Here is a 111324-nt window from a genome sequence, read left to right on the forward strand (position 1 = left end):
CTTTCCGGGTCATGTGGCCAGCATGACTAAACCACAACTGGCGCAATGGGGCACTGTGACAAGTGCCAGAGTGAACAGAAACGCCGTTTACCTTCCCGCCGCAGCAGTACCTATTTATCTACTTGCACTGGTATGCTTTCTAACTGCTAGGTTGGCAGGAGCTGGGACAGAGCAATGGGAGCTTACCCCATCATGTGGATTCAAACTCCCAACCTTCCAATCGGCAAGCCCAAGAGGCTGTTGTTTAGACGACAGCGCCACCTGGTGGCCCATGACAGGGCCTTCTCAGTGGTGGCCCCCTCCTACTTATGGAGTGCCCTCCCTGGTGACATATGACTGCCCCCTCTTTGTTGTTAACATTTAGGTGGAGCTGAAAATCATTCTTGCTTACCAAGGCTGAATAAAATTGGTTTGGGCTACTTTTAAATTATTAGTTGTCAGGATATTGTGTTTCTTTTCAACTGTTTTTCAAAAAAGCTGGATTGTTTCATTGACTGTGCTGCTGCGCTGCTTTGGGAGGATGTGCAGCATTAAAAAAACCAACCAAATAAATACATCAACATCTCTGACTACCAAACTTGCAGCTGCCAAGTCTGGCGTGGCATCCAGCACCTGTCTTGGGAAACTAGTTAGCTTGACACTCTCTCATCGCTAATGTACCAAGGCAGTACATTTCACAGGCGCTACTGGTAAATGGTCGTTTGAATAGGTGTTTAGTTACATACAGCTTTCAAAAAGAAATCTTACTTTCAACACCCTGGACTATTACTCCCTAAAGAGTAATAGTGCAGTTGAAGTTTGTTTCAGTTGAAGGACAGAAAGACCAGCATTTGAAAAGATTATAGAAAGCATTATCAGGACCTGGAAACTTTGACAATGACTGTATTACTAATGCTTACTGGATAAACCACAGGCACTGCTGTAGAGGTCCCTGAGCAAGAATAACGCTTCACATCTCCTCCACCCTAACTAGTACCAGGCTATTCTGACAATCTCACAATCACACCATAGGTAAGAGATGCTGCTGTCAAAAGCTGTCAGCAGACTTGATTATCCCTTGGCCTGTTTATGGCAGTCTTCCACTTCAACTATCAACCTCTACCCGCTGCTTCTTTCCCTTGGATTCAGGAGGCCTCCCTGTCTAAGATTTCTCCCCATAGGCTCCAGCGGCTTTGTCCTTCCTCAGTTGCCTGTGGCTTGGGAAAGCGCTGACAAAGGTAGATTTTGGCTATTTAATGTCAGTCAGGATTAGCACAATCTCTTAGAAAGCCTCTCTGCCACTCAAGCAGAGCTGCTATTTCTACACCCAAGCTGCCCTCTTGTGGTAATCATAGGATGTCTTTACACTCACGAATTTCAGAATGAATGCTTTCGTGTGGTACAAGGGCATCATTTTACACTAAAACTGTAAGGAGATTTTTATTTCTCTGGAGCAATGGGAGTCACTATCTTTTTACTCCTACAGGAACAGTAGCCTTAATCCAGTATTGATAGACACATAACAAACCTAAATAGGATAAGGATGGTGAGGGAGAAATCTCACTGGCTTAAAAAGCATTTTCACTAAGTTCTAATTCCTAACAATTGTTTTCCCCATATTCCCCCTGCCCAAGATAATCTGAGATCCTCAAGGTTGGGGGACGACGACGACTGCATCTCCACCATCTTGAGCCATCTCCACACACACCCCCGACAGATATATTTATATTTATTTATTTAAAAGCATTTCCAAACCACTTAATATTTCAACAATCTCTAAGCAGTGTATGTAATCAGTGGCTCTCAGCTGTAGACAGACCAGTCTCCTGTGCTCAGCCAGAGTTAGAAAGCACTACCTCTGCAATTCTCTCTTCTTCTTAGGGGGTGCATTTATTTGTTTTCTAGCATTCCCCTGCCTCTTTCCAAAGCAATACTGATGAAAACTGTAGGTGGCCCCCCCAACAGGAAAATATTTGCTGAGCTGTCTTGTAATACCTATTTATATTGAGTTCCCAGGTTAAGGATTTGTTCAAAATATTACAAATCAAACGTCTTTCTCTGTTAGGATTAAAGTAGCATGTTCTATTGTGGTGCCCTATTCCCCTGCTCACCAGCTCTATAGGAGAGATATAAGATTTTTAGCATAATAGGTCAACAGCAGGAGCTATTCAGCTCTTAAGAAATCCACGACCCAAATTTTAATAATGAAATGGGAATGTTGAACAGCTTTTTTTATAATCCCAAGTGGTGGTCTGACCTGGGTTCTTGTGTTAGCGATAATGGGCCTTTGAAGGGTTTTTCTTTCTTTTTAGTCAAGATTTTCAGTAAGCGAACGTGGGTTTTTATAGTATCAAAAATAGTTTCTGCAGAAAGAACGTAAGAAAAACCCTGCTATATCAGACCAAAGATCTATCTGATCCAGCATTCCGTTCTCACTATGGCCAACCAGATACTTATGGGAAGCTCACAAGCAAGACATAAACAGGATCGTTCTCTCCTGATGTTATTCACCAGTGACCAATATTAAGAGGCATGGACACCTCTGATACTGGAGGCAAAGCACAGCCACCACAACCAGTAGCCACTGAGAGCCTCATCCTCCATGAATTCGTCTAATTCTCCTTTTAAAACTGTCCAAGTTGGTAGCCATTGCTACATCTTATGGTAGCAAATTCTAAAGTTGAACCATGTGCTGGGTGTGTGAGAGAGAGACTGCTCCACTAAGAGTCCCCAAGTGCAAATTTTGGCTAAAATGGGGAAGATGAGTCAAAATAACTCCAGAGAAAATTGTCCGTACTTAGCATGAGGAAAGCTGAGCTAGGAACCTCCTGCCACAAGGAAAATGTTATGGCACAGAATTTAGCAGTTTCTGGAGATATCCATAGAAAGTGAGGTCAGTAACTGCCAGCTCATCATGCCAAACTCTGCCTCCATGTGCCATCAGTTTGTGACTAACTTTGTTCCTGAACCACCATTTTGAGACTAGAGGGCCTCAGGAGCCTTCAGTTGTGTCAAGTGGGCCCTGAGCTTCAAAAGCTTGAGAACCTCTGAGGTAGATTAAGCGACTACTCATAACTTACACAGAAAACCCTAACAAAACCTCACCCGATTCAGAGCAACTTACAGTTCAAACCAGCCACATTATTCCGAAACACATTCCAACTTCCAAAAAACAATATGGATTTATGGATGTTGTTAATATTTGGTGGGCATTTTAAGCACTGTAAGGAAGTGTGTAAGAATGAAGCAGAGCGTGGAGTTCAGACCAAAATGAAGGGGGAGGGTTGCCTCAACTATTCTTGTTATATTCCTGTTTTGGGTGTATTAATATGCCATAAAGGTTCTCTACTGATATTTCATATGCGTCATGGATGTGAGCAACACTATTCTGTAACTAAAGTCCACCTTGTAGATAGGCACAGGAGGAAGTTGAGGGAAAGGGCACAAATGTTGCTTGTTATAGTATGGAAACACTTGAAACAAACCAATAATAATAATAATAATAATAATAATAATAATAATAATAATGAGTCAATGCTGTAGTCAAGAAGGTACGAGTGTGAATGAGCATCCAAACAGCTATTAGTCTGTCAGGGACAGTGCCACGGTTATGCCCTTCCTCCACAGTGCTATCCCAGCTGCCCAATGCTGTGAAGGGTCAAAGTGGGCACCTGCAACCCCTGCCATTTTCATTCAAAGATCCAGACAGTCAGCACAGAACCTACCTTGCTGAAAAAAAAGAAGGTGGGAAATCCAGAACTGAAATTTTGCATGGAAATTTTAATGACCTTAGTTCTGGCACAGATCACAAATTCCTGGGCTATGCATGTGCTCAGAGGAACCTTAATTCTTAGTGTATTTTGCTCCAGTTGGTGGACTTTTGGGTTCTAGCAAAAAGCGGTTACCACAAACCTCAAGTCTGCCCATCCCTGATACAGACAATACTAAACTGCATAGACCGATGGAGTAGCTTGGGTACAAGCCTGCCTCCTATATTCCTGAGGCTTTCATAAGCAACACAAGGCTTTGCAGTAAAACACATGGCTTCAGAACTCAGATTTATTAAGAAAGTCAGTTGAATCTAGCCTCTCTCATAGGCCCCTTTACCAGTGACACATATCTGGCCTTAATGTACATTTCAGCTCCAAGGAACCACGCCAGTCCTTTCCACTGACTTGGAAGGGGAAGGTAGTTTGAACAAACGAAACAGCCATGACAGGCATACGTTAATGATTTAAAACGCAAGTAGCAGGAAAATATTGTCATCATTCCTTTAAAGGAAGAAGTGAGGAAACTCTGTCCTGTGGGCTGGTTCTGACTTGCCACTTTGGCCCATGAGGTCTTTTCCCCCAAACCATGCCCACCTATCAACTGATGACATGGGGTGATATCAGCTGGTGGGCAAAGGGGTTCAATCCTCCTGGGTGACGCTTTGCCAGGACCTTCCCGGTGTGAATAAGCTGGCAAATCAGAGCACACAGTTGAACCCTCTGCTCATCAGCTGATGAACAGAGTTCAGTCCTGTTGGGTGCTGCTTTGCCAGTGCATTTCCTGAGGGGAACATGGTGGCGAAGCAGACCCCTCCCACCACCACAGGTCAACCTGGCAGGTGTGTGGATGCCTATCCCACCCCCTGCCTTTGGAAGTCTTGCAAGTCGCTGCAGGGCGGTAGGAGAGGGTTTTCTAGATAGGACCAAGGTGAAACTATCAAGCTCCCTTGTTATTGTTGCCATTGACAGGAAGGGTAATGTTGTTAATGTACTCATTTGTAGCACTTAAATGTTATTGGGTTGAGGCAGGTTGTGTGTTGTTATATTCACTATTATGTTGTTGTTTTATTATGTTATGAAATTTTTCTTGCAATGGTTGATTTTGAGATGTGTTCCCATTTTTCTTTGTTGGAAGCTGCTGCATGACTCTTTTTGTGGAACGGCGGCATACAAATAAATGATGATGATGATAGCTCAGTTGGTTAGAGCGTGGTGCTGATAACACTAAGGTGGCAGATTCAATCCCCATAAGCGACAGCTGCATATTCCTGCATTGCAGAGGGTTGGACTATACGATCCTCAGGGTCCTTTCCAACTCTATAATTCTATGTCAGAAGAGTGACCCCACCCTGCTGTTAAGGTTGATCTGCAGGATGGAGGGAGATACAAGATCCGGCCTGCCAAGCCAAAAAAAGTCCCTTGCCCCTGCTTTACTTTGATATACATAGTGAGTGGGGGGGGCGGGGAGAGCATGTCATATGCAATATAATACAGGGGTGTTGCGCTTGACAGACACATACAGGCTGTATCCCATAAGTCACCACCAGATGGCACAAAGAGGGGAGAAATCCTCAATGTTCACCATAGGAGCAACATAAAAAGCAGATCGTTCATCCTTGGTTCTCACACAATGGCATCACATCTTGAAGGCAGGGTATTATTTTTCACATTCAAGCATTTTAATTTTCACATATGCAAGAGCCACGGGGACGTAACACAATCTCACCACTGCTAGAGAATATTTATTCCGTTTTCAATGTTGTTATCCACCGCAAACTTTTGTTCATAGGGTGTACTAAATATCAAATGATTTGTCGCCAGGCAACACTGGGGCACTGGGGCGGGGGGGGGGACAACTGCAAACACACACTTGTATGCCACTGAAATCCATGAGGTCCGTGTGTTTTAAAATTACTCTGGATTTCATCAACTGAAATAAAATAAAATGGAATGCTACCTGCCAAGTCACTGACACAGTCCCATTTTGTCACTCAGAAGCATGCACACCACATTTGCATGTATTAATTGTTCGTAACTGATTCTGCTTTCAGTATTTCACAGAATCTGGAATTATTTGGCAAGGACTGAAGAAGGGGCAAGCCATGGAAATCCCTCCCCCGATCCACTGATGGATTCCTTTCATCAACCAACAGACGGCATTGGATACCACCCTTGGTGGGGTTTTGGTTTTTTTCTTATTTCCTTTCTGTTGCTCTTGAACAAAACTACTGGCTTAATGTTTTGTTATATAGTCAGTTATGTATTTTGTTTTTGCTGGTTGGAGCCTGGACAAGCTCAATATTTATCAATACATAAAACGTATAGACAAATGTTCTGGTTTAAGAAAGAAAGAAAAAGAGAGAAAGAACACAGACAGGACAAATCGGGAGATTAGCACAGGATATTAGCTAGTCTGCTCCTCCAATTGGGTCATATCACATCTTCTGCCTTCCCTAACCCTTCTGCCTCACCCTGCCCTCCCCAAAGGCATCAGCCACACAAAACAAGCTACTGGATTAACAATCTTGAGCTTTAATCATATCATGTCGCAACTGTCACTGAAAAGGGCAACAATATGGCTTTCAAAAAGAAATCTTGACGTGTTTTCAACCCATATGCCGATGTGAAACTTCCCCTTATTACTGTTTTATTTAGGTTCAGAAGGGTTTAAAGCGGGGGGGGGGACAGTACTACATACTGGATGTTCCCTTATTTGTCACACGAAGTTCTGGGCAATGGCCAACACTTTCGAGAATTCTTGCCGCTTCCTCAGCAGAGAGGGAATTGGGGTTTTGATTCTCGTCCCTACTGGGTTCCCGTTGTCTTCAATGAGCACCACGTTGTTAGAATCAAACCTGGGAGTCATGCGAGGGCCCGGCATCTTGTGGCCAACGATTAAAGCCTTTTTCTTCTCCCCTTTGATAGCCAGAAGGATCTTGTCGCCGACTTTGCCCACTCCGTTCTTGTTGTAGACATGGATGCATTTCGGAGGCCGGTGGTACGGAGTGTTTCCCAAGGCGCTGTTATCTACAACTCGCACACGGGTCATCTTCTGTATTGCACTGCACACGCTGCTGATGCTGCCAAAAGATAAGTTCGAAGGCAATAACAAGTCAGACCAACGGTAGCAGTCCCAATCAAGGACTATAATGTTCAGAAACATGTGCCGTTACTATGACCTCCCTCGCACTCAAAAAGCCAAAAACTCTAAATACAGTGGTGCCCTGCAAGACGAATACCTCGCAAGACGGAAAACTCGCTAGACGAAAGGCTTTTCCGTTTTTTGAGCTGCTTCGCAAGGCGAATTTCCCTATAGGCTTGCTTCGCAAGACGAAAACGTCTTGCAAGTTTGTTTCCTTTTTCTTAACACTGTTAATACAGTTGCGACTTGACTTCGAGGAGCAACTCATAGAACGCAGTGTACATAGTAGCCTTTTTTGAGGTTTTTAAAGACTTTGGTGATTTTTGAAGCTTTTCCAAAACTTCTTTTGCAGCCATTTGGTAAGTTAAGCTTTTAAAACTTTTTTGGGGGGGGTTGGATTTTGGGTTGGGGTGTTTGGAATTCAAGGACTTGGTGTTGGGGAGGGGTTTGCAAGAATGTGGAAGCTTGTTTTTTTCCTGCATTTTTATGATTTTTTGTGACCATTGGGCCACTCTGCTGTTTTTAAAAAAAAATTCTGGATTTGAATTTCTGTGTGCTGGGTGGCTGGGGGAACAGTTGGGGAGGGGTTTGCAAGAATCTGGAAGCTTGTGGTTTTTTTTCTGCATTTTTATGATTTTCTGTGACCATTTGGCCACTCTGCTGTTTTTTAAAAAAAATTCTGGATTTGAATTTTGAAATGCTCTTTACAGTATGTGTGACTTTAAAGAGCACTTAATAAACTTTTGTTGTACCAAATTTGGCTTTGTTTGGACTTTTTTTGACCATAGGAACGCATTAATTGATTTTCAATGCATTCCTATGGGATTTCATGCTTCACAGGACGAAAAATTCGCTAGACGAAAAAATTCGTGGAACAAATTAATTTCGTCTTGCGAGGCACCACTGTACGCTACCACAAAGGCAGTTTAGTACATTTAAATCAACAGTGGATAGCATGAGAGGGTCAAAGGGCAGCTTTTTTATATATAAAGCAACCCAAGAAATGCAAATATTTTCAAACTTTTGCCCTTCAGAAAGTAGCTTTCCACACCAGCTTATCTACTAAGGAATTGCTAGCGTGTGATAAGAATTGCAGAGGATTCTGGGAAGTATTCTAGGGTGAACAGAAAGAAGCCATCTCACAAACAGAGGGTTGGGATGGGGGGAGAGTGAGCCCATTTCAATGTGAAGGTTGATTCCTCACAGAAACCAGATGCTGATAAGGAAGGAACTGGTCTTGTGGGTTTTTCTGTCTTCCCCCTAAACTGTGAAAGAATTGTATACAGAGCTGCCAGCTTATATATATTTCATTGGAAGCAAGTCCCACTAAGCTCCATGAGGCTTACTTCTAAGTAAAATGGATAGGCCTGCACTGCTAAGACTCAAAAGGATTCCTGAACTGTTACCATCATGGCTTACTATTACAAGTAATGTTTACTTATTCAGTATTTGTAAAGCCATACAATTATTTGTTTATTTTTACAGCAAGATAAAACACACGCTGGGTGATCCTTCAGTCAAATAATTTTCTGAAATCCTTTTTTTTTTTTTTTTAGCTATAAGAATTTATACACCAAATCACCGAACATTGTTCAGAAGGCAAGCAAGGGATTCTTAAACTACAGTACCTGGTACTTAGGGGACCTAATAAGGATTTGAAACTGGCTTCTCTACTAGAATGTTAATTTCTCACAAGAGACTTCTGCTAATTAGATACTAGTCTGACAAGTTTTCCTGGAGTTTTGCTTCTTTTTTGCCTCTTCTAATAAAGAGGAAAGGATTAGAGAAAGGGAGTCTGGTTGGTGAGAATCCATAAGTGACTTCTGAGCACTTTCTCAGCAAGGAAAAGCAATTATTTTTATTAAAAACAGGGATTAACCAGACAAATTAATGGAACACATCCAAATGAGATGTCAGATTTGTTGATCAGAAAACATATTTCCATTATCTCAGTTCTCAATATCACCACCACTTTTGGTAAATTTCTGAATTGTTTATCTCTTAGAAGCAGTTCATTTAGGACACCCCTTTATATAGAAATAGTCATTGTTAGTTTTTTTAAAAGAACTGAGTGGCCTTCTTATCAGGAGGTCCGTTCTGTATGATGTCTGAATTGGGCCTTTAGTGTTGTGGCACCTACTCTTTGGAACCCAGTTGGTGTTGGATTAGAAATTGTATTTATATACGTAATTATTTCTATATAACTTTTAATTGTACTGTGAAAGACACCAGAATGCTGACTCAAACAGAACAGGCCTTGAGAACCCACTATGGCATTTGTTTATTTTTAATACCCATTTCCTCTTTAGCAACTCAGAGCATGTGGTACCCTCACACATGACTCCTTCCTTGAGATCTGCTTGCTTCTAGGTTGAGACGAAAAACAATTACAGACTAGATCCTCAATCTGAGTTATGACTCAAGCTGAGAAAAGCACTGCAGCAAAATTTGAAAACCTCAACTTTAGAACCACCTCCTGCCCCCCCCCTTCAGCTTTCAGTGCATGGGAAATAATAAAGTTATTACTATCAGTGAATTACTGTCTTCATTCAAAAGGAGAAACAACTAGAGAATGATTGATGGCTTTAAAGCACCAACATCCATGCACCATGCCTATTCCATGGGACCCGTAAGTCTCCACCTTAGCCCAAGTGGAGCCCAAGGGCTGGCTGAAGTTGTTGACTTCTGCTCCATCCTTCTGCCTCCGTGATATAAAGCCAGATAGAGGAATTAAAGCAGCACAAAACTATTTAATCTTTAAAAGCTTGTACATAGCTCAGTGAAGGAGCACATGGTTTGCACACAAGGGGTCCCACGTTCAGTTCCTTGATCTCTCCAAGGAGGGTTAAGCAATCCCTCTCTCTGAAATCCTGGGCAACTTCTGCCCGTCTAAGCTAGAGGGACCAATAGTTGCCTATGTTTCCAGGTCTGGCATATCTGAAGAGGGCAGAAATGCAAAATGGCAACATAAAGCCAGACAGACTAGAGCCACAGATTTTTGACAAACCTAGTCAGCATCTTAAAAAGCAGAAACATGACCTTGCCAACAAAGATCTGCATACCGTATTTTTTGCCCTATAGGACGCACCGGCCCATAGGACGCACCTAGATTTGGGGGGGGGGAATAAAGGAAAAAAATTATTCCCCCCCCCCGGCACGGGGCTGGGGCGGGGAAAGTCCGAGCTTCCCCCACCCCAGCCCCCAGAACAGGCAGCTCTCCGCAAGACGTTGGAGGCCAGCGCGAAGTCGTGCCGGGGTCCCACAGCTTGCGGAGAGCTGCGGGAAGCCCGCTCTGGGAGCTTGCGGGGCTAGGGGCGGGGGAAGCCCGAGCTTCCCCCATCCCCAGCCCCCAGAACGGGTCCCAGAGCGATCCCGAAGCTGCGCACAACTTCGCCATCGCTCTGGGAGCTTGCGGGGCTGGGGGAGGGGAAGCCCGCCGCCAGCCTCCAAACCACGTCGGGAGACAGCGGGATGGCACGCTGCGCCTCCCCGCTGTCCCCCGAGCTTGCGGGGCTGGCAGTGGGGCTCTCCTGAAGCCTGGAGAGCGAGAGGGGTTGGTGCGCACCAAGACTCTCCAGGCTTCAGCGAAAGCCTGCATTCACCCCATAGGACGCACACACATTTCCCCTTCATTTTTGGAGGGGAAAAAGTGTGTCCTATAGGGCGAAAAATACGGTAGTTAAAACTATGGTTTCCCACTAGTGATGTATGGAAGTGAGAGGTGGACCATAAAGAAGGCTGATCACGAAAGAATTGATGCTTTTGAATTATGGTGCAGGAGGAGACTCTTGAGAGTCCCATGGACTGCAAGAAGATCAAACCTATCCATTCTTAAGGAAATCAGCCCTGAGTGCTCACTGGGAGGACAGATTGTGAAGCTGAGGCTCCAATACTTTAGCCACCTCATGAGAAGAGAAGACTCCCTGGAAAAGACCCTGATGTTGGGGAAGATGGGAGGGCACAGGGAGATGGGGACGACAGAAGACGAGGTGGCTGGACATTGTTCTCGACGCTACCAGCATGAGTTTGACCAAACTGCAGGAGGCAATGGAAGACAGGAGTGCCTGGTGTGCTCTGGTCCATGGGGTCACAAAGAGTCAGACACGACCAAACGCCTAAACCACAACAATTAATTGATGCATATGAATGAAGAGTCACATATTTGAAGACGGTTCCAGAAAGTGTACTGGCCTGTGGGACAGAAACTTACTATGCACAGCATCTAAGGAAATGTGCACCTGTACACACTGAGATCTGCAAGGGAAACCTGCCCGACCCCAGTGCCAAACTAGGGCCTCAAAGCAGTTCCCACTTTTTGTTTACAATGCCCACTCGAGAAATTCATGAAGAGCCAGGTTCTCTCTCGGGAACTCTCTTATACCACAAAGCATTCATTATACAATGAACCACAAAAGTCAAGGGTCTTTGTTCCCTCTTGAACATGAAGGATTTGGCAGAAATATTCCCCACAAAAGAGTAGCACATTAAATGCCGAGGGGGGGGCACATACCTGTACCCATCTGAACTTAGGAACATTTTTGTGAACATACAAAGAATGAAATATTGCGTCAGACCATTTAATCCAAGCAGCCCCATGTCTACGACTTCAAACACCGATGGCTTGACAAGGTCTGAAGCAGGGCTCTTTCCTTGCTCTGCTACATAAAAGCCTTTTAAGGGAAGATGCCAAGAATAGAACCTGCCTACAACAGGAGAAGTATATGGCAAGGGAGGGGAAGAAACAGATTTAACCCTTATCTATCCCAGGTAGTTCTGCAGGTAAAATAAGACTGTGCTCACAGGTGTCATTGATTTCCATTGCCTTACATGTATGTAACTGCACAGGGTCCCAAAAACACAATGAAAAGCTCATATTTGTATTTGGAAGACTCTTGTTTTTCAGCCTACTGCTTCTAAAGGAGAAATTTTGCAGGGGAAAGGATATTACAGTGCTTTTTTACTCTGTTGCTCTGAGTTGCTATAAGCAGTCATCACCTTTTCCCATCACTATCTCTACTTTGCTGGAAGTTTCTGCTCTCCAGCTCCTTGGCCTGTAATTCAGTAGCAGGAAGTGGCACAACTCCAGGTTCACCACACAAGAAAATCTTTAATGATCCCACCTGTGGGAATGGTTTTCCTGTGCTTCAATAACGTGAAACCACAAAGTTATAACTCCTCTAGTTAAAAATGGATTGAAGGAATTAAAATAAATGCCTACAATGATATTTGACCCCTTTTCTCCTAAGAATGTATTTCTCACAAACATCAGAAATAAATAAATTCACAATGGTTGGTAAATATGCCATATGTAAGAACTTATTCTCATACAATGGAAAATGTTTGCAGTCCATATTTTTGTTCCCTACTACCATATTTTTCCGTGTATAAGACTAGGTTTTCTTCCTAAAAAATAATGTCAAAAATTAGGGGGCATCTTATACACGGATCCCCCCCATTTTCTTAAATCTGAGCCCCCCAAAATAGGGTCCGTCTTATAAATAGGGGTGTCTTATAGACGGAAAGATACGGTACTTTTAAATTATTGTTTTATTGTTAATGTTTGACAGAGGGCCTTCTCAGTAGTGGCGTCTGCCCTATGGAACGCCCTCCCATCAGATGTCAAAGAGATAAACAACTATCTGAAGACATCTGAAGGCAGCCCTGTTTAGGGAAGTTTTTAATGACTGATGTTTTAACATATTTTTAATCTTTGTTGGAAGCCACCCAGAGTGTCTAGGGAATCCCAGCCAGTTAGGCAGGATACAAATAATAAATTGTGGTGGTGGTGGTGGTGGTGGTGGTGCAGCAATAAAACTTCTAGCACATTGGCAAAGCTAAGCAGGGTCTGCTACGGTTTCAAATTGAATGGGAAACTCTGTGTTGAGATTCCTGCACTGAAAAGGATTGGACTAGATGACCCTTGGAGATACTTTCCGACTCTACAATTCTGTGAGTCTAGATAAAATGTCAGGAAAAGTAATACATACATTAAAAGTGATTTTAAAAACAATAACAACTGCCCTTTAACAGAAGCCTGAGACCCAGAATCATACCATCAGTGTCTCTCCATCCTACGAAAATTTCTAGGTCGTTAAGCTGCCATGTAATTTTCAAGGCAGAGAAATAGGGCTAGTGCTTATTAAAAAGTCAGCAACACATTATATACTGTCATTAGGAATCTCATTAGCTACAATCGCACAAGGGAGGGTTTAGCCACATTTCCTTATGTAGGCAGCCACTGCCTCTAAGAAAGCAACTCACAGCACCTCAAGCTGTGGCAATTCTCCTTCTATGGTCTAGGAAGACCTGCATGGTGCTCAGAAACTGCCTCTCCTAGCTCTGAAATAGATAAGGAGACACTGCCACGACTACCACAGTGGTTGGAAGGGGTGGAGACTTTTTTTGTTTTTAAAAAAGTTATTTATATCACACTTTTCCTCCACCACAGAACCCAATACAATATGCATGCAGTTCCCAAGTGGTCTCCCAACCAACCACTGGCCAGACCCAAAGCCCTCATGTGCCTTCAGACCATACCTTGAGACAACAGTAAGACTACAGCAAATTTAAGTCGGTGAAAGATTTCATATAGCATCCTACCACTGTGAATACTACTTGCCGTTTCCTAGCTTTTAACACAGTGACATTTTCTTCTTTGAGCGGTGCAGAAAACCATTATTTTTTAAAAAAAACAACAACACACACATTCAATTGCACTTTAAAACCACTGCATTATTATAAAACTTCAAGGTATTGGAGGGATGTCTTGAATGCACTAGACTCAAAATTATCAACTACTTGCTAAATTGAGATTTGTCAAGGGGCATTGTTGAATGAATTTATGAGTTAAGACTAGAAAGAAATAACCTCCAAGTGGAAATCTGTTGAGGCCCCGACTAGATTATTAAAGGACAATGCTATACACACCTACTCAGAAGAAAACCCCACAGAGTTCAATGGGACTTACGCTCAGGTAAATATAGAACCACAGACTAGAATTATATGGGAACGGCAAAGTTAACAAATCATATTAGGACAGGAGGTGGCATATGTAAGTATAAAGATTTTCAACTGAGGTGGGATTTTAAATGAATTTAACCACTGGAACAAACCTAGAGTATTCTTATCAATAGGATAAATTCATGAAATACAGTCCTGTACAGTAAACCATGCCCAATGTAATCTTGTAATTTTGCTTATATAGAAAATAGGGAGGAGTTTGACAAATGAACACTAGGTTTGCTTCATCTGATTCATGTGCCTGTAAATATACTCCAGAGTAAAAAGCCATTATCGGTATTGGAACACATACCTGAAATTTCGCTGATTTGTTGCTCTGTTTATTTGGGCTAGAAAAAGCTCTGGGTACTTTTTCCAAAGCGCCATCAGGATTCTGGTTTAAAAAAACCTGGACAAGAAACAAAAGATTACTAATAATATACTACTATTGATGGTTACAATTTTGATAAAGATAAATCACACTATCAATTCCATGGGATACATTCGGGAGGAGGATATTCTGTTGCAGTGTCCCCAAAAGCCCTCAAAAGCATGCATTGTATTGTTAACAAAGCGCAGCAACATTCCCTCCTCAGATCAGAGTCAGTGCAACTCAGTTACATATAACACAATGGTACTGTATTTAAATAATAAAAAAGCACTGCAGTGCAGCTTTCTTCTTCAAGGGCATAGATCCTCTCTGTACAAGCATCCTCCTACCCTAACAGCTGTCAGTTTTTACAGCCACAGGCATTTTAATAATATCTGTGCATGGAGAGCGCAAAAGCCCACAACTCTCAGTAAGCTATACAACGGAACCATTTAGTAGTCACAATAAATTCATTTTTTAAATGCTAAAAGCATCAAAAGATATACTAATTTATTTGCTGCCGCGTTTTAAGGGAAGCTAGCACAAACATTTCAAACAAGTTTGGGGGACAGGGTTTTAAAAAGTATATCAAAATTAAGTTTTTATGTTTTATTTGTATACTATTTGGAATTTTTATTTGGTTTCAATCAGAAAGGAGTCTTAAAATTCAATGGGAATATACTCTTAAAATCAGTCACCAGCCAGCATAGAGCCAACTCCTAGGGGCCAAGGGGCCTTTCTCCCCCCCAAAAAAAAATATTTGAGGGGGCTGCCCCCCCAGTTGATGGGCATTGCTATTCAAATTGTGCCCATGTACTACGTCTTGTGATCAATTATGCAAGGCGAGGCTTACTTGCCCCTCCTCCAATATTTTATTCAAGTTGGCACCCCTGCCAGCCAGTGATGTTTCTAGAACGGGAATCATAAAAATTCCCAAAATGGTCTGTCCTCAGGTTATCTCCTTTGACATATATGAGCTTTTATGAATACAGTCCACTAAGCTTGCAGTGCCTTCACTTTGTTTTACCTAAGTTAAAAGGTGTATCATAGTCACTCTTAACTTTTACTTCAGGCACTTGTATGACATAGAATTTTCACTTTGGATAATTATTTTCCTAGTTACAAAGATGTAACATAGCAAAGTTGCTACAATGCAAGATTCTCTGCTACTTTTCAGGTTCAAGTGACCCACATGGGAGAAGAGAAAGCACTTTTGGCACACAGAGTAGCAGTAGTAACCACACTGCTAGAGCACTAAGCACTAAAGGAAGCGAATGCATTAAAATGTTCGTTCTTAACTTCTGAAGCACCACAATTATCTGCATTCCAATGATATGCTTGGGGGGAAAAGACATTTTCTTTCACCCACTTGTCCCCCAGTGATTCTTGCCACAACATCTCCCCTCTACAGAGTCCTAAAGACAGTCTTCTCCAACTGGCACATAGGGGCAAGTGTGAGATACCCAATACAGCCAAGGAAAATGTATCCTCGCTTGTGATTTGTATTCTTCTCGCAGCTCAATCATTCACGACACGAGGGTTTTGAGGCAGATGCTGACATTTCACTCCTTTTCTTCAAACCCACTGATCAAAAATAACTGCTAAATGCGAAAAGTGGTGTCTGACAGAAGAATATTCACACCACAAACTACAGATGTGGCTCCTGTAAATGGCAACCACACACAAACAGGGTGGTATTCAACTAAATTCTACTCACTGGTATTAATGGATATCACTAAGTTAAGTCCATTAATTTCAAGGGGTCTCCTATGAGTAAAACTCAGCTGAATACAACCCACACTTTCCCAATTTATGCCACAATTTCCATGCTTGCTCTCTGGTCATCACTTTTGTTTTAAAAACAAGTAAGCCCCTCTGAATACTTTGAAGCAAGAAGCTCATTTCCCTCTGTCTTTTTATTTGGACCAAAATCCAGTTTGAATTCAAAATAAGTTGTATAAAAGGATGGAGAATAATTAGTATAAAACAGGGATGTCCAACAGGTAGATCGCGATCTACTGGTAGATCGCGGGGGGTCCGTGGTAGATTCCTGGTAGAAGAAATTTATTGGAGATGTAATTTCCATAGATCATAATCACCCTACTAGGTAATCAATCTTCTGGAAGTGCAACAACTTTGGATCTCCCCAAAAAGCTCAACAACTTTGGTAGATCACTGCCAGTATATTTTATACTGGGAGTAGATCTCAGTCTCTTGAAAGTTGGACATGCCTGGTATAAAAGAATGAAGAAAACTATTAATTAGGTAAGGAAAGTTCTAAGTGTTAAGAGGGATGCTCAAAATTCCCAATAATGTGTTTCTCACGTATGATAAATTTAGGAGAAGGATATTTGCAGGGAAAATGAAAGGCCTTAACCATTCCCTTGACCATTAAATTTCACCAGCAGGTTTTCCACATCATGTCCTCTCCAGCTGAACTCTAAAAAACAGCCCATCTAGTGCTAGGGAGGAATCAGCACTTAGGGTGTGTATAGGTATCAAGGATGTGAAGATATGTAGTTATGTGTTCCTGGAAGCAAAATTTAGGTTGCTAGGGAGGAGTTTGAAAGCTGGGGCCTTCAAAGCAGCTTTCTACAAAATGCTACCAGCTCCACTTGCAGGGCTACCTAGAGAGGTGTAGCTGTGTAGTCTCAGTGCATGAATAAGATGGCGGTACTGGCAGTTTTGGATTTGTTTGGAGTTTGGATTCGTTAGTCGCTGAGAATATTTTGGGACAAGCTGGGCCTGATCAAAAGGGACAGGGCTCCACTTGAACTGGGAAGAAACCAGATTGCTGATGCTTGAAATAAAAAAGATGGCAGAGCAGCTTTTAAAGTGATTGTTGGGGGGAAGCCAACAGAAGCTGAGGAGCATCCAGTTCAGAACAAATCATCCCCCAGGGATGAGGGAGGGACATGCTTATTATAATTCAAATGGGAAGAGGGCAGAGCTAGGCACTGAGATTGCTGGAGCCCAGAGAAACCACCATAGGTTAAATGCAAGTGCCAAAGACACTTGGAAAGAAATGCTGTATATACAGTAAGTGTTTGTATAGCAATGCTAGAAGACTAAGGCAAGACAAGAGAAGCAAGAGCGCTTGGTCTCAGAGGAGAGCATACATACAGTGGGAATAAAGAAAACCTGGTGAAATGGAGGAAACCAGTGAAGCGTCATTATCTCGGGGTACAAAGTCTATAGAAGGGCCACAAAAGGACATAATGAAGCCAGTGTCGCTCTGCACTTCAAAGAGGACATAGAACTCAACAAGCAGGAACTCTTCAAAGGGCCAGATTCCTCCACAGAATATCTATAGGTGGTGATACCAAACCCAAAGAATAATTTAGTTTCCTTCTGACCATAACAGAGAATGAAATAAAAAAGGCATTCCAAAGAGGAAGTGCTGTAGTAATGGGTGACTTCAATTACCTTCCCATACATTTGGTATATGCTATATTCTTCAGTAGTGCAAAGAATTAAAATTTCTTAATAACTAAACTGATTGCGCACTACACAATCCTAGAACAGTTTGGTCACAAAACCAAGCAGAGGGGTTAACCCTGGACTTAACTTTAAGTGGTTCCAACAAACTGGTGCAAGATGCAGGTATTGTTGAATTAGTTTGGAACACTGATCATAGTGCTATCAAATTCAATTTATGTGTAAATGGACAATTGCCAAGAAATTCCAACAGAGGCATTTGACTTCAAAAGAGGGAACTTCCCAAATATTAGGGGATTGGTAAAAATGAAGCTGAAAGGCAAAGTCAAGAGGGTCAAATATCTGCAAAATGCTTGGAAGTTGTTTAAAAACACAGAGCTCAACTGGAATGCATGTCACAAATCAGGAAAGCACCAGCAGAGGCAAGAGGATGCCTGCATAGTTAACAAGCAATTCAAGGAAATCACTGGAAGGAGGCTTCCGTCAGAAAATGTTCTCCTTCAAATGAGAACAAAAAGTAACACAAACTTTGACAAAGGAAACACAAGCAGACAATAAGGGGTACAAAAAAGAATCTGAGGATCCCATTGCTAAAAACATGGAGAACCACCAACAACAAAATCTGAAATTAGCAGCAGACCATCACTTAAGGAGGCAGCTGGACTTTGGATGAGAAGGGTATGCTAAAGGAGGAAGGGGGGATTGCAGAGCAGCTGAATGAATTCTTTGCAACTCTGGGCCTGAACTAACCCTCTCAAGAGAGGAGTCTGAGACACTGGGACCAATATACCAGTATGTGCAGGTAATTTTTAGGGCGGAAGAACATTCAGTTGTGTAACCTGCAGTCTGACACAGGCTTACTATCTCAATGATGGAGCTTCCTAGCATATAGTCATAAGGAACAGAGGTCATTTTAGTCATCATAAACAAGTATTTGAGCACCAAAACATTAAGTGCCACCCAAACCCAACTCCGTAAAAGTATTTTATTCCTGTCCTGCCACACAAGCAAATCTAGAACAATTCCAGAAAGTTGCATTCCAATTAGCAGAACAGTAGAACACCTAATACAGGGTGGCCTGAAAAACACCTGCACAAACACACCTTTTCTTATCTGTTGGGTCTACTGCTGAGGCCAGCCAGAAAGTAATGTAACCTGCTTATAAAAAAAATGAAGCATGCAATTGCCTAAGAATCTGGAAGTTTCAGCAGCCCAAGCACGTTCCTATTTGATGTCTTGCTCCCAGAAATATGATGTGGCACTTAGAAATGTGAAGTATTGTGCAGACGTACTTTTAGTTAAGGCTCAAAAAAGCACTTCACTACTCTTGAGTAGCAAGGTGCTTTTCAAGCTCTGTGAGAAGGAGTATAAGCTTCAAAGAAGCTGTATGGCAGGCATGGCCAAACTCGGCCCTCCAGATGTTTTGGGACTACAATTCCCATCATCCCTGACCACTGGTCCTGTTAGCTAGGGATGATGGGAGTTGTAGTCCCAAAACATCAGGAGGGCCGAGTTTGGCCATGCCTGCTGTATGGTAGTATATTGTTGCTCAGCGTTAGGGTAACCCAGCAGGCCTATAGCCTCATCTTTCACATCTCCAGGCCCACCCTAAGCAACAACCTTGCATGCAGAGCATAGCCTGCACCGCACAGCAAGCATGACCATAGCAGGAAACACAGATATATCCATGCTGATAAACTCCAACTGCTCAATAGGAACCTACACCCTAGAAAAATGCTAGAACCCAGCTCCATCCCAGGCTCCAGAACACCCCATCATGATTGGCTAAGCCAGTTTGGAAGCAGAAAAAAGGCCACATTTTCAAGCCCTCTTGGTGAATCGTGCAGATACACATGCAACAGAACACAGAAAAATGCAGCTTGCAAGAGATTGTAGATCTTTATCTATAATTGGGGGGGGATTCCCATCTATGGAAAAACCTTGACTGCACTCAAGCACCTTCCTTCTCATGTAATGTGGGTCAAGTAAATGCCTCACATGAGTGCAGATAATTGTGCACAAACTGGCTTTTTAAAACGCAACCTCACCATTTCACTTAGCATGTAGCCAGTTACTATTCCCCTCTCGCAAACAACTTTCTCATAAAGAGTTCCAGGATCCACAACATTGGAGTTGGGAGGCCGGGGGGGGGGGGGGAGAGAATAGCAAATGGAATAAGGTAACAGTTTCCCCACGGCTGTTCAAATACATTGTTTCACTTTATCCTGCCTGTAACTCCAGATGTCCCCCTCTCAGGAAACAGACCTTTTTCTTCAACATGACAAATCTATAGAACAAGTTGGATCCCTTCCATTTTGCAATTACCCAGATCTGTACCATTTCCACAGACCGGCTGATTCAGCTTTGGTGTCCTGAGCAGTGTGTTCCTATGGATGTTTCCTTGGAATTGAGTCCCACTGAGTTATACTTGCACACCAAATACGCGTGCGCTGGACTGTGCTGCCTTAGTTTAGATAGGGTTGCCATACATTTGGATTTTCCCAGACATATCCAGAATACTGCAGTTGGCAGCAGTGTCCAGGCAGAAATTGGGAAAATCCCGACGTATGGCAGCCCTTGTCAGCAGTACTGTTTTCCCCACAAAAAAAGCTCAAAACCAGCAATTTGTATAATTATTATTTTTTGCGATTTCACCTAAAAAGCTCAAGAACTTTGGGCAAAACTAAAGAAAGCTCAACAACCTTGCTAAAAAAAAGCTTAACAATTTTTCTGTTCAGGTTTTCACTGTTTGAAATATGTCAACCCTACTTTAGACATGTTTATTTAGGAAATCTGATTCTAAAGTAGCATTTTTACTGCAGTGACTAGAATTATATTTAGTGAATTGTGTACACTCCTGATTTCAAACCACAGAAAAGAGCAATTTTTGGAGTAAGAACATGACCAAAAGGTATCAAATGTAAACAATGACCACATGTACTGCAATGTGTTACACTACCTTTATAGCTTCCACAACGCTCATTGTCGGTTTCTTTTGCACAACAATCTACAATCCACTAACTTGCATTGTAAATGGAATCAGGACCAGAGTATCAATAACTTTACCTTTAATCTATTGAAGGTCTGGTTGCAATTTTGGCCAATGACTGAGGGAGACAAGAATGAACCTTAGCTTAGCAGCCTCCAGTTTTAATTATAAGGTTGCAACACACTCAGCCTCCAGTTTGTTAGCAGAAATCTAGCAAGATGTGATTGTTGCACAAACATGAAGTCTAAGTCTCAAAATCCAAACTTCATTTTATGTCCTTAATGCAGGATCCCTTGTCCTATAATTATATAAGGGGTTATCATTTGATTAAAGAAATGTTAGTGAACTGTAAATGTGCTGTTGATACAGTTTTGAAGGGGGGAAAGCATTCTCCCTTTGTTTTTAGATTATGCATGCTCATGTCACAGCAGGTACCATCTCTAAAGACATTTCCCCCTGTGTGAGAAGAGGAAAAGTGAAAAGACCTATAAACATGCACCTGCTACCTATGGATTTGAAAATACTTGCATTTTTTAAAAAAAGTTTTTTTTTAAATCTGATGCCCAGTTAATTGGGAGCACACTTTTAATTGATCCAAAGCACATTGCAGTGTAGTCCCAAGCACTATTAATGTGATGATTTCAAAGATCAGATTTGACCAGCGATTTTGTATTTAAGAAACTGGTCCCAAAATACTGAAACAAGACACACATGGACAGAGCAAGAAGTTTCTGACAGTAGATACTGGAGACAAATGAGCACGACGGAAGTCTCCAACAGTCATTAATATGTACTGAATAAAGATCAAGGTAGGTAAACAAGTATGCTGCAAAAGAACTGTAAGTCAAACTGAGGCCTCAAGCCGCAGTCTTAATCATTACCCAGTACAGAAAGAGCTGAATCCTGGAGACTGGGTTCAAATCTGACCTTTACTTTGGAAGTGCTATGTGGCTTTGCTTAAAGTGTGGAGTACATTAGTTGTTAAAGTGTCAGGCCAGTCACTATCTGTTACCGTAACCTACTTCCCAGGGTTGAGGCTAAAATGGGAAGGGAAACAGGTTGGACATGAATGCCACCCTGAGCTCCTTTGAAGAAGGGTAGGGTAAATTTAAAAAGCACATCACCTTGCAAATTAAAAACGATGTGCAAATAAGTAGTTGTAAATACCCATGCTCATATGCGAGATCCTTTTGGATCCAAGGAGGTTGCTCTGCCTGATTGTTTACATCTCAGAAATAAATACAACCAGGCATACTCCCAAGAAAAGTGTGCATAGAACAGACACTTTACTCTCAAATAAAGTAGCAATGCCAAGCATGCAAACTAAAAAGTAAGTGCCGCTTAACTAAAGTGTAAACATGCCCAGGACTGGGCTTGTAACTCATTTAAGATGGGGGCTGTCTTATTACTATAATAAGCCTGCATTGCCTTCAGGAGTGCTAGCTGGAAACACTTCCCGCGCGGTTAAATGGGCAGAGTATCCTGCTGCTAATGCCCTTATGCGTGAAATCCCAAATCCACCTACACGGGAGTAAATCCTACTGAAAACAGAGGCCCTGATTTGTGAACAAAGTATGATGCTGCCTTAGTAGGGGAAGAGCTTTTCGGGCATCCCGAAGGGAACCGGCTCCGTAGGGCATGCGCTCTTCCGGATCAAGGCTGCAGTCCCAAATACATTAATCTCCCCCATTTATCTATTATGCAACCCCAAATGCATTTATCGATAATGCACGCTCGGGACCGTGCAGCCCCGCTTGCTATGCACGGACGTCCCCGGGACCTTCGTCCGAGGAAGCCTGCACAGGTTGAGGCTGCGGCTGGTCTGGCCTAGGAGCCTCTTCCCCGCAAGCAGAAGCGAGCCCCGTCCCCGCCGCGGGCTCCCCTCCCACTCCCGCGCCGCAGGGCACCCGAAGGACCCCGGAGGGCAAAGAAAGCCACACACACGAGCTCCCTTCAAACTCACAGGCTCCTCGGGCCTAGGCTCCCTTCCAAACGCGCAGGCGCACAGCAGCACAGCCGCGCATGGCAGGGCCCGGCAAGAAACCCGGGAGGGCGCGCGTGCGCACAGTGCGAGGCGGGTAGATGGGGGGGAGGCTCCTGGCTTTCTCCGCCCGCCCTTTTCCCCGGTCTCCAGCCTGCGCCGGGCGAAAGGCCACGCCTCCCTGCGCGGCTCCCTCCCCCCCTCCCTCCCCGCTTATTCCCGAAGCCGAGAAGCCGGAGCTGGGAGGCGCGAGTCCAGGAGGAGAGGGGAGGTTGGGGCGCCTTTTCCTCGGCGGAGGGGCGTCAGCGGGAGCCCCGCGCTGAGAGGGCGAGGGAGCAGAAAGCCCGGAGGAGCCGCTCTGCCTTTGACAAGTGAGGTAAGTCGCCGGGGAAGAGGCTGCTGTTGCCTGTGCCTGGCAATGCCCCTGCGCTCCCACCTCGCCGCCTTCTCTTTCCTGCTGGGCTGCAGCAATAACAGCTCCAGAGCCCCGTTTCCAAGGGCGCCCGGGACGGCTTGGCCATCCCCTTGGCGGAGCGAGACGGCTCCCGGTGGCGCCTTCTTTTCCCTCCCACCTACCTTGCCAGTGCGGTATCTGTTTACTCGCGAGAGAGCGAGCGGGCGAGCGCTGCGTTGCTCCCTCTTGCCTCGAGGTGGAACAATGGCAGCGGAGCCCAAGGTAGGGGAGGTGGCGAGAGGGTGCCGGGCAAGGTCTGCCGCTCGCTGGGCGTGTGTCCCTTTTGCAGAGCCCTGCGGCAGGCTCGGGGGGGGGCGCTTAGCAGGCTCCCCTCCTCCCTCCGCCTCCCAGAAAAAAACCTCTCCTTCCCCCCCCTTGCCCACCCAGACACAATGACAGTCGTCCGCCGATCCCGCGCGCGCCCCTCCTCTCGAAACTGGTCCAGCTGCTGCGTTTCGTCGCAGTTCTCTGGATTCTCCCGCACAATGTCAAAGAAGGGAGGAAAGGAGGGCAAGATGCTTTTTCTTCGCCGTCAGACAAAGCGGCCATCTCGCTGGGGTGTGTGTGGTTTTTTTTAAAGACCCGATCAGGCTTTGTGTGCATTGGGCAGGATGGCGTGAAAGGAGGAACGGGGTGTGGGGGCGCAGGCTGCGTGTTTCTTTGTTGCTGTCTCCCCTCTTGGTGGTGTGATCGCGATGGTGTTGCTGATGATGATGTTGGTCCGCGATGCTGCAGTCAATTCCCCCCCCCTTTCCTTCCTTCCTTCCTTCCGTGTCAGGTGCGGTAGGGAAGGGAAAACCGAGAAAGCCATTTAAGGGACTTAACAGTACGGTATCCTATAGACAAGCCCGCTCGGAGTTAAGCCCCACTCTCGGGACTTATTCCCAGATGTGTGTGTGTGTGTATAAGGAGTGGTATCTTTTAAGTTCTCTCTTTCGTGCTGCTTTTGCTCTGGAGATTCCCTGCTGCCTTCAGAACAGCTTTCCTCCCAACGTGATGGTTGATGGGAGTTGTAGTCCAAAACATCTGACCGGCACCAGGTTGAGGGAGGCTGCTTTAAAAAACCAAAGGAAAAGAAATGCACCAAATGCTCAGGGAAACCAGGCCCAAAAGGAGGCGGATGCAAAACCAAATCCATGTCCTATCCTGCCTTAATGTTCCCATGCTACCCTGCCTTTGCGCTGTGCCTTCTCCAGGGATTTTCCTTTGATCTAGTCCCAAAGATAACTGAGAGCAGCCAGGCAGTCAAAATACCTTTCTTTCACCTGTGATGTCCAGATGTTACTGGGCTGCAATCCCACCATCTCTTACCATTGGCCATGCTAGCTGGCGCGGATGGGAGTTGGAATCCTGCAACATCTGGAGGACCACAGGTTCCCCATCCCGGGGCTAAAGGAAGCATTGTGGTCTATTTCTATGACGGATGGCAGGGAAGCAGGATGGACAACTTTTCCCAGACCTTCTCATGTGACACAATTATAGCACTTCAGTGGTTACCATCTTTGCAACATCTGGAGGCTACAAGCCATTCTAAGTCTAAACCACCAGTGTATGCAAAATGAGGTTTAATATAAAATAGATTAATAATTGCTGCTATATCAACTTAGTTCTCCTGCTTCTTATTCCCCCTCCCACCTCATTTTAAATAAAAAAGTTGGCTTGAAGGCAAAGGGAGGTGTATTGGAAGGAAGAGACTGAAAAGTGAATCTTCCTATTGCTATTATTATTGTTGTTGTTCTACAAAACCCCCATTTCCACCACCCTAATGACAGTGCCTCAATCTGAGTCAGGGTCAGCTAGTGTGGGTGTTACTTGAGCTCAATGTGTCAACAACATCTAATGATATCCATGGGAGATGGCTTCCTTACTGTTGGTGCAGCAGTCTGAACATTTGGAATGCTGAATGAATTTAGATGGTGTTTTTTATATAGATAGATAGCATAAAGCCTATCTCCAGCTGTGTTTGAATCTGGCATTCAAATCAAAGGGTAAAGATGTTTTGGCTGCACAGATGCTCAAAGGCTGCATGTTCTAGCAAGTAATAAATGCTGTTGCTATTGGGGAAGGCATAGGGCCATGTTATGTCTTCTCCAAGTGCACAACAAAGAAAGTTCCTTTAGATGCCAATTTAATTGGTGACAGACTTTTGCAAATGTTTTATGGACTTTTTTGGGGGGGGGACAAAAGCAAATATAAAATATGGATAACCATAGATGAGATGTTATTAATTATTATGCTGTTTATCATTTGCATAATATTTTTGCATTGCTGTGTTTGCCTTTCTGGTTGCATGGAAGGAAAGTCAGTGTTACAGGGATGGACCTAAGGCAGGGAGATTCTGACCTATCCAAGGTCACACAATTAGTCCAAGCTGTTAATCCTCTCCTTCAAACAATGCCTGCCTCATCTCTGAAACTACAATGGCAAATGCAGCTACTGTCTTCATTACTAAAGAGTCATGTGTAGCGCAAACCTTATCATGTTTTCTGACACAGGCTGCAGTGAGTTCAGAGGGAGTTACTCTCTTGTAAGCGTGTTTAGGATTGCAGTCATAGTCTCCTTACAGATAGGAGATGATCAAAGGCATGGACTAGAAGATAACGGCAGTCAAAATGGGGTTCAAAGGTTTGGATCTTTCTCCTAGGTAGCTGAGGCAATAAAGTAGATTCCTGTTACATCATGAAACCAAAGGTGCAATAATTCATGGCTGTTTTTAAGGTAACAGCCTATAAGACATAGACAACATGGCCTATTGAAAACAAAAAATTGAAACCTCAGTGCAGAGAATATCTGTTTAAGAGGGTGTATTGGTTGGGAGACAATGGAAGAGTGTGCCTTCAGGGGTAAAGTCAAACCATTGGAGAGTTACAGTGCCTGCTATAGCTATAGAGACCGATACGGAACAGATATATTTCATTGCAGGTAGGGCAGATTACCTAGTAAGATAATGCTTAAAGCATCTCTGGACACAGTGTTTCCCAAACTTAGAATAATCTTGCATCTCTTTTGAGAGTTTTACCGGCATATCCCCTTCTTGGGCGAATATAAATTTGGGGGTAGTTTTAATAATATTATTTTATCTTAGAATTTTTTTCTGCATCTAAAAAAAACCCCTGCAATAAAGTAAAATTAAAAAGCATGCTGTGTACCCTTTGAAACCCTTTCCCTTCTTCTTCTTCTTCTTCTTCTTCTTCTTCTTCTTCTTCTTCTTCTTCTTCTTCTGTGATCGCTCACAGCCAAGTAAGATTGTCTCCCATAAACACGGTTTTAACAATGAGTCCGTAAGTGACTGTGGAGGCCAATTCTGGATCCATACGTCCTTTCACAGTGGGGACATTGGTTTCTGGTGGCGAGTTGATCACGGGGTTTCCCATATCCCCAGGGGTACATGTACCACACTTTGGGGAAGACTGCCTGGGTGGATGGATGGATTCCCATCCACCTTGCAGCAGGGTGGCAGCAATGGAATGGGCTAGGGCAGGCCTATCCAACCAGTCGATCGTGATCTACTGGTCGATCACGGGCTGTCCCTGGTTGATCCTGGTCTATTGCGAGATCTCCAGCGATCGACCAAAAAAAGCTCAACAACTCTGGTCAATCCAATGGGTAGATCACTGCCAGTTTATTTATAGTGGTAGTAGATCGCAGTCTCTTGGAAGTTGGATATCCCTGGGCTAGGGAGTTGTGTGGCTCTCCAGCACACACAAGCAGGGAACCAACTTGCATGCAGGGGTAGGGCAGCTGCCAGACTCCCTCTCTCAAGCGGGCTCACAGCAGCAGTGACATTGCAATGGAGTCAAGTAGCTGCTCAGCAAGCCTGTGAGTGAGCTTGAGGAGGAGGCTGGAGCAGCATGGCTGCCAGGGGGCCAAGTGGCAGCAAACACTTTGCAGGGCAGGCAAGGCATCAGCTCCAGTAAGCCTTGTCAGTTGTGTGGGTCCCTGCTGTCCTACTCTTGCCATTTTGGGGCGGGGGGGGGGGAGAGGGGGCAGGGCAGGACAGGACAGGGAGAAAGGTGGGATATAGGGCTGTGGATGTGGTTTATATTGCTACAAAACTTCTGTGACCAGAAGTTTCTGGTTTTGCTTGCCAAAAGATTTAATGAAATCTTCTGTCAACATCTGCTGTTTAAGCAAACTTGGAGGTTGCATCACACACACCAGTTTTTGCTGTCTGCTGAAGAAAGGATATTTTAGGTGTTCTTAACTGTTATTGATAAGGTTAATCAGGGTGGGAAGACAAGAGGATTTTGCTTTATCAGTGGAGTCGTGACTGATCAGCAAATCTTTAAATACAAACTATGTATGTTTCTTAATTCTTTTTTAAAAAAGGAAAATGTAAAGTTGTGGAACCTCATGTTTTCCCACATTTTCTGTTAACCCACTGGTGGGAAAATAAAGAGTATATAAGGAATTCAAAAGTTAGGGGAAATGAGGTGACTTGGAGTCTGTTCAGAGATCATGACCAGCCATCATGAGCTCATCTTTGGACTGATCCATCTCAGCCGCTTGGGGATACACGCTTGCTTAAATAACTCAGTAAATGCAACACGGCTTTAATCTGTGGAATGGTTTCTGGAGGCATTTGTTTCCTTTGATGAATTCCTGTAGAGCTCAGGTTCTGGACAACAGGCTAGAAAGATCCAAGAAGAGATTTTTCCAAGAAGGATTGTACAGTTTCCCCAACAAAAGGATCCAGGATGCATTCACAGTCTTCACCACTCAAGTTGTCAGTCCCCCATTGCACCTCTCATTTAATGGAAAGCAAAAGGGTCAAGGGGGAAAGTGTCATCTTCTGAGCATCCTGTCCATATCCTCGGATTGCATGAACTGAAAGGTATCCAGAACCAGTCTGCATATGGTCTCCAGTTGTGGAGTCCAAGCTGGAATAGATGCAAGCAACTTGATCAGCAATCTGCTCACAGCAGGCTGCTGAGTGCTCCACTCTTTTCCCGGACAAGTCAGAATGCAGTAGGCCTCAATCATTCACAACTGCTGTTTCTGTGCCAATGCAGTGGTGAATGCTTCTGATGTATGTCAGCATGAATGTATGGTGCCATCAGCCAATGAAAGAAACTCTCCAACCGAGGTGCTGAACAAGCTCTAAACGGGAAGAAGGGGAATCTAGTACAATTCTATCAAGTACCAGAAAGGGTCTCCTGATTCCAGAGACTAGTCAGAGTCATTAATGGAACCATTAAAAGACCTTTTGAATTCAATCCCACTGGAGGGCCCAAGAGGTGGTGGGTACTTGGGGGTGAGAGCTCATCAACAGCAACCTTGCTAGGGCCGCTAACAAAACAATGTGAAGCCAGATGACTAATAATTGTAGCACAGTACTCCTAACTATGCCTATTCAGAAGTATGTCCTGTTCAATTCAGTGGCAATTACTCCCAGTTAAGTGGAGCTAGGATTGCAGCCTTGGGCATCTCCTAGAGGGCTTGAGCTAACCAGGCCCCATGTCTTACTAGGGCAGTCATATACTACAGAGACTCTCTCATCCATCACTCACCCCAATTATAAAGAGGACTGGTGGTATTGCAGTCCACCCATTTCTTACTTATCTGGGTCAGTAGGTAGGTTTTTTAATACGAAATATGCCATGTAAAAGTCTACTTTAGTTGTTACTCCCACTGACAAGGGTACAAGACTAAATAACTTTCAGTGTCCAACTTGCCTTTCTTGGGCAAGGCAAAAGTGTATGTGTTAGTGCCTTAGCTCCGGGTCTGCCTGGGGGATTCCAAACATCATTATTCTTATCAATCTGACTCTCAGTCTGGATTTCGTATGTAAACCTTATTGGTCCCTCTGCTGGGTCACATATGTGGAGGGATGCGTTGAAGGAGTGGGATCCTCTTATGTCCTAGATCTCTCTGTAGCATACTAGTAACATTCTGGACCATCTTTCATGGATGAAGATTGGAAGCATCATGCTTTGGTAACACTTATCCTAACACTGTGGTTGGGTTCAGATAGTGGTACTGCATGGTTGCAGGGGCACTGGTGGTTGTTGGCTCTGCTGAGCTATATTTAAGTGCTTGGCCTATTTGAAGTTCTACTCCACCCTCAACCTCTCCCAAAGGACCAGGTAAATGGCACAGGAGTGCTCCCAGAATACAGCAATTGTAAAATATTAAGTACTGAGGCTCAGCATTATGTATAAAGTAATGCCCAAGTAATTCCACCCATCCAAGGCTCTAGTAAGTATTGGTTTGTGATTAATTTCCTTCCTGTTTCCCAGGTGCCCAGTCTCTTTCCTCTTCCCCTGAAATCTCTCCCTAGGTAACTGCATTGTCCCGGTGCAATTTTACACCCTAACTTTGAACTTAGTATGTGCCAAAAATTCTGAATGTCAAGCAAGGCAATGAATTTAACTTCATTAATTATGCTAGTACTTCTATGGCACAGAATTTATCTAATGTAGTTGTGAAATTTGCATTTGCTTGTACTAAATCACAACGGCCTGGGAAGGCTCTCATGGTGGGGGAGAGAGAGTGCAGCCTTCTGACACCTATTATTCAGTATTAAGGAGCACAGTGCTCCACTTTCAGATCTATTATGTATCATTCAGGTGTTTAGCACATATTAAACTCCTGCTGCATGTTACGCATTGCAGCAAGCACAAACCTTCAGGGACAAATAAATGTAAAAAACATGTGCCCTTGTGTGTAGTGGGGGGGCAGGGGGGGCAACTATTGGTTGTCAGAATCTGCTTCTCTGAGCTGACTGTGAAGTCTTTGCAATGCTTCTCTCTTGGCAATTCTTTCAGATGACAGCTTGGCCTGATTTGTCATACTGTAGCTCTGTAGCTTGAAGTGGTTTTGCAGTTATTGCAGAGGAGTGTGCAACACTGCATCAGCAAAAAGTAATAGGAGCTGAAATCTCCTAAATAGAAAGAGGGAAGTGTCTGTGATTCCCATGGAGTCTGAAATTGGCTGCTGACGCTGTGAATGGAATACCTTCTGCTAGGCTGCTCTCTTTAAAAGCCCCAGTTGGGCCATCCTGGCACTACCCTCACACATCAAAGCGTACCTTCACACACTTTTCCACATTACTGGGGAATGCCCATGTGTGAATCCATGTGTGAATTATACAACTTCATGAGTATGTGCAACTGGCACTCCACCCCCACTAGCTCAAAGCAGAGAAATGACAGGCACAAATTGGCAAAGAATGGGTGGATCTTTTGCATCAAGTCTCCAGTGTTTACATCAATACTATGAGAAGGGCATTGGATTTATTGCCATGGGGCAATTGTGCAATTGTTAGGCTTCCAAAAATGTTTTAACCTAAGGCAGTCATGGGAACCTGTGGTCCTCCAGATGTTGTTGGACTCCCAACATCCATCAGTCCCAGCCAGCATGGCCAATGGTCAGGGATGGTGGTGTTGTAATCCAGCAGCATTGAGGTGTGGGGATGGGGCACAGGTTCCCCATCTCTGGTAAGTGTTTGGCCTAAGTGTAAAGACAGATGCAGCATTTTTAGGGCAGCGGAGCCAACTAGAATCTCCTTCATCACATTTATTCCAAACATGTCTTTCCACCTTAAAGCTGGATTTTGAAAGCATCAGCTCTGTGCTTGCAGCAAAAGCTTAAAATGTACTGTGCTAATTGGCTAGTGCCTGTGACATTCTGAAGCAGTTATACAATTATTGTTATACGCTCTGTGTTTTTTATGATTAAAAAAATGTGATAGGTGAACATTTCAGTTAATAAATATATATGCCATGCTTTAACATATTTTAAAAGATGGGGGGCTGCCTAAAATGCAGAGGATGAAAGACTGAATCAGAGTTTGACTTGTTGGTATGAGTGACTGTTATTTCAGTTGCAAAGCAAGGAGGAAGTGAGGCTTGAACCACTGCTAGAAAGGCATGCTATAAGAGTCCATTCCACTCCTATTAAATCTGTTTTTACCAAAGTCATGGGGCAAAGGGACAAGTGCTTTTACGGGTTGACTAATAAACATGTAGTAAATGGTAGAAATAAATTAATAGTTTTCACAGTGGAGGGATCTTCCAGTGATCCATATTTGGATATTTCATTAGCTCAGAAAGTTAAGGGTCAGCATTTTCATGGGGTAGTGGGGTAGTTTTGCTCACATTCACCAGTTTTAGCAGGAAGGACATGATATTTCGGCTTTCAAAGCTGAGAAGTGTATGAGCCTTTTTGCCCATTCAGGTGGTCTTTTTCTTTTCCCTTTGCACAAGCCATAATTAAACCAGGAAGCCTCTAGGTAACCAAAGCTGAAATATTGTTACCAGCTTTGGACCAAACCAGAATACTCAACCATATTTTGAAGTTGATGTAATCTCCTATCTTGGTAAAGTTGCAGCCTTCACACTAGATGTAGAAAAGTACCCATGATCACTGCTACAGCCCAGTGTGTTGCATTGTAACACATGTAGTCACGAGAGCCAACATTGTGAGTGCCGTGTTTATTTTTCGAAGATTGGAATTCTCAGCTTTAGCATTTGTTTGTCAAGAGACAGATGACTGGCAGTGGCTCTGTTAAGTTTTCAGTGCCAGCTAGCTGAAGGCTCACTTATTTGCCCAGGCATCCAGAGGAGTCTGCAGAATTGTTTTTAATTTGCATTTTGTATTTACTTTGATGCAACCTAATATGGCAGGAGTTGGGAACTGGATCTCACTGGCAAGTCAGAACCTCACCTCTGTGCATGCGCAACCACCCATCTACGCGCTGTGCCCCCAACATATGCACTAGATTTGGCAAGTGAGTGGGGCCACCTACCTGCCATTCACCTGGAATTGTGATGATGTAAGCCTCATGCAGTTCAAAATCAGTCCATGTGAGCAAAAAAAAAGTGTGTGCAGTGCTTCCCAAGCACTCACAATCAGCTGATCGTTGGTGCTTGAGAAGTGCTGCATAAGGGGTTTTGCAAACAGCTTATTGATGATGCTTGCAATGCCTCTTCTATCCAGGTCTCACCTTTTCCTGCCTCACACTTGATGTCATGTATGTTTCGGTTTCACCAGAATTAGGCCTAATTAGCACTGTGGGACGCGGGTGGCACTGTGGTCTAAACCACTGGGTCTAGGACTTGCCGATCGGAAGGTCGGCAGTTCAAATCCCCACGATGGGGTGAGCGCCCGTTACTCAGTCCCTGCTCCTGCCAACCTAGCAGTTCGAAAGCACGTCAAAGTGCAAGTAGATAAATAGGTATCGCTCCGGCAGGAAGGTAAACAGCGTTTCCGTGCACTGCTCTGGTTTCGCCAGAAACTGTCTGTGGACAAACTGTCTGTGGACAAAGTCAGCTCCCTCGGCCAGTAAAGCAAGATGAGCGCCACAGCCCCAGAGCTGTTCGCGACTGGACTTAACTGTTAGGGGTCCTTAAGTCCTTTTAGGTCTTTAATCTGGAGATTCCTCATCCCCAGGGGTCTGCAACCTTTAAGACAAAAAGAGCCACTTGGACCGAAGGAAAAAAACCTGGGAGCTGCAAAACCATTGCGACATTTAAAACAGTGGGGAGTGTCGGGGCACACAATGCGCCTCCTCCCCTCGCTAGTATCCGCCCCGGAGCCGCGGCAAAGGTGTAAAAGAGCCACATGCGGCTCCGGAGCCGCGGGTTGCTGACCCCTGCTCATCCCTGTGCTTTGGGATTGCCTTGGTAATGAAAAATGAGAGGGGGCAGCTTTACTAAATTTTCCAGCAGAAAACTTAACACTCCAAACTCTGGTATGTTCCAGATGTTCCAGACTACAAGTCCCATCAGCCTCTAGCAGCACAGCCATACTTCCCACAGCTAATGGAAGTTCCAGGCCAAAACATTTGGAGGGCAGCAGGTTGGGGGAACGCTGTTAGAATCTTGCTGCCTGCTAGACGGTATTATCAAGCATCATGCAGAGTACTATCTGCAGGCTGGACAGCCCAAACCATCCCTGGCACAAAGATGCCCCATGAAATATTTTCTTCTTATAAGTTATTCTCTGACTGGCTGTTTCCGGGCTCTGCCTTCATGCTTGTGCGTTTTCTCTCTTTCTCATTCTTCCCCTTCTCCTATAGCCGTTATATGACCTGTTCAGGTCGTCCCAGAGCTACAATTAAAATGAATGGATTCCAAACGTTTTTGTCTCACTCAGGACTAATTCATTCGTAATTTTTATTAGTGTTTACATCTGAGATGAGCAGAACTCATTTGTAATTAGATTTTGTTTTAGAAATTAATGGTGACCCCTTTTTAAAAAAAATAGAATATGTATTCCACTCAATGTAGTTTTTATTTTATGATGCAAAGAGCAGGTTAAGCAAAACTTGTACGGTTGGTCTTCTTAGCTGCAAAAGATGCCATGGAATTAAGACGCATAGAATAAGGACCTTTGCATAGGAGACCTGAGCAATCTGTGTGGTGAAAGAGTTGGTGCTCAGCCCATGAGTAAGGGGGACCTTGAGTATACTCATATCTAGGATTGGCCTATAGAAGTAGTGTGTCTGATTCTACAACTGCTATATTACTGCAACAAAGGGAAAGGTGGATTCAATATGCTGCTTTGTTGTAGCTCTCTAGCTTTGATGAATTACTAATGGAGCTTGTGGTGGAGCTTCCATGTAAGCAGAGGAATGAATCATGTAGCATTCCATCCTAGATTTGCTTCCTAATGACTGCCAATGATCACCATTTATCCTTGAATCTCCCTAGTGACCTGTTCATAAATATATGGCTGATTACGTGTCCCCAGAGTATGGACATGTGCATACAATGCAGTTTTTTGGTGTGTGTGTTGTTATTTTACAGGATCTTAAATACAGAAATACAGATGACCAGCTGAAATCTTGTTCTATAAAATGATGATAGCATAAACAATTTTTTTGCAAGCAAAGCGCAAATGAATATGAGGAAGTAGTCATGTGTTTAGTGCCTTTGCATGCATACATGTCAGTATACTTGTCTAAGTGTCACATTATATAAGCGAATAGATTTTATGACATAAAAAATGAACTTCCATATGTGTCTATAGCTACTGGAGCATGAAAACAGAGCATTCCACATAGTTTTGGGTTCCTCCCCTCTCCGCTAAAATTAAATATATAATATATGTAACTTTTATTTCAATTAATCAAGACCTTTCCAAAAGAGTTATAACAATTATCAGTCAGCTCCATGTTTAGGCAAATAAATTATTCATGTTCATCCAGAGGGTCTGCACAATTATGAATACTAATTAATTTTACATGTAGCTAAACTATAATATATTACCACTATAGTTTTCACTGAGGGACACCATTTTGCTTCCTAGATTGCTTCCCAATATTTCTATCCCAGTCACTTATATCCAATGCTATCCATTCATGAGCAGAACAGACTTGCACAGTGGGATGTCCTATTCCTCTTCTTGCCCCTGCAGCTGCCTCACCCACAAAATCTGGAGAACCCTCTGGACCAGAGCAGATTTGGGGGACTTTCAGGGTGAAGAGGAGAAAGGTGAAGTGCTAGTGGTAGTTTACTTTTATATTAAATATTCTGATTCCAATCCTGAATTTACCAACTCTAAAAATAAAATAAAAATCTCCTATCAGCCCTGATCATTGGCATGCGTGCTGCTTCTGGTAGGAGTTATAGTCCACCAACACCTGGAGGGCACCAAGTTGGGGAAGCCAGACAGTATTTTCACAATGCAACTGCTTGACTGTGTTCATAGCTATTGCCACACTTTTTTTGCTGTCAGTCAGCAGCATTATCCCATTGGCTTCACTCCTTCACCTCACCTTCCCACTTGGTTCCTCTTGTATCCTCCAGTGTGCAGAATGCAGAACAGTGGGATCATTGTGGTCACCTCTTTGCTTTTCCCTCCGGCATATCTATCAGTTTGATGTATAGCTGGAAGGACTTGGGGGAAAGATGCTCCTCCGCTTGCAGCAGGAACCCAGACTCCCCTTGAGTCACCTTACCACGTCAGCAGCCGCCACCAGCCCCATGAAGTGGCCTTTCAAAGCATGCATGTAGCATGCACAGTCATGCCCCGAACCACTCAGACGGTCACAGGCTCCCATCAGTGACTGAATAGCAAGCATCATAAGCTGTGGTGCTTATATTGGCAATTCAGCTTTTGTGTAGTTCTTCAGAATTATCTGGAGGGACTATGCTCAAAATTATCCAGCTTTTGCTGGCTTGAACTGAAGAGTCGAGTGGAAATTAAGCTTGTTTGTCTTAAGATATTTTATTGAGCTGCAGCAAAGCGGACGTTTCCAAACACAGAAATTATCGAGTAGTTTTATGATTTCTGATGTTTTCATTATGCATCTGAATACCAGTTGCTGGGAATCGCAGAGCGCTGTTGTCCAGCTTGCAGGTTTCCCACAGGCATCTGGTCGGCCACCACGAGAACAGAGTGCTGGGAAACCCTTTTCTGGGAAGTGTGGTATTTTATATGTGTTGAGAAAATGGGACTCAAGACTGGATATCAAGGGGAGGACTACAGTTCTCTTTTTTTTGAAAGGGCCATAGCTCAGTGGTAGAACATCTGTTTTGCATGCAGATGGTCCCAGGTTCAATCCCCTGCATCTCCAGGTGGGCTGGGAATATCTCCTGCCTAAAACCTTGAGAAATCACTGCCTGTTAGTGTAGAATCAATACTGAGCTAGACTGACCAATGCTCTGGTTTGGTTTAAGGTTGCTGGGCAAAATGAACATGCCAAAGGAGAGTGGAATTGCAGAAGCAAGCTGACCTGCCCGTGGTCATTAAAACATATAAGTTGTGATGTATGCATTGCACCCAACACTCTGCAAACAGAGCTCTCCTCCTGCAACTGTGCTTCCACTTCATCTTCTCTCCCCTGTACCCCCCTTTAAACTCCAAAGAGCTTCTCATCCCTCTGGAGCAGATTGTGAAGGTGGGAGGGAGGCTTTAGGGTGTGGAGGAGAGGAAGAGGAAATGGCTTCTCTCCAGACATCCCCTGCTAGAACCCCTAATGTCAACAGTCAGGGGTCCCTTTACCTTTACCTTTACTGGCACAATAAAAGGTAGATTTCTTTCACATGCAGATGCAGAACAAGTATTATGTGGCACCTCTAAGAGTGCTATTTCTGCAGACCAAAGCAGTGGGTTGACATTTATGGGGGAGGGCAATCTCTCTCTCTCTCTCTCTCTCTCTCTCTCTCTCTCTCTCTCTCTCTCCACACACACACACACACACACACACACACAATCATACACAGTTTTTATTGTATGCCTCTCTGATCTCTTTAAGGATGAAGAGCAGGAAATAAATGAGTTTAAACAAAAAAAATTTTTTGTGTGTATCTGAAGAAGTGTGCATGCACACAAAAGCTCATACCAAGAACTAACTTAGTTGGTCTTTAAGGTGCTACTGGAAGAAATTTTTTTTTTTTGTTTTGACTATGGCAGACCAACACGGCTACCTATCTATAAATGAGTTTAATAAGGATGCAGATATAATTTTAAAACAAGATTGTGTGCCTGTGCATGCATGCACACCTACACATGTCCACAGTCACAACAGATGAGAAGAAACTGAATTGAAACCAAGTACAGCCTAGAAAGCTGTTGTAACCTGAATAGACATTTGACCCACTAAATGCTGCTGCTTTTTTTTGCTTTTTTTTTTTTACTTAATGTTTGCTCTTTTATCCCAGAGGAGATCAACTTGCTGAGCCCTGAAGGCCATACCAAAAATATTTTATGAGGCAGAGATTTCTGCAGTGAATTTGCGTTATTTGTCTGCATGCAAGTGACAGAACCAGTGTGGCACAGTGGTTAGAATGTTGGACTAGGACCTGGGAGTCCAGGGTTCAAATCCCCACTCAGCAATGAAATTCACCTTGGACCAGTCACAATCTCTCAGCCTAAACTCCACCTCACAGAGTTTTAGTGGAAATTAAATGGGGGGGGGACCATGTAGACCACCTTGAGCTCCTTGGAGGAAAAGGTGGGATAGAAATGCAATAAATAAATGAGTAAATAGAACCTACATATAACAACCATAATGATTTGTTGTTTACAATCTGACTTTATTTATTGTCTTCTGCAGCATGTCTCAAGGTGATTTACATCACAGAACAAAAAATAATAAAAAATTGATACAATTAAATAGAATTTCAGACTGAAAGTGCAATTTAAAATATCCAGCAGTCACCACAATCATTCATAGTCTGCTTGCTAGGAGGAATTTATTATCCAAAGAAAATAAGAAATCATGAATGCAAGTTGCACATAATGTTGTGGGTTATGCTGTACTGTATACAGGTTGCGCATTGTGGGGCTTAACAGTTGTGTAGAAATGACTATTTTGGCACAGTCTACCTCTCCCGGTACTGAGGTCCAAAGACAAAGTTGCGGCAGCTGAAATTCTCCCTTCTTTCTGTTGCTGCACTAATTTGGTGCGTTTTGTAAATTGCCTCCCTTCTAGCTTCAGGTCTTGAAGCATCACCAGCCTTACACTTCTTAATTATACCTTGGAAAATGCCTCCTAGGCTGCAAGCAGTGCTATTGAAGGCCCTGGGGCAGCTTTGCTGCTGGAAAAACTTGAATTCTCTGCTGCCCTCAGGTGCATATTCAGCTGGTTTGGGGCTAGGTGCTTTTCTTGGACAGTGTGGCCCTCATTCCATTTGGCAGCTGCAGATAGTTTGGCACCGGAGAGGCAAAGAAGGGAATAAATTATGTGTTCTGTCTCTGGGAGGTTGGTTGAAATGAAGTGCTCTCTCTCCTAGTCAGTGCCCCCAGCCATCAGCAAATAGCACTGGGAGCCCTTGTGACTAATCGGAAAGATGCCTCAGCCACAGCAAGATATTCCTGAGTCATCTATAAGTCACCTCTATGATGTGTCACATGCACAGTTAGCCTACAGCCAAACAAAGGAGACTCCCCCACCTTGGGCAACTTGTCCTACTGCCCACTTGCCCTTGCAACTAAGAAGGCTTGGCTAGCATTTCCTCTCACTTAAGTCTTACCCGAGTTCAAGTACTGTAAATTCCTGTTTGACTTGTCTTTCTCAGTCATCACAGCCTATGAGTTACAGTCCTAGCTGAAAGAGATCCAGTACCCAACCTGACACAACTCTGAACCCTAAATTTGCCTACTTGTCATTTCAAAGCAATACTTCACCCATATTCTGAGTAAACAGCCAGAGCAACGCTTTCCTCTTTGTTCTGAGTAAACAGCCATTCAAAAATCCTCCCCCGCCCCCTTGTTTCCGACCCCCTTTCTATTCCCCCTGCCCCACTTGGCTGTTTCAAACCAGTTCCTTTTTTTTCATACCTCCTTTTCACTCAGGGGCCCTGGAATCCGTGCTTGAAGCTCTTTGAAGCATTCAGCTTTAAATCTGCTCAATCACTAATGGGCAAATGGCAGTGGAGAGCACATTGATTTATTAATGTATCCGAGACGATCTTCATGATTTCTCCTCCCCTTTTTTTCTAGGGGCAGAAATGTAGGATACCCATGTGCAGGTCCTGTGCTATAGTGGTGGGCTGATGTTCCAGGCGCCATAGGTAAAGGTAAAGGGACCCCTGACCATTAGGTCCAGTCGCGGACGACTCTAGGGTTGCGGTGCTCATCTGGCTTTATTTTACGAGGGAGCCAGCGTACAGCTTCCGGGTCATGTGGCCAGCATGACTAAGCTGCTTCTGGTGAACCAGAGCAGTGCACGGAAACTTTAATGTGCTTTCGAACTGCTAGGTTGGCAGGAGCTGGGACTGAGCAACGGGAGTTCACCCTGACAGGGGGATTCAAACCGCCGACCTTCTGATCAGCAAGCCCTAGGCTCTGTGGTTTAGACCACAGCACCACCCACATCCAGGAGCCATAGCTCTCCTTAACTTGTTATAACTATCTTTATTTCCTTTAGCAAAGCGGTGGGGAATCTCTGGCCCTTCCGACGTAGACCAGCAACATCTGGAGAGCAACAGGTTCCCTTTTCGTGCTTTAGAACCCACTACTCCCCCCCCCCCCTTTGTGGGAGCTGTGGGAAGTTTTAGATTTGTCCAAGGCGTATACAGTGCGTGTGTTTCTCTGCTTTCTCACAGAGCAAAGTAATTGTGATGTCAGTATCTGTTTCATAAGTCATGCAGAACAGGGTACCTTTCCCATGGGGTAGTGGTGCTGGATTAGCTCTGTGTAAAACATTGTGCTACTCCACATCAATCATTATAGATAAAGGATGTGTTTGTGTGGGTTTTTTTTTAAAAAATATATATGTAAACTGCTCTGGAAGCCTTTTCAGTTGAAGAATAGGATAAAAATGCTTCTAAGCAGATTCTAATATAAAAAAAAATATCCAGTGAGTATTTCTCAACTATTTTCTATTTTCATTCAGATTCACTGGTTCCCAAGCCATGTTTTCTGGGCACCTCTCTTATCAGTTTTGTTCCTCTTCTTTTCTGAACCTCCTTTATTAAAGTGTGCAAATTAGAAATAACATAGAGTGCAGGAATAGAACAGAACTGTTGCTTTCTGCGTCTTGGATACATTTCTTTCTCTCTACCAAGCCAGCACAAATGTGGCAATTGTTGCAACAGTTCTGCACTGCTGAATCACGGTCACTTTGTTATTCACTAGATGTCCTTTCAGGTCTCCCTCGAACTGAACCCTAAATTACTTATTAATAAACATGTTCGGACTGTGGGTTTTAATGGATTGATTTTGGCCGTTTGGAATGGGGGAAATCGGTTGCATACTGCAATGGTAGTTCTTTCGAACTATGTTTCTGCACTTTGTGACAGTAACACAAAGCGGGACCGTGCAATGAGAGCCTTACTAAAGTTGTCTGTGATGTTTTCTGCAGACCTAATAGAAGTTAACGTTGTTAACAACTGGGTTCATTTGACATCATCTGTGCTTGGCTGTCAGATGTCACGCTACTGCTGACATCAGTGGAAGAGTGTACAGTGGTACCTCTGGTTACATACAGTACCTCGGGTTAAGAACTTTGCTTCAGGATGAGAACAGAAATCGTGCTCTGGCGTCGTGGCAGCAGCAGGAGGTCCCATTAGCTAAAGTGGTGTTTCAGGCTAAGAACGGACCTCCGGAATGAATTAAGTACATAACCCGAGGTACCGCTGTATGCTTTGCCTGTGGAAGGTCTCAAATGAAATCCCTAACATCTCCAATTTAAAAATAAAGGCCAGGTAACAGGCAAGTGAATGGGAGTGACCTCAGTCTGAGACCCTGGAGAATGAACTATGTTGGGCTAGATCAGGCTTCCTCAAACTCGGCACTCCAGGTGTTTTAAGACTACAATTCCCATCATCCCTGACCACTGGTCCTGCTAGCTAGGGATCATGAGAGTTGTAGGCCAAAAACATCTGGAGGGCCGAGTTTGAGGAAGCCTGGGCTAGATTAAGGTTACCAGACGTCCCCGTTTCCCAGGGACAGCCCCCAGATTTACAAATCGGTCCCCTGACAAAATCATCTATTTAGTAGGAAGTTGAAAAGTGTCCCCGGATTTATTGAAAAAAATCTGGTAACCTTAGGCTAGATGGAGAAACACTTTCCATGCAGATATTCTATGCAAACTATAGTCACTTCTTATAAAAGTGTCAGTGCTGAAATTATGTACACGAGCCTGCAATATCCCAGAGTCCATTTTTTTTTAATTTAAGCCTGTATCTGCACTTTTCTGCTCACCCGGAACCTTTCCTGTCCTCCATAGTGACCATCTATAAAGCCCACAAGACACCAGCAAGCTCGTTCAGCATTACAGAGTTTACTTTTATTAAGCTTCATTGAAGTCCTTCATACTGATTCAGTAGTCTTTGACTGCCTGACTTGAAGCACTTTTAGAAACTGGAAGGTCAGTCTGGCACCCTAATACTAAATACATTTACTTGGGGCTTTCCTGTTTGTTTGAGCAAAGCACACCCTCAGCTTTATCTTTTGTGGGACAATGCTGTTGGTCGCTTCTTCTGGGTGATGCTCATGAGATGAGAAGCAAACATGACATGACATTTGCACTACATACCAATCCTCTACAAAGGCACGGAGATTCTGTCTGCTGATTTCATGTCTCAAGGCAATTTCCCATATATTCTGAGCAGCTGGGCTTTTGTCTATCATCTATTCCACATTTTTCTCAAGTAGCTACTTGGAGCCCATTAAATCTTTGTTCAATGAGCAAGGATCTGCTCTGCAAAAAGAAGAGTGCAATTATGCCTGTAATGGGCAGGTGATGTAGCCTAGTAGCTAAGAGGCTGGGGCTCTAAGCGAAAAGATCCCTGGTTCAAATCTTGCTTCTGCCATGAAATTACTAATTTATGTATTTATTTAAAATAGTTATAGCCTGCTTTTCTGAGCAAAGCTCCCCCAAATATATATATAATGTTGCTGTTGTTGTTGTTTAGTCATTTAGTCGTGTCTGACTCTTCGTGACCCCATGGACCAGAGCACGCCAGGCACTTCTGTCTTCATATATATATATATATACTTCCAAAATACGAAATATTTCCACAAGTGCACCAGCATTAAAAGCTTAATAACCAGGAAACAATAAAGCACCCACCCAGCCCAGAATATAAAATCCACTTTCCCAATTCATCCATGTCACTGAGCATGCCTCATTTATAGGCTGTCTGCATGGTCAGCCCAGGACATTTTGCTGCTTCAGACAGAGCCAAGTTGAGATGCATAGCACCTAAGGTCAGTCAAATTATTTCTTGCACAAAAGACAGAAAACCCCGCAAGCACCGTTCCCCATCTCTGATTGTTTTTGGCAATAATAATAATTTTACAAGCTGCCCGTTCAAGACACTCCAAATCAGTAACCATTTCACTAGGATAGGGCCTAGCTTCAGAATCTTTCTAAAAGACTGGTGTATGGTGGTCTTTTGTAGGATGAAAGCAAACAAAATTGAGAGCCCCAAGGCCACCACTGAAAAGGCCCTTACACTGGTGTTAGGCATCAGTAGGAACTCACCGCATCTGTAAGAACTTGGATCATTTAGTGTGGCAGCACAGACACTTTGGAACTACCTGCCTATTGCTATCAGGCAGGAGCCTTCACTGTATTCTTTTTGGCCCCTGCTAAAGATATTCCTGTTTAGACGAGCCTATCCGGATTTTAATCATAAAATAAAAGTTGGGAAGTTTTTATGAGTTTTAATTTGTTTTAGTCTATCCTATGGTAGATTTAACTTCCTGTAGGCTTTAAATTATGGTTGTAGATTTTATAGTGCTAATTTTATTGTTTTATCTTTTTTGTAACCCACTTTTAGTCCTCCCTATAATTAAATGGTATATAAATTTTATGAAATAAATAGTAAATCAGCCGCTTTTCTCTTTCCTCCTCCCCACATAACCACCATTTGCAACATGGGAATAATTATCAGCTTATATTACATGGGGGTTGTAATGATTATAGCAATATGATTGTAGCAATATATGTGATAGGCTTTAAATATTCTAAAACACTATATAAATTGCTACTTTTTATCACAGTGGTCTTAAATGCAAACACTCTCAAAGACAGTTCAATAAAATTGATGTAATCCCATTGCAATTAGCTGTCAAGGAGCCATTATAAATAAATTACCTAAATCAGATATTTTTATTTTTATGCCTTTGGTTTGGACATGTCTGCACTGCAGGGTAAGCGTGTGAATGTGTTGGTATATTTTTGGGAAGGTTTTTTGGGGTCATGTTAGCTGAAAGCTGAAATCCCTCTCTCGGAACGGGATAATTTGTGGCCTTGAATTAGAAGCACATCGTGTATCTGTATGCAGTTGGACTCAAAAGACAACAAAGTTCTGTGCATGCATTGCTTGTTTTGCCATTTCTGCAACCTGACACTCATGCACACTTTTGCCTCCTGGGGATTTTTGCTTAATCTCTGGCAAAATCGAGATATTGATGCATAGCAATGATTAGAACTGGCCTTGGGCATTTTGCTACCTGAAAAAATAGTACCTTGCTGCGGAAGAAATTGAAAAGAGAATTGCTGGCACATCACTGCATGTAAGTAACCAATGAGTAACGGTTTGTTTTTATTTATCATCTTCTGTGTTTAAGGCCACAAATTCAGGGAGTAATGTACAATAGGCAAGGTCGCCTTGCATTTAAATAGTGGTATGCAAAGTCTCCACTTGTGAAATTATGCTAGTTTATGCGTGTCAATTAATCCTACAACCCCCCGCCCCAAGAAGAACATTTGTGAGAGAATATCTTTCCCCTATTGGGCTTTTAAAGATTGTAATGATAATACATCTTAATTAATGGTCATAGCAGATGAGCGGTCCTGAGAACTGTCAGTTTGAATCTTTCATGGGAAATTATACAAATGGCATTGCAGTGGGGTTAAGGGGAATTAACTCTGCATCTCCTGGATTAGTTTGCATGTTATGCAGCATATATGTGCAGACCTCATAAAGATGTGGCCCCAATCCAGCTTGCAGTTGGATAATGCGCAGTGCAATCCTCTCAAAAACAAGCCCTTTTGAATTCAGTGGGGTTACCCCCAAGTAAATGGGGCTAGGATTGTGGCCTTCGCTGGCATGCCTGTTTTTATCCAAACATGTGACTCCAATTTAGGCAGCCCTTTACCTAATGATTTCTGTTCCAAGAAGCCCTATCCACCTAAGGCAGTATGGTGATGTCAAGTATGAGTGGGTAAGGTTATGGCAGGTCTGCAGAGACAGGGGACAAACTCCCTGGAGCAAGGGAGTAAGTATGCAGCATAAATTAAGCAAGCCATTTTCCCTCCTGTATGCCAGCAAGTGATGCTTTTCTCCCAAACTCCAGCCCACCTCCTGATTTAAAACATGCACCTTTGGTGCAACAGTCTGGCACAATTCACACTTTTCCAAGTGTTCCTTCACGCTGAATGATTTGCTTCCTCTTGTTCTAGCACAAGCTATTGAACTGAATCTTATCACCTGGGCAGGGAGGATGTCAGTGTTTTCATGTAGAATTTATTGGTGCTTTCTGCCAGGAAAAGGAGGGGCAGGGGGTTCTCATTCTCCAGAATGCCAATTCCCTCTCCCTCCCTTGTTGTTTTCTTGGTTCAAATAACTGAAGGCCTATGCAAAATATGATCTGTATCACTTTCTCACCAGCAAGACACTGTAATAATTATTGCTATGTATTTGCATGAGTAGGAGAATGCTATTCGAAGCAGAAAAGGTGACAAGGTAGGAACAAATGATTGCTATTATGTCCTGATATGTAAAATCACAGAATTCAAAAAGGGTGTACTTCCTTTTTCCCATGGCTGTACACTATGTAGCTAGATCTCAAAGGAGGGGTGATGAAGGACCTGGGATTTAAAAGTGGGTGGGTGGTTGTTTTACCCTGCACCATCAAGAAGCGGGTTATAGGTATGGGATTGTGAATTACAAAAATAATAAAAAATGCTATATGTAGTTATGACACGTCTTTCACAGACCACACAGAAGAGTTTTTGCCATGGTTTTTCACTATTTGTTATGCCATGCAGAAGTTTATATCCTATCTTCATCATGGGCATATCCTTCTTTCTCAAATATTCAAAACTGGGCAGCTGGCTCACATGAGAAAAGTGATACTGGAAAAGAAACTGAGCTAATAAGTAATTCCACAGATGAATTTTAAAAACTCTTCTAGATTTCCTCTGGCTTTTATAACACTGATAAAACAGGAGAGCTCTCTCTCTCTCTTTTTTCACTCACTTACACACACACAAATACAGAGAGAGAGAGAGAGAGAGAGAGAGAGAGAGAGAGAGAGAGAGAGAGGAGTTTACAAAGTTGATGGCATCCATATAATGGAGTGCACCTCCTAGGTCAGGGGTCGGCAAGGTTTACCTTGCCTGGGTCGGTTCAGCTCCAGTGGAGATCCCTCTGTGGGCTGGATTGCGTGTGCGCATGAGCATGTGCGCCTGTGATTTCTGGCATCTGCACCTGTGCAGACACAATTTCTGGCTCTGTGGAAGTAAGTCCCCGCACCAGTTTAGCGCACCGCATGGGGACTCGGCAAATGGGCGGCTTGGTTCAGGGGCGGCTCATGGCCGGTTAAACGGCCCCCGTGGGCCTCTTATGGCCCATGGGCCTTAGGTTTCCTACCCCTGTCCTAGGTGACGTCAAACTGCTGTGTTAGCAACACTAAAGTGACCTCCCTGGGGCTGAAGCCTGGGCAGTGTGTATAGATGTCCTGGGCAGCAGAGCAATACATTTGGCATCAGCTTGACTGCAGGAGTTGCCAGAAGGAGGAGTACAAGGGATCCAACCATCTTAGGGACTACACTCCAGATTTGTGTAGGGTTTACTCCTAAGCATTTTCTTCTCTCAAAAATATCCTGCAAGGCAGTGGAGGTTTAGGATCAGAGTTTTCCTTCTCCGAGATGGGCTACCTTCTCAGGTGGACAAGCTTTTCAAATTTATTTTTAAACATCCAGCTATGCCATTTGCCATCCCCATTTCCTCTGGCAATGAATTTCAGAGATCAAATTACTTGTGAAAATGATTTATTTTTAAACTACCCCCTGTGTCTTTGAATGCCCTCCAATTATGTGAAAGAACAAACATATTTATTCATTAATTTACATATCTCTTATACCCTACTCTTCAACCCTAAAGATTCCAGAGCCACTAACAATTACAAATCATCCAATTATCACATTAAATCAATAATCAATTACAATAAATCACCAGTTTAAAACTGAGGGCCTTCTCAGTAGTGGCGCCTGCCCTGTGGAACGCCCTCCCATTAGATGTCAAGGAAATAAACAACTATCTGAATTTTATAAGACATCTGAAGGCAGCCTTGTTTAGGGAAGTTTTTAAATGTTTGATGTTTTATCGTGTTTTTAATATTCTGTTGGGAGCCACGCAGAGTGGCTGGGGAAACCCAGCCTGATGGGCAGGGTATAAATAAATAAATTATTATTATTATTATTATTATTATTATTATTATTATTACCTTAAATTGTAAAATAGTAATAGTGGCAGATGTTAAAACTATATAAGATCAGAAATTTACAACATACATAGAAAAGAACTATACACAAATAAAGACACTCGCGGGACTGCAATAGAGCTCATAAGGTTTATTAAAAATCATTTGGTTTGGACTTAAGATTATTGAACAAATATATTACAACAATTGAAGGATGTACATTAACAAAATTTTGAACAGTATTACTTCATAGTATTAAGTATACATAGAATGTAAACAGGACAAATGCATAAAGATAAAGAAACTGTAGAGAAACCAGAAGAAGGAAGGAGGGAAGTACAAACTCATTAGAGTTAAAGCATTAAGGTAAAAAGAAATAAGCTATGAATTATGATGGTGAAATTTGTAAAATTTGTAAAACCAATAAAGATCATTAAAAAAAAACCTATATAAGATCTATGCCTGTGAGTAAACATTATACAGTGGTTTACAGTCCTGGTTTAGAAGGGTGTTGTTTTTTAAGTATAGTTTGCTCCATTACTCAACCTCCGCCCCTCTAGGAAGAATTTCTTGACAATCAATTAATCCTTCTTGCAGTTTAAACTCATTACTGCCTGCTGTACCCTTCAAAGGCCATGATACATGACTCTGCTTCATGGCAGCTCTTAATGAAGAATCTGGTCCCTTGACCTCTAGTAGCCTGAGTCTGGATTCCATTCTTCTGCATGCTCATTGGTGGAACCTTCTCCCTAGAAGTCTGCTGGAGCATTTGCAAACTCTTGCAAGGTGTTGGGATAAAGGAAGGCAGCCTGCCAGGTGTGAAATTCCACCCCTTCTGCTTATTCCTAGGGCTGTGGCAAGATTAGAGTGACAGGAATAGACTGTAAACAAACCTGGCCCACTGCAATGAGTTCCTCCCTTTGACGTGGACCGGTGTATTTTTCCATCTCTGAGTGTGGTCAGTCTTAATATAGCCTACAGCTTACTTTGTGGAGGTCTGGATTTTCTCTTTAAGAGCTCCGTCCTATTTAACCTAGTGCTTCTCAAACAAGCTAGCCAATATTCCCACTGCCTGTGCCAGTTAAGCTCTGTCTGCTGCTTCCTGTTTCCACTACATAAGAAAACAGTGATGGCCTAAGTTAAAACAGCTATAGGTCTGTCACTTGTCTGAATCCTGTGCAGTTTCATGGAACATGCCATCCATTGCTAATCATGGCATTATGCACTACATTAAGCAGTGTAACATTAATGATACCATTAAACAGGTAAAGTAAACCAGGTAGCACCTCTGTTGGATATTGTATGCACCCTTTATCCCTTTATCAATTTGTGGCTAGTGTGTTTCCGCATCGTAGAATTGTAAAAAGGGGGGAAATGATTTCCTGGTGAGCAAGGATATATAATATTTTTTCACACTTTTATCCTGCTCTTTCTCCAAGGAGCAAAGCGTGGGACATCATTAGGTTATCTCATTTTGTCAGCGAAAAACACGTGACTTCTCCAAGCATATTCAGTGAGCTCCTTGACTGACTGGTCAGGGGTGAAATAGAGATGGACAATCTATTTACAGCCCATGCTAATTTCGCATGCTCATTCACAAGACTGTTGCATCCTGTTTCTGTATTAATCTGCATTTTATTTTATTTAAAATCTGCATTAAAAGTTGCATTTAAATACAGTGTATATATATATATATTTATGATAAAAGATGTGTTTCGATAATGCTTCACTTAGTGTGTGTATTCTGATGGCATTGTATCTTAAAATACACATTTTTCTTCCTTTTTTTTTAACCCAAGGGCTGATTGGATTTAAAAAAAATTAAGACATTGTCTGAATCAAGGCACGATGGCTTACTGCTATGCCATCAGTCCTGAGGAAGCATTTCATAGGAGTACAGGTTTAAAACACATTTTATCACAATCCTCTAGCACAGAAGGCGTACTGGGAGTGATCTTGAGAAAGGTGTACATTGGTGTGGGCTGTATATTGAAAGAATCACTTGTGTCCTTACTGTTTGCCAAAGGGAATTCAGAGTTTAAAGGTAGGTTTCCTGACACTGGCTTCTCCTGAGAACAACGGTTGACATATGTCTATTCTCAGTCAGTCAGAATAAATTATGGAGCATTCAGTATTTGAAAGAGTCAGCTGGGGGAAGTAAGGGTGAGGAAGAGGGTATGTGTGAAGGATCTAGTCATTTTTACTTTTCTGGAATCTGCTTTCACCCAGAAGCAATGAACTCCAGTGACTCAGCCTTGACAGCCAGTAGAAAGCTGAACTCTCTCATAGAAGAATTCCTGCATATTAGTTTTCCAGTAGATCCTATGCAGTGAGTATTCGACTCTGGGTGAAGCCCAACTTGTCATGAGTTAACAATACATGCAGGGTGGGTTCCAAGCACCCCCTCCCCCCTGCCCAAACAAATTGCACATTGCAAAGTGTTTTGAAATGGATGGAACTTCCAAGGTGGGGAAGGGTCAAAGGGGGGACAAAAATCCAAAGCGTATCACTGTGTTCAACAGTCCAGTAATACTTTAGATTCCTCCCACAGGCCTGATCATATGCCTGCTGGTTGAGAACTCAACTAACTTGAGTCAACAGTTATAAGATTATTCCCTTGAATAATCTACTGTGCCTGTGCTCAAAGAGTTGCGCTGGCTTCTGAATTGTTATTGAGCTATGTTCAAAGTTTTCCTGTCAGCATATAAAGCCCTGAATGGCTTGGGAACAGGTTACTCAAGGGATCAGTTTGGCCCATGCATGGCTATTTAACCACTTTGTTATGTAGAACATTCATTTTTATAAGTGCCGTATGATAAAGATTTCACATTTACAAGGAGCTGATCTTGTAGTGTGGCAGCACCAATGCATAGGCACTCCTTACATATTGACATCAGTCAGGAGCCCTTTCTATATAAGCTTTACACACTTGCTGAAAACTTTTTATTTCAGCAACTCTGCCCAGACATCATTTAGTCATTTATGTTAGGTTATAATGCTTTACTGGCTTTATCTGTGTTTTATTAACTATCATGTATACCTACTATTTTAACAGTTTTGTGGATTTTAGCAATGATTTGTTGATAATTATATTGTGTACACCACTTAGAGAGTTTTATAATTAAACTGTCTATAATTTTTTCTAAAAGCCGCAAGCAAAGGAAGGAAAAATGTCTATGTTGGCTGTTTGATGTGAAAGATTCACAGCTTGAATCCTGGATAAGAAATGGCATTCTCATATGGTGAATCAATGATCTCTGTGCAAGAACAGGGGGGAAAAACCTGTTCAATTGACACCGAGGTGATCATACTTTGCATTTTGTACACCAAATTTGCACAGAGAGCTCAAACAGAAGTTTTCTGGATACTTGCCCCAACAACTGCCTTTCCTTGGAGATTTTCACAAATCTGATAAATTTGGAAGAATTGAAATAGCTTGTTGCATGATGGAAATGTCATTTTAAATATATCTTTTTTATAAAAGTATATCTATACTGCCCACTCACACAAAATACCAAAGCGGTGCACAGCATTAACTGTTTTTAAAATAATACAAAATAATCACTGGATTAAACGGTTTATCTAAAAAAAGGAAATTAAACTGAGTAGGCTCATTGGTATAAGAGAGTCTTCAAGAGATCTCTGGAAGTTGACTGCTGAATCTCTGTTGGAAGAGAGTTCATAGCATGGAACTGGTGACACTAAACCTTTGGCCTGATATTAAGCAGCTGTTGAAGAGGGGAAGATATCTAGTTGGGATTTACATTTACCTGATGTTTTTCAAATTATCAGTTATATGTGTGTATTTTAGAGTATGCTGCTGTCCTGGAACCTAACCAAGATGGACTAGAAACCTCGCATAGGATGGACCAGAAACGTAAACATGCAATAAAATTCATAGGGTCCAGAGGAGAGGAGACTCTAGATAATCTGAGAAACGGAATGGAGGTTATTAAATGTCAGACAGGCAATTTTCTGGTTTCCAGTTTTTACCTTTAAGCTTACAGACACATGTGCAATATTCTGCAGCAAAATGATACTTTTAATACCTTTCCGTGACATTTTGCTTATGTAACCTTCATCCTGCCTTCCATTAATGCTGTTGTAAATTACTGCATACTGATAGGCTGATCATCTTTGAAGGCTAAGATATTATCTGTTTCATGTCATTAGAAAATGATTCCTTTCCTGTTAAGTGTGACCATTTCCTGACTTCTCTCCTTTTGATGAGACTGGAAGCCTAGAGATCAGACTAGTCAGAATAGTGTGCTAACTGGGGTGAAGGTCTCTCTGCTGCAATTCTGTGCATATCTACCTGGAAACAAGTCCCACTGAGTTCAGTGAGGATTACTATTAGGTAAGCATATAGGATTGCAGTCTAAGAGGCCCAAGTCTTCCTGCTGGTCACTAATGAGACTTGAGGGTAATAGCTGATGGCAGAGTAGCCTTGCAGCAACTAAGCTGCTTCTGCTTCTAGATGAGGCAACTCTGTAACCAGCCACCCTGCCAACAAACATCTCTTTGTCTATATCTCTGATATTTTAACTGTTAATTTGCTAAATTTGCATTTTATGCATCTTGTTAGCAGCCTTGGGCTCCTGTGGGAGGAAAGGTGGAATATAAAAATGAACAATAAATGTGCTGCCGCAGACCTTATAACTAGGAGCTAATTTTTCCACATGGGATTCTGGGATTGCCCCAGGCTCTGGTGATATTTTCTGCTTTGATCAGGTATGATTCTCTTTTACTCTGTACCAGTTTGGGCTGTGCGTTTGTTGTTGTTGGCATATTCTTACCAGTGCCAGAGGCGTGTGTTCTTTTGTCACAGCTGTAGCCTGACAGACATGCCGGATGCCCTGCACCATGTTTATTTTTACCTGTTGATGTACAACACCTCTCTGTTGCCATTCCAGGATGTTGCTTGCTTGCTTCAATGCTGGCTTTTGACTCAAAAGGTTATTTCCTTATATCTCCTGTCACTCATCAGCACTTACATCCTGTTGTTTCCTCTGCTGAGCAAATAGACTTTCTCTCCGAAAGCTAATGATGTAGACGAGGGTGTCAGATTCTATTAGCTATAGCAAGCGACCACAGAGACACTTCCTTCCAACTAAAGCTGCTGGGGCACAGAGAGGCCCTGAACTCTAGTCCAGCACACAGAGACCACCTACACCCTGTCATCGCAGGCTTGCTTTTTAAGTAGTACAGTATTCCCATATTCCACTAACCCATAATTCTAAAACAACCTTCGCTGACCTGGTGCCCTGCTGATGTTTTAGATTACAACTCCCATCAGCCCCAGCTACGTCGAACTTTGGGAAGCTCCAGGGAGCCCTCCTTCCTGTTTACACTACAGAGCGTGTATAAAGTTCCATTATCAGACATTAGTCCAGCCACCAGCTTGTCTCTCCTGGGGTCAGGCGTTCCTTTAAGAGGCTTGGCTGCCAGCTGCCAGGTTTGTTTCTTTGTTTATTGCTTTTGACACCCACTGCAGTTGAAGCCTCACTTGCCTGTGTGTTGCTTTTCTGCTCTCGACTCCCAATTCCTGTCCTAACTGCATCTCTGTACGTGTGTACATACCAATTACTAAATTAAGTGTCACCTTACGACTATGGGGATAGATCTCCTACTCCCCAGTTCCCTTGATCATTAGCATCCAGCAGCAAGCATGTAATTGTATAACGGTGTCTCTTGTAACATTTAATAATATTTGCATTGTTATCGTCGTCTTCTGCTGGGACTAGGAACTTGTACGTGGCATAATTCCTTTCACAGAAATAAATTCGGAGAAAGAAAGAAAGAAAGAAAGGGAAAGAAATGTCTTCCTACAGTACGATTCATTAGACCTTATCACACTGCTTTCCTCATACGTGTGCTGAATCTTACAATGCAGTTCATGCTTATAGGACCAGTCTCCCACTTCACATGTTAATGTACTTAAGGCCTATATGAAGACACATAGGAACACATGAAGCTGCCTTACACTGAGTCAAGCAGGCTGGATTTGATTTAAATCAAACTGATTTAAATCACAATTTAAATCACTAGTCAGTAAGACTTGATTTAAATCATTTTTTTTTTTTTTTTTTTTTTTTGCAGAAAGATTCATTCTTGCTGGTATAATCTTAATATTTACAACCAGATGAAGGTTTCATTTTTGGAATAATAAATTTTCAGAGTAGTTTTTACAGTTATATCAAAAATTACTGATTTGGTTATACCATTAGAAATACCGGTACATAGACAGATAATTATGAAATTATTGTGAGGTTTAATAAGTTAACTGTTTATATTTGGACAACTTTTCTGCTGTACTTTACTGGAAGGAGAAAAATAATAATTTCCTTAATAACAATTTATTTAACTAAAACAATAGCATTATAGCATATGGATCCATGTTTGTTAACTGATGTGGTTAAACAATTTTTAAAAAACAACAACAACTTAGACTGAGTTTTAGCACACATGAAAAACTTAAAACAAATCCTTATTTCCTGATGAATAGCCTTTGGACTATAATGTAACTTAAATAGAAAACTATCTTTCGAAAGATTTTTCCTCTAAAAGTGTTTTATTTTAAAAATCTGATTTAATTTTTTTTAAATCCATTTTTGATACTTTTTTTTTTAAAAAATCATTGATTTTTATCCACCCTGGGGTCAAGTCATTGGTCTATTGTACTCAGCATTGTCTACAGTAACTGGCAGCAGGTGTCCAGGATTTCAGCCCTACCTGGAGATGCCGGGCATTGAACCTGGGACCTTCTGCATGCAAAGCAGATGCTCTACCATTGAGCTATGGCCCTTCCCATTTTAGTTAATGAGGCATGCTTATTGCTGTACCAGTTTAATTTTAGTCCATATATGAGTGCTATTAAACCTAATTATTTCTCTCCAGCATATTGACAAAATGTGTGGATATAGGAAGGGCTTTCATACAGAAGGTACCCCAGCTGATGTGGGAGACCTGCTTGTTCAAAAGCATAAATGTCTTTTCAAAAACCAGTCACTTCTGTTACATACAAAAGCATCTCCACCCCCATCGTTCTGCCCAGATGCTGAGGTCCAGCACCGAGGGCCTTCTGGCAGTTCCCTTATGACAAGAAGCAAAGCTACAGGGAACCAAGCAGAGGGCCTTTTTGGTAGTGGCACCCACCCTGTGGAACGCCCTCCCATCAGATGTCAAAGTGATAAACAACTACCTGACATTCAGAAGACATCTTAAGGCAGCCCTGTTCAGGGAAGTTTTCAATATGTGACATTTTACTGTATTTTTGGTTTTTGTGGAAGCTGCCCAGAGTGGCTGGGGAAACCCAGCCAGATAGGCGGGGTACAAATAATAAATTATTATAATTATTATTCTTATTATACATACATGCCTGAAATAAATAGCCATGGGTTCTTAACTGGGTAGATAATGATTGCAGAGCGCTATGTGGAAGTACAGTTCAGATTTTTATCCTGAAATTATGATTTGCCGTGCCCTTCTACAAATGTACATTAACATCGCTTCAGGTTCAGGTTCATCTATCTTAGAAGCATCTACCTTTACAGATGCCCTGGCAACTGAAATCCCAGGACAACCCAACAGCCAAAAGCTAGCATAGTTGAGCTGATAACATGTTATGCATTTGGGGCACTAGCTTAAAAAACATTTTAAGAAATAGCCTCTACCACAAAGCGAGTCAGAAAATGCATCTAATGCTTTACATTGAAGGAAAGGGGCATTAAAAAGTAGACAGTGTTAAACCTGTTTTTGTGGGCTGCAGTAATTTTGCAAAGGGTTTTTATGGCTTACTTAGGACAAAGATCAATAGAAGCGAGAGAAAAGGAGAAAGAGAGAAAGAATGAAAACAGAAGAATGTGCCACGAAGCACACAACCGAAGGAAGTTTGGGCCCAAGGGAAATTAAAGGGCAATTATATGAAAAACTGCTGCTACAGAACAGCAGGAAATATATGTTCTAGCTCGAGTAATTATTTAAAAAGATTCACAGAAATCTGCTATGTATTCCTAGCTTTAGTAAGAATGGAAAATGCTTGTCACATTTCACTGTCCCGGGGTCTGCTATGAGAATGTGGCCTAGCAAAGACGCTGCAGTCTTGCACATGTTTGTTAGTGCTCATTTCTTCCTAAATAGGCTGTATATTGGACTGGTCCAGTTGCCTCTCCTTCTTCGCAAATCAAAGACTCTGCTGCTATATTATGGCATGCCCATGCTGCACTCTGCCACAATGGGAGTTCAGTCCAATGGCAAAACTGTCTTCTCGCTCAACAAGCGACTCTTTGTCAACCAGCCTTGCACAGTCAAGTCCACTGCCTGCCTGGTGTCAACCCCTGCTGTGCAGAATGCAAATGACGCTGCACAGACCTCCCTGAGCTGCTCTTCCCAGACAGCCCTGCAAGTGTATCTGCACACAAGGCACAAAAGTAGAAGAGAAATTGGCTTCACCCAAGTTGTATGTGCAGTCCCTGGTGAAATCTCAGACACTGCCTCCAGCTGCCGTTTATTTATTCTCCCAGTTCATTTGTGCCCTGCTCTGTCCTGCCACTGCTATTGTAGTGCTCAGGGTGGCTTAAAACATGCAAACGTTACAAAATCGTGCACATTTTTTTAATTAAAAAAACCCCAAAAGTAGTAAAGGAGAAACAGCTGGTAGATGAAAGCAACTAAGGAGGGATCAGTGCAGACCAGCTTGAGCAAAAAATGTATTTGACTCGTGGTAGAAGACCAAGAGAGAGGGGGCAAACCAACTTTCTGAGGTAGAGCGTTCCATAATCCAGGTGCAGCTGCAGAGAAGGCCCTGTCTTGTATCCCAACCAATGGCGCCTCAGCCATAATTGAGATGCAGAGGGAACTCTCTCTAACAAGTCATAAGGAGGATGTGGGATAATTTGGCAGAAGACAGTCCTCTTCTGCCATTGACCCAAGCCATTTTAGGGTTTAATGGTCACTTATAGTTGAGACTGGAAATGGGCAAGAAACCAAGGCCACTGCCCTGAAATAAGAGATGCAAACAGCTCAAAAGAGGTCTCTGTCCTCCTCCTCCTCCTGTAACTTTATCAATATAGATAGGACACAAGCCATCAGCAGTTAAGCTCAGCAGAGGGCAAGGCTGGACCACTTTGTGTGTTGGAAAATCATTGTCACATGCACAAGATTCCCTCTTTGCCTTTCAGAGCAAGTCTAAAACAACTGGAGAATTTAGGTTTGTTGTCTTGCTAGGGGGAGGGACGATCCATAAAATAAATCCCAAAAAGGAGACTGCTAAAAAAATTCCCTTCACTCACTTTGTCAATCTGCCTCACGTCTCCCATTCATAAGTAGAATGTTACAGCAAATATCCATGCTGCTCGTTTAGGCAAAAATCCTTTAAAAAGTTTTATAAAATTAAGTTCTTACAGGGTAGTCTTAAGTGCTTTTCTGGCTCCCTCTCTTTTTGTTTAAAAAACCTTTCTAGCTAGTTGGAGCAAGAAGAAAGCACAGTGCTTTCTGAAACCTCCTACTGAAAAGTCTCTGGAAACTGTAGTACATTAGGATCTGCTACCTTTTCCTGGATAAATGTACAAAGAAAAAGATGGATGCCCCCATGTATCTTTGGGGTACAGCCATCTTTTTTCTGTATCATGTCTCTCTAAGGCACGGCCCTTGCTTAGAAGGGTTCGTGGACATGTAATCTACTCCATGTGTTTACATTCTAATCCAAGCATGACCTGTCCAATGCAGACTAAGGAGTTTTTATTCAGATTGTGGGGCCTGCTCATCTCTAGTCATTGAGCATAAAGAACTACCTGTAATATAAAGCCATTGTTTCTTGTTTATTCCTCTTCTTTCAAAGCTCCTGTCTAACATCTGAAAATAACTGCAAGTAGGGGACTCTTCAGTGAAAGATCCCCCTGTATTGGGAAATCTGTGATGTAGACATGAGGGAGTCCGTCTTCACACCCCTATTTCCAGGATACGGGAGAGGAGTGGTTCAGAGAGAAAAAAGGGAGAGATCAGTTTAATTCTAATACGAAACAAATGATTAAGTGAAAGTGACAGCTTGGATAACACTGTTTCATAGTCTGTCGGGACTGGATGACAGTGGATTAGAAAGAGACTCTTTTGAAGAATCACAGCTGTGAGACAATGGGAAGTTCCTTATGGACTGACTACTGTCACAGGCTACCCAGTTTAATTTATCTCACTGCTAAAAGGTTATTCAGTTCCTCACTTTCCCACCCACACCTTCATTATCACTCTCCTTTCACCTCTCTCCCCCAGGAGCCTGGATTTGGGGCAGAGGTGGCAGCCTTCTACCTAAGCAGTCACAAGGGATGCCTTGACCACATAGCACTTCCACCATCCTGCATATGCCTCTGTCTTTTCAACAGCAATAGTGAAATGTCTGAGGTGGAAGAATAGCCTTGGGGGGTGTTTCTGGGGAGAGAGGCCTGACTGACTTAGTGGTGGTGGGGACCCAGGCACCAAAGATGTTCAAAAGGTGGGCCTTGAGGAGGGTTGAAAAGCAGTCCAAAATGATTGAATGTAATAACTATTAATACAAATACACTCCAATAATACCAAAATGTTGACCTACTCCAGTAAGGACTGGACCATTAGGTCCAGTCGTGACCTACTCTGGGGTTGCGGCGCTCATCTCGCTTTATTGGCCGAGGGAGCCAGCGTACAGCTTCCGGGTCATGTGGCCAGCATGACAAAGCCGCTTCTGGTGAACCAGAGCAGCGCACGGAAACGCCATTTACCTTCCCGCTGGAGTGGTACCTATTTATCTACTTGCACTTTGACGTGCTTTCGAACTGCTAGGTTGGCAGGAGCAGGGACCAAGCAATGGGAGCTCACCTCATCGCGGGGATTCGAACCGCCGACCTTCTGATCAGCAAGCCCTAGGCTCTGTGGTTTAACTCACAGCGCCACCCTTGACCTACTCCAGTAGCTTAGTACTAAATGTGATAGAGAATGAAGCCTAACACAGAAGTAAAAATGCACTACATGCAAAGGCAAACCGGTTCCCATTCGACAAAAGCAACATGGGCTTCTCTACAGCTAACCTTCATGCATTAGTTGGCAGCCGCACCTCTCACTTGCGGCAGCCTTTCTCCAATCTGCCTTCAACATCTTCCTATCTCTTCCCCACCTTCGAGAGGTATGCAGACTGGATGCATTCTGGTGGTTCAACAAAGATGCAAGAAAGGAATCTGACCATGAGTTGCTTGTATTGAGGAGCTTGGTTAGATGGGACCTTGTTGGCTCCTTCTCTCACTTGGTCCCTGCTGGGCTGGAAGTTGCAGCACCACACTGGCTCTATCAAGGGTAGCACTGCAGACAGTGCAGCAGAGATGAAAACAGCATTTTCCTTTCCTAAGCTGCTATGGTGCCCCCAGGAGCTGAGGCACCTGGATTTAACAGTGTTTCGTGGCAAAAAACTGTAGCAGAAGATAATTGGGGCAGCAGTACCTCTGCTTTGGGATCTTCTTGCCCTTCAGCAGTTGTGCAAGAAGGACACACAAATTTATGGGTCTAACTGCATCCATCTGATGAGGCATATCTTCTGCCATTGACTCGCTATATGTGTTTATTAGTGCATTTCAAAGCATGCTTCCGATCCGGGATATCTATCAGTACTGACTTCCCGGCCAGAAAGTACTGGGTAAGGAGTGGCTTATCAAAACCGACCACCTGAACGTGCGAGCTAGAAAGTTTTCATGGCAGTGAGCAAACAGGGTATGGAGCTCTACAGTCAGCTGTTGAGCACTCAAGCTTTTGAGCTTTTGACTTCTAGACTTCAAGAGATGTGTAACTGAGAGGCAGGGAAATCAAGCTCCATGCAGAGAAAAATAATATTAGCATTTTGTATTCTATTAATATATAAAGAAGAACAGAAATGTGTTGTTATTATTAGAAACAGTTCTACCTCAATGGATATGCTTCCTCGGGAGGTCCTGTGCAAATATTGTGCTGGATAAGAACTCACTAGGTGGCCTTAGGGAAGTCACTGTTGCTGACCCTCCATTCCACAACTGCACTACAGTGGTACCTCGGGTTACAGACACTTCAGGTTACAGACTCCGCTAACCCAGAAATAGTACCTTGGGTTAAGAACTTTGCTTCTGGATGAGAACAGAAATCGTGCAGCGCGGCGGCAGCAGGAGGCCCCATTAGCTAAACTGGTACCTCAGGTTAAGAACATTTTCAGGTTAAGAACAGACCTCCAGAACGAATTACCATAAGTTCTTAACCCGAGGTACCACTGTACAGGGATAATTTCAGTCTACCTTACAGAGCTGTTGTACGTAAGATAATATGTGTGGAGCTATTTGAACAATTCAATTTCTAAGTCTTAATATTATTGCTACACTAATAGGAGAACTTCGCCTAAGGAACTAATCTTTGTTCTTGCAGCTTACCACACATTTATGTCATTTATGTCATTGAGGCTTGCGCAGGAGAACTTCCCTGTGGGTTGCGTCTCATTGGGCAAATCTGCCTGGATCCCCATTTAGCCACCACAAGACTCGCAGGTGGCGCTGTGGGTAAAACCTCAGTCCCTAGGACTTGCCGATCGTATGGTCGGCGGTTCGAATCCCTGTGGCGGGGTGAGCTCCCGTCTTTCGGTCCCAGCTCCTGCCCACCTAGCAGTTCGAAAGCACCCCTAAGTGCAAGTAGATAAATAGGTACCGCTTTATAGCGGGAAGGTAAACGGTGTTTCCGTGTGCTGCGCTGGTGCTGGCTCGCCAGAGCAGCTTCGTCACGCTGGCCACGTGACCCGGAAGTGTCTCCGGACAGCGCTGGCCCCCGGCCTCTTAAGTGAGATGGGCGCACAACCCTAGAGTCGGACACGACTGGCCCGTACGGGCAGGGTACCTTTACCTTTTAAGGCTCGCCAAAATCCACTGCCTGTAGTAATTGTTTTGCATTGTCGCATGTTAGGGCTGCAAAATATGGTTTAGCAAGTGCCTCCTAAGCAGTATACAGTGGTACCTCAGGTTACATACGCTTCAGGTTACATACACTTCAGGTTACAGGCTCCACTAACCCAGAAATAGTACCTCGGGTTAAGAACTTTGCTTCAGGATGAGAACAGAAATTGTGCTCCGGCGGCGCGGCGGCAACAGGAGGCCCCATTAGCTAAAGTGGTGCTTCAGGTTAAGAAAAGTTTCAGGTTAAGTACGGACCTCCGGAACGAATTAAGTACTTAATCTGAGGTACCACTGTAATATGGTCCTGAAAGCTCCTCAGTCTTTTTCATTGTAAGTTCCTCCTGCAGTGGAGAATGTTGCAGATTCCTGGCTCTTCTGCTGTCCACTTGCTTTCTCTCCCCACCCCCATTGCCTTCTCCAGGTTATTCTCGGGTACCTTGGTTTCCCAGTTCCTCCCAGTAGCTGTCTCATTAAGAATCCTTGCTTGCAGAGTTTACGCCCACTCGCTTTCTCAGGGATCAGGCCTGGCCTTCTGCTTTTTGTCTCTTAATCCATCCACTGCTGCTGCAGCATCTCCCTGCTTTTTTTTCCCACCCCGCCTCTGTATTTCTTTTAATGCGTTGCATGGCTCCCTTCCCAGATCTTTTGGGCCTCCTATTAAGCAAGTGAAGCCTCAGCCTTGCGGTGATTCCCTGTGTGCTCCACATGTCAATCAATACCCTGCGTGGCCCTTTGTTTATCATTCCTCTGCCAGCTTGAATCCCTGTGAGCAGGCCTCATCCAAGCCAATAAGGAATTAATTTGTGGAAGCAAAGACAAGACTCCTATGATATGACAGTGCATGTTTCATAATAAAGTGTGTTTCGTTTCCAGCAACGCTGTTGGGATGCTGCTATGTTTTTGGGGCTAAATAGCTCGAGTGGGTGGTTTTTAATATTAGGCCATGTTTGCAGTGTACGTTCATCACTGATAGGTCCTGGATTGAGGAAATGTGTGGTGCACATTTGATTTGAGATTGGACTTAGCAATGTTAACTAAGCTTAAGCGTTCTACTACATTCCTCACTGTTGGCTGGGGCTGATGGGAGTTGTACTCAAAAATATCTGCAGGACACCAGGTTGGGAAAAGGTGTCCTCCTAGCTGGAAGACAGGCACATTTCCAGTTTGGTTTGGTTTGTTTCTAGCTAGCTGCCTCGGACCCTGGGAACCGACTTGGTGCCTCTTGGCAAGTCGTGCTCGCTGCAGTTAGAGAAAAGTAGTGGCTGTGCATTTACAACTGATTGGACAGAACAAATGATATACTCCAGGGTATACTTGCCTAGTGCTGGATGTTCCCATTGCACCATAGAACAATTGCAGGCAGTCCTTGGGGCACATGCAAGCTCCAGAATTAGGAGCATTTCGAAGTCTCAATCTAGCACTAAAGCAGATAAGAAGCCCCTGAAATGGAGCCAAATATTATTTATAGATTCTCAAATGTTTCAGATCAATAATGAATGCATTTAAAAACAACAACCTGCCTTCAAACCAGTGCTATCATTCTAGAAAAAGAGATGCTGGAACTCACCATGAACACCTCCCTCATTCTCTTAGTATGGCAATGGCGCCCACCTGAGAGGTGCTGGAACTGAGTTCCAGCTGAAAAAAGCCCTGCTTCAAACACTCTGCAGATTTGTCAGGTTTATATATTCAGGGTTATAGTTATATGATTTGATGAGATGCGCTGCAAGTTTGTTTTCAGTCTTGAGCCTTTGAACTATGAAAATGTTACAGCTTTGACCTTTTTTCCCAGCTATGCATCTGGAGGGGTAGCTTTAAAAATAAAGGGAACTCAGAAGAGGAGGAGCCAGCTGTCAGAAAGCAATAAGCACAAGAATATTTCAAAGGGTGATCGACGTCTTTTGGAATATTCAATAGAATTCTGGCCATGCTTCTGAGTCCATAACTCTTTTCAACATGGGTGAATATTAATTATGATGAAAACACATTTTCAATGGCTATTGGGCATGATAGTTAAAATGAGCACCCATGCTCAGAAGCAGTCTCTCTCTTGAGATTCAGATGCTAGAGATGAAGTGGAGGAGAGATGAACCTTCATGTCCTGCTTTTAGGCTTCCTAGAGGCATCTGCCTGATCCTTGTTATAATATAGAATGCTGGACTAGAATGTCCTTTGGTCGGATCCAGCGAGGCTGCTATGGCTCTTATGTACATAGAGGTGGTGAAGGTCTCTTCGTGACCCCCTGTACCAGAGCACGCCAGGCACTCGCTTGCTTTATAGGTTTCAGGAATGAAAGGTTGACTCATCTTGTTCATGATGCATAGATTGGCAACCTGAAACCGCTCCTAGTTATGTACCTTTCTACAGGTGATCTGTTCAGGCCTGGCAAGAACAATTTGTTCCTCCCCCCCCCCCCGTCTACTGAATGCAAAGAAAGAGGGGGTGGGAAAAGGGGGTAGCAGAAATAAAAAAATTAAAAGGGGGGGAGAGAGAATGACTACACCCACTGGTGGCTTTGACCACATCACTGTTAGCATGTAGACTCCAGATTACTCCGACTAGGTGGTCTAACACCTGGATAGCTCACTTGGTTAGAGTGTGATGCTGATAATGCCAAGGTTGCAGGTTTGATTTGCATTGCAGGGGGTTGGACTTGATGATCCTTAGGATCCCTTCCAACTCTATAATTCATTGTATAATCCAAAAGAATGTGGTCCTCTTCAGAAAAAGGGTTCTCCACCTGCCTGCACTTCCTAAATTTGACTGAAGCTTGGTGATTCAAACACTTAACTACTCTCTTTTGAACTTGTGCAACACAAAAAGGATGCTGAACAGCAGGGGCCAAGAGGGCTGGGAGATGAAAGTTTGGTCCTCCTCGAGCTCTTTAGCTGCTTCCTTCTTGTATGCAGGTGGAAGAGCTTCCCAACCCACCCTTTTCTTTGCCTCTAACCAGGTTTTCCTCTTCCTTCCACAGGGAAGACAATGAAGTACTAGAGATGCTTCCCTTTGTGTTCGCCATCCTGGGCTCAGCAGAGGCTACCTGCAGGACCGCCGCCTGCAACAACACCACCAAGGATTACTGCTACAGCGCCCGCATCCGCAGCACTGTGCTGCAGGGCTTGCCCTTCGGAGGGGTGCCCACCGTCCTTGCCCTTGATTTTATGTGCTTTCTTGTAAGTATGTTGGCAGTGTTGCTGTCTGGCTTGGCACTTGAGCTAGGTCTCTTCCCCCTGCATCTGTCGCAGAAGGAAAGTCAGATGTCATAAGGAGATATGTCCAGTGCCATACAGCAAAAGATTCTGAAGGGAGAGGAACAGGTGACCATGCAGAGCATAGGAATCTTGCCTCAAGTGCTAGAGTCATTAGCAGGTCCTGTATGTTTTCAAATGTTTTCACGAGGACAGGAAACTTCTCTCTCTCTCTCTCTCTCTCTTGTTCTGAAAGTTGAGATGCTGGAAAAATCTGTGTAGAAGCCAAATACTTCCCAGACATCCACACAATCTATAAGTCGCAGTACTACTGCTACTAGCACTTTGCAAAATCGTCCACAACCTTCATTAGAGTTTCTTGCTAAAGGACCGAATAAAAATTAAATTGTTAGAATAAGAGGCGCTTACATATTTTTATGTTGTGTGCATATACTATTTTGTAAGCAATGTGGAGAATTTAGCTTTCTCTATGGTGGAAACAAAAAGCTATACTATGTTTTTTATATATCACTGGGGGCACTGCAGTTTGGTGGAGGACAGAGTATCTACTAACCAGGGACCTTGGCCTTACATTTCCTTATTTGCTTTTCTGCAGGCACTGCTGTTTGTTTTTTCCATTTTACGTAAAGTGGCCTGGGATTATGGGCGTCTGGCACTGGTGACTGATGCTGACAGGCAAGTGGAACTCTCTCTCTCTCTTTTTCTCCTAGAAAGTGGAGAAACATCCTCTTTTGTCAAATAACTTCACCTAGAAGTTAGGCTCAGTTACTGAAATGCAGTCCAACAGGTTAGCGTTTTGCAATCCATCTGTGGGCCAGAACTCTAAAGAGGTACTTTAGGTGCACTCAAGTATTCGGTAATACCTAGTGATTTTTTTCTTCTTCTTTAGACAACAGTCCCTCAAGCCCTATCATAAACTTCTTTTTCCTGCAACTCCCTCAGTTTTGAAAGAGGTGTGATGTGGAGGGTTATTGCTTGATACACTCACATCCTTCCAAGTTTCCTTTTGGTGTATGCAGTTCTTTAGATGTAGCTGGTGCCCACATACAATATACCCCTTCTCCTAGCATAGTAGAAGATCCAGCCTGACTAGTCCTGGGTGGCTCATAAAACGTCTGGCCATCCAGTCGTTTCAGGGCAGGGGAGGCAGATGAGTGATTGCACAGCAACCCAATAACTTGCTCCTCCACCATTTCACACTAGGGATGTGGAAGAGGGTGTGGACCCTCTGCCTAGGATATTCAAGGTCAAATGACCAGCCCTTTTAGAAGAGCAAGTGATGACAGCCTCATATATGCTAGTAGTGAACTCCTTCCCCAAGTGATGATTCTTATGTAGCAGAAAGGTCGCCATTCATGCACAAGAGGGAGCTAATGGGGGGGGGGAATGGACCCAAAGTTTCCAGAAGTACCAAAATGAGAGGGTACTTCATCAGGGGTATCCCAAAAACAGTCCCTTGAGGAATCAGGTGGGCACAGAATCTGACGGACTGTTGGAGAGGCATGATGAGCTGAGAACCCAAAGTGGAAGCATTTTATACTGCAGCATTTTATTGCAGGTTCCACATTGTTATTTTTACATACATACATTCTGCTCAGGAGGGCAAAAGTACAATCACTAAGTATGTATCTGATCAAATAGCAACTTCTACCTTTTGATGCCAGCAGTAAGGATTCTTTTAGTAGAGCAGCAGTTAAAACTCATCAGTATGAGATACAGGCCAAAGGTCTGTTAAAAAAAAAAAAAAAAAGGAGGAATGTTTTGGCGCAGGGGTGATAAGTCAACAGTGAGGGTGCCAAAGTGAGCGTCTCTGGGGACAGCTGTCAAAAGTTTAGGTGCAGCCACAAGACGACGCAACCCTGGTGTTGGTGAGAGTTCAGAGGTGCATGATTCATAAATAATTATCTGAAACACAGCAGTTCACAGACCCGAAGAGACAGAGAAAGCCTGCCAAGGAACGGTACACAGACGATGGGGGAAAATTGTTACAGGGTTGCAAGGTTGTGGTTGCTGCTTTCTTAGCCTGCAAAATTGCTTACAAGGCAGACAGATCTTTGATCTTTGATTTTACAGATGTTCATTTCCCAATGAAACTGGAGACCACATGCTATGCTCTTGGATGCTGCAGCTTTTTATTTGTACAGATGTTACAGTTTTCGATCTGCAGAAGTGAGAGCTGGCAAGAGGGGACAGTTCCACAGCGGCAGTTCCCTTGGGTCAGAAAGTTGGTTAGGGGAAGTCTTGGGAAAGAATGGTTAATGATAGCTTCTGTGACTGGAGGGGAGAGAGAAATGACTGTTGTTAACCACCATCCCTTGTGCATGTTGCTGCAACTCTGCGATGCAGAGCAGAGTTGCATCGTGAAGCAGGGGAAAGCATTCTTGTCTTCACAAAGAAGGGAAACAGGACAGGAAAGTGTTCTTAGGGGCTCATCACCACTTCCGCTTGTCCCACTGCTTTCCTCCAGGGAAACTTGCTGTTTACTGCTGATTCAGAACAAAGTCAATCGTTTTTTCTTTAAAAAAAAATTATTAGATTTTCCACAATTATAACAAAAACCACAGAGCAGAATGACACACAAAAACAGAAAGAAGAAAAAGAAAGAAGAAAAATACATCAATGAACGAAAGAAGAAAAAAGGAACAATAAACAGATAAACAATAACAACAAACTTAATTCTTTACAAGTCCAAGCTTTTAAACATCTTGGTTGACTTCCTCTAGTCCCTCCCTTCTGAGTTTCCTTGTAGTTAAAAGTAACAGCTTTCCAATATCATTATTAAACTAAAACAATTTCCAATTATAGTCCATCTTATTCACTTTTCTTAACTTCTAAATCCCATTTATTTAATTATAACTTAGTTTAATCCTAGGCCTATTTGTTTCTTTCGAGTAATTTCTAATTTTTTATATTACAATATTTATTCAAATAGTCCTTAAATTTCCTCCAGTCCTCTTGAAACTCCTCTTCTTTCTGGTCGCGGATTCTTCCAGTCAGGTCAGCTAGCTCCGAGAAATCCATCATCTAAAGTCAATCGTTTTTTTCTGCAGATTGACTTTTGTTCCAATTCACAGTAAACAGTGGATTTTCCTGGGGAAAGAGGTGGGACAAATGAAAAACCGCTCAGAGCCATGCCTAGAAAGTCTGGGACAAGTGGAAAACCTCTCAGCCCCATGCTTTCTAGCATAGAAGTGTGGCTGAGCCCAGTGCGTACATCAGTGCTGTCATGAGTGACTCTACTGCTGATAAAAATGGATCTCATATGGAAACTAAAGCTGCCGCCTCCTTGCACAACCCATCTTCATTGGTCATAGCTCAAGGGTCTCTCTGATCTTGGGCATCCTGGACTGCCATCAGTGGACAGGTTTCAGAAAGCTGAAGCCTCGCTCTCATGACAGCAGCAGCAAACCAGAAGAAATGAGGATGCAAAGAAATGGGAGTCTCAGTGTATGAGAGAGAAATTAGAAACCTTTACTGTATTTTATTTGCCCAGCCGTCCCCTGCATTGCTGACTATCAACATTTCAGTTTTGTTGAGGGCCCCTGGGTTTGGATTGGTCCTGGCTACCTGATGAAGGACAGCAAGAAGGACAGCAAGAAAAATAAATGTAGAGATTTGTGCAATATATCCGGATAGGAGGCTTAAGAGAACCAACACAACTTCAGTTGATGGAATTGCTAGTTTTCTGAGCAGTCCACCCTCTGCTGCACATTGGCCACAATATGATCTACTTAGTTGCATCGCCTCCCTGGTTCCTTTTATAATAGGCTCAGAGACCATGTAAGCAAGAGTCGTGTCCGGAAGGCCCCAAAGGATCACCGTCTGTAATACTAGCTGGTGCAGTCAAAGAGTGTATACTAAAGAAACTTTCCTTAAAATGTGCACATCTTCCACCCAGGCATTGACCTGGCTTCGGGAAGGGTACCAAAGACCTAAGGAGAGTGAAAAACAAACGTAACAGTTTGCCTGAAGAGCAAATGCATCTATATGTACATAGGCTTCGTTTGCTTTAGATAAGGCTCGGCTTCTCAAGGAGCAATTCAGAATATCAGCTGGTGTATTTCAATTTGCTGTTGTGGCTTTCATCTACAGCTGTTTATCCACCTGTTGCTAATAAGAGGGCACAGAATCTCATTTCCGAGGGAGGGCAGCCACATTTGCTCTGCATTTAAGTTTGCCTGGAGATGCACATGGCAAGGCAAATCTGAAATGACTGCAGAATAAATTTATCCCAACACCAGAGTGAGCAGGAAAACCCTGACAAGAGAGAGAACTGGCTCCAGTCCTGAACAGTTTGCATGAACCATAAAACTGAATCTGTAAGCCAAAAAAACTAAGTTTATTTTCTTCCTCTGGATGAATTTGGTGAACGGTTTCCTTCCCAGGACCCCAAAATGTCAGCACTGAGAGAGGAGGACCCTGGCTCTTGATTGAAAGATCCAGTTTGTTTGTAACTCTCCCTTTTTCTCCCCCACCCCCTTCATTCTTTTTCTTTTGTCCCCAGGCAGAGGCGCTGGCAGCAGGAGCAAGAGGAACGGGAATAGTACGTTGCGGGTTTTCCCAGGGTGCTTCTTCCATCCTTCCTTAATTCTCTTTTCCTTCCTGCTTCTGTTGAAGTTTTCTCCTTTTGCTTCTGAACTAATCTTCACCGGGAGAGCAGGACTTGTGATTGTTGTCCACACTGGTCACTGCACACATAACCCTCTTGTGTCAGTCACACTACACCAAAATGGCGGTGGGGGGAACTTTCCTTCAGGGAGCTCAAGGTGTCAGACAAAATTCTCTACCTCCCCATTTAGCCCTCACAACGTCCCTGTGAGGTAGTTTAGGCTGGGAGACTGTGACTGGCCCAAGGGACCATCTGTAGTGGGGGGTTGCCAGATTTATGCTGGGCAATTCTGCCATCACTTTTCAGCAATGAGTAATGTTATCTTCTGCTTTGAAACATCTGCCTCCTCGGCTGACTCATGCAGGAGCCCAAAGAGCTGATTTAACTAGACTCTTCAAATTGCTCTTCCCTCAGGATTTAAAAAATAATAATATTTAGGAACCTGTTCCCTAGCCAGACATCCCATAAAGCTGGTAAGAGTTTTCACCACTGATATGTTCTAACCAAGAACAAACTGGGGCCCAGGGCCAAGCAAAGAAATTTGGCTTCCTCAGAAGAAAGACGAGATGGTTCCCTCGTCCCCCATCAACAAACAAAAGCTCACTAAATAGGGAGCAAAACCTTCTGTCATTCCTAGTGACAGAACAGCGCCCTTTGCTACTCCTGAGGGTAGCAAGCTTGCTTAGGGGGGAGCAGAGTGGGTCACACCACTGTGTTCTCCAAATCTTGCCACCAACATCCTTTCCCCCCTTGCTGTATGTTGCCTGAGGTGACTGCATCACTCTGCCTCATGGGATGTTCTCTGTAGAACAGTATTCTTGTTGAGATGTAATAGGCACCCATTATCTGCACTTTCTGGAAAGATTTGAAAACATTTTTGTGCTGAAAATCTTGCCTATGTGGATAGGTCTCTGTCATGGGTGTCTACTTTAAAAATAATAATTTCATCTTCTGTGCTATTTTTAAACTGTTTTAGCTGTTTTTATTATATTCATCCATTGCCTTGGGGCATATGTGGAAGGCAATAGCAACCAGGGGCGAAGGAAGGTGTCATGACACCCGGGCCGGGCGTCACGATGTATGATGCATGCGCTGTACATAGCGACGCCGCACATGTACTGTATAGCGGTTTGCCGCCAGCGCCACTGCAGCGCCGTACAGATGGTGCCGGGATCCCTCCGTCACCACTGCAGCCGCAAACACGGCTGTAGCGGCGACAGAGGGATCCCAGCACCGTCCATATGGTGCTGGAGTGGCACCGGCTGCAAACCACTATACAGTGCGTGTGCTGCATTGTTATGTACAGCGCATGCGTGCAATGCTGCACATGCGCTGTACTTAGCGGTTTGCTGCCAGTGCCAGGATCCACTGCTCGCAGCTGCAGCCGCGAACAGAGGATCCTCCAAAGGCGGCTGCGGCAGCGCGATAACTGCTTTCACCACCGCGAGCCCCCGCGGGGTGATTTCTTGTCACCCCCACAGGCATGGAACCCAGGGCATACTGCCCCCCATGCCCCCCCATTGTGACATCACTGATAGCAACAATGCCCACCCTGCTGGTATGTTTGGGGGGGCCAGCCCTGCTGTGATGTGAGGTGCAATTCAAGAGAGCCAAAGAGTCAAGTTATTTCATTTGCTTTACCACATGAAAACATAATTTGGATTTCCTGACTCAGGCACAAAATTCCCCTTCAACCAGGCCTTGGTCTGATTAATATTCTATGGCCTTTTAAACGGGTGTCTTTTTGTGGGGGGCAGGTTATTGTTTTGTTTTAGCTATTTATTTTGTGCTTTTATACTGTATTTTTATCTTGTGAACCGCCCTGAGATATTTGGATAAGGGGTGGTATATGCATTTAAGAATCATAATCATAATAATGTTTCATGAGATATGGCAACGAAAGGAAAACCTGGACCTCACAATGACATGACAACCGGTTAATTTCTGAGAGGAGAGTGTCTAAACAGGCCAGGAGATGTGGTGAGGCTCGTATTTGTGTGTGGAATCCCTGCGCCAGTTGTCGGTTTTAGCTCCAGATTTGGGCAGGGAGAAGGGCTTGTGCCCCTCCAGTCAGGAGACCCACCTGCTACTCACCACCATTACTGCCAGCTACTGCTGCCAGCACAGAGGGAGGCAGGAAGGGACAGTGGAGAGGGGATGAAATAAGAAAAGATCAGTGGTTGCAGCACCTGCTGCTGCTGCTCCTCTTCATCACCATCCTCACTCACTTGCTCACCTTCTTTGAGCAATAGCAAAAAAAAAAATTTAAGGTGGGGGAGCCACAGGGCAAGTTTGCTCTTGGGCCATGCCAGGGCATGTGTCTGCCAGCCATGCCGCCAGTCCCAAACATTTGCAAGATGGCTGTCTTTTATTACTGCATTTATATATCTATTTTCTGCAAAGGGGGGCGGGTACATGGTTCTACTCCTCCCCATTTTTATCCTCACAACAGCCCTCTGAGGTAGGTTAGGCTAAGAGACCATGACTGACCTGAAGTCCCCCAGCAACCTTCATGGCTGAGCGGGGGCGGGGGGGGGGGGGACTTCAAAGCCTCGTCTCCTAGATCCTAGGCCAACACGCTTAACCACCATCCCAAACCTGGCACAGCACTACTTGTTGATGAATGGAAAATTCACTAAATGGGTGTGGAGGCCTACTTGATTATCATCCCACATGTTCCAGGAGTGAGTCCTGGCATAAGAAAAGCAGGCTGCCATGCCGAGCCCCAAGTCCTAGTTAAGTGGCCCAGCCTAGCAGCTATTACAGTCTGGTCATGTCTGGGCCTTTGGCACAGGGCGTGTATTTCGCTGCATAGCACTTTGCTTCCTCCTCACTGGCACAGTATGGAAGTTTCATCACATGCAGTGTTTGGTAGCTCAGTGATAGAGTGCCTCAGCACTGCATACAGGCCTCCCTGGGTCCATTCCCTGACATATCCAGGAAAAGCTGGGAGTGTCCCCTGACAGAAAATCTGGAGAGCCACTGCCAGTCAGTGCAGACAGCACTGAGCTGGGTGGAGGAATGGTCTGACTCAGCCTAAGGCAGTTTCCTATGTCCATAATGCCCACCCCCTCACAGGCAGATTGGAGGCGGGGGAGGGGGGATTTCGCAGCCCTACTGGGATCCACCTTGCCACTTCTTACACCAGGCAGCGCCAAACCCACTTCTGAAATCTGCCTGGCAACATGCTGCCCTCCAGCTCCCCCTTGTGACTGTTCCCTTTCTATGTTCCCTTTTAATGCACCCTGTTGCGAACATTTAAATGAACACACAAGCAAGTCACAGAATGAGCATTGGGATTAAAAAAGGGAAAGGCTACATGGTGCTCAGCTAATCTGTGTCTGGGACATGAAGCTGTCATACCTTTTGTTTTCCCAGAGTGCCACTTGAGTGCACACTATACAATACATCTGCAGTCCCCTTTTAGGGCTTGGAGGCATTTGGCCACTGTTCCGATCTGTGAACAGGGCAAGGAGTGGAGGCCAGACTCCATGCTGTTGCCTTGCTTACATGACTCCCTTCTCTCTTAACTAATGCTAAATGTGCATTAATCATCCAGGTCCCTGCAGGGCCTTACCACGAAGCCTCTCTTGCTAGCCTCCAGACTTCTTGAAAATCCAGATGGGTCAGTTTAAAAAATATTGTCATAGAGGTTAGGCAAGCAACACCCCTCCAGTGTGTGTGTGTGTGTGTGTGTGTGTGTGTGTGTGTGTGTGAAATGAGCTGTACCTTTTGAGAACATGCTTGTACTCTGAAAGCTCATTCTGATGGTGAGCAGAGAATCACAAGGATGGGGCAATACTTTCTCCTCTGTGCTCAAAATGAGAAGCAGGCAGCACTGCCTCCGCTGGTCCCAGAGAGGCCTCTTGCCACTCACATGGTCTGAAAAAACCAACAGGGGTTGAAGCATCTGCAGCTGGGATGGGAAACATGTGGCTCTCCAGATTTTTCAGGACTACAACTCCGATCATCCCTGGCCCTTGGCTGTGCTGGCTCTGGCTGATGGCGGGTTGGAGCTCAACTTCTGGAGGTCACTAAGTCAGCCACCCCTGATCTAGAGCACTGCTTACGTTCTGTGCTCTTGATGCCCAGAAGAAACACAATCTAGACAAGCGCTATAAAAAGCTGTACCGCGTATCAACCATTTCACATACTCTGGGGTAATTCTGTTCATCTCCTGCAATGTTACAAGTACCTGACATAGAATTTAGAGAATTTCAGCTTTCAAATACACATGCATGCATACTTCTAATCTTCTTGGCTTACATGGTGTTGGGAGCTAATCATGGTGACAATAATTAGTTAAGTGGGCAGAAATCACTGAGCTTTTAATGACACATTGAATGCTACATACATAATAAACCACATTATGCACTCAGGAATTCAAATTGTTTATCACCTACTGTATCATCCAGAAGATGAACAAGGTACATTTCCAACTCCTAAAATTTCCATCTAATGCAGCCTAAATTCCATAGTCAACTGAAAGGATTTCTGTTCAAAACTCTAGTTTACTTTATGCATACTGTTATTTCTGCCACTAACAGTTTCATCTTAACCCATGTTTTTAATTTGGTACTCTGCACTAGCCTGTGTGACACTGAGATCCTTAGGTGTTTGCTGGAGGAAAGAGGTTTTCTTTCTGCCTTGGTAGCCATGTGTGTGCTGTCTTCTAATAATTCCATAGGAAGCCTCCCTGACTTGTCACAAGAGGGAAAATGCAGGCCATCACATCTGACCAGTTGTTGATTTCACCTTCTTCTTGTTCGCTCATCTCCTTTTCAGAAGACTTAACCTTCTCTTTCTCGCATCTCCTGACTGTCGTATGCAAGTTTGGCTGCATAGTAGGTGATGGGCGGCCTGGATTGCTTCTGTCCAATGCATGTGGCACACTGGTGGTGTCTGAATTCTTTGGGCATCGCTGATGAGGCCTTGTGGTGTTGGAGCAGTCTGGTGAATAAAAGCCCTTCTCTTTCTCTTATGTTGCAATGTTAACGTCACTTACCTAGCAGTAAGCCCCATTGAATTTAGTAGGACTTACTTCTGAGTAGGCATGTTTAGGATTGCACTGATAGTCACAAACTACTCATTTTTAAAAAAAAAAAAATCATTATCATTTATTCCAGTAGCCCTTTCCTGGCAATAAAAGATGCATTATGTTTACCTTGCATGTGTAAAGTAGATTAGGTTGAGGGACCAGTAACCTGTCAAAGACCACGAGGATATATTTGGTTATTTGTATTTTTAAAATTATCTCTCCTTTCTAGTGCCCATGTATCATTTCATAAGGTGCCTTTCCCCCTCAAAAATAGCCATATCTTTTCTGCTGCAAGCACATGGATTGGGCTGTTGCCGCAGGATTAAGCTCTGTGTTGGAAATTGGAATTCATGAGCACAGCCACATGTATATTGCAATTCCATGGGAGTGCAGAACGTAACATCCGACATTGGGCACACACCTTAGCTGACTGGAAATATTTCAGTTTTTAACAATGCTCCTAGCTGTTAGGGCTGCTGAGACATGCTCAAAAGAATATGGACAATGCCTGCTGAAATCTCCAAGGTGGCTGAATGAGAATCCAGCAGTTGAGGACTAGATTTCTTTTGCCTGGTCTTTGCCTTACTCCATGAGTAGCAAAAGCGTAATAAAGCATAGCGAAAGCAAAGAAAAAAGAGGGGTGAATGCTTTAGAGTGCAGAATAAATGAAAGTACATGAAATTTTATGTGAATTGAGAGCATCTATACAGGATAAAGACTTGAGATTTTTCTTGATGCAGCATTTTGATTGGGTGCAGAGTACACACATCCCTGCTTATGAAGCAGCCCTGGAAGTGCATCGCAGACGCCCATGTCTGGACCTAAACCTCCAAGGCTGCTTCTGTGGAGCCCAGCATCTTGGCTCTTGTGATGGAGAGGTTTGCATTGGATCAGAGTAAAGGGAAAGAGAGGGGCAATCTCTGCTAATGGCTTTTTTCTCTCTTGCCTTTTCTCTCTCTGGACTCTCTGGAAGTTTCCTCTTCATCTCGCCTGGGGCAAACTGGCTTGCGTTAACTACTCTGGTGGCCTTCTGGTTTTCTCAGCCTCTTCCCAGGCCCTGATTAACTGTCCCCTCTGTTGCAATTCCAGTGTGGCGTCCGCCTTGCATTCTGACAGCCATGACCGCTACGAGCGCCTCACTTCCGTCTCCAGCTCTGTGGACTTTGACCAAAGAGACAATGTGAGTGGCAGGCAAAAGGAATCCAGAGTTTTCCCAGCAGCGCTCTGCAATTAAGCCCTTGCATCGAGGGAAATGGGAAATGAAGGGGCGGCGGTGCTCCTTGCTCAATTTCAATGTGCACAGTGATGATCGATAGCGGGGATGTGGTGGGAGCAAAGTCCCCTAATGTTATTGATCACGTAGGGCAAGTGCATGACAAGCCACATGCAAGGGGCAATTTCCACTCCAGTTGGGTCTCAGGAGGGAAGACGTAACATTTGCAGCAGGAGTAGCACCCTCTGTGGCTGTAACTTAATTAACAAAAATGGATGTTGCAATGTGCTGCACAGTTGGTGTGATGTTATTTCATAGAATTGTAGAGTTGTCGGGTGGGGGGGGGGGCGGGAATAGCCAATATTTAAGGAGTCAGTATCTAAGGTTGTCAAGCAGCTTCTAATGAAGGCAAGGTGTTTGAGCCTTCACAATATTCAGAGCTGGGACCTAGAAGAGCTTTAGCTTCTATCAAAATTTTGGAGAACAACAATATTAAAGAGCTGGCATTTCCCAGCCCAAGGGCTCTTCCTGGGATTGCATGCCAGCAGGTATGGCCTGAGGCAAAAAGCTGGGATAGCTCAGTTGGTAAGCATGAGACTCTTAATCTCAGGGTTGTGGGTTTGAGCCCCACCTTGGGCAAAAGATTCCTGTATTGCAGGGGATTGGACTAGATGACCCGGGTAGTCCCTTTCAACTCAACAATTCTGCGATTTACACAATAGGCTACGTTCAATCTCACAAAATTCAAAGCTTAAACACCTATTCCCTTCTAGACTAGCATGAAGCATTGTTGCAGTACAAGGCATGTTCCACCCATCAAAAGCACTTGAGCGGAGGGTGCAGAGCAGGGCCAGCAAGGGGTATCCTAGGCAGAGCCCTGAGGGGCAGATAAAGAAGCCTGAGGCCTGGGGTCCCGCACCATAACTTACAGTGACTTGTAGTGATTATATGGCAAGTTTGTCCATGTGGGCTTGTTTGTAACCTTACATGTCTTAGAACTGATCTGGCCGTTGCCTCGTTTCAGTTCTTCCATCTTGGTAGGAGAAGCTGGTAGATCTGAGGTTGTAGGGGCCTCTGTACTAGTTGAGAAAAGATAGCAAAGTGGGATAAAACGAAAGAACTCTTATTAACTTGGGCTTGTTTTGTCTCCGCACAGGGCTTCTGCTCCTGGCTGACGGCAATCTTCAGGATAAAGTAAGTTCTCCCATCTCCATGCAGAAGGTCCCCCCTTCTCGTTCTTGCATCTATCACCAGCCGTCAGAAGGAGCAACATGGCAGAATTCCTGACACTTCAGGGTCATATCACTGTTGTCATTCATTGTTAGACCAGGGGCTCTTTAGAATCGAGAGCAGGGATGGGGAACCTGATGCCCTCCAGTGCTTGTTGGGCTCCGGCTCCCCTTAGCTGCAGCCAGCCTGGCCAGTGTGGGATGATGGAAGCTGTAGTCCCTGAGCCAAAGGTCCCCAGCCCAAGAATAAGGATCCTCTGTTGCTCAAGATGAAAACAGATTTAGTCCTCAGGCTCTCCTGGATTAATTAAAGATGGCAGGACCTGAATCCTCAGTATATAGACTGAGAGCACTGGTGGGAAACAGAGCTGATAATAATTCTGCTGCCAAACACAAATGTTCTGCGACCCAGGGGAGCTAGAAGCAGAAGGGTGGAAATAGAGGCTAGTGAAATTTGACAGCATTTGGGCAGGGGAGTGGGGGGGGGTCAGCAGTGCACTCACTTCATTGCTCTGAAATGTTGGCGGCACATCACACCTTGCCCCCACAATTCCTCTAGGTAGCCAGCAGCTCACCCCCTTTCTGTTCCTTCCCAGGGATGATGAGATCCGGGAGAAGTGCGGGGCCGACGCAGTCCATTACCTCTCCTTCCAGCGGCACATCATTGGTCTGCTGGTGGCTGTGGGCGTCCTCTCTGTGGGCATCGTTCTGCCAGTGAACTTCTCAGGGGACCTGCTAGGTGAGCGGAGAGGCGGCTTCTTACTATTAGACAATCTCACTCAGTTCTAGGAGGGACCTGCTCATCCTAGCGCTGGCTAAAAAGGCTAAAGAGAATAGTGGTGATTCAGACACAGGTGTATGTCTTTCTACCTCAAATAGCTCGCCATGATGCAGGAAGGCCCCTTGGGAGTACTAAAAGGAAGCATGAGGAGAAATAATCAATACTAACAGTAATTTCAACCTGAGCTTTCTAGCTCTTCATCGCTGAGCTTTAGGGCTGAGTGAGCTGCAATCTCTACATCTATCCCCAAACCTGGATGGTACAGCCTGAAAAGGAGGATATTTTACCTCCCGGCTCTAAGTAGGAAATTGGGATCAGGGGGTGCCCATCCGATACCATACATCTTTCTACCCTAATTGCACCATTTACCCAATTAGGAGACTTTTTGGCAGTCAGCCTGGCTGTGCTCATCTGCCCGGCTTAAAGAATCATTCAAGGGATTATTTGGAATGGAGGAAATGCTTTCTTCCCAATCTTGCTTAAACTTCCCCAAGAATCCTTTTAGCATTGAAGCAGACAAAACACATAAAAGCTTATAGCACCCCTCACAATTAAAAGCCCCCACCCGCATTTAGTGACCTCTTAAGCTCCAGAGAGTTTAGACCACCTGGCAGATGAAATAATCCTGAAGATGGGTGGGAAATTAGGGCCAGTGGATGGGCTCCCCTGACCCCAACTGACCTCTGACCCCTTTAGGTCCTCGACTAAAGGGAAGCGAGGGACAGACCATTTTCCACTCTTCAGCCAAAGACTGTACCAGCACTCTACCCTCTTGTTGCCAAGTTCCTTCGTGTAGGCCTCATTTGGTCTTCCATTTTGAACCAATATTTTTCTAGAAATCTAGAGGTTAATTGACAAAGCAGTGTTTTACATAAGGGGGATTTCTGTCTAACTCTGCTTGTCTGCCAGAAGGTTCTGCCACTGCCTTGACTAAATAGTGTAGTCATGTACTCAGAAGTAAGCCCTATTGCATTCACCAGGCCTTACGCTCAGGTAAGCGTGTATAGGATTGCAGCTTAAAGTTTATCCTCCCTCCCAGACAGCTAGTCAAACACCATGCTGTTTTGAGTTTAGACTTTGTTAATGTTACCAGCATATGGTGTCGGTCTTTCAGAAGCCTTAAACTATCAGCTTACAACCTAAAGCTCGGTAATGCAGTTCAACAAAGCATACAGCTACAATTAGTTTGATGGTGGGTTCAGTTTCTATTTCATACTACAGTATTTTAAAAAACAAACAAACAAACATGATAATGTTTGGGTTTGTTTTCTGGTTTTTAATAGAGTTATACCTCTAATAATACATTATTCTCAAAATATAAAATATAGACTAAGATAAACAACATTAAGTTCCCAAGTCTTACCAGCTCTTGTTTAAGTTGCTGCCATCTTGGAGGTCCAAGCAAGAGAGCTTCAGGTGGTAGGATGCTCATACATTCAAACATCATATCATTTTATACAGTTTTGTAAAATCATATGAAGATGTTAACTGCTTCATAAATTTGGCACACAATCTAAACTATCCAATTGTTTCTTGAGATTAAAATATATAAAAGAATACCCCTCCTTACTAAATTATTATTCCTAAGCAAAAAGTCCCATATATTTCTATTAGATAAGGTCAATCCTACATTTATTAATTCACTTTTGGCAAGTCTTAACTCAGATTTTTAACCATAAAATTAATACGTGACCTTTTGCAACTATCCTTGTCATGACAAACATACACTTAAGTTTACAATGTTTACAATTTTCTAACATGAAATTATTGACCCTTTACATTGATTATTATTTATTGACCATTAACAAAACTTTAAGTACATGTTAATAGATTGACCATCTGACTGGCCCAATTCCCCTCTGACCTGAGTCACAGGGTTTTGACACAGCATTCTTTTTATAGAAATGATACCGATCATTTGGTGAATTAAGTAAGTTACCAGAATTCATTATAGCCCTTTGCTCTGTGGGCAGCAGCCTCCAGGAAATGCCAGAGATGAATTTGGGATGAGATGAATTTCATTTATATTCTGCCAGAGCCCTGGGACATTTATAGTAATGGCTCACCCCATTGTGCAGATTCAAACCGTCAACCTTCTGATCAGCATGCCCAGGAGGCTCCATGGTTTAGACCACAGCGCCACCCACATCCCAGCTTCTGCCAACCTAGCAGTTCAAAAGCATTCCAGTGCAAGTAGATAAATAGGTACCACTGTGGCAGGAAGGTAAATGGTGTTTCCGTGCACTCTGGTTTCTGTCACGGTGTTCCTATGTGCCAGAAGCAGTTTAGTCATGCTGGCCACATGACCCAGAAAGCTGTCTCTGGACAAACACTGGCTCCCTTGGCCTGAAAGCGAGATGAGCACCACACCCCATAGTTGGCTTTGACTGGACTTAACCATCCAGGGTTCCTTTACCTTACCTTATAGTAATGGCAATGAAGTTTTTCATGGTATTCATCCTTTTCAATAAACCATGAGATACTTGGATGAAATGGTTAAGGTTAGAAGTTGAATCTCTGGAGCAGCTCAAAAAGAAGTAAATGAATAGTCACTAAATGAAGAAAGATTGAGCGTCAGCAGAAGAGCGTGGAGAATTTCAAAGTCTCCCATTACAGCAGGCATTGGGCTGTTTGCCTCATCATCTAATCCAAGCCACTTTGAGTCTCTCTGATAAAAGCAGAGCAATTTCATTCCAGCAGCTTGATGCCTTCTCATTGCATTGCACCCAATTCATGATTCTTTACTTGTTTTCTTGCCAGAGAACAACCCCTACAGCTTTGGGAGAACAACTATTGCTAACTTGAAATCTGGGTAAGTATGATATTGGGGTGCCATCAAGGAACCATGTTTTCCAAAAAGGAGGAGGAGGAGGAGGAGGAGGAAATATTCATATTATTGAAGGGGACTATTATCTGGGAGGCTTGTGGATTAGCACTGGGATAAATGGGCTGACCCAAAATGCAGAAGATACATTCAAGCAGAGATAAGTATTGGGCATTTCCTTTCCCTTGTGACAGGAATAACCTGTTATGGCTGCACACGTCCTTTGCCTTCCTGTACCTGTTGCTGACTGTGTACAGCATGCGCCGGCACACCTCCAAGATGCGCTACAAGGAGGATGATTTGGTAAGTCCAGACTGGCATCCAGCTAGACTTGGTCAGCTGGAGCAAGCAACCTCCTTAATTGGGTGGTGTCCTACTGTAGGTCATGGGCACTGCATTTCCTGCTCCTCTGATTTTTAAGCTTCTCTTTTTCATGCTCCTTTTGCAATTGTGATATCTGTTTACTTGTTTCAGGCATGTGAGTTTGGGGAGCTTTCCTTAGTACCTTTTCTAATAGTTCGGGTTTTTAAAAAATACATTGTTCTGACCTTCTTTCAGTTATTATTTTGCCATTAAATGAGATCCTGTTCTCTTCAAACACACCTTTCCCTACCTCCCTGGTGCCAACCCAGACATAATTATCATTTATTATTTACATGATGCCATCAGGAATAAAAACGTTCAGATATTAGCCCTGAAGAATTTAAAACCTAAAATTCAACTCAGCAGGGACGATGGAGGAATGAGATAGAGGGGAAAACATGAAGAAGAGGAATCTGTTTTATTTATTTAGAATTGCTTCTATTCTACTCTTCTTTCCTAATGAGATCAGAGTGGCATATAATTAAAAAACAGTAACAGAGTATGTAAAATAACAAACAACATTGCTCTCCTAGCAGTGCAGCAATAAAACTGCTAGCACATTTGCAAAGCTAAGCAGTGTCCAGTATGGTTTCAAATTGGATTGGGGGCTGCGTATTGAGATTCCTGCATTGCAGGGGGTTGGACTCGATGACCCTCGGAATCCCTTCCAACTCTACAATTCTATGACTAAATGTAAAGCAGCCAAAATATCCACTATTGCAAAGAAAAGTTTTAAGTGCCTCCCTGATATGCAAACAGTGAAGTAATATGACTCTCCCAGGAGAGGGAATTCCAAGGGTTGGGAGGGTGGAACAGAAAAGGCCCTATTGAGCAATGCATTATTATGGAAAGCTGATTGGGAAATGAGAGGGACCTCTGTGGAAGAGCTCAGTTCTTGAGCAGGAGTATGTGGGGAAAGGCAGTCCTGGTCTCAATTCGTTTAGGCCAGGAAATGAATAGGCAGCCAATGTATCTGGTAAAAAGGAGAGTACCACGAGCCCTATGTATGACCCCCATGAAAAGCCTAGTTGCCATATTCTGAACAGACTGAAGTTTCCAAATGGTCTTCAAAGGTAACCCCACTTAGAGCTTATGAACAATGATAATACATATTCCATTTCTGCTTCTCCATTTCACTTGATTTGAGAGCAGGGTACATTTAACATAAATTCACAACACATAAATCCCATAAACTGATACTTCGCTTGGGCTTAGTCTCCATTTCCTGCTTCAACTGTGAAAGACCTCAGATCTAACGTTCTCTTTGCCTCTTGTCTGCTCCAGGTGAAGCGAACTCTCTTCATTAACGGAATCTCAAAGTATGCCGAACCTGAAAAGATCAGAAAGCATTTTGAGTGAGTCTTGTTCCCTGGATCCTTTAATTCTTAGCTCGACCCTCCTCTGACAAAGAAAAAAAATATATAAATCAGCCAGTTTTTCTTTGGATAATTTTTTAACCCAACACCATACCTTTGTATGCCTTAGATCAGGGCTAGCCAATGTAGTTCCCTCCATCTGTTGTTTGCTGCAGCTCCCATCTTCCTTGAGCAACACAGGGACACTGGAAGCTGTTTTATACTGGACCAGACCATTGGGACATCTAGCTCAGTATTGTCTACACTGGCAGGCAGCAGCTTCCCAGGATTTCAGTTGGGGAGTCTTCTCCTGGAGATGTTGAGGATTGAACTTGGTACTTTCTGCAAGCAAGGCTGATTCTCTGCCACTGAGCTCTGTCCCTTCCTCCTGTTAGCTAGGACTGAAGGGAAATGTAGTGCAGGAACGTTGTCTATCCTTGCCTTAGATCAGGCTTAGGCAAACTCAGCCCTCCAGATGTTTTGGGACTACAACTCCCATCATCCCTAGCTAACAGGACCAGTGGTCAGGGATGATGGGAGTTGTAGTCCCAAAACATCTGGAGGGCCTAGTTTGCATATGCCTGCCTTAGATGGACATGGTGTCACCCTAGGACAGGGGATGCATTCACTTCTGGGCAAGCTTACAAGGTTCACATGCTAGAAATGGGCAGGGCTTCTACACATACATCCATGCCCCTCTCTGTCCTCCATCCAGGCATGCAAGAGGCATTATTATCAGCTAGGCAAAAGCATTTGTGGAAGGTGCATGGCAAGGCCAGTGAGGGGGATGACCTGAGGAGAAGGGAAGTGCCTGGGAGTGGGGGGGAGTAGTGTGACCTGGAGAGAATTCGGAGGGCCACATTTGGCTCCTGCTCCTGCAGTTCCACACCCTCTGCCCTAGGTGGTTGTTACACTTCTTAACAAGAATGATGGGCACTTATTTCTTTCAGTTCCCGCCCCCCTCTGCTTGCTCCTACAGAGCTTCAGCATGCAGCTGAATCAAAAGCTGAAGAAGCCTTCCTTTTCAGAGTCAAAGGTGCCGTTTCAAGCCTGTTCCTTGAATAGGAACTCAACCGGGTTTTGCCGACCCTGCAGGTTTCTAATAAGCTCCTGCATTGTTGCTTTTTCCTGACTGCAGGGAAGCCTACGCCAACTGCACGGTACTGGAGGCACGTCCCTGCTATGATGTGGCCCGGCTGATGTTTCTTGATGCAGAGAGGTACAGTCTGGGATTCGTAGGGAATGGGGGCTTTTAAACCTGATGTGAGCAAGGAGAGGCCGTGGTGTGTGTGGGTGTGTGAAATGCGCAGTTTGGCCCACCGTGAAGTTGCTTATACAGCAGCAAGCCACATCCAGTTCTAGCACCGCTGTTCACAAATCCTAGGTTTCCAACAGTAGTGGGAGAGGGTACAGTTCAGAGGTGAGGGCAGGCGAAGCCAAGCTGAAAAGAACAGGAAGGAACAGGAACAGGAAGAACAGGAAGTGAATATACTGCAGGACTCAGTTGTGCAGAAGACCCAATGCACGCTTGCTTTCTTTCATACCCCAATTTGCCTGCTTTGTCTTGCTAGCTTCTCTGAGCTTCCTCTTCCCCTGCACTCTTCTGTTTCAGGAAAAAAGCAGAGCGTGGAAAGATCTACTTCACCAACTTGCAGTCCAAGGAGAACACGCCCTCCATGATCAATCCCAAGCCCTGTGGCCATCTCTGCTGTTGTGCCATCAAAGGCTGTGAAGAGGTGCAGAGGGGGGAGCAGGGAAATGCAGGGGACTGAGGGGTCCCTGCATAAGGGAGGGGGGTTCTTGATGGCCACAGGTCCATTTTTACCACTAATGGCACTCTGTGAGGCTCATGCTTGTGGAGAAAGTTGTGCCAGGGATCCAGTGGTCACCTAAGCCTGGGCCTTTGGGTTGGATCCAAATTGTCCCTTCCACAATTTGTTCGTTCCATTTCAGGGAAGGGTCTGAGATTCAGTAGAGACTCCTGCTGAAGGAAGTGAGGCATTTTTGTCAATTTATGCCGCCTTTCTGCAACCACCAGTGCCAGCTTCCACACTGCTATGGGGGGTCCGCAACACAAGATCTCAATGTTGTGGGTCACAGGAGGCTTTTGGGGTGGGGTGGGGGAGAATTAGCTAAAATCACCTCTGTCCTCCATGCTTCCTCCAGCAGGAAATCCCATCAGTAGCGTTCCACCTATGCAAAGTTTGGATCCAACCCTGTCTTGGCTGCTGTCCCCTTATCTGTTTCATAGTATCTCTTGAGAACCCTCTGCAGAATACATGTGCCCTGTTCAGCTGCCCTTTTCCTGCACAGTTGCAACTGATGTACCCTAATAATCAAGTGGCCCTTTTATTATGCAAGAAGATCTGCATCCAGTTGTTCCATTCTATACTCACAGCAACTGTCTGGGTGAGATTAGACTGAGGAACTTGCTCAAAGCCACACAAAGGAGCTTAGTGGGTGATGAACCCAATTCTTCCTAGTTCAGGTCTACCATCTAGCCCTACAATAACAGAGCAAACTAAAACCCCTTTTTGCCAGGCTGCCAGGGTGGATGGCTAGATTGGGCAGAAGTGTTGCTCTCCCCAGCCCTGCCAGCTTCACCCTAGAGAGTGACACCAGCATCACTCCTACAGTTCAGAGTTTGGCGTTCCACCTGCTGAGTGGATGGCAGCAGTGGATAGCCCTGGAATGGGGCGTTCTTGGGCCACAGGGAGGAGCTGGGTCAGTCGCAGATCTCTTGAACCCTGAGCCAGCCCCACAACTATCACATTAGGTTCAAACTGGGTCCAGTTGCTAGGCCATTTCCAGGCTGGCACAGTGCTCTGCCTGTCCCTCACCCTTACCTTCTGATCCAGCATGCTTGGCAGGGCTACAGATGACCCTGCTGCTCCAGGTAGCAGCTGGGGTTAAGACTGAACCCCAGTGCTTTATCATACAAGAGCCTGTGAAACCAAAATATCAAGTGGCTGGTTCAGATGACCAGTTGGTTCCCACTCACTGGGCAGCCACTGATCCTGAATAAATTGAAATTCAGTACCGCTGTGTGTTGGGCTAACATGCCATAAGTTAGCCCATCATTTGAGGTGGCGATGTGGCTGCAGGGCTTGTGTTCTCACCTTGTGCATGGTTGCCTAGGTGGAAGCCATGGAGTATTACACCAAACTGGAGGAGAAGCTGAAGGAGGACTACAAGAAGGAAAAGGAAAAGGTGAACGAGAAGCCGTTGGGCATGGCCTTTGTCACTTTCCACAACGAGGCCATTACAGCCATGTGAGTGCCGGGAGCACAGGGTGATGGGGAAGAATCATTTTGATGGCTGGGAGGGAGGGAGGGAGAACATTTTCCAGAAAAAGGCAACTTGGGTGTCGTTTTAAACCAAGATGGTGGATGGAAACTTTTAAAACTATTAATTTTAAGCACTTACTTCAAAACTGCCTGTCTTATTCAAAGACAGAGTTTTAGTTGTGACTAGTAAAGTAGCTGAGTGAGGCAATAGCTACTGCCACATTGCAGAGACTTGAGAAGGCCTCTGGCCCTCCTCCAGGGAAGCTTCATCTGTCCTCTTCTCCTCCTCCTTTTCTTCTACTAGACACAATGGCTATGTTCTGTCGGTGCTCTCATGCCTCTGAATCTCGGTTGCTAGGAATCACAGGTGGGCAGGCTGCTCTTGGGCTCAGGTCCCACAGGCCTCTGCTTGGCCACTGTGAGAACAGGATGCTGGGCTATAGATTGTGCCACTGACTCAGCAGACTTGCCTTACGTTCTGATGTTCTTCTTCCTGCAGAATCCTTAAGGACTTCAACGTGTGCAAGTGCCAGGGCTGCAAGTGCCGTGGGGAACCCAAGGCCTCATCCTGCAGCGAGTCCCTCCATGTCTCCAACTGGGCAGTCTCATATGCGCCTGACCCTCAGAATATTTACTGGTAAACAAAATGGTGCCTCTCTGTGGCCTAAACTGGGAATTTGCCATCCTGGCACCATGCTTTGTGCAGGACTCTTTCTGGACTGCATGGATGCCAGAGCGAGAGATGCTTCTCCATAGGCTTGTTGTTAAGGTAGCCATTGGTAGCAGAGTGTTTTTAAAGGGGATGCAGCCACATGAGGACTGGATGCCACAAGGTTTTCCAAAAGCCCCTCCGGTCCAGTGTCTCCAGTGTTGGGTTCTGCCACCCTTAAAGTTTGGTTCTTCTCTTTGTCTCTCCTTCAGGGAACACCTGTCCATTCGTGGCTTCATTTGGTGGTTCCGCTGCCTGATCATCAATGTGGTGCTCTTCATCCTGCTCTTCTTCCTCACCACTCCTGCCATCATCATCACCACTATGGACAAGTTCAATGTCACCAAGCCTGTTGAGTACTTGAATGTAAGACCTTGACCCGAGAGATTTGGAACTTCCCTTCTCTCTTTAGCTCCATGACACAGGAGGGGAACGGCCTTTGAAAAGTGGCTATTTCCCTTCATATTCAGTAGGATTAAGCCCAGCCTCATGAGCCCAGCCCTCTGTGGTTTTGTGGAAACAGAGCAGGAGCAAATTATATTCATGTAGCTATCACTGCACTGTTTGTGTCCTCATGCTGTCAGTGAGGTTGCAAGGAGAAATGACGAGTGTGTGTGTGTGTGTGTGTGAGAGAGAGAGAGAGAGAGGGAGGGAGAGAGAGAGAGAGAGAGAGAGAGAGAGAGAGAGAGAGAGAGAGAGAGAGAGAGAACACCTTTGATAGCATAGAACAAGTACATACTTTTAACCTGTGAATAAAAATTCATGGTACTATGTATTTTTGAAACTTAAGTTCATTCCTTCTGGTTCCCTGTATAATTTTAGGTGCTATAATTACATTCCTTAATGTAATTGTGATAGCTTGACTTGAGGTAGCAGCCTCTGAGGTCCATGTATTATGGGACTGTGGGACCATATAACATCTGGCTCAAGTGATGATGTTATCTGTTGGATCTCAAAGATGTAATTCCACTAGTGGTCAGTGTTTAGAAACTACTACTTTTAAATTAACTTTGTCTAATTTCGTTTGCACAAATGAAAGGGAAATTATTGACTCAAACCAATCTAGCAAGACCGGTGGTATTGAAATGGTGTGTGTTCATGCTCAACAGCAAATGACACATTACCAACCAGTTGCCGGCTAAATCAGCTTATATAACTAAACAGATCTAGCTGTGTGTGTGTTCTTTAATGGCACTCCCCTGTGTGATGTTGCCAGTCATTTGTTGAAATTTAAATTAATTAAACTGGCCTTAGGAATTCTGCCGGCCAGTTTCTCCAAGTTAAATACAACCATGCATTTACAGTACTGAGGCTCATTAAATAAAAATAACTACAAGTTTCTCCTCAAGTAGTTTGTGGGAGATCTGAACTGACTTGTACTGAGTGTGCAATACTTGAATCAGATAACAAAGAATCCTTCTGCTTTTAAGATAATGAATATTTGTATAAACTTGGCTTATCTGTTAGTATACTGGTTCTTAAAATATGGGGTGGACTCATCCTAGTCAGACATGGTTCTGGGGCATGAAATAGTAAGTGCTTTCATCTTTGCCAAGAGAGCATCCTGGGTGCATTGAATACTCCTGGTGTTTCAAATGGTGTTAATTCACCTGGCAGAAGACTCTTTCACTGGTATGCTTTGGATTTGTGGGGATCACAGCAGCCTCACCCATTCTCTTCCCAATGTAATTCGGAACAGAGTTCAGAAAAAGCTGCTGCTTTGTTCCTATTCTCTTTTCCTGTGCCTGGTTTTAGGAGGAGTTCAAAGATCTCTTACGCTATTTCACATGTATCCCAAACCACAAATCCTGGCCTGCAGTGGCAGGCAGTAGACACACACTTGTGTGCAAATATCTTTGCATGCTTACCTACAGAATTGATTGTTCAAGCTGTGTTGTATAGGGGGACAGAAAGCAGAGTAAGCTTTGAATTCAAGAGTTGTGAGAAACACAGGGCTGGCAGCTACAACTGGACTAACATAGATAGGCAGGTCAGGAAACACACTCATTCCAAAACAGACTAGTAATAATCTCTCAAGAAAAGAACATCATGCTGTAATATCAATATTGGATTTATATATTTCACACACATACACGTGTTATGATAACATACAACCAACTTAGCCAACCTAGTGCTCTGCCATTGCACACTTTGTATTCTTGGTTGCTATATATTATTCAGAGCAAGTGACTGATTGTTTCTTTTTCTTTCTCTTTCCAGAATCCCATCATTACCCAGTTCTTCCCCACCCTGCTGCTGTGGGCCTTTTCTGCTCTGCTTCCCACAATTGTGTACTATTCGGCATTCTTTGAAGCCCACTGGACCAGGTAAAATGGGGAGATTGTCTCTGCCTGCCTGAGAGCTGAACTACTCAGAATCTCTGCTCAGGCCCAGCTGCACTGCACTAAGATTTGATTTCTATGGACTTCATGTTTCTTCTTTTAGCAAACTTTAGAAAAAACTTCATGCTTCTTCAAATCCCATGAATCCCTACTGAGGAAAATAATAAAAGGCAAAAATATATTGTTCCAAGTTCTTGTTTTTGCAACCAGTGTTCTTCTCTGATATGTATTTTATTCCTAGAGTTCTACAGTATTAATCTAACAGTATATTGCAAACTAACTTGAGAGCCATTATAGGATGGAAATATGGTGTATACATTTAAAATATTAAATCAAGGAGGCCTTGCCAGCCCTTATTCACATGTTATGTTATGTATACCTTAATCTGTACCTCAGGAGGGTAGCAGCACAAGAACAAGCCTTTTCAGTGGTGGCCCCCTTGTTTGTGGAAGGCCCTCCCCAGGGAGGCATGCCTGACACCTTCAGTATCTTTTTTTAGACACCAGGCAAGGATTGTTCTCTTTTCCTGGGTTTTTGGACCTTAATTTGGAGGGGGGGGCATTTGTGGCCTCCTTTAGTGGGGCAGGATTTGTTGGTCCTGCCTTTTAATTGTTAAGCTGTGTTTTTCGGTAGCTTGGTTGCTCTTATTTGTTTTAATGTAACTAGCTTTGGGTCGCTCTTTCAGAAAAGTAACTATCACATATAATAATTAATAATAAATTATCTGTGCCACTAGGTCTGGAGAGAACAGAACAACCATGCACAAGTGCTACACTTTCCTCATCTTCATGGTATTGCTGCTGCCATCGCTGGGCTTGAGCAGGTAAAAGAAAGGTTGCTGAGTAGAAGAGAACATATCTGGGATGGATCCAAAATATCTATTCTTTCCAATGGTGGTGGCAACTTTCACCATTTCCCCCTTTCTCCTGTGTCTCTCTGGAGTGCTGCAGGGGAAAGGAGGAATTGCCAAAATCACCTCCCTGCCAAGAAACAGCACCACTGCTGAAATCTCACCCCAAATGGATGGGATCTTGCCCAAAATTGGTGCCAATGGTAGCAGCGCTTCTCTGCTGTTGGCTGTGGTGGTGGGGCTGGCAGGACATCTGCAAGCGTGCCACCTGGGGGCTTCAGCCACCTGAGGCAACAGCCTCACCCTGCCTAATGGCTGGACCGACTCTGGCTGTTGTACATCAAAGCAGTGAGGTTGAATGTCAGCTCAACATGCACACATCTCCACACCATGTATTTTCAATTCTCAAGTGTTCATGCAGTCTCTTCTTTGTTGTTTTCATTTTTAATTGAGAAATGAGAGGGTGCATTGCCGGACATCACAATAACCTCCATTCAGTGTGTATAAGATTCAAATTAGCTCAAGGAGAATTGAAAAGGTCTGTTAAAATTGGAGCTGAGGTGAAAAGCTTGGCTTCAGTCATTGGGATAGTAAGGCTACAGTCCTGGGCCTACTCACCTTGGAGTAAGCAATGAATGTAGTGGAGTACACACATAGAGAATTTTGCTGAATATTACCTTGAATGAGGCCTGCTTTCTCAGCTTCAGCTCCCTATCTCTAAAAAGAAATATTGAATGGCCTACTTGTGGGATCTTGTGAATGGAAAGCGTGTGTGTATGCATATCTCCACACTAAAGTAAAACAAATAGGATTAATTATTATAATAATACAATTTGTAACAAAATGAGTATCAGAAATATGAGAAATGATTCCTTTGAAGTCTAAGTATCCTTTATTTTTGAAAAAAAGTAAGTTACTTTAAAACAACACTAGAAGGCCAGCATATCTAAAATGCTTATTTTTTTGTTGTCTGCTTGTAATACATGCTTTGTTTTCTTAAGTGGCTGTATAGTATAGGCGGATTTGCTTCTATAAATGTAACCTCCGCTAGAACTGCATTAGTAATAAGACCCAGTAAATGCAAAAATAAATTAATAATGGTTCCATTGCCCCATCCTTGGCCTAAAAGAATGGAAGCATCTTTTGTTCTGCTATCGATCTCTTTTAAATCAATGCTTTTAAAGCGATCCCTATATAAATATAATGCCAGTGTGGTGTCAGGAACTTATCTGAGGAGGGAGAGAAAGAATACACAATAAGAAACTGGGTTGGGTTGTTTAATGTGGCCTAGAGCTTTTTCTTGGTCATGGTCTGAGACAGAGGGCTGGCCTTAGATGGACTGGGGCCTTGACCCAGCATAGCAAATAGAGCCTCATGAGAAGTTTGCTAACACTGCAGTTGCATCCCAAGTGCCTCTTGGTAATAATTACTCTGCACTCTTTGTGTGCTTCTCTTTCTAGTCTGGATGTATTTTTCCGCTGGCTGTTTGACAAAAAGTTCCTGGCAGAGGCTGCTGTGAGATTTGAGTAAGTAAAGCCTTAAGAGGAGGGAAGTGCATGGTTTGGTGCCATGCCTGCTGTGGCGCAAATCTCTGCTTCTCACAATCTTCTCCTCCCACCACTTCCTGCTTCCCTTGGTAGGCCACTGCCCGATAACATCAAGCCATTTAAGAATCTGCCATATGCTGTAGAAAACTTATCCTTCAATGCTCCTAGTTGCCATATTTCCTTAAATTACCTACTGTGTAGCCTGTGAAGAAGACAAAGCTTTATTTTCTTTGTGAAGGTGGGACACAGAGACCATACTAACAGAGACACACCTACCAGGGTTGGGGAATAAAGGGAAACCACTGTATGTGAACCAACTAGGTAACACAGGTGGATGTAGGCGTCACAGGTGTGTTAGACAGCTAATAGTCCCTAATTGGTGGTTCAGGCAGTGGGGACATCCTACACAAGGAGAAAATGACTCAGATGAAGTAGTCAAGGGCATCAGTATATCCACATCTGACCCAAAATTTACTACCCGTCTTCCATTCTGTTAATCCCCATGCTACATTCCATTTGCTTTCCTGGTTGGGAAGCTTTTTTCTATTACCCTCCTTTCTCTTTCCCAGGTGTGTGTTCTTGCCAGACAACGGGGCCTTCTTTGTGAACTACGTTATTGCCTCTGCCTTCATTGGGAATGCCATGGACTTGCTGCGCATCCCCGGCCTCCTGATGTACATGATTCGCCTCTGCCTTGCCCGCTCAGCTGCTGAACGCAAGAATGTCAAACGGGTACGTGGCTCATGCCAGCAAGAGTTGGTCCAGTCACAAAACTAAGGACAAAACTGGAACCAGACGTCATAAGGGGATGTTTGACTGCTGCCTGGAGTGACCCACAGACAACGATTGTCTAAAGGTTTCAAAACAGTGGTGCTTTGAAGACAATTTGGGAGGTTCTTTTGCCTTGTAGTGTTAAAAAAACAACAACATGGAGTTAAGACCCAAAATAAATCATATCTAGGGCTGTCAACCTATCAAATAAATATTAAATTTATTATATGCTCTGTAGTCAATTAATCAAATTTGCATATGGATTTTTAAAAATTGGTTCTGGAACTAAAAGCATCCTTTTTTATTTTAGATTATATATTCATGTGTCATAGCAAGCATTATCTTAGGGGAGACATTTTTGCTGCGTGTAAGAGAGTTTTATTTTAACCTGCCTGCTTAATCAGGGATAACTTTTCTATTCAAAAGGTCTCCCCCACCTCATCTTAATTAAATGTTGCAACCCAAATTATATCCTGTAGATCCTTCTGTTGAGCTCCTAGATGCTTGAATTTATTTTATTCAGAAAACTTGCACAAGTATTCCACAATCTGGGCGCAGTCACTATGAAGGCCCTCACTCTCACCCCCACTCCCCACCCCAAATAGCCAGACTCCCAGGCGACCTTAAGCCAAGGCCACATTGGATTGACATACTGAAGTGATTGCACCTTGCCTGTTTCCATAGAACTTAGGGAGCCCAACTTCTAGTACCATCTTGGTGTGAGTGCCTCACTGTGAATCTGTGGACAAGTGGACTTGTGAAAATCATGGCTTGTTTTGACACACATCCAGAATATAGTCATGTGGGCTCCCCACTCAGACAATTCATGTGTATGTCAACAAGATCTCTGTTTTTGTTCCTCTTGCCTTTCAGCATCAGGCCTATGAGTTCCAGTTTGGGGCCGCTTATGCCTGGATGATGTGTGTCTTCACTGTGGTAATGACCTACAGTATCACCTGCCCCATCATTGTCCCGTTTGGTAGGTACCACAACATCTCCTTGGTCTTCCTTTGCCGAGCACAGGCATGGCCAAACTTGGCCCTCCAGATGTTTTGGGACGACAACTCCCGTCATCCCTAGCTAACAGGACCAGTGGTCAGGGATGATGGGAATTGTCATCTCAAAACATCTGGAGGGCCAAAACATCTGGCCTAGCAGGTTTTAAATACACCAAATACTTAAAGGCAGCAGACATAGATATATTCACAATGGTTTTTGTGTCGATTCATTCCAGTGAGCTTCTTATGATGACACCAGGGTGATAACATAGCAACTGACTCTAATCTTGTGAGCTGTGGGTTCAAGGTAGATTGAATGAGATTTGCAAGCTCCCATTTTGTGATTCATTTTCTGCTGGAAGCTTAGGGCAGGTACAGCATTGAGGTTAGCACTGTCGGCCTGAGGTGCCCCACCATCCAACTTCCCCTCTGTTTACTTTAGGCAAGTAAGTAACAGAGGCAGCAAGATAGTGTAGCCAACAATGCAGACACCGTTTCAGGGGGCAGGACCCTATCTCTGGGACCCCAATGTAGTACTGCTCCAAAGATATCCTATACTGGACCTCCCCAAAGCATTGTGGGAGAATTAAAACAATGGCTATCATGAGCAGTGCTTAATCTGCTGGCTATACTGGCATTTTTGGTATCTGCCTGCTTCAAGGTAAAGGGAGTAGAACAGAACTGCTGTCTCCTGGGGCCATTTTGGTAGCTTCTCTACCACCACCTGAGGCAGATTTTCTCTCACTACCACCCAAACAAGGGGTGTTTTTATCAGCTCCACTGCTGCCCAAGGAAGGGACATCTTCTGCCACTGCCAAGGGAAGGACTTCATTGCCACTGAAGAGCTTGTGTTGTGGGGTCTAATAAGGACCCCTCCAAAGCTGGCACCAGTCCTGGCTGAAGAATTTGTTTTGGTGACCCAGCAAAGTTGTGGCTAAGTAGGTAATTTTTTCAGGCTTCCTCCATTCCTCCAGAAACAAGGAAGCTGCCAAATGAAGCATTGGTTTCTCAAATGTCTGATGCCTGTAGAAGCTGTTTAGGAGGCACCTAACACGTGGAAATAATTAATAAGTAAAGCTGCTGTTCATTCAGCCTTCCAGCTGATTGCTCCATCCCTCCCCATTCTGTTAGGCCTGATGTATATGCTACTGAAGCACCTGGTGGACAGGTACAACCTCTATTATGCCTACCTGCCTGCCAAGCTGGATAAAAAGATCCATTCAGGGGCTGTGAACCAGGTGGTGGCAGCACCTATCCTCTGCCTCTTTTGGCTCCTTTTCTTCTCCACCGTGCGCACAGGTAAGCAGATTCTTTTACGTCCAGTCTGATTTGCTAACGTCTGCCTTTATAATAAATATAGAAGGGCTTTCAGTGAGACATTGATGCCCAAGGTTCAAGAAGCATGCTGAGCAGCTGCTCCACAAGCAGTGCAGATGGAACCACCTTCTGATCATTAGAAAGTGCAGTTAAATGAGTTAATTGTGTTAATCTGGAGCAGATATGGGGAACTTGCAAGATCAGGTACGTTCAGTCCCAGGACCCATTTTTAAGTAAAACATGCATTAGGGGACCCATATCTTAATCTTTTACCATATACAGTATTTGCATTGTGGTAGCGCTCCTGTTGTGACCCACTTTGGATCAGGTTGCTCTAGACCAGTGCTCTAGATTTCCCCGGCCATCAGCTCCCATCATCCCTTCCTATTGGCCAAGCTTGCTGTGGATTATGGGAGATGGATTCCAACAAGGTCTGGAGTGGCCATGGGTGGAATTCACTGTGTTGAAGAGATAGCAAAAGCCCTGTGTATCGTCACTGTGATGTTTAAGAGATTGCAGGTGGCAGCTCCATACCATGGAACACGGTCCCAAATGGCCAACTTGAGGGCTTCAAAAGAGGATGAGACAGATTCACAGAGGATAAGGCTATCAATGGCTCCTAGCCATGATGGCTGGGCTCTGCTTTGATGGCCAGAGGTAGTAGTGCTTCTGAATACCGGTTGCTGGAAACCACAGGTGCCAAGAGGGCTGTTGTGTTTGGGTCCTGCTTGTGGACTTTCCACCGGCATTTGGTTGGCCACTGTGAGAACAGGATGCCTGGACTAGATGGTCCAGTAGCCTGACCCAGCAGGCTCTTCTTATGTCAAAATGTGGCCTGTGAGGGGTGGGAGAGATAACAATCTGGCCCTCTGGAGTAAAAATAAATAAATATTCCCCACCCCAATCTATTGTTTCTTCATGGGCTACTGCCTCCATTTTGCTCCTTCTGAATGGGAACCTATGACCTGACACAAAGCAATGTCACTTGGAGCCACCTCTGCCCACAAAACGTCACTTCTGTAACATAAGAGCCCACCCTGGCCGTCATGGGGACCTGTGTTGCCACACATAACCATTGTATAGCCACTCTGGAGTGCCACAACAGATGATAAAGATGAAAGGATCTTATTTCCCATCTTGGTTACACACACACACACACACCCCACGATTGCTGTTCAAAATGGTGAATGTTGGGTGAGTGTGGAGGGGGTAGAATGCCTAGCTGAAGGTGGCCATGCTTCAGCAGAGAAGTGGCTTGCCCTGTTCTTTAGGTCAGCAGCTATAATGAGAGAGGACCAAGGCCTAAAGTAAAGCCCCCGGAGCGAAGAGCAAAGGCAGAGAAAAGAGAAGGTATATACTTGGCAACCTTGACAGAGGTTATTTTGCATTCCTCAGGGTTCCTGGCTCTCACGTCCATGTTCACCTTCGTGGTTCTCGTCATCACCATCGTGATCTGCTTGTGTCATGTCTGCTTTGGACACTTCAAATACCTCAGTGCTCACAATTACAAGGTAATTATAGTGGAAGGGCGTTTTCAGGGCAACTGAAAGGGTTGTGTGGTGACTTCTCCTAAGAACTGCTTCATGTGTTTCCCTAGAGAGATTTGGGAAGGGGGCAGAATCCCAGGCACACCTGTGTGTTGAAGAGATGGGGAAAGCCCTGTGTACACTTGTATACACATATGAAGACAGTGGGCTTGCCTCTTGTGCCTCAACATGTGTACCCACAATTGGAGAAGCATCCTGCAAGAGGCAGACTCCATTCTGAGATGAAAAAAGACCACCTCCTAATCCTTTGTTTTTTGTCTTGGTCTTTCTGCCCTCACTGCATGTCTCAGCCACTTTAGGAGCTATGTGGGGGCTGAACCAATTCCGTGGTCCCTCCCCACAGAAGGAAAGCCCTGGCAGGGGAAAGCAGCCCCTCGCTGTTCTTCCATTTTCAGGAGCCATGTGAGAAGAAACTGTGAAGAAGTAGCTTCCATAGTGATGCAGATACATGGAACTTGGCCCTTCAAAGTTTTATTGCTGTGGAGGCTCAGAGCTTCTTTCTGCTCCTCTTCCACATGCAGCTCTTGCACATAGCTGTCAACATTTCCCTTTTTTTAAGGGAAATCCCCTTATTCTGAATAGGATTCCTAGCAAGAAAAGGGAAAAGTTGACAGCTATGCTCCTGCAGTGATTACCACCACCGGCACCATTCTGATTGCATCATGTAGAAACATTCCCGCAGGGCAGGCAGGTCCAGAACTGGCAAGCTGCTGCCTTTGCTGTTTGGTTTCCTGCCACGCATGCTTCTGTCTTCCAGATCGACCACACAGAGGTGGATGCTGTAGATGGGAGGGAGAATGGACGGCCCGCTGCCAGCCACCCGCCAGCTCCAAAATCAGCTGTGAGTCTCCGGCTCCTCCGCTTGCCTTCTGCAACGTCGGATATTCTGTGCCCTCTTATGTCTGAGTTTGGGGAGGAGGAGGAGGAGGAGGAGGAGGGAGAGGCCTTTGCAGATTTCCTATCAGGCCCCCACCTTTTTGGCTGTACACGAGCAGCATCCACGGAGCATGGGCAGAAAACAGGCCTCTCTGTTACTGGCCCTTTCTGAGATGATGGACCGGCAACCTCATTCTGCCCCTCCCCCAGTGCTGTTTGTTCACTTTCTGCCTCTGTCTCTCAGCTTGGACAGTGAAGCCAGACTGGTCAGTGCCCCTTTCTCTTCTGCTTTCTGGCTCCTAACGCATCAGCATGCTCTGTGAGCGCTGCAGAAAGAGCTGCGGCTGTCATTTCCCAATGCAAGTTAGTTTTGAGTGGGACAGGAATCTTTAATTCATTCAAGGCTTTGTGAGTCACCCCTTTCCCTGCACCCCAAGTTGCCCGAGGTCCAAACTGTCTGCAGACAAGCACTGTGGAGATGTCAAAGGCTGCAGTCACACCATAGAGAGCACAAAAGAGCAGCTCCAGAGCCAAATCCTAAGTATTAGCTTAATTGGGGGCAGGGAGGAAACACACACTGAAAACAAGTGGATTGGTTACCCTAAAAATATAGAAAATAGAGGAAGCCTGTATTATTATCATCCTCATCCTCATCCATTTAACACAGCATTTTAGTTGTGCCAAAATTATTTACAATCTTTCACTCCAGTCCAGAGTCCCATGTGTGTGCACGTACAGAGCTTCTGCATGAGCCAGTTTCTCCTTTTGCTGTAAACTGGAGGAAGACAGTCCACTTGCCCATCCTCACCTTGTGTGTGTGTGTGGAGCTGCACCGTACATTGAAGTGAATGGTGCTTTACTGGTACACCAGAGCTCTCCTTCCTGTGAATTGGGATGTTCGCCTCTTTTTGCCCTCAAAATGTATCCAGTGAGAGAGGTCACAATTCACCTTTTTTACACACGAGGAGCTAAAGCTGAGCTATCTTGCTGAGACAGACCTATCTGTCGCAGATCTGAATTGCAGCCACAGTATTACCGCAAGGGGTTACTTCTATTCCTAGGGATGAAAGGCCCCTGGCAATGGGTGGTTTCTGAATAAGGCCTCAGTAGCTCCCTTCAGGCTTGCTAAAGGAGGACAGAATCCTTGATGCTAAGGCTCATGACAAGGAAACATCAGGCCCAGGCTGTGGAGGATCCTCAGTGCAGGTTTTTGAGGCTTCAGGGCTGTGTTTCTTCTACTGGATGTCTCAAGAGCCTCATGAAATTAGGGCTGAGTGCTACACCTTAGAAATACTGCCATACTATTCGAGCCTAAGCTCTGGAGTCACACAGCCCTTTTTTTCTCCTTCTCCCACCCTCATTTTGCTGTCAAACAGCTATTCCACACAATACAATTCTGTGCCAGCATGACTGCTCTTGGGCTCCCAACTGCATGGCACTTACCCATCATGCTCTGCTGCCTGAGTCCCCACAGAGAGAGGAAGAGGGTGGGGGGCTAACTGGTCCATTGTTTTATTCTTCTCTTCTTTTTATACCGGCTCTGCAGCAGAAGTACATTGCCCAAGTGCTGCAAGATTCTTCACCTGAGGGCGACCTGGCAGAGTCTGAAGAACAGGGGTCCCAGGACGAGGAGCTCATCAACCCCAACGGCATCAACGATACAGATTTCCAGTCGTGTGAGGACAGCCTGATAGAAAACGAGATCCATCATTAAGGGCGCTGGAATGCAAGAGGGGGCAGGGGGAGTCCTGTGAGCTGACGAGGCTGCTGGGCACCGGTTGTATATGTGTGCGTGAGAGGGAGTGAAAAGCTGTGTATGTGTGAGAGAGGGAGCGAGACCAAGGAAGCGGAAGAGAAGGCAGCACGAGACGAGACAGGTGGCATCCATTGCTCCTTCCTACCTACCTGGCTGCTGCATTATTGCTCCTTCCAAGATGGGGAGAGAGAACCTGTCCCGTTGCTCTCTCTGTATTCTTCTTTCTCTCTCCCTCTCTCTCTCTCTCCATCCTTTAGTATGGGAGGAGGATTTCTCTTACAAGCTGCCTACCCTGAACTCCATCTGAAACACCCTACAAACCCAAGATGGAGCAGAGGAAATGGCCTGCCTCTTTGCTCCATTGTGGCCGGGATGGGGAGCAAAAGGAAGGTGCAGCAGAACCAGGCAAAAGATTCTCCTCCTCCCAGGGAGCCTGTCCTCCCCCATTCCCTGCTCCCCTGTCTAGAATCATGAACACTAATAATGTATTAGGTCTGAAAGCAAACTGAGCTTTAATCAAGGCACTGAGTTTCCAAATGAAGAGTCGAGTGGCTTTGAACCTGGCTGGGATCAGGGATTCCAGCCAAGCGGAGCCGTTTTGTTTTTTAAAAAAAATCTGTTTATAAATCACCCTCCATGCCTGTGCATCAGTAAGCATTTCATCTCTGGTGCCCGAGGCACGACCCTATGACGACTGCGGTCTCGGCCAGCCCTTTCCACTCTGTTTCTCCAGGGATGGCTGCCAGAGCGTGGTCTCAGAGCCAGAGGGATGCTGCGTGCAGGAAAGGGCCCCTGCTACCAGGAATGCTCCTCGATGAAAGCCGCAACTGGAGAGTGCCACCCAGCAGCAGAGGCTGCCCCCGGGCAGCTGCTTGGGGCAAACGCAGCTCCAGTAGCAAGAGAGCCCCCTTGCAGGGCAAGGGGAGCGCAGGGGGATTGGCAAGGAAGATTGTCCAAGGCAGGCTGGCGGTACTTCCCTTCTCTTCCCTCCCCGCTCACAACTCAAACAATGATGGTAGTCCATGTTAAGTGAGACCCAGGGGTCTTGAAGCAGAGGTGCCGTGATTTGGGCTCTGCAGCATTTTTTTGCACTTTTGTTTTATCTTCAAAACTGACTAAAACCCAAGCCGCCCTCTTGCCCGATCTAATTTTTAGGGAGGCAGAGGAGGGAAAGATGGGTTGGTTTCCTGAAGACTGCTAGAGGGGGCAAGACCACAGGATCCCGGGCGCCATGAGGCTTCTGAGCTGGTCCAGCTGTGCCCCGGGTCCTTGCTTTTGAAGCCTCTCATGCATTTTTAGTAACCGGCAAATCGGCTCCTGTTTGATCAGGCTCCCTCACCCCAGCCCCGCTGCCTTGCATGTGACTCCAAGGAACTGCCTTATGACTCAAGGTGTCGCTGCCTCCTGAGCTTTCCTTTTCAAAGGGTTGCGAGAGAACCTTCCATCCCAGCCATTGCATCATTTGCACAGAAGGTTGGGGTTGCCCAACTCATAGGGCTCTTTTGTTTTTGTTTTGTGCTTCTGTAAGATTGGCACGAGCCAAAGGGTGGCACGGAATCCATTTCTGTGAGCACGTCGAAATCTATTCGGAAAGGTATTTCCTTCCAGCCTTCAAGGGAATGGGCAAATAGAAGGGATACAGGTGGAGCCAGGAATGGCCTTTGGGGTTGTTTTGGGGGATGTGGGGAAGCAACGAATGCCCTTTCGCTCTTGGCGAGTCTTGCCTTCAGCTGGGGACACTGGGCCTTTTGTCTAGGTTGAGTTGGTTCTTATTCTTGAGCTGAGTATCTGCACCGGACCCATTTCCCAAAACACCCAAATGAAAAGCCACACAAAAAAGAAGGCTATTTAGCTGTCTTAAATTTTCCATTCCCTTCGTCTCCACAACACTGTCCCTTCCCTGCTGTAAGCAGTCCTTGAGGGATGCTGCCAGTGTTACACAGAAGCAGAGACCAAGAGACCAACCCGCCCTTCAAAGAGGAAGTAGGTGCAATTCGCTGTCTTTGTTCTTCCAGCCAGGGACCTGAAGCGTTTTCAAAGATGGGACTAAATGTCTCGATCGCTTTTAACACTGGGCAGGGCTGTGGAGCGGGGGCTGATCCACCTCCATGGGGGAAAGCAAGAGAGCTGAAGCGCAGGAACACAAGATGCCGTCACGATTGTGCAGAGTCACGGACAGTCACGAGTGCAGCCGAGAGAAGCCCTTTGCTTCCCGCTTCTTGACTTAGGAACCCCAGAAAACGGGGAGAAGGAGCTGGACTTTGTACTCCATTCTGGGAGGAGACACATGAGTTTGAGGAGGAGCCCAGTTCACCCTTGGGAGCTGGGCCATAGCTTGGGGGGGGGAGTGTCCAGGAGTTGGGGGAAGGGGGGAGGAGCCTGTGTTCAAAGTGACCCTTATTCCTCCCCCACCATGATCATCACCGCCGCCACACTGCTGCTGGAATGCATGTGGGTTTTATTTTAATTGTTTAAGGATGTTTTTCTTGGATACTGTCTAGAAATAGTATGTGTTCCATGCCAGGGTTTCCTGTCCACACCTGTGCTGGTCCCTTGGCACCATATTCCTAAGCCCAGCCACCACTGCCCTATCTGCATCGGCCCCACAACCTCAACTTGGGATGACTGGGATGGCCCTGGGATCTCCCTGTACATACAGCTGCAGCGCAGGGCTGGCCTATGCTGGTGATGGATGGATGTGTTGGGTGCGGACCACTGGTGCCCCCCCTTGCAGGGAGCTGTGTTCTAACTGGCACTGTGTCTGTGTAGAGATGTGTATAATACCCTGTATATATTTGTGTAAAAAAAAGGAGAAGAAAAAAAACAGGAACTTATCATATTTCTAGTCTCTGTGTGTGTGCATTTGGGGAGTGGTGTAACGGGGACGGGGAGTGGGGGGAGAGACCAGCCTGCTACTTGGGGGGAAATGAATGCTAGCAGATAATATCAGAATTCAAGGTGTGTTTACATTCCCATTTACTGTGGCTGGTGATTATCTTTTTCCACAAAGTCTTCAAGAATAGCATCATCTGGATAGAAAAGAAGATATACGAAATTCTTTCTAAGTGGAGGGTCACTGTAGATCTTTACAAAGCAAAAAGGGGCATTGGTAAGGGCCACCTGAATGCTGTTAAGTTATAATTAGCCCTGTTTAAGTGAAGCAGGTTGATTAATTGGGAGAAATCTGCCCCAAATTTTGGGAGGGGAGACATCATAGAAACATGGGAAGCTGCCTTATAACAAGTCAAGTCAGAATTTTCTACAACAGTAGTGGGGCAGAACCTGCAGCCCATAGGACTACTTAAGTCCACCAGGCCTTGCCACTTGACTTGTGCTGTGGTTTGGTTCAAATCATGACCATGTTTCTATCTCCTGATGACATCGTGACAGGTAAACCTTGGGGCCCAAGTGAAAAGGAAGAACCAGAAGCATGCTCTGCTCTTCAGAGGAAGACATTTCCTTGGCAGCCTCAGCTTGACTTCAAGCCATGGTTGCCGCTACAAAACTGGAGGGTGCTCCCAATTCTTCCATTTGATCCCGAGGTTCACTGCTGGAAGCAGGCCCATGGGTGCAGCAGAAGGGTTGCTATGCCAAATAAACACTTCTCTTTCTTTGCCTTCTCTGGGCATCTGTCTACTACAACCCTAATGACAGAACATATATCCACCATTTAATTTAAAGAATGGAGCAGGCACCTTGCATCTAGAGAAGTTTATCTGCCACAGTGTTGATGAGCTTGACCAGGACTTCCCAGGGTGTGGAAATCTCTTGTGCCCATCTCCACGTCTCAGCCTGTCAGTCACTTGGTGCTACAAACTACTGTAGAGTGCTCTGTGCGGTGCAACCCTTGAGTTGGTTCAGAAGCTGCAGCAGAATTCTACAGCTGGGATGGCTGCTACTATCCAAGGTCTATTAGTTTAGAAAGCCCTAAAGAATATAAAGCCCTTAACAACTTGGGACCAGTGTACCAACAAGATCGCCTTGCCCACTAGACCGCTTCAATTGGTGGGCACCACATAACACCCATTCCACACTTGTAGGAACCTGATTGTTTAGTGTGGCAGCAACTCCACTTTGGAACTTCCTGCCTATTGAGGTCAAGCAGTACTTCACTGTACTCTTTCTGGCAGCTGCTAAAAGCATTCCTGTTTAGGCAGCCCACTCAGATGTTTAGAAAGTCAAGGTAATTTTAAATCTGTTTTTAGTATTTTAGCTTTTGTATGTTTTTAAGTGTGGCTCAAATTTTTGGGGTTTTTTTTTTAGTTTTTTGTTTTGTTTTAACAATCAAGTCATGTAAAGAGAAAGAAAGAAAGAAAGAAAGAAAGAAAGAAAGAAAGAAAGAAAGAAAGATCTGGGGCCAATGAGCAGGATACTTCAGCGACTAACAGCCTACCACTCTGAAAGTTGCAGAGCAATGAAGCCACAATAAAATGAGTAAAGCGAATCGCGAAAGGATTTCGCTTATAAAAATACCCATTGAAACAGCAATGTATTTTAACTATCGAGGGAGCCATACTTACCGTATGCCCGCCTCTGTAGGCGCATCCCGGACTAAGTAATGCCCGGGATGCGCCAACAGAGGGAGCTCGCGAGTTTCGAAAAACTGATACGTTTCGCCAAGAGCCGACGCTCCGGTCCCGTTTGCCCACCGAGATTCCGCAGCCTGGGCGGGGCGGCGGCTCTTTAGGGGCCCAACCTGAAGCTGGTTACGGGCCAATCGAGTAAAACTTGCGGAGTCACGGCAGCTCTTGCACCGCACGCTGAGTCATGGCGGGGGGCGGGGGCGGCAAGCGGCAAATTCTACAATTAAAGGCGCTGGGTCTCCAGCTCGCCGGCAAGCCAAGCTTCTCTTGCCCGCCCCAAACTGAGCACGGAAGCTCTCCAAACCGAGCCGGAGGGGCGAGTGATCTTTTCGAGGGTTCAGCTCATTGGCGAGGAAAAGGCACTTTGCACATGCCTCGCTCGGAGCCGCTGCCACGTTACTCCAAGCATCTCAGCCCCCACCACTGCGGGAAACTAGTTCCGGGGCTAAGCCCGAGACGCAACGAAACCCTGAGTGGCAGCTGCTTCCCCGCCCCGTCGGTCTGGGTGTGGCGGCGGCGCGGCCAGCATAGCTGAGGCCTGACTCAGAGAGCGGGGCTGCGGCTCCAGAAAGACGCAGTGGATCCGGGCCTTTGACTAGGAGGAGGAGGAGGGCTCTCAGACGCCGAAGTTTGTTGCTTCCGGGCTTATTAGCTCATGGTTTGCCTTCGACGTGCCCCCAAAGCACACACACATCTGAAATGCGGGCTAACCGAAGTGCAATCTCTGTACAACTGCCCACTGTGCCCATCATTGATAAAGCAACACAATGCACACATGCAATTGTCATTGTTTCTGAAAAGATACTTAAGTTTGTGAAATATACTCAGAGTCGCAAAGTGATTTCATGCTCTTTATTCAGCTCATAGTGGTGAGGAGGAATGAATGAAAGTCCCCTCAAGGTATCTGCTTTATATACATTATTTACACAATGGGCTGCACATGATTGGCTAATTCCGGAATTCTACTGTAAGCCAATCAGGTTGTGGATTCACTTCTATCTGGAGCATGATTGGGTGGTTCCTGCCAACCAATCATATTGCTGCATTGTTCTAGGACCAATCTGACTGCTGCATTCTGAATCCTATTGTTCTAGGACCAATCAGACTGCTGCAGTTTGGATCCTATTCAACTCAGTACATAACACCCCTCCCCTCTAAGTTCCAGTCCTGCCCGGGAGGTCGCATTCATAGTCCTCGAGGTACGCCGGTGGCCTACGTGTGCGTTGCGGCCTGGGGTGTTCCCTGGTCCGGGGTTCAGGTTCTGGCTCATGTTCCAAGGATGCTGGCTGTGATGGGCCTGTCTGGTCTGGTGCAACCGGCTCGCTCAGTCGTGGTTCTGGTTCCGGTGTCCTTTTGGCTTCGCGGGTCCTCTCTGTATTTACTGATTCTGCCTCTCCTGCTGGCCCCTCCTGCTCTATGGGCCTCACTGCCCCTCTGTTCCCTTGGGACTCCTCTGACCTTTCCTCCTCCTGGTTTTCTCCCGGGAATCGTCGCCGTATCTGGTCGCAGTGGCGGCGCCAGCATTGCCCCCCATCCGTTAGCACCTCGTACGACACAGGGCCAGTGACCCTGGTGACTGTGGCGGGTACCCATGCTGGGCCTGCCCCAAAATTCTTTGCGTACACTGGGTCCTGGGCCTCGAAGGTCCGGGGGTTCCTGCCTTCCCCCACCACTACCTCATCCTGAGCTCTATCGGGGTGAAGGCGGTCCAATCTGATTGCAAGGCGCCGACCCATTAGTAGTTCAGCGGGGCTCCGGCCAGTCGTTGAGCTGGGGGTGCTGTGTTGTGCTAGGAGGAATGTGGCAAGGCGGTACTCCCAATCCCCTTGCGTCATGCGGCGAAGGGTGTCCTTGGTGGTCCGCACCATGCGTTCTGCTTGGCCATTGGTGGCAGGGTGGAATGGCGCCGAACGGATGTGGCGGATGGCGTTCTGCGCTGTGAAGGTTTGGAATTCTCCTGACGTAAATGCAGTCCCGTTGTCTGAGACGAGAGTGTCAGGGAGCCCGTGGGTTGCAAACAGCCTGCGTAGTACCCGGATGGCTGCGGACGTAGAAGTGGACGGTACCAGTGCAACTTCCAGCCATTTGGTGTAGGAGTCCACCACTATGAAGAATGTTTTCCCCTGAAAGGGGCCAGCGAAGTCCACATGCAGGCGTGACCATGGTGCTCGGGCGGACTCCCAGGACTGGACTGGGGCCCTTGGGGGATCTGGGCGGGATTCTTGGCAGGCCTGGCAGTGTTTGACCCAGGCCTCTATCTCTCCGTCGATCCCCGGCCACCACACATAACTCCTGGCAAGGGCCTTCATTCTTACTACCCCTGGGTGTGTCTCGTGTAGGGCTGTGAGGACCCTTTTGCGGAGGGGCTGGGGAACAACGACCCTGCTTCCCCATAACAGGCACCCCTTGTGGGCTGACAGTTCATGTTTGCGGGTTGTGTAGCCGGTGAATTCTGGCCCGGGGCTGCTGCTGGGCCATCCCCTCCACACCCAGTCCAGGACGCGGGAGATGACCCTATCTTTCTTGGAATGGTGTGCAACTTCTTGTGCCTGAATGGGGCGGTCGGGAAGCAGCTCCAGGCTCATAACCTCTTGTGCAGGTGCTGGGTCGGGGCCTGTTTCCGGTAGTGGTAGCCTGCTGAGGGCGTCCGCATGGCCCATCGCCTTCCCAGGGCGGTGAATCAGTGCATACTGGTAGCTGGCAAGGAAAATTGACCACCTGAGGACACGAGGAGACAGCACTTGGGGGGTCTGCTTTTCGGAGGCAAACAAGCCAAGCAAGGGCTTGTGGTCAGTCACCACGGTGAAGGGCCGCCCGTACAAGAAATCATGGAATTTTTTTACTCCCTTCACGATTGCCAGACCCTCCTTGTCGATTTGCGAGTAGTTCCGCTCGGTTGCGTTGAGTGTCTGGGAAAAGTATGCCACCGGTACCTCTCTTCCATCCGGGAGTTGGTGTCCCAGGACAGCGCCAATGCCATAGGGTGAGGCGTCGCATGCTAGCACCACCGGCAGCCTCTCGTCGAAGTGTGCCAAGACCGAGTTTGAGACTAGCAAGTCCTTGACTGCCTGGAATGCGGCCTCCTGGCGCTGGCCCCACACCCAAGGGGCCCGCTTGTCCAGGAGTCTGTGTAGGGGCTCCGCTACCGCCGCCTTGTGGGGAAGGAAGGAATGGTAAAAGTTCAATAGTCCCAAGAAGGCCTGAAGTTCAGTCTTGTTCTTGGGCGCTGGGGCATCACAAATGGCCCGTACCTTGTCCCCAGTCGGGTGGACCCCTTCTGCGTCCACCATAAATCCCAGAAAGTCCACCTGAGGCACTCCTAGTAGACATTTTTCCCGCTTCACCTTGAGACCCGCCGTCTGGAAACGGTGCAGAACGGTGCGGAGGCGGTCCTCAAACTCCTCTGGTGTGGGCCCGGCAATCAACACATCATCGAAGAAGGGGGTGACGCCAGGAATCCCTTTAAGGAGAGAGTCCATTAGATTCTGGAATATGCCTGGTGCCACGCTGACACCGAATTGCAGCCGCTTTACCCTGAACGCTCCTCTGTGCGTCACAATCGTCTGTGCCTCTGCTGTGGCCTCATCTACTGGCAGTTGTTGATATGCTTGGGCCAAGTCCAGCTTGCCAAAAATTTTCGACCCAGCCAGGGTGGCAAGGACATGGCTGACCACTGGCACTGGGTATGCATGGGCCGTGAGGGCCTTGTTTATGGTACATTTGTAGTCTGCGCAGATGCGGACCGAACCATTCGGCTTGACGGGTGTGACGATTGGGGTTTCCCAGGGGGCATTAGGCACCGGCTCCAGCACGCCTTGCTCCACGAGTCGGTCCAATTCCTCGTCTATACGGGGTTTCAGGGCGAACGGGACCCGGCGGGCCTTGAGCCTGACTGGTCGTACTGCGGGGTCAAGCTGTAGAGCAATGGGGGGGCCCGTATACTGTCCCAATTTCCCATCAAAAACCCCCGGAAATTCCTTGCATATGGCGTCCACGTCCACTTGTAAGCTCGTGTGGTTCACCCCGGTGACGGCTAGCCCCAGTGGTCCAAACCATGCCAATCCCAGTAAGCTAATGTAGGGGCCCTTGACCACAAGCAAGTCCAGTTGCCGCGTCCGCCCTCGGTATTGCACCCTGAAGGTCCCCACCCCCATTGTGGGGACCTTACGTTTCTGGAAGTCCCGGAGGGTGAATGGGGCCGGCCTGAGTTTGGGACCCCCAGTAGGACACAGTTTCCTTAAGGTCCTTGCCGAGATTATGGATAGAGTTGAACCCGTGTCAAGCTCCATGCGGCATGGGGCCCCCTCTATCTGTACCTCTACATAAATTTTCTCTACGTTGGGGTGGGGCAACTGGTATACCTGGAAGTCCGTGAGCTCCGTCGAGTTGCCTTGGTGTGTTGGGCCCCGAGACCTGGGGCTCTTGGATTGGTCATCTGATGCCTGGCGTCGGGTGGGCCGAGCTCGACACACCCGGGCGATGTGTCCCAATTTCCTGCACTGCCTGCACTCTGCGTTGCGGAAACGGCAGGTCCTCCTCTCGTGACTGTCTCCACAGCTTGCGCAGTTCCCTGCTTCTCGTCGAGGCAGCTGTGGTATGTGGGCTGCTTGAGTGCGCTGCTGTACTCGGTGCACCTCCTCCCTGTTGGATCCTGAGTCGTCGGTGAGGTCTTCGTGGTGGACCCTCGGTTGGGACGGCTGGCTCGGCCGTGCCTCTTGCGTCGACCTCTCGGCAGCTTCCGTTGCCAGGGCCTCCTCCAGAGCGACCTGGAACGTTAGGTCCTTCTTAGCGTAGAGGCGTCGTTGCAGCTTCTCATCCTTCAGGCCACCGACGAGGCGGTCACGAAGCATGTTCTCCAGCTCTGAGAAGTTGCAGAACCGGGCAGCTTGGCGGAGAGAGGTCACAAACCCAGTTATGGTTTCCCCAGGGGCTTGCCGCTTTGCATAGAAGGCATTTCGACGAGCCACCACAGAGGGCTGTGGCGAAAAGTGCCCCTTCAGCTGTTCCATTATTGTTTTGTATGGAACAGTAGCGACGTCTTCGGGTGCAAGGAGAGCCCGGGCGATTTCAAACGTCTCCTCTCCGCAGACGCTGAAGAATATCGCCCTCTTCTTGGCGTCTTCTTCATCGGTGACCCCTTTGGCTTCTAGGAGGAAGGTGAAACGGGAGGCATACGCTTCCCAGTCTCCAGATGCTGGGTTGAACGGCGAGAAGCTGCTGTCGGTTGCCATTCTGAGTTCCTTGTGTCCCGGAGCTGAAGCCTGGATACACGGTGCGAGGCAGCGGTGCGGCAGGTGGCGGTGCTGCGGTGCTGTGTGTGGCAGTCAGCTCAGCGGGATCCCATCCTCGTCGCCAGTGAAATATACTCAGAGTCGCAAAGTGATTTCATGCTCTTTATTCAGCTCATAGTGGTGAGGAGGAATGAATGAAAGTCCCCTCAAGGTATCTGCTTTATATACATTATTTACACAATGGGCTGCACATGATTGGCTAATTCCGGAATTCTACTGTAAGCCAATCAGGTTGTGGATTCACTTCTATCTGGAGCATGATTGGGTGGTTCCTGCCAACCAATCATATTGCTGCATTGTTCTAGGACCAATCTGACTGCTGCATTCTGAATCCTATTGTTCTAGGACCAATCAGACTGCTGCAGTTTGGATCCTATTCAACTCAGTACATAACAGTTTGTTAGAGCTTTGTTGCTTTGCCACATATATACCCTCAAAGGGAGTTAGTGAAAAGATACTTCTACGTAACTCTTGACTTGCCACTTTATGAACAAGATTCTCAATTTCCTGCAAGTTGCACAGAATGTAGTACAGTAATGTATTCTGGAAGTATGTACTTGATTCTGACCAAACTAGCATTGGTTGCCAGAAATGAAATACAGTGGTACCTTGGGTTAAGTACTTAATTCGTTCCAGAGGTCTGTACTTAACCTGAAACTGTTCTTAACCTGAAACACCACTTTAGCTAATGGGGCCTCCTGCTGCTGCCGCGCCATGGAGCCCGATTTCTGTACTTATCCTGAAGCAAAGTTCTTAACCTGAAGCACTATTTCTGGGTTAGCGGAGTGTGTAACTTGAAGCGTATGTAACCCGAAGCGTATGTAAATCAAGGTACCTTGACTGTATTTATCTAGCCCAGTTTTGTCAGCCCAGCTCCTCAGGGTTTCAGGTGGGGGCCACTCCCAGTTCTGCCTGGAAATGCCAATGTATGTTCTCTAACCACCAACCCACAGCCCTTCCCCTGATGTCCTCCTCACCAGCCCTCTGAGCACACCATTCCCCTTTCCTTTCAAGGGTGGCAGGAGGAGGGGGTTGCATTAGACTTGCCTTACATATACTCAAGTCACATCTGTGGCTTTTCCATGTGGAGCTCCTCCACATGCCAGTGCCAACATGAATGGATGCATGCATGAAGCAAGCCTTAGCATTGTTACCACCCATCAAGCACAGACACAGCAGACAACTGTTATTAATTACTCCATGCTTCCACCAAGCAGTTTGTGGGCCCCCATTTTATCCTTGCAATAAGCCTGTGAGGTAGGTGCAGCCTTTCTCAACCTGTGGGTCCCCAGATGTTGTTGAACTACAACTCCCATCACCCCTAGCTAGCAAGGCCAGAGCTCAGGGATGATGGGAGATGTAGTTCAACAACAGCTGGGGACCCACAGGTTGAGAGCCACTGGAGGGATGCTGACAGGTGGCCCATGGTCACCCAGAAAGCTTCAAAGAGGGATCTGAATTCACGTCTCCTCAGTTCTAGACTGACACTAAACAACACAGCTATACTTTCTTATATTTTAGTAACAAACTTGGGTGCTGAGTGTATGCAGCCAAAACAGGGCTACCTCTGAAAAGAAGGAAGCACAGGTGCAATAGAATAATAGAATTGTAGAGCTGGAAGATACCCTAAGGGTCACCTGGTCCAACCCCCTGCAATGCAGGAATCTCAACATGCAGCCCCCCATCCAGTTTGAACCATACCAGGCCCTGCTTACCTTTGCAAATATGCTAGAAGTTTTATTGCTGTGCCACTAGAAGCTGTCTGTTGTCCCATCTAACTCAGTATGGTCTTTGTTGATTGGCAGCAGTTCTCCAGGGTTTCAGACAGCATTCTCTGCTAGTCCTACCTGGAAATGCCTGAAATTGAACCTTGGAACTTCTACATCGAAAGCAAATTCTCCACCGCTAAGCCACGGTCCTTCCACACAGTCAGCATGCTCAGAAGAACCTCAGTGTTTGCAGAATTTTTCTAAAAAAGAGGGGGAAAGGCAAAAGCCCCTTGTGGTTTCTCGTCAGTGTTTACATTGCATGTTACATTGTTGGCACTTGGTAATATCAGTGGCTATATCTGCTTAGTTGAAAGAAATCACGGAGTGCAAATTGTTAGATGCAACGCAGCACATAGTAAGTCACACCTAGCCAAAACTAGAAGCGTAGCATGTAAGCAAAAATGGATGACCAGAGAGGAAAAAATTGCCCTACCCTGCAGGATAAACATACCTCTGAGAAGCCACCTGCCTCTCTCTCCTTTCCAGTTGCTACCCGCTCCTGTCGCCTTGTCATCTCTATTGTGCTTGTTACCAGGTGCTGTGCATTGATCTGCTCAAAGACAACATGGAAAACAAATAAAATGGAAGACTCAGGTGAGCTTAAACAAATAGGGGAGGGAGAGTTCCCAAGCCACTCTCACCCAGCCACATTTCTTGGTGTTGCCTTCCCCAGCTCACGCAGCAGCACCCTGCCTGGACATTCCTCTTGGGCATGATTTAGTACCACAGGCTAGCACAGCATCCCTCTGTTCACACCCAGCCAGACATGCTGCCAGTGATTTTTTACAGTCCAATAAAGACATGTATGCATCCAAACAGTGTAATGAATACTGGCTGGGTATGCACACATAACTGCAATAACATATACATTGTAAATCCAGCTGGGATGACAACAGTGAAAAGACAAGGGAAATAAATATTGTGCTTATTCCATTTTAAAGAAGGGACATGCACTGAGATTGCAGTCCCATGCACATTCCCTGGGAGGACTAGGTCCCACTGCATATTTGCCAAGATCCCTTCTAAGTAAGCATGCAGAAGATTGGCAGCATGACTATCTACAGATAAATTGTCGTTTTAAAGCACATTGTTCCTCTCTCTGTGGCACTCCCATTGATCAACCATTATCTCAGCTCTCATAGGGTCTCAGTTGTGTTCAGATGGACTAAAGGGCTTCAAGACCAAAACAGGCTATATACACATGTGGGGTTTGAAATGCACAGGGCTATTTCTTTGCAGTTTTTGTACGTAAGTGCTTTGCAGTTGTACATACACAATAACATTGCCTAAATCGGGAGTTACTATCCATGCTGTCTGTACATACAAGTGGATAAAGAAGAAGAGAAGAGTTTGGATTTGATATTACCACTACCCAAAGGAGTCTCAAAGTGGCTAACATTCTCCTTTCCCTTCCTCCCCCACAACAAACACTCTGTGAGGTGAGTGGGGCTGAGAGACTTCAGAGAAGTGTGACTAGCCCAAGCAGCTGCATGTGGAGGAGCAGGGACGCGAACCCGGTTCACCAGATTACGAGTCTACCGCACTTAACCACTACACCACACTGGCTCTCACTGGATGAGTTTACGAAGCAAAGTGCATCAATCTTTTATTCTGTGCTCTACTCACTTAGTCTATCCACCCACCAGAAGTACTGGCAGAAACCAAGTAACACCTCATCACACCTGTGAACGTGCAGTTCTTCAATCAGTGTATCATGAGGTCTATTCCAGCATGAGGCGACCTAAGAGAACACTCTCTGTGTACACAGCAGCAGTGCTTGAGAAGTGCACTCCCGGCACAAAATGGATTAAACCCATTCCTTTAGCTCAAGTAAAGGTAAAGGTACCCATGCCCGTACCGACCAGTCGTGTCCGACTCTGGGGTTGCGCGCCCATCTCGCTTAAGAGGCCGGGGGGCAGCGCTGTCCGAAGACACTTCTGGGTCATGTGGCCAGCGTGACAAGCTGCATCTGGCGAGCCAGCGCAGCACACGGAAACGCCGTTTACCTTCCCGCTAGTAAGCGGTTCCTATTTATCTACTTGCACCCGGGGGTGCTTTCGAACTGCTAGGTTGGCAGGCGCTGGGACCGAGCAGCGGGAGCTCACCCCGCTGTGGGGATTCGAACCGCCGACCTGACGATCGGCAAGTCCTAGGCGCTGAGGTTTTACCCACAGCGCCACCCACGTCCCTTTTAGCTCAAGTAGAACCCCCCAAAATGTGCCTGTATTCATCACTGTATGCACATTATCACACAATGTGTACATGCCCAAGGAAAAACCTTTCTGGCTTGAATGGAGGTCAAACTTTTAGAAGGAAGGCCTGGTTATTAGGGTAGCAGCAGACACAAGTCTTAAATCAGAGGGTGTAAAGATTAATAAGAACACTCATTCATATTTCAAGAAAGGAGAAATTCTCAGCAAGGTTGAAATGTCCGTTCTTGGTTACATTCAATATCAAAGGGTGGGCAGTGCATTTTAAGAGTATTTGAATCTCATAGAAATGTTTCTTTATTTCTTTATTTCTTTGATAAAATGTATACAGTGCTTGGCTGTGGAAAAAACCTCAAAGTGGTTGTCAACAAATTCCAAACATCATCCTCATCATTTATGGAGTGCCATCAGTGTGCAGTATTTAAGGACAGGTCCCTTGCCCTAAGGAGCTTACAATCCAAGCATTGACACGGGGGAAGCAGGGAGCTCAGGAAAGAAAGGAGGGAAATAAAGGCGGAAGTAAACAGGGAAAGAATGTGCAGTTGGTTCAGTTAATACATGCCTGGGTTTGGTTCCAAGGTTATTTATTAATATTGCTGCTGCTGCTGGGGGTCATTTTGCATACACTTAAACTGAACTTTTTGCATACACTTAAACTGATTGCCACAGACCCTTTGCACTCCATTGCCTTTTAAGTTCAGTCTTTACATTCCTACCACTGTTTCCATCCCTGTGTACCTAACCACTCTGTGCATCTGATGAAGTGGAGCCTAGTTCACCAAAGCTTGCTTTGTGCTGTAGTAAATATGTTATCATTTTTTGTTGCTGCTTTTGCTGCAACACAGACAAAACTAACCACCCAGAAATAATAATGAATTATTATCAGCATCACCACTTGTATGCTGCCTTTCAAGGTAAAACCTCTGGAGGCGGCTCACAACATACCAAAGCCATAAAACTCATCAGAATCTGACATAAACCCACAACCTATGCTAACCAAACACGAGCACATCCAAATATATTATCCTGGCAGCAGTCTGAAACAGCACAATAAATTACATATTAATCCTAGTAACTAAAAATAAGATATGGAAAACACCCACTTCCTTATTTTTCAGCAGTGATTTGTGCTGTTAGCCTGCCGATAGAAACTGTTCAATATGATAGAACGAGTGACTTGGAACGGGATAGGAGGGCAGTGGGAAGGACAGGAACTTATGAGGATGGGATCTGAGATACAAGAGGAGCGATGTCTTCGTTCCTGAAATTGCACCCTAGGGGTGTGAGGTGCCCAAGGTCAATTAATATCATACAGCTTCAGGCTCCCACAAATCTCTATCACCAACCGATGATGATGATGATGATCTTTAGGGGTCCCGTGCATAGAGGCCCCTCGCGTATAATTGCCCTGTCCCGCTCCTTGGGCCAAAGATAGCCCAAGAATGGTGGCAGGCTAACTCTTGCACTTTTCCAGGGCAGGTTTACGATGCCTTGCACCGGACGGTCGGGGTGGGGCCGGGGGTCAGCTACGGCGTTTACCCGGGGCAATCAACGATCGGCTTTGCTTTGGCCCCTTCGAGGGGCTTTTGTTCCGCACATGACGAACGCCCCCCAATGCAGAAGGAAGCGGGAATGACTGGCAGAATCCGAGACCTGGGAGAAGAGTTGGTGGAAGAAGACTGGAAGAAATTTAAAGACTATCTTCAGAAACACTGTAAAATTAATGAATGTTAAAAATGATGTTGGATTGAAAATAAGTGGCATTAGCAACAAAGTTAACAAGAGCATGCAAAATTGAACTGAAAATGGAGGAAAATATAGAGTTATAATATGTTAAGATATAGAGTTAAGATAAACGAAAGAGGGTAAGGATTTGCTGATTTGATTATTTAAATGGAGATACAAAAAGGGGAGGTGTGAGGAGGCCAAGGAAATAAGATAATGAGTTAGGGTTACAAAAATGGGTTTGTTT

General features: G+C 45.1%; 2 protein-coding genes and 1 long non-coding RNA gene across 12 annotated transcripts; 2 read left to right on the forward strand and 1 right to left on the reverse strand.

Annotated features, from left to right (window-relative positions):
* Window positions 1–6261: 6261 nt before the first annotated feature.
* On the reverse strand, window positions 6262–23343 carry MRPL14 (mitochondrial ribosomal protein L14). 3 transcript variants are annotated; one of them, XM_083604643.1, is made up of 3 exons: window positions 23245–23343; window positions 14204–14299; window positions 6262–6829 (listed from the first exon to the last, which is right to left on the reverse strand). In XM_083604643.1, exons 2-3 carry the CDS (start codon window positions 14275–14277, stop codon window positions 6466–6468), a joined length of 438 nt encoding a protein of 145 aa, XP_083460769.1. In that variant the 5' UTR covers window positions 14278–14299; window positions 23245–23343; the 3' UTR covers window positions 6262–6465. The 3 variants fall into 3 exon arrangements, with proteins under 3 accessions (XP_083460769.1, XP_083460767.1, XP_083460768.1); XM_083604641.1 differs by lacking the exon at window positions 23245–23343 and adding an exon at window positions 22651–22767; XM_083604642.1 differs by lacking the exon at window positions 23245–23343 and adding an exon at window positions 22628–22708.
* LOC310758417 lies at window positions 7804–15603 on the forward strand. Its single transcript, XR_014545762.1, has 2 exons — window positions 7804–9954; window positions 10571–15603. It is a non-coding gene; the product is annotated as an uncharacterized lncRNA (long non-coding RNA).
* Window positions 22780–98338, forward strand: TMEM63B (transmembrane protein 63B). Of its 8 annotated transcripts, none has more exons than XM_083604488.1 (24): window positions 22826–23044; window positions 61853–62051; window positions 62683–62766; window positions 66596–66630; window positions 72824–72914; window positions 74104–74141; window positions 74773–74915; window positions 77718–77769; window positions 77976–78084; window positions 79429–79499; window positions 80638–80718; window positions 81112–81235; window positions 82638–82771; window positions 83286–83423; window positions 83708–83861; window positions 85716–85822; window positions 86574–86660; window positions 88148–88213; window positions 88804–88966; window positions 89879–89984; window positions 91135–91302; window positions 92716–92831; window positions 93625–93708; window positions 95290–98338. In XM_083604488.1, exons 2-24 carry the CDS (start codon window positions 61875–61877, stop codon window positions 95455–95457), a joined length of 2496 nt encoding a protein of 831 aa, XP_083460614.1. In that variant the 5' UTR covers window positions 22826–23044; window positions 61853–61874; the 3' UTR covers window positions 95458–98338. The 8 variants fall into 8 exon arrangements, with proteins under 8 accessions (XP_083460618.1, XP_083460614.1, XP_083460616.1 ...); XM_083604490.1 differs by having other exon boundaries at window positions 22850–23044; window positions 95293–98338; XM_083604495.1 differs by having other exon boundaries at window positions 22894–23044; window positions 66596–66652.
* Window positions 98339–111324: the final 12986 nt, after the last annotated feature.

Source organism: Podarcis filfolensis (assembly GCF_964270895.1).
Source record: "Podarcis filfolensis genome assembly, chromosome: 3".
NCBI classification, from domain to species: Eukaryota; Metazoa; Chordata; class Lepidosauria; order Squamata; family Lacertidae; genus Podarcis; species Podarcis filfolensis.

Bases quoted from the DNA above. Each gene is read 5' to 3' on its own strand.
- MRPL14 (XM_083604643.1), bottom strand. From the start codon at position 14,277: ATGGCGCTTTGGAAAAAGTACCCAGAGCTTTTTCTAGCCCAAATAAAC. The intron at 6,830-14,203 runs GTATGTGTTCCA...ATCTTTTGGCAG, and splicing joins ACAAATCAGCGAAATTTCAG to CATCAGCAGCGTGTGCAGTG.
- TMEM63B (XM_083604488.1), top strand. From the start codon at position 61,875: ATGCTTCCCTTTGTGTTCGCCATCCTGGGCTCAGCAGAGGCTACCTGC. The intron at 62,052-62,682 runs GTAAGTATGTTG...GCTTTTCTGCAG, and splicing joins TTGATTTTATGTGCTTTCTT to GCACTGCTGTTTGTTTTTTC. The intron at 72,915-74,103 runs GTGAGTGGCAGG...GTCTCCGCACAG, and splicing joins ACTTTGACCAAAGAGACAAT to GGCTTCTGCTCCTGGCTGAC.